Consider the following 144,179-nt stretch of genomic DNA (forward strand, 5'->3'; position numbering starts at 1 on the left):
ATAAAGAAGAAAAAGGCAATTCAAACAGAGCATTATTAAGAATTTGACCTATTCGGTATGGAGGTAAATATATGGTCAACATAAAGAAGTACCAGCTGCTGTAGCCTTTAGTTATTTCCCAATTCTATACTATACTATACTATACTATACTATACTTAAAGGCCCTATAAAAACCTATTTTCCCAATCATCTAGAGCGACGGGGTCATACACTTTTTTCTATCAAAACAGTTTTGCTTCTGTGACATGAGAGATTTCTATATTTGTGTTTTGTCCCTGCTTTTCTCACTGGTTTGAAATGAGTGGGGCTCAGTTTTAAAAAGGTGATGTCACACATGTCAGTGTGATGACAGTTGAGGGGGGTCTTTTTACATAATGTTGTCGGGCCACTGTCAATCAAACCACACCCATCCAACGCAATTGGTACATTGCTTTGGTTCCGTGCAGTAACTCTCGTCTGCTTCTCCAAACTGGGAATGTACTGACCGTCATCTACTGTAGGTAATACTATCTAATATCTATGGATAAGTACCTCACACAACCCAACTTCAAAACACCCAAATTAACCTTTTAACCATCATCAGGGAGCTTTAAGTAATTAAACATACACTTCCATGCCTATAAGGTACATTAAAACATATTTTTTCCATGGGGGCACGATGGGAATAACATCATTGCAGTCAGACAAGATGATGATATCCACTTGTTTAGGTTATTGCCCAAAGTACAGCTCAAGCACTATCTTACAAATGACTTATTACTGGTGCATCTTTATCAGTGGTTAACATTTATCTTGCTGTAGATGAAAGGAAAGCTCACTTTTGGAATCCCGTGGGTTGGGAGGTGATGGATTGATAATAATGAGGTTACTTTATGAAAAATGCATCGAGGTTAAGTATAGTGGGATCAGACACATTGGTTGTAACTGCCACCCTTCACTGGAGACACACATATACACACAGACTCTTTTCTCACCTCCTGGCTTCCAGCAGTCTCTGATGCTTTACTTTACTCCCCCCCTGTCCACCCACCCAAACACCCACTCGCTAATCTCCTCGCCTCATTGGTGGCAATCACTCGGTGTGACTTCTGGCAGATAAAGTAGCCTTCAGATCATCTCCCCCCTCGCTGCCTTCCTTCCCCATCCCTTCCTGCTGATTTCATCACTTCCCCACCATCCAGCCATTGGACATTTAGCAAACGACTCACAAAAGGAGGGCCGCGTCCTTCAACCGTGTCAGGATTAAACTTTTAACTAGGGTGTGACAAGTAGGAGAGCCCGTGCCTTTGAAATGCAAAGTGAACATAAATGGGAGGTAATAACCTTTTTTTTTTTTTTGTTCTCTTCTTCATGTGAATGTTGGTCCGAATTTTGTCAAGGATTACATTTATTGCTCGCTATGTATCAACTCAATTCTGGAGACTGTGTTTGTTCTTGCTCTCGATAGCCCTGAGGTCTGTGTGACTTTGAAGTGGTTTTGTTCCCAAAAATTTCAGCAGCATTTCTTTAAGCCCCGAGAAATAATAAAATGGCCGTAGCTGGAGAATGAAATTACTGGGCTGTTGCATTCCCATTCATCATATTAAAGGAATGTAGTCATCCAGAAAAAAAAGAATGAATAAAAAGAACACAGGGGGACCGAGTGGAATAATCCGCCACCCTACTCAAGCTTCGGCCAATTTTTCCTCTTTAATTACATGTGAACCAGGTCACTTTTGACTGGAAAGGATGGCAGCAGCCATGTGAGGATTCTAACCATACAAAATGTGTCTGGTACATCTGGCCTTGTAGTGACAAATAGGCACAAATGGTCAGGGGTTAGAGGTTTTACAATAACAGACAGCTTTTGTTGCGGCGTGAACCAGACTGTAACAGAGAGCGGGTCCTAAAGCCCGAGGTGACAGATGAGGCCGGAGGTGCGAGCCACTTGGCCACCAGGACGTCCTGTGTGACTCATTTTCAAAGGGGACGGTAGCCAAGCTTTTTTTTGGACGGCTGGTCCTCCCAGCAGAGCATGCGGGTGTCCATTAGACACTCATTACAGCCAAAGAGTCCACATTTCAAGGGGTTAATCTGTAAACCATCAAAAGGCCCCCACACCGAAACAAGACCTGACTCTGAATAAAGCAATTATGAGGTGCGCACACATATACACATGAATAATGAATGACTGCATGCTGAATAAATGCATTTCCAATCCTGGCATGTTGGGCTGAAAAAAAAGCGCTGTTTTTTATGTGTCGAAAATCAAAATATATGTTAATTTCCATCCCTTAGTATACAGCACTGCGAGCAAAACGGTTTGCATTTCAATGACAAATCCACACTGAGCCTCCACTCAGACATTTAAATCCAAAGTTGGAATTTCAATTGGAGAATTTTCAATTCAGGTTCCTTAATCTCCCCCCACCCTTTTGGCATCCTTACCCTCCATCTGATTGACACCCCACTCTCTATTGTCTGTGGTCTATTTAATGGGATGGATGTGCATTTTACTGACAACCACATAATGGGAGCGAATGCAGTTCATTTTCAACAGTAAAAAGGCTCCAATGCCAGTAGAAAAGGCCGGATTGTATATGTTTTGCTGGGATGCAGACCAGCCCACGCTGATGAGAGGGCATGAGTTAAATGGTGACTCGTGCCAAAAGATGGTTACAATAAAAACACATAAGAGAGAGATCAAACCCAGCGATAACATGTCTGTTATAACTTTAACTAATGTGTAAAGGCAATATGGAAGAGAACCCATCTTGTATGTCATATAGCTTTTTCCCAAAATGGCTCAATCAACATGTTGAGTTCAGGCTCTCTAACACACACACACAGCATAATGAGCAGGCCCACCCTTCTAATATCACTGCCAACTTCTCTTTTCTCCACTCCTGAGAGCACTTCTTTACATAATGAAATGAAGCCTCTTTTTTTAATTCCTTGCCAGCAAGTTACTTTTCGCGTTTACATCATGCATCTACAATGGAAATTGTAATTTAATCACACGATGCATTATTTATTTGCATTTTTCTAGGGCAACATATTGTAGAGAGGAGAGAAAAAGATGGAGTGAAGCTAATACGAATGAGTTCAGAAGGGAAGGAATTGCTGATGTCGGCGATAAGGTTTTGGCACGGGATCCGCTCTCCTTGTTTGCGAGGTAGCCACTGGCAACTCCACATCGGGGTTTTGTGAAAGATAGATGACATCGTGATCCAGTTAGACGTAAACCACATTCTCATCGGGCCTCTCTCTGACCTGAAAACATCTTTCAATATCCATTTCATTGTGTGAAAGACTTTGGCAGATGGGTTTTTGCTGTGATTTATGTGACTATACAGGAGTGCTGGATGAAGAAGCACCTTCAGGTACCGGGCTCTCAATGTTAAACCTGTAACTGGACAGTCTCACATGTCATTTGATGCATGCTGATTCTTTGTCATTGTCTTTTCAATAATGCAACAAGGACATTTTTCTACAAGAGAGAAACAATGCATGCCTCTCCTACATCTCACTTTAATAATCCAAATCTATTTATAGAGTTTTGTCCAATATATTTGCAGTTTCAGGAAAAAAAAAAATTCTATTCAGTCATGAATCTTGCTGAAACAATGCTGTATATGAGATATATCACAGCTGACAAAGAGCAACAATATCTCTGAACTTGTCAGCAGCAAACCACGTTGTAAAACCCTGTGACGTCTTTATGTTCTCTGAAGCTCGTTCCTGATGTTTGGAACGTTTCTCTAGGAGTTTAAGGCCCTGTTCAGACATGTGTCCTGAGTGATTGGATCACAAGTGGACAGCTCTAAGTACAGGTGTGAACGCACTCAAGATTCATTGAGGATGCATTGAGACCACAGACCACCACATTCAGAGGTGTGTGTACGCGAATGTGTCCTGGGCCACATTAAGGGCCGCCTACTCCACTGACGTCCTGCTGGGATCTGCGGGTCTCTGCGCTCCTCAGGTGAATAAACAGGCAGACGCGAGCACTTGTCTGCCTCGCAGCATGGAAACAGCGTCTGTGCTCTCCTGTATTCTGTTGGTAAAACTGCATTTTATTCAAATATATCTTATCTATAGGCTACATATCTACAGACTAGGCACACAAAGTGCATTATTATCATACTGATGGAGATGTGTCGGTGTTTTGGTTCTGCTGCTTTGCACAGAGCTGAGACCCGCTCACCCACCTGCTCTCTCTCCTCCCCGGCTCTCTGGAGCTCAGTACCCCGCTGTTTCCTGGCAAAGGCGGCGGTGTCTGCGGCACTGAGGTCCCCGGGGACCGCCGGCACAATAACCTTTTATTTTAATGTTAATAAAATGTACCCAAATTCACAAATGTGTAGGATATTACATCTGACATTCATGTAATATTACATCACGTCGGCTGTATTAGCCATGTGTTTACTGCGTGTTTATTTGCATATAGAGCGGGGAAGTGAGATCTGATCACAAGTGGCCACTCAAGACGCATGTGGAGACACATTCTAATGCCAGGTGTGAACAGACGTACTTAAAGCTGTCCATTTGTAGTTCGAACACTCAGGACGCATGTTAATGCCAGGTCTGAACAGGGCCTAGTTATGTTCAGACATTACGTCACTGCCAAACGGTACATCTCTCACAGCATGCTAAAAAAAACCTCCTCTCCGCCTGGCAGTCAAACTGACAAACAAATCCCACCAATCAAAGCTTTCTTCTGGGCACAGAGGTAATCTCTCCTCCTCCCTGCTCAGCAACAGCTCTCCTATCTCCTCCCTCGTTCATTATCTACCTATTTGAATGGACCCTCATCCATCAAGGATGCCACAATTAAGCCAGTGGATTCAATTTGTCATTCGCCCCCTTCATTTTACTGCCAATGAGGTGGAGAACAAAATATGTCTAATTCTGACAACAAGAGGAGGATTGTTACTAATTTCACCCACTGGCCACAGGCAAAGAAGAGGCTGCCTCTGGTATTTGAAGCTGTCAGAGTAGAGACACCTCTCCCTGTCTCAAACAGGTGCTTCATAAAAGAGCTGATCGGCCCTTTAAACAAGAATCCTCTTAACAGCTGAGAGTTTGGGCAGCTTGATAAGTATTGATTCATGCTAAAAGGCAGAGATGTTGCAGACCGGGCTTTTATGGCTGTTGGAGCCCTTCTTGAATGAACTACATTTAGTGCATCAAAGCCACAGGGAGGACAGAAGGGCAAAGACCAAATTGCAATGGATCATGGTTGATATTTCTGTATTTTTTTAAAAACTTATTTCACCATAAGTTTCATGTTTTTCATCATAGTTATTAAGTAGGGCTTGAAATTTGTTTTAACACCACTAATTTCTTTAACGCAATAAAACAACTTGTGTTTCTTAGGTTGTAGCGGGCTCAATTCTAAAGCTAGAGTGAAGATACTGGCATCATATGAAACTAGAACACCTAAGGAATCCATCGGTACCATGTCATACTAGCTTGTGGTGATGGAGGCTAAATGCTCCAAACTTACGCTAAATTTTGGCATGGCCATTTTTAAAGGGGTCCCTTGACCTCCGACCTTAAGATTTGTGACTAAAAATGGGTTCTATGGGTACCCACGAGTCTCCCCTTTACAGACATCCCCACTTTATGATAATCACATGCAGTTTGGGGCAAGTCATAGTCAAGTCAGCACACTGACACACTGACAGTCATTGTGTTGTGTTGTCAAACCATATCTATCAGTGATAGCAGTTCAGTATTATATCTTGCTGAGTTCAAAGTCATTTCATTGGAACACTTATTTTTACGCACCCTAATTTCATATTTGTTCAGCAGGGATAAATGTAGACCACAGCTTTATTTAAATAAAACAATAAAGGGGTGTGTATAAACGCATCTTACAAAATGTCAGACACAGTTTTACCTTTACAGGCCTCTCTCTCCCTCATAAAATCACACCCCGGCTCGTGTGCAAGGCACAAATTCAATCAAGGAAACGAGTGTCGAGTGGAAGAGGGGGGGGTGGGGGGGGGACTATGGTGAGGCTACAAAAATTTAATTTGTTTTTCTCATTCCAGGGATGGGAGCCCAAGTGCCACTCCCGCACCCACACCCATCCCTGCGAGCACCTTTCAATTTGCCAGATTAGCGCCCCTATTGTACCTCTGGCGTGTTCCAGAGACGCACAACGGCACAGCGACCCCCCTCCCAAACACCAGCAGACACATCCCCCCGCTCCTCACCTTCTCTGCTCCGACCACTCCCCGTCTCCCCAATCTTATTAAGCTAATTAACTCTTTCCCCCCTCCACCAATTCCATTCCATCTCATTTAGTCGCTTGTGCCATCCCGGACCCCTTCTTTAATCACGTTTAAGGTAAACTTAATGCACCTCTACCAGAACCCTTGCTCTCTCGCGCACCATGTAAGCAGTGAGCAACAGAGATGAGCTTGTGTTCGTTCAAACTGTCTCTCCTGAAAAGGAAGGAGAAAAAAAAGTGCCTCTATGAAACCAAAAAATATTCTGTTTCCATGGCAATATGGTCTTAGTCAAGCTTCAAGTAGCATACCATATGAGTGTTTTAGATTTTACTTTTACTCAAGCAGGGGAACCAGCAGACTATACTACTGGCTGAACACATTCTGATACAAGATCTGTTTAGTTTTCATTATTTTTAACCTAATTTATAGATGTAGCAGCTAACGGGGGATAAATGTTTCTTTTCCTTTTTTAAACTTTTTATTTATTGACTCAATTAATCCATAATTGTGTGTGTGTGTGTGTGTGTGTGTGTGTGTGTGTATAATTAATAATAATAATGATTATTAATATTATTATTATTATTATTATTATTATTATTATTATTATTATTATTATTATTATTATTATTATAAATAAATAGATAAAATAAATAAATAGAAATATTAGAAAATAAAAAACATTAAAATCAATTAATCAATCAATAAATAAAAGCAATAGGATTTATGTTTTATTATGCATTACAATAAGAATAATAAGAATAATAAGAATAATTCTTATTATTCTTATTATTCTTATTATTATTACTATTATTATTATTATTATTATTATAAATAAATAAATAGATAAAATAAATAAATAGAAATCCTGGAAAATAAAAAACATTAAAATCAATTAATCAATCAATAAATAAAAGCAATATGATTTATGTTTTATTATGCATTACAATAATAATAATAATAATAATAATAATAATACATACAATTATAAAAAATCAAAGCATTTAAATAAATAAAAGAGGATTTATGTTTCACCAGGAATGCCCTCTTACCATAAGTGAAAAAGCATTTTTTCCCAAAACGAGAGTTAAGCAACACGTGCTGTTTCAAACCTGCAACACAAGAATGAAACAAATTATATGTTTGTGACTTGTCCTTTCTACAATTCAAATTGTATTAACTATGAACTCAAGGGTAAAGAGTTAATACTTTAAATACTATTTCAGAATGACATAATCCAGTGTTCACTATCAGATGTTACTATCTGTATTATCAGAAACACAGAGTTCAGCTCTACTGTATGTATGTCATGAGCCAAGTGAAAGGACAGGTTAAAGAATGGTGCAGCGGTGGTAAAATAGTTCTCTGTGTATTTTATACGAGCCAGATCATGTCTACACATCTGCCCAGCCGTTGGAAACTTTAACTGTAATATTTCCATCACAAAGAGAAAAAAAACAAAAACACACCTTGAATTAAGCTCACCTTGACATGTCTATTGATCACGCCTCGTACCGTGGATCGTTAGGTGAAATGTAAAATAAACTACCTTTAATCTTCTCAGTCTGGGTGTTTACACCAACACGTCAACACACAGGGAGGAGAAAGCAACGCTCCCCCTCCCCGCGGCGCTCGTCTCGTTGCAGGAGAGGATGTGACCTTTCCCTCTCAGGAAGGAATACTTATATGTGATGAGAGACATTTCGTGACAGCCTTAGTCAAGGGAATCCTCCTTTAGAATAACAATCATGCAGGTGGGATTATTTAGGTGTGGCGTGTTTTACATTACCTGTTGGAAGGAGACAAGCTTATACTGAACATTTACAGTTGTAATACTTAATTCAATTAATCCCAATTCTAAATTATTCCAACTGAATTACTAGCTGTAACTTTACTTCAGCTACAGTTCATGTTGTCTTTGTCTGGATTTCACCTCTCCCTCACCATGACCTGCAGACTCCATATTCTTGTGTAGAATGAATAGGCTCCTTTCACATTGAATGTACTGGTATTTGCACCGAGCGGCGTATTCATCAGAGAGCCTTTGAGAGAACATGCCTGATTTGATTTTAAAATGAGTTTACTGGAGTCCTTACCCTATGTGCAGACGTTTGCAGCTGTAAATGCACCTCAAACTGCAAATTAAAACATTCAACCATCTCGGAATTTTACTTTAATATCAAGAGAAATGCTCAGTTTTAGGACGCCTGAGCCAACTCCATCTGCTGATGAAGGCTGTGACATGCAGTTGAAAGCCCTTCTCACACGGTTTGGACTTTCTCTGTCTATACCCACCCACAACCCACCAGACCTTTCTACCTGACGGAATAGTATGAAGAACTGATATTGGACTCATTATGAGAGACTTATTGGAGAGATTGAGTTTATCATACTGTGGCACTTATCATAAAACCTATTACCTTTTCATTGTGCACATTTTCATTTCAGTAATTGTTGTGAGTCCTCATATGCAACTCCCATTGCACCCACAGAGAGGGAAACTCCCTTTGCTTTGGTTCTCTGAAGATTTATACCATTTTCCTTACATATTACAGTTGAGCTTGAGTGGATCTGACGGAGTGGTTGACCACTTTGAAACTCCGGTCCAAAAGCTGTCTTGGAAAATCTGTCTGAACTTAAGTAATGCTTAAAGAGTAACTTAAAGGGGACATATCATGCTCATTTCCAGGGTCATATTTGTATTTTGGGTTTCTGTTGTCATGCCTTAATGTTCAAAAAACACTTTATTTTTCTCGTACTGTCTGTCTTAATATACCTGTATTCACACTCTGTCTGAAATGCTCCGTTTTAGCGCCTGTCTCTTTAAGACCTCCTCCCAAAAAAGCTGCTCTGAGTGGCTTGCTGAAAAAAAAAATATGGTGCACCTTTGCAAAGGTACTTCTCAAGCTGTGGGCGATATATTCTAATGAGCCTGCATGTGACATAGGAAGGGGAGCCAGATCTGACTGGCTTGTTGAATCACATGTTTTCTGATCTAGGTAGCCCACAAAAAGCTAACTGGGTTGTCTTATTACACAGTGTGTGGGTTGGTAGGAACTCCAGATAGCCAAATGTATTCGCACAAGCACTGCAAATGTGAGTTTCTCATGATAGTTTTTCTTGTTGGTACATTTCAGACAATTTTAGAAGCCCAAACACCCCGGTAAGGAAGAATGTGAAACTATGGTTAACACCTTTATGAGAATGGTGGATAACTGTCAGCTGTGAAAAACCTCACTAGATCAATTATAGCCTGAAACCTGGATTGGAAAGTCAATGTTAAGAATGAAAACCCTGTCACGAGTAGTCGATAAACAAGCTGCCCAAATGTTTTCCATCACATTATGTGTCATCATCCTAAAACCTACAATTAATTAGTTCCTTTCCGCAAGATCACGTGTCTTCTGTCTGTTTTCAACACTCTCAACAGCCACCTCCCCAAGCTGAACCAATAGAGCACCTTCAAAACAAAGCCACACCCTAGTAGCCACACATCCCCGACCTAACCATTGATCCTTGATTTTTAAAGTCTGGATCCTGCCGTTTCTTTTAACAACCTACAGGGCAGAACAGAGAGGGCAACAAGGAAGAGACGGAAGGAACGAAGGAAGGAAGGATGAGCCCCTGGTGATGGGTGCTGGAGCGGCAGCTGACAGAAGCCACATTGTCAATAGGGTGTGAAATTCCTGCTTGGATGGGACCTCCGTCTGGTAAATAGCTGAAAGGACAGAGAGGGGGAGGTAACGCGTCAGCCTGTCTGCCCACACTCGCCCCATGAGCCTTCCCATCATGCCCAGAGAGAGAGGAGGGTTTATCTGTAGTCGCCGATGCCCAACAGATCTCCCTGCTGACCGGCTATAAAGGCCAACAAAACACTGGGCGAAGGGTGTGTGGCCTGAGCCGTTACGGAAATAGCTTCAACCACCCGTTGGGACCAAAGGCGACAAATGAGGAAAAACGCATCCCATAAATGAACTCACACTTATTGCCTCAGCATATCGCTGTAATTTCCAAGTTGATGTAATGTGAGGAAACACATCCTTCGATGAAAAGAGGAAGGGGATAATGGAGTCAGCTGTCAACTGAAATGCACAGCTGTCAGCGCAATATGGCTTCAAAGCAGCCGGAATACTTTACATATTGCCACCATAATAACAAAGAAATGAAAATGTAAGACAAAAGACAACAACAGAGCTAGAGTCTTTGCTCCTCTGAGCGTGAATGACACAAAAGTTAATACAGAGAAAACTACAAACTTAGGTCGGGAACTTTCATTAGGTTAAGAAATGACCCGTTTCCATGTTATTAGCAGGGACCTCGACCTTTATTGGACTGGGGTCGCGCCGCTCCACATCGCCTCACCTCAAACTCTGTGACACATTTCTCCAATAACAGCCCATTAATTAGTTGAGCGCATTACGCCGTTCAGAGGTGGGACAGTTCTTAGCCTGGAGCTGGCCACCCCGTCTCAGGCGGATAGACACATGCAAATCTGTTTGTTTCATCAAGTGTGAATTCAATTTGCGAAGTTCTTTTTTAATCTAGAGCACCTTTGCCCCCAGCGCATAGGAGGAGGCCACAGAGCTGCAGAAGTTTTGATGAAAAAGAGTAAAAGGAAGGGCAAAAGGAGGAGAAGAAGACAAAAAGAAGGTGATGAAAGGCAAAGATGGGGCATTGTTTGGGAGGGAGTAAAACTCAATATGAAATGTTGCCATGCCAGGATCTCTTTTTTTTTTCCCCATCAGCACCCGAGGGAAACTTCTGCACATTCACACAGAACAGCAGGAAAATGCCCAAGACAAAATGACAAACAATGACAGATACAGTAGTACCAGCGGATGGAGACAGGGGAAAAGAGATGAAAAAAAAGAAGACTGACGTTATCAGCATTTCTGTAGCTGTGCTGGCTGTTTGTAGTCCATTTTGTCAGGGCGTTTCTCATGCTTGTCTGTGTTCTGCTTTCCCCCAGCGGACGCAGCCGGTTGAGAAAACAGGGATTCGCTACAAAGGCAGAGCACCACTTTTGTGCTGGAGTGGGTATAGAGGAGGGTATCGCGGTCCCTCGTGAAAAGTTTCCTGAAAGCATGAGAGGAGAAGTGGGCCTGATTTGTTCACCGAGTCGTGAAAGAATACTCTCACACACACACATACAGACTTAAAAACATACTTTGATCGCACACACCAAACACTTGTCCCACAAAACAGACTGTTACACACCCACTCAAGCCCAAATTCTCATTCATGCAGTCAAGTAAACACAAACTGCTCTCATCACATAAGCATACACACATAAATAAGGCTCTCATATATTCCAACTTGGTGATTAAGTGCCGTGGAATGTTTTCAGGAGTCCAAAAGGAGACACCTTAACCTTCTACCCACGGTGCGTCATCCTCCAGGTCTGATTGGGTGCAGGCCAGGATGTGTCAGAGTGTGACGATGACAGACAGCCAACGTTTGGCCCTACACCGTCAGTGTCGAGGCATGCAGTGGCATGACACAGTCTGTTATCACATGCATGTGAATCAGAACCAAAAGCAACAGGCCACAAATCACAATCAGTGACAAGCAACAAGAAAACATTTTCCTTTTTAGGAAGAAGTTAAGAAGGGGGATGAGTTAAAGGCTCCCTGGGGCCAAATGGCGATTGTCTGTGTAGCAGGAATTTTGTCATAAGAATGATTACGTTGTGTGAGGCATTGTGGGTGTTCAAGAATGATATCATAGCTTCCCACTTCCTTATATCATCATATGGACGTTACAGTCACTCTCATTTTGCAGTCTTCTGTTGGTTTTGGCAAAAAGAACAAGAATAATTTTTCAGACTTGTTTCAAAATAAAATCTGGCCAAGAGTCGGCTTGGCGAGTGTCGCCATAAACAACACAATGAGCAATTACACCACAGACAACTGCATTCTCCTTTATAGTGCAGGGAACGGAGCCCCCCCTCCAAAATGATAAAGCAACTATTTAATCTGCTCTCGATATAAAAAGGCAGTAGAGAAAGTAGGAGGTGTAAATATGCCTGTTAGCAAATATTAGAACAGCAGTGGGGGAGGCCTAACTGGACAGGAAATATGCTGCTTCATCAATAATGATGTGAACCATCACAAGTGAAGTATGAAAAACAGATTCATTCTCAAAAATAATCCAATTTAACAAGGACAACTTTCAAGATAGTGTTGGCAAATTAATTAATTGTCAAATTTCTGTTTTTCCCTCTTTTCTCATTATAGGATTACTTTGAATTTTGTTGTGGATATAAATGTTTCCATCCAAATCCATCCAAGATTATCAACTAATCAGTTGTATAATTTCATCTTTAAATTTAGTCCACTGTAGTTCTGGTATCCATGGTTACAGTCCCAATGAAGCCCTGTGTGCCAAAATGTGTTTGGTAGGACTACAAGTTTTGCTGAACAATTTAGTTAGATTCTGGGGCGAAGTCACAAAAGGATTACGTGGCTTTTGTGGCCACTAAACATCCACAAATAAGACAAAAAGAAAACGTGTAATTCTCAAAGCACCCGCAAAGAGAGTGAAATTCACCCCTGTAAGCATCTCGGTGCTCCTGCGCTATTTGCACGTATGTAAAATAGGTAATATGCATGCAGTTAGTGCAAAATTGTGACCTTGCACGGCAGCTGCATTCTTGCAATGTCATGCAACAATCGCCGGATCAAATGTCACATGAAAATCCATCTCATCAGGCTTCAAGTAATGCGTTTGTGTCATTGTGTCACCAATCAGCGTTCTGTGAGGAGCTACTGGCAGCTAGGTGTGTGGCTTCGTGTGTGTGAGACGACACGGAGCAACGGTCCGTTCTAAACAACTATGACCACTCCTAAAGAGTTTCGTTCAAAGAAGAGCAAGGAACGGCACTGAAGGTTTCATTTTCGTTACTTTTGGTGCCTTCAAATGGGATCTTGTTTACTGTGTTCATGAGAAGAGTCCATATGAACTCTCCCCTCTTGTCGTATTCATGTCCATTTGAAGGAACCATTTGATTGACAGGTTTTCAAAAAAAGTATTTTTTGAAAGTGCCTGTCCTTTTCCAAACAGTTTCCGATGATGGCTTCTCCGATGGTTCTGTAAAACAAACCATCTGACGGGTCAGGCCACGAAATTGCCCCCTTTCTATGCTAATGAGCTTCATTGCAACAGCCACACGCAGTTACAGTGAGATATTTAACGCCTTCAGAGAGTTGGTGGTAACTGAAGCTGTATTCATAAGAGGAGTCCACTCAGACTCATTTATTTTGGGGATGCAGTGACAGGATGCAATGTCGTGAAAAATGGATGAATAAAGCTCCCCTACATGTCATTTTTGAAAATACATAAGAAAATGAATGAAAAATAAAAACAAATAAACACATTATTTCTTCCCTCTCCCTCCTTTCCCAAATCCTGGGCTTATACGTGTCCCTCTCGTCTCTCTTAATTGCCTTCGAGAGGTTTGGATGTTAGTGGCACTATGGCGAGCCCCTACTGACAACACCTTTGGCTCCGGCTGACTCTCACCGCCCGTTTATACTTTGCCACATGGGTAAAGGCAATCATATTTTTTTATTTTTACAATGGATATTTGGTGTGATGACCCCATTTGTTTGTCTCAGATTAACAGTGAAGGTTTGGGATCTGGCTTAGCTCCGTGTGGCTAACTGTTCAGATGACAAGTCGCAGCAGCCCGCGGGGACGAGGACAGACAGTCTTGACACACACCACACCGCCGCGCTGCAGCACCTCAGAGGCTCGCAGTAATCCTACCGTATACCATTACACTTTGTATAGACTAAACACAAGGCCAGGTGAGGGGATGACGGAGTGTGTGGAGTATGTGTGTGCGCATGTACCGCTTTTTTTTTTTTTCACTTAAAGTAGTTGTGTCAAAGTGTGTACATGTGCGTGTGTGGGCCTGCTGGCCTGTCTCACCCCGAGCCTCCACTACTACCCCGCTATACATTTGTGGCGAACAACAGCGAGTGTGCGTGCGAGCGCGCTCGTGTGTACGTCTGCGTAATGCAGAACAGCCTTGCCTCCCACCCCAAGTTGGAAAAAAAAAAAAAAAAAAGTCACACAGCCAGGAGGCCACTTTGAAATACCAGGTGCTCATTTGGCAAATCCAGGCAACTGGGGTGTTTACATTTCAGCGACTGAGAAGGGAAAAAGACCAGATGCCCCCTTGAGCTGCTCGGCAGCGTCCATACAGAGATCACTCACATCGCCATGGGTGACAGACCTGTGTGTGTGGGTGGGGGTGTTGGGTCGCGGGACGGGTGGAGGTATATTATAGACAGCACTGGGCAAAGTCACTAAACACCCCGTGATGACTTGCAGCAGGGAGACATGATATAATGCAACAATGCTGAAAATTAGCCACTTTGGTGAGGTTTGTTTGTTTGAACGGCACCCATTCTCTGTCACCACAAACCACATACACACACACACACACACACACGCTCTCCTCTCTGTTTCTCTTTCCCTCTTATTACCCCTTCTCTCTGGAGCTTTTTGAATAGCTCTATTGTCCTCCCCCATTGTCGACTCACTGTTTGCAAACAGCTCAAGTACTTCCTTATCAGTTAAGAAAACAATGAGGCATGAATGGAAGCATGTAACGTGTGTGTGTGTGTGTGTGTGTGGGTGGGGGAGGGGGAGGTGAATTGCAAGGCAATGGATCTCCTCTGACACACACATGCACGCACACATCATATGCACAACCACAGAGCACCTTGTCCCGGTCGGCGCTGCAGACGGTTTTATTGTTTCATTATGTCTACTATCAATTTACCGACAGTAAATCCACTCTGTCTTGATAAAACGCTGCCTGTCAATTTTCTTCACAGCACCTGCTCATAACAAATCACCGAGGCGCTCTTTCTGACTGATTGCTTCTTGGCAGAGCGTTTTGTGTTTGTGTCTGTTTGTATCAGCGGCGGGCACGAGGCAGCTGACTGGCGGTTACGTTTGAGCGGGGGAAGGTGCTGGCAGTGCGACTGTTTCCTGTCTGAAGTGGTGGAATGTAACCAAGTACATGTACTCAAGTACTGTACTTAAGTACAATTATAGGGTACTTGTACTTTATTTGAGTTTTTACATTTTATGTTACTTTCTACTTTTACTCCACTACATTTATTTGGCAGCTTTAGTAACTAGTTACTTTGCATATTAGGGTTATTAATGGAAAATAATAATAACAAAAAATCAATCAATCACAGGTGAAGTTACCCAGTATAAAGTACTTAAACTTAGCTCCACTTTTACCAGCAACATAAGGTGATCAATACATGCGTCACTAATTATAATTCAATAATACAATAATAATAATAATAATAACTTTTACTTGTAAAAAAGTTTTACATCGTAGTATTGCTACTTTTGCTTAAGTAAAAGGTCTTAATACTTCTTCCACTACATTTTAAAAGCAAATATTCTACTTTTTTACTCCACTAAATGTATTTATTAGCTTTAGTAACTTTGCATATTTAGATTAATAATGGAATAAGCTAATACATTATGATGTATTATCACAGGTTAAGTAACCCAGCAGTATATAAAGTACTTGAATTTAGCTCCACTTTTACCAACAACATTAAAGTGATGAACACGTATCACTAATTACAATTCAATAATATAATATAGATTATGCCAAAAAGGGCCAATCTGCATAATGAGTACTTATAATTTTGATACTTTAACATTACATTACATTTAAATAATTTGAATGCAGGACTTTTATTTGTAAGAAAGTATTTTAACACTGTAGTATTGCTACTTTTACTTAAGTAAAAGGTCTTAATACTTCCTCCACCACTGCCTGTGTGTATCTGTGTCATAAAGATGGGTGCGGCTGCTTAAGAGGGGGAAAACAAGTCTGCAAATCCATAACCTGTCAATGTGTCTGTGCGTACGCGAGCATGCACACTTGGCAAACGTTGAATATATCTTTAAATGAGGGGCTGCACCCATGTAAATATAGCACCAAAGTTATTATGATGTTTTTTCCTTTCGTGCTTGCTAACTTCAGAAACTAAATACCATTATGATATCAGCTGCAAAAGTTTCCCAACGTCGCTTTAATGTTTTCTCATTGAGTCAACTCGCGTGTCATGTAAATGTCACTGCGAATTGGAAAGTGGTTTAACTTGGCCACCTCCTGCGTGCTGCTGTCTGTCAAACGCTTGTTGTTGGGTACAGTCATGTGTTTGTGTGCGCCTGCACAACTGCATGAATTCATCCCCTTCTGCCATGTGCAAAATACTGCACAGGCCTGTCTGTGCATGGGTGCATATTCTTGAGTTACATACCAAATAACCTTCTCTGCCAGGGATCTTGCCCTTCTCTTGGTCGCTCTGCCAGTCGGCTGTCACGGCACGCATGAGTAGAGAAAGTGAGACGTCCTGTGCCATTATTCCAAACCTCATGTTTAAATCCGCACGACCAGCTGCAGTCGTCATTCAGCTTTTAGCTTAGACGGAATAGGACATTTGAGAGTTATAAAAAAATATTTAAAAGTATACAAAATTACACAGTCTAAAGAATAGGTCATCCCAATGTCAACGCATTTAAGTTGAGTCAACATTAGTCACAACACAAGTTTGCTGAAAGTCGGTAAAAGTGGCTGCTTCCTCCGATACCAGACGATAATAAGATAGTAAATCATGTGTCAATCATTCCTCCCGTACCTATAGCAACATAACTTGTTATGACTCATGAGCAGGTGAAATATTATGAGTTGCAGCCTTGCAGCACAAGTTTCTCTTGTTGCCTCAAATATCGATGATGTAATTATGTGTAAGTGCACGGACAAGTCAGAGCCCCGAGGCACAACAATAACGCTGCCCCGCTTCGTCTGCCTCCAGTCTGGTGGAGGCCGAGACAACTGTGAAACTGTGAGGTGATTGTGAGTGTTTTGTTTCGTCCACGGCTAGACTTTTATGTGTTTATGGGGTACTCATCGAGGTCATATTTACGTAAAAGCAGAAAAAAAAGGAAGTACAGTCATAAGAACATGGAACTGCATCTGCACAGACGTGAAAGATGAAAGTTTAACTGCTGCAGTTGTTTGCAGAAGTGAGAAAGGAGACGGGGTTTGAACTTCTGCTCTTAAGCGATGTGCTTTCATACTTGACACAACTGTTTCTGTCACTTTTCACCAGAACAAGTGAGTGCAACGCTGTGCGTGTCTTCCAGTCTGAAAGGGTTTGCCGTCATTCCCATATTTAGATGATAATCAGGTCTCCCCCTCTCTATTTGTCTCCCCCCCTCCTTCAAGCGTGGCCGTTCAGGTATAAACTCTTTTGATTTCCGACGGGATTGGACGACACTTTGTACTCACTAGTACTGTGATACCACTAAAGACATCCCATACAACGACATTGTTTTGGGACAGAATTCTAAAAATATGGTCAAATAAAACCAAAACTATCCACATTTCGTTTTTACATTATTTGAGTGAACCAACCCTTTAAAGCTGCAGTGGGTAGAAATGGAGCAAATATATAATAAAAAAAAAGTTATTATTATAAAACGGTCACTATATCCTGACTGTAGTGCATGAGACAGGTAATCTGAAAAAAAAAACATGTCTCCGGTGTCCTCCGGTGCTCCTAACGGCATCTGCAAGATTTCACAGACCAGAGGAAAACAACCAATAAGAGCCGAGCTGGAGTCTGACGTCTCTGAGTAGCTGTCAATCACTCGTGAACTCCGATCAAACGGTCAAACTAGGCAGTGCTGATGAAATATGAATCAATATTCTGTTACTGTAATGCCTATTTCTCTCCTCAAATGTTTTCAGAATCATCTTGTAGTGTACTGTTTAGCTGTAAAACGAGAAAGTTTGTGACCCGGCAGCCATGTTGAGATCAGTTGATGAAATACAAAGCACCGCCCACCAGCCGGAGCAAACTTTCTCCGTTTACAGCTAAATATTACACAACAAGATGTTATTGAAAACATTTGTAGGCATTACAGTAACAGAATATTGATTCATATTTCATCAGCGCTGCCTAGTTTGACCGTTTGATCGGAGTTTGCGAGTGATTGACAGCTGCCTCCGTTGAATGAACAGCCAATAGGAACGCTCTCTCTCTGAAATGACTTGTGATTGGCCAAAGGTTACTATGGAGTTTTTGCCCAATGATGCCAAAAACCTTCTACCTACTGCCGCTTTAATAGTAGATGTGATGTAACTTTGTTATTTAGGTAGCTGGAACTATAAGTAGCAAATAGCAACCTGAGCAATGTGGCTTCTTACTTTTATTTAACTATTAAAGGATTAAAATTCCAATCTCTTTTGTCCATGTTGGTACCGTGACAGTTACTGACCTGTAGATGAGGTAATGTTTGTGGCATGGTGCCGCTGTGTTTTGCTGCTTTACATGCTAACTAGTGCTCAGGGAGTCTCATCTGGTACGGAGGAGGAAGCTAAAAGGGAAACACACGCACACACGCAATTCCATGCCATGCCATGCCATGCCAGGGTAATAAGTACTTTGGTTACATTACGCATACGCTAAGGTAATAAAGCCATAGCACGCACACACATACACATGCACAGACCACCTCACACCCACCCACACTGAGGTAATAAGGGCTTGGCTTACACATAACCACACTCACAGACATACACACTGAATGACTACAGTCTTGCACCATCTTGCCAGGTGTCTGTGCTCCCTCAAAACATGCCCAGTAGTCAGCGTGCCACGCAAAAGACCAGCTGACACCCTGTACTGTACCTCTACCGCCTCTGCAAAACTCTCATTAAGATGCATTTGTTTCAGATGATTCAGCAGTGCTCTCTTTCAGGCAGAGTCATTAGAAATATCACAAGCATTTACCAAAATATGTGAGTGACATTTCCTATTGGGTGTCCAGATTTGAGGGTGGTGGTGATGGTGGTGGTTAAGGCTCTCTGCTTCCCATTACACAGCTTTTGGGTCATGGTGTGTCGTATACGAGTGGTGTGATCATGCAGAGAAAGAGAGAGAGAGAGAGCGGCCGGATGGGAGCCATGTTGAATGGTAGCGGGTGCTAAACTGAAACCATGTGCTTTTGTGGTTAGAAACGTTGTCATGACTAACTACCTCTGGGAGAGCCGGAGTCGAGCTGGACACTGAGGGGGGAAGAAAATCCCTTTTCACCTGGCTGACAGTAACTAGACAGGGACGATTTGTTGCGATTTGATGCCCATAAAAAGTAGACGCCAAAGCTATTGACCTCCGCTTCAGACGATGGCCTCAAGTAAGTCTTCTGTATGAGATATGAGAGTAGCGGTAACGACACCATCACAGATTTTGATGCTCTTTCCAATCCCTCCAGTCCTGTTTAATAAGTTAATATCATGGCTTGTTTTTCAGGGATGTTTATAATGACCTCCAGTAACCTACAGTAGAGAGCATCTGCCACCATTTGCCACTGTTGGAACCCTCAGACTGCATGGGAGATTACATTTTGCAGCTGTACATGCTGAAAGGTCAAGGGTCAACAGAGGGTTCCTAGGTATGGAGGAAGAACGTTGCCCACGAGGGAGACACTGTGTTGACATTGTGTTTGGACACTTTGAACACTGTTATCTCAGACAGCGTGAGGCTTTGGGCCAATCAATCATTCTGTTATTGGACCAGAACCGGTGATTATTCATCCTGGACCTTTGATATTGGCTGACGTCATATGAGCCTCTTCCTTCGCTCTTTGTCTGGACTTTGTCCTTGGGAATTTGTCACGGGCTGTACTTTCTTCAAAACATTCAGTTAGTAAAGTGAATTGAGTGCTCTTATCTCAGTCCAACGTGAAAGTAATCCACCGCCGCGTTGGAACCGTCCAGAATATTTATGAATCCAAAGCCATTTTGTTGGCACGAGTTAAATTTGAGATATTTTGAGCTCCACCGTGGTTGTAAAGAGACAGCATATAAATCTGGAATGTGCAGGCAGGCGGACCTCGGAAAGCAGAGAGGTAGCAGGTCGCACATTTGGAAGTCCATGCATTTACAATGGCAACGATAGTAGCAACACACGGGGTTTTTCCATTGTGCTAATGGGAAAAGCTGTGAAGCGTACAGCAGTGTTTTTTTCTGCTGGCCAATATACCTGCCCTGACCTTCCCCCCACATACTCTGCCACTCAGGCCAGACAAAATACTGTGATACAGAGAACAGAGGCATGGTGGCAAAAGAGCAGCCAGAGAAAAAACAGGTTTGAGAAATTGAGGGTTGAGAGAGAGAGAGAGAGAGAGCTGTATGGACTGATGTATATTTGCTTTATGACTTTTAGCAAGTGCTTTTGAAGTGAGACCATATCCATTTTGGAAACACGGTTAAATATGATGATAAACAGTCCCCTCCAGACATGTTTTAAAGGGTAAGTTCAGTATTTTTCAACCTGGACTCTATATTCCCATGTTTTGGTCTATGTAAGTAATAGGGACAACAATTTCTGAAATTGATCGAGTATTGAGGGAGAACGTTGTAACAGGCAACCGCAAAACGAGCTGTGAGGGCAAGTGAGCAGCGTCGATGTAACATTAAGTCCACTAAAAGTGCTTGTTTTTGCCGCTGACAGGCTCAGATTGGTATTATAAGTGCCTGACAACATTATGGAAATGACCCTACAGAGAAATAAAATGTTTTCCTTTCGTTCGATCCGGTCTGTTTGTTATTGTGCCCAAGTCTCGCGCAAAGGGAAGTCTCGTTGTGAAATCTGTGAAATCTCTGGCTCAAATAAATAGGGGCGGCCGTCGAATTCGAAGACTTCATCCACTTTGTTGAAATCATCTAAATATTCAGCCATGACATTGAAATCCTTTTAGATAACACTAAGCTACGCTTTCTGTACTCCAACACAACAAACTCTGCCCGGCAGGCACTCGCGTTTCCACCATGGATGTATTCCTCTATTCCACCGTTGTATTCCGGCAACACATCACCTTGCCAGATTTCAGAACGAGGCTTCTCCTTGAGCGAGACTCTTTCCATAATGTTGTCAGACACTTATAATAACAATCAGAGCATGTCAGTGACAAAAACAAGGACATTTAGTGGACGTAAATGACAGTGCCAGCTTGCCCCATTAGCACCATGTTGCAGCCGTCTACAACGCTCTCCCTCAATACTGAACCAATTTCAGAAATTGTTAGTCAGTTAGACATAAAAACATGGCAAAATAGGATCTACCCTTTAAAGCCCCCAAAATATGCTGCTTGGAATAATAATTTGTGTCTCATGTAGTTCAGAAAACGTTCAGTTGCTGAGTTAAAAAAATCTTGAAATGACATCTACCCCTTTGGCCCCTTTCAAGGTCAAACATTCAAGTGAAGCAACAATGGAGGGGGACTTTAAATGTCAATCTTTCTATATTTTCTTTTACAGGTTACAATTATGGTACACCCTATACCAGCCTTTGTATACGCTAGACATTGTTTGGTTTGAAACTGTCTGACACACAAGTGATGTTTAACAGCAACAGAAAGGGTTTTGAAAGAGGAAATTATATTATGACTAAGTAGTGACACTTGTGGTTTTGTAAGAGATTTGTGAGAGAATGTGTCATCCAACTCAACATATTTATTCCAGCACCCTAAATGCTATACTATAAATATCACTGTTGCTGTTTTCAAATTCCTTGTATGTGTACACACATAATGCTTGTTCAATTATGATTTTGATTATGAATGTGGACACAAATGTTGTGACAGCAATATGTGACAAACTGGACGTCATGTAGAAATATCGGCAAATTGAGTTTAAGCAAGTTGAGCAACAATTAAAGAGTATGTATGCCCATTTTCAAAATGCATACATGCTATTTCTATGGGATAGCCAAAAATACGAGTAAGCATGAACAACTCTCTCAAAAATCCAAAAACTAGAGTGCTAAAACTCAAATATGTGATGTCATAGGGTATAAAGTGTGGAGCTGCTTCATAGACAATGAATAGGGAGGGATGTTATAGATGACACTGAGAGCACTCAGGGGAATATTCTTAGTATATGGGTACATTTTCTGTTTCATAAATGACAACACTACCATAGCAAAAAGTAGGGCTGTCAAAGTTAACACGTTGGCGCAAATTTGTTTTAATCCCACCAATTTCTTAAAAGCATTAAGACAACTTGCAATCAGAGGTTGTAGTGGGCTCAGTTTTAAAGCTAGAGTGAAGATACTACTATCATATGAAAATAGAAAAACCTAAGGAATCCATTGTCTATGTCATAGTAGTTTCAAATGTTCGCTAGATTTTGGCAAGGAAAAATTGGCATGGCCATTTTCAAAGGGGTCCCTTGACCTCTGACCTCAAGATATGTGAATGAAAATGGGTTCTATGGGTACCCACGAGTCTCCCCTTTACAGACATGCCCACTTTATGATCACGAGCAGTTTGGGGCAAGTCATAGTCAAGTCAGCACACTGACACACTGACAGCTGTTGCTGCCTGTTGGGTTTCAGTTTGCCATGTTATGATTTGAGCATATTTCTTTATGCTAAATGCAGTACCTGTGAGGGTTTATGAACAATAGTTGTCATTGTTTTGTGTTGTTAATTGATTATTCTAATAATAAATATATACATACATTTGCATAAAGCAGCATATTTGTCCACTCCCATGTTGATAAGAGTATTAAATACTTGACAAATCTCCCTTTAAGGTTCATTTTGAATGGATACAAAATGTGTGAAAAATTTGTGATTAATCGCGATTAATTACAGACAATCAAGTGATTAATCGTGATTAAATGTTTTAAGCAATTGACAGCCCTAGAATAAAGCTCATTTGGGTATTAAAAGAAAACAAACATCTCCCATTAATTTTCTATGGAGCAGCTCCAGACTTTATACCCAATGACATCACACGTTTTGAGACTTACTTCTCTGGTTTCTGCCTTTGACAGAGAGTAGCTCATGTTCACAAATATTGATTGAACTTTCCTCGTCCATAGAAATAACATATTGGAATTCTTAATTCGGGTGGTGTTCCCCTTTAAGGTTTGTGGAATTGAAACCCTGGTTGAGGTTAGGATGAGGCTTGTCTTGTGGTTTTACAATCCTCATTTATAGTTACAGGCTTCCCCTGAAGTAAGGAACTGAACCTCCAGAGTTTGTCAGAGCTGGAGGCAAATGTGATCACTTTTACACCAAGTCAACCTCAATACCTGATTTCCCACCATGTGCGCGCCGTGTCATACTACTGTCTGTTCCTGTCCACGTTCTCTGTGTATCCTGTCATCGTGCTGAAAGGTGATTTCTCTCACTTTTTAGTCCACGCAGCGTGTAATTTGCTGTTTGTCAGCATGTGTGTACGCACACCGTGACACCGTGATCCTCACGTGTGTATGACTGCGTCTATCTATGACTGCCCGTCTGCCTAAATGCCTGTCTGTCTGTACTGTCGGCACAAAGACAGCGGGGTCGGGGTGATGGGAGGTTGAGTCATAAATCTGCAGTCGCCTCACAGACAGCGAGGTATATCTTTTCTGTTAAGGTGCTGAAAGGTGATAGATACTCACCAGAGACAGACAGTAGCGGGTTGTGGCAGAGTGTTGGTGGTGGTAAGGAGGGTGGGGGGGGGGGGGTCACAGCGAGACAGTGGATTTGGTGTTGGGAGTGTAGACGGGGGGTGGGTGGATGATGGTGGTCTTGAGGGGGTTCAGTTGAGGCTGCGTTTGTGATCCTGTGTTAAGTGCTCGGTCAGTGGTGAAGGCCTTTAGGATTAAACCCCCCAACCCTCCCCACTCCCCAAAACTCTTGTAAACAGCCCCCCTCTCACACACACACACACACACACACACCAATCTCTGCCTGGATTCCAGCTTTGAGCCCTTGTGAGATTCTCCAGAGCCTCCCACCACCAACTCCTCCTCCACCAGTACCACCAGTACTCTTTGCCTGTTCACACACACACACACACACACAAAAGACACTCACCATTCCCCTAATATCGCCAGAGTAAAGCGATCCCCTCACACTCACATCACATTAGTGCTGCTATTAGACCGTACCCAGACATAAGGGCTACAGGGTGTGTGTGTGTGTGTGTGTGTGTGACGTCTGCCAGAGTTTTATGCATGCTAGAGGGGGTGTGTGTGTGTGTTTGTGTTTGCGTCCGGGCATGTGATTTGTGAGGGAGGAAGGGAAAGAGAAGTTAAGTGTGTGTCAGGAAAGGTCTCGGGCTTATATGTGTGTGTGTGTGTGTGTGTGTGTGTGTGTACGTGTTGCGTTTTAAGAGAGAAAGTAGAGACACTGATATCCTGGCACGAGATGAGTGGGAGGAAGGATGGATGAGGTTAGCGAGGTTCTGGCGAGGGCGCAGTAGGTGTAAGCTTGAGAAATTTCCATATGGCAGTAAAATGTCTGCCACTTTACTTATTGAGTTTCTAATGTGTGCCAGGTGCTTCTCACGAACACTTAGCGGACCGTTCCTCCGTGTCTGTGTACTGTATAATGTGTGTTTGTTTTAAAGTCACATTTGGACACACAAATTGTGGACTCCGAACAAGATCTGCCGCTGCTTCGGGACAAAATTGGCATCCACAATTTCAAAGCATTGAGAAACTAAACTAAAATATCCTCTTGTCCTCATTGTGGAGATTATAGGGTAAAGGTAAGGGCAATGGTTAGGCATGTTTTGGTTATGGGTAATGGTTACGGTATGCCTCCAGGAAAAAGAAATATCAATGTATCGTCTCCAGAAATAGACCATCAGCACTCATCTTGACCCGCTACAGTATAACACGGCTGTATATACAGTTTTACTGCTGCCATTCATAGACAAGAAAACTCTCAACCGTCAAACCGGACCCACACTATAAAACATAGAAAAATAAACCCGCTCCAAAAGTTTTGTAAAAACCAAAGCGTAGCTACGAAGCACAGAACCGTTGATTTATTAATGTGGACGTTCCAGTCATTGGAAAAAGTCCCCCACCACCCCCCAGCGTGTTGGTTTATACCAAGCCCATAGTTATGGGTTGACACACTTATCTTTTACATTGGCAAACAGTCGGGGGTTCAACAATTCTCTGAGACTTAACCCTGGTAATCTTTTGTTTATCATAGACCAAGACTTTTGCTTTCTGATCTTCTGGAAGAAACCTTTAAAGGTGAAACGGACCCCCGACTAAAATTGATGTTTTTCTTTTCTTAGCAAAGTTGCTCTAAAGTCTTTCTACCTCATTTCCTTTTAAGAGCAGCCATAAGCGTCTAGAAGTAACGGGGGTGGCAGTCGTGAACTCCGTGTGCTTCTGGTTGCCCTTTAATGGCGACCAGGCAGGAGAGCCGGGGCTTCGGTGGTTTTGGCAACAAACGGGACAGTCCTCTTTGAAGCCCCCGCAGATCCTCTTACCCACGTCGCTTCACTTATAAAATCATTTTCCTTTCAAACGGACTATGTTGCTGTGAGTTAGACAGGAATTCATGTGGGAATCTGACAAATTTGGTGTCAGCGAGACCTACCCCGAAAATACCTTGACTAAGTCTAAGGGAGCAGTTCATAACTTTTTCTCTACTGTTAGTTTCTGAATATCTCATCAAGACCAAAACGCGAAAATATTCATCATAGAAAATACAATAAAAAGCAACAAGAATTAGGATTTTATTCACATTGATTTTTTTTGGATAATTACACTATATATTAGCGTTGTCACAATATCAGATTTATTTTCTGCGTGATTATTATTGTTGCAATATCTATAGAAAATAATAATAATACAAATAATGCTATCAATCAAATTTATCTTTAAACTTTGTTAATTGTGAGTTTTGTGTCTTTTTTGGCAAATTAATTACACTCAAATCCAAGTGTAGGGAGGTGGAGAGAGAGTCTGTAACCTTAACTGCATATATAACATTATTTAAACAATATTATCATATGTGCACTATTAACATTATATCAATATTTCATTATTAATATCATGGTTATCATGCTATATTGCAACACCTCTACTATTAGACCTCTACTACATTTTATATAAATACATACACACACACACACACATATATATATATATACGTATATGCATCTAATATTTCTTTGTAAAAATGCTAACAGTGAAAGTTACTGTAAAATGAATCCGTCATTTACCACAGAAAACAAAAATGTCCTCTGAATATTATATTTGTAGTATTTCTTAAAGTATATATTTACAGTAACAGCCTGTATACAACACCAACAGCAAAGCACTGTTAATAACACAGTACTGCTGTTGTTATTAAATTATAGTAAATCGTACAGTACAGTAAAATAAAGTACAATAATATTCTGTATGTAGCCCCAACATCTAATAATACAATAAAATTATTGTTAAGACGACATGAGTACAATTTCTATCAGTGTGTTATCCTACATGCTGGACTGCTATGTCATCAAACAACAGCATTAATAATCACAGGAGCAAAAACAGACTGTTGAAAGGGAATGTTGCAAATGCACTGTTAATAACTATAATACAAGCAGGGGTTATTGATTCATGTATTTATTTTCATTTAGTATTTTGGTTAATTTTTGGTCTCTTAGCTGATCTCTGTTCACAATAACAACAGTTCATCTCGTAAAATGTTCTTCTTTTCATCCTAATAGTCATTCTACGGGATATAGTTCTCAGACACGAGGGAACACAACATGAAAACATCCCTTTGACGAGCTGGCCTGCAGAGAGTTATAGAGTTTCTCATTCACATTCAGGAGTCCAATCGTTTTCCTCTGTGGGCGCTCCAAAATCCAGAATAAAAAATGAAGTTAAGTAAGGGATTGGATTTAGGGCACTTGTAAAAGTGTTGCAACATTTCAGCCAACTGAATCCATAACACTCTGAAAGCAGAATTACAACATATTAACAACTCTTTAAAAGTAACTTTTAAGTTTTAATCATGCTGCAATATTTTGACAGTCTAATCTGAATGAGGGTTGCGTTCAAATGTCTGTTTTTGATCAAAATAAAATCAAAGTACTGGAAATATTTCTTCTGAATATTTAATAGCTTAAAGGTAATAGAAAAAAAAAAGTTTTAACATAATTTTAAAATATAAATCTTGAGATGGAATGGGAGTTTTGGTGATGACAAACTTTGCTGATCACTCTAATACTGAAAATAATTCACACAAATCAGCCAAAATGGCACAAGATTAACTTTTTTTAAACTATTTATTACCAGCCAAACATCTGACACATAAAACAGAGACACACAGCAGAGCACATCTGTCTGCTTGCACCACTCAGGAAATGGCATCCAATCACCTTTTTAACTTTACACTAACACACCAGTCATTTGGCTCCACTCTGACATTTCACAGGTCCAGTTTCCTCACAACACCCAAACACATTTTCTTCATATATGTGCAGAACAGGCGACAAATTCCATTTTATCAACATAATTGGTATTCCTCGCACACAGAATAAAAAGTGGGAGCAGCCTGACCATATACTGCAAATCCCTTTACATTAACTTTAGCACTAATAACTTTATGTGAACTTCTTTCTTATCTCCAAATACACCAGTGAACACATCAATATTCAACATGATTAATAATGGAGTCCACTCCTTGCTGTGTATTAGCCTGGTATTAATGCTGACTGTGCCAAGTTCAGCCTGTCAACTCTGGCTCTATTATATATATATATATGTCTGACTTAATGAAGTGCAGCAGTTGGTTATTACTAAATTAAACTAAACAAATTGGACTCAATATTAAAGTAATATTATTGAAATATTCCCAATACATCAGGATGCCTATAAAACTTTTGTTTTATCAGCAGCCCTGTGATTCCTCCCACACATCACAAGGTTTTATTTGACTGACCAAATGGTTATTTCCGTCCATTTAAAGCACCATAATGAGCCCTAAAACTGAGAAAATAAGCATGAAGGAAAAAGTAAAAAGTTATATTATGAATGGTTGCCATCTGGACTGAAATGCAAAATTCTTGACAGATTTTTTCAACTTTGTTTACTGCAGTTTTAAGAAGACCGAAGTGGTACAATAAAGCAGCTGTAAAGGCAGAGAGATTGAGGATCCTGCTGTAAAAGCCGGTCTGGAGTCGTGACAGACAGAAAACCCCTTCCTCAACATATTTATACTCCAAAGGAACAGGAAAAGTAAATTGCAGGTCTGTAATCCTGCAGGAAAAAAAACACTACCTGCTCTTTTTTTTCCCAAACCAATTGAGTTAAATGTCTCAAACACAAAGGAGCGATTTAAATAACTGTAGTTCTCCATATGTTCCGCGTCGCGTCCAGGAAAGTTGCGCAGCTTTTGTTAGAACAGAAAACTTCACAAATCGAAATTAATGGAAACCTTTGATATTTATCACAATATATCATTGAAGTTTTAATCTTAAATTGCACATTTTATTCATCCATATATTTTTTTTCGAAACGAAGTTTACAATATAAACGCACTGGATGCGATGATGTCACCGTCATACTCACAGAACAGCTCCAAATAACCGATGCGCATTTTTCTTTTTTTAAATCTGGAGTCTCCATAGTGTCCACCGGAGCTTTTTTTTCTTTCCGAAATGCTTTAATATTTTTTTTAGTTTGAAGAGAAATAGTTATAATGAAAGCAGAAACTTCCTTTTCTTCTCCTCTGCATCGAAACGGAGCGACCCGCAGGGAGGCGCTGTGTGTCCATGTCTGCACACTATAGTACTACATGGAGCTGCTGGGAGGGAGTCCCAGGAAGGCACAGTGACACGCTGCATTTAAATATATAAATAATAATAATAATAGAAAAAAAAAATCACAATTAAGACATTAATTTAAAGCTTGGTTTGCAATATTCAAGTGAAGATATAATTCAAAATGTTGCGTAAAATTATTCCACAAATATTCTATTTTTGGTCACAGAAATGTTATAAATCAAATGTCTTGAGAAAAAGAAGATGCTGTCTGAAACAAAAGACTGATAAATAAATAAACATGTTGTGAATGCAGCCCTTGTTTTAAACAGACAGTGATTTTTGATTTTTGATAATAAATGTGAGACTAAATGATTGTCAAGGTAGACATTTTTTCAATGCAGCTGCTCCAACAGTAAACCCTCCTCCTCCTCTTCCTCCTGGTGCCCCCCCTCCCTCTCTCTCTCTCTCTCTCTTCCGTTATTCCTCCAACCAGCTCGTGCTCTTCATTCCAGTGCACGAGCCGAGCGAAGCAGACGGTCCAACCCAGCAAAACAAGCAGCAGCCAGAGCTGATAAATTCGCTCTCAGGGAATAAATAATATCTGATCTATTAACCGCGCGGCTGTTTCTTCTTCACTGCAGGAATACCACTTCTTCTTCTTCTTCTTGATCATCGTGGACGCATGTGAGCGCGCACATGCCCGGCTCTGGACTGTATAATAGGACACCATGGCTCTCTGACACAAGTGCGGCTCTTCTGACAGAGAAACAGAGAAAGTCTTTTGGGGATCTCCTCGCTGTTATTTCGCCTCTTATTGACTAACAACGAAAATACTGCTGGGAATTATTCTCCCTGGATGGTGCCCGCGCGGACTGGACTACCTGTTTTCAGCTGAATGCGAGAGGAAGGGACTGCTGGAAGACTTGCTGCCTTTTCTCTGGTTTAATAAGAATAATAAGGTTGGAGATCACTGAAAATCGAGAAGGAGCTGCTGCTATATTCGCACGTTGCGCAGGGTGTTATTTCCTCCCAAACGCTCACCTTTACGCGTTTTGGTGAATGGGGGTAACTCTGGTCCTGGAGGCTTGACACCACTGGGACTATTGGGACTGGGTCTGGGACTGGGACTACTGGGTCTGGGTGCGTGGAGCGTCGGATCACCCTTGTGTTCCCTCTCTCTGGGTCTATTTACATGTCCGACCTGACTGCTTTATGACAATGGATTACTTTCTGCTTTTATGCAGCCTCTTGCTGCCCATGGTGTTTGCCGTTGAAGGTAAGAAATCTCATTTTTCATTTGGTGTTTTTTTGCGTTGCAGGATGCCTAAAGATGATTTTTATTCCGAGCCAGCATACCCCTCTCTCTCAGAGTTTGGGCACCGCAGCGGGTGAGGCTCCTGTATAGTAGTAGTAATAGTCCATATACCCAAATTCTTCTTTTCTTTCTTTTTTTTTTTACCATCACCGAATTAAAAGTAACGTTTCATTTTCTAAGTGGCCATCTGGCTTGTTTTAAGAGATCACTAATGGCATTATTGGCTTTACGCAGCTGAGCGCTGTGTGGTGGCCGGTGCAGCTTTTTCAATACACACAATGTATTGTAATGCGCGTCAAAGGAAAGCTCATCCATTTCAATGGTATAGTTGTGGATTGTTTTTTTTTTTGTTAACACCATCTATTGCCGACTGCTGGTGCTTTTCTTCGTCACTTAAAGGAAATTAGCTCCTCACTGTATCTCACCAGGGAGTCACCCCCCCCCCCAACCTCTCTCTCTCCAGACACTTTCCCTCAGGTCGGCTGCGTGTATTTTAGGGCTGTGTGTGTGAGTGTGTGGCCTTTTGACATGTGGACTGGCAGTTTGAGGTCAAAGTATACACTCAAAAAAACATTAATTGTCTATTTGGTTATATGATATATGATCTTTCAAATAAAAAAAAAAAAACGCTCCGAAACGCAAAAATGCTATTTAGTAAATAAAGCCAAATTAATTTATCTCTGTATCATTTTTCGTTTCATGTTTTTTTCCTATAAAGTGGCATCGATTGTTTATTTACAGTTGTATTTTTCTAAACAGTTGCTTCCAATAACAAAGCCATCTGTTTTAAGCTGAGTGTTGATGTTTTGCCGTGCGTAAAATCGATGGGAAATTCTAGCTGTCTTGTTTTTCCCCCCCAGCGAGGTATAGAGCTATAACAGTGCCCCACTCTTCTTCTACTATTCCTTTCTCTATTCCTACATTATGGAATGTCTCACTCTGCTCAGTTTATGGGGGGAAACAAGAATAAGGAAGAGTGGAAATAAGGTTGAAAGGGGCCTAAAGCTTGAACTGTGAATGCTGGAGAACAGGCAGGCTGCTGGTGCCAGTAGGAAAGTAGGACAGTGGGCCACACTGGCTCAGTGAACGTCTCTCTCTCTCTCTCTCTCTCTCTCTCTCTCTCGGCTTGTTTCTCGACCTGTCCGCACTGTCTTAACATTATTGTCTTCCTTAAAACAAGTCTGTCATGGCTTTAAAAGGACTAGTTAGTTTTCTAGGCAACTTTTACTTTTCTTGACAATTTTCTACTTGCTTTGGAATAAAACGCCAGCTATACAGTGAAAAGGCTGCATATATATATATATATATACATATATATATATATATGTCCTCCTGAGACCCAGCCCATTGACATGTGTCCTCTGTAGTGGACATTTTGTCCACATGCATTCTTTTGACCTATACTCTATCAACCCCTGGTGTATTGTAAAGAGGACATCATGGGCTTTCCAGTGATATGGCATGTGTGTGTGTGTGTTGTTTTTTTAATCAATTTGAATGTATTCTTGGTTTAATATCACTCTACAGCCATAATCTGTTCATTTGTTTAGTCTTTTCACACTGAAAGAGTCCAGTAGTCCACTATACAGTGGACAATACAAATAAAGTGTAACAAGCCTAAATTGTTAAGATTTTCTTTTAACCCTAAATAAGAAGGAAATCACAAAAAAAAGTCTGATTAAAAAGTAATTGGAAGACACTTTTTTTTAACTCGGTTCCCAGGAGGATATATATATATATATATATATATATAAATAAATATATATATATAGGAGTTACATATGGAGTGAAACGACTAAAGTGTATACAGAAAGCATTGCGCTGAAAGGAAACGTTAATTTATACAGAGGTCGTGTTACTTATTCAACATCAACAAAACTAAATAATTAAAACATGAAGATTATGTTTGCGCACTCTGTCTGCGTTTGATTCAAGTCGATATCTCAACTTTACTTTTTGAGAACATTTGAAAAAAACCATGATGGTCTGTTACAGTCGGTCCTGAGAAAAGATTACACGTCTTACTTATTGAACTCTATATACATGCAATGAGCATTCTGACTAAGTAGCTTTTCACGGTGCTGCTTCTTCTGTCAGGACCAGACGTAAAAAGAAAAAAACACACACATGGGTGAAAACAGTGTTAAAAGCTTGTCTGATAAGGTTTGTTATTAAATAACAGAGCTGACCTGAGGCAGCCTGTGATAAGAGTCAATAAAGATCTTCTATTTCAACCACCAATCACACTTTAATGATAAATAAAGTACTGGATTAATTACTTTGTAGTACTCTGTGGATGTATGGCTTTCATTACAATTTCCCAACACCAGCTTCTCCTCAACCAAAATTTATTTTGAAATTGTAGTTCTTTATTTTGCCATGCAGGGACCCCCCCTGGACCGTCCTCTGTGACCCCTGTAGGTCACCACAGGACCTCAGTTGGGAACTTAAAACACATGGCTTGAATGGATGAGTGGATTCTTGTTGTGCACAAGTTGGAGCGATACAGAGGTAGATACAGAGAGACAGACAGAGAGAGAGAGAGAGAGAGAGGAGAAACTGAGAAAGAGAGAGAAAGGTAGAGGTGTTTTCCTGACAATGGCAGCGAGTTGGCTGTGCACAGGCTTGAAGTTGATGTATTTCGTTAGGACAATATATTCCCTGCGTAAGTGATTCCATAAATTGTACCCGACTGACCTGGCTGGGGGTTTACCAAAGCTTTTAATACAGCCGGCTGATTTATGGCCGCTGCTGGGACTTCTTTTTCTGGGATATCAGTCGATTTAGAGAGAAGCAAGAGTCCTGGTGGGGAAAGTTTCCCCCGGCCCAGCCGTGCGTCTCTCTGGGTCCCATCCAGAGATGCATACAGACAATAAACTCAGAGAAATGCTCCTTATAATGAATTCATTTTCTTCTTTTTTCTCCCTCTTTTGTTTGCCCACATCTGCTCCTTAAATCGACATATAATGATTAAACCAAATGCTTTTTAATCTTGTAAATATAGTTTGCTTTTAATTATTTAATTATGAGGCCCATTAAACCCTGAGCACTCAGTGGCTGCAAACACATCAATGCTTAAAAATCTCAATCTGATAGAAATTCAAATGTATATTTAATGTGTTAATTGTCTGAGGATCACGACCTCTTTTTAATTCCACTTCAGTTATTTTCATTAGAAAGTGAAATTATTTATGTTTTTGTTTTTTTTGCAAAACATTGAGAAGTGCATGGATCGATGCGACGCTGCACGTGAGGCCAGTTTATTCAGAGGAACCTCAGTGGGTGGAAAAGGCCTTGGCTGTTGAAGTGCAGCTATCAGTGAGCTGAGGAGACAAATTGCGTCGATGACAGTCCTGTGTAGCTCACAGGCGGTGTGGTTACTCCTCGGTGTAAATTACTTGTGATGGAGGGAGAAAAAACGCATGGAAATAGGCACCATAATGATATGCAGGAGGCTACACCCACTTCGATGCTGTTTTATCTGAGTTTATTGTCTTTATGCATCCCTGTTGTTGACAGAAGATATATCACTGTGTCTTATTCTATAGACTCTAGCAGCTTGCAGGGAGTTTCAGGTGAACAAACGTCCTCCGGGTCCCAGTTTAAGTGCCACAACTGAATAGGCTTGGAAAAAAAGTTTTTGCGCGTATTTATTATGACAAGAACTTCAGCCCCTTTGTGCCAAAAAACCCAAACCTCTTACGACGACTTCCAGTTGAACAACTCTCCACCTGGAATAATTTTGCAGTCTAAACTAAAGACAAATGGTCTTTTTATGGTGGCAGCTCAGGGTTCCCCCACCATGTGTGTGTGTGTGTGTGTTTTCTATTTATGGCGGTGCATTTCGTGGAGTGATTACGCACAAGCAGGACCTTTTGAAGCGCACATGTTTATGTTTTTATGTGGGTGAGATCACACCTCCACAGGAGCTTTCCTGTGCCTGTTTTGCAGTTGGCACATTTTCTCATCAAAACTCTCTCTCCATGATTTATTCTCTTCCTGATCTTTTTTCATTAGCAGAGGACGTCCCATCACCATATCATTATTTTATTATCAATATTATCAGACATTCATTGGCAGTGAAGCAGTGGCAAATCCTAAAAAGTGGTTGTAAAGTATTATTTCCACTTGGAGATCATCAGGCAAAAAATGCCCTTACCAAAAATATGTTAATTTAAGAATAAAAATACAAATAAAAAATAGTCTTGGACGCAGAGAGGGAATGTTTCGTCAGAAAAAATATGCGTAAATTACATTCCCACAAATATAAACGTGCGTAAAATAAAATGTAAGTGAGGTGATTTTACTTTTTTTAAAGGGAATACTAGTAAATGCTCAAATTATGTGTTTTTTCACCCTTAATGACTTTCAAAGAAATATTCTTTGTTTGATATTTGTTCTTTTTTATATTTATAAAAAAGCACACAATCTAATGTGGCTCGTTTTATAGGTTTGGGACGAGCTGCGTCTCGCTGAAACTCAATGAACATGACTGATGACGGGAGTAATGGGGCCATTTTGTCCGAAGGCCTTCCTTCATTCACCATGCAGAGGCTTTATTTATAAGAGCGCAGCAGCATCAGTCATGTGTGGCCTGCCTGCACCCGAGCAGGACCCACAGTGGAGCTGCCATGTTACACTTTACTCCTCTACACAACATTCAAAAGCAAATTGACTGAACAAATGTATTTAGGGTCACAATAGAAGTGACAAAGGGAACTGTTAGTGGCTCTGTCATTCAAGGGCCGAGTGGAAACGTGCTGAAGAGGCGTGAAAGGGAATTTGCAAAATAAAAGCAAAGTCATTCTGGCAATTCTACTAATGGATCATTCCCGAGGAGGTCAGAACAATCTATCAATCTATCAATCTATCTATCTCTCATTTTTTTTAAAAATAAAAACTGACTAAGATATTATAAGATAAGATATATTCTGGTAGAGATGTAAACAGATTCGTGCGCGTAGACGCACTCACACAACACAGCAGGAGTGTTTAAAGTAGTGTGAATTGATGCGGACTTATTGATCGAGAGGATCAGAGCTGCTCAGCCTTTTAAAACCGCAGAATCAGGTGTGAGGCGGGAGACTGACTAGCTGTCTTCCTGCTGGGAGCAATTACCAATTCATAAGGTTATTTATCAATGCGTCCTCAATCAATTGGCTGGGTGAAGGATGACCTCGCTTCTCATGCAATAGTCGCTAATGCACATTGGGCACACAGGGTTTCCAACAATTTTATTATTATTTTATTTTAATAATTTAATAATAAGAATAAGAATAAGAATACTAATAATGATGATTATTATTAGTATTATTACTATTATTATTATTATTATTATTATGACTAAATACATGTTTATATTATATTTATAATTCATAATAATACCCTTTTGTATTATTATTCAAATTGCCTGTAACTAAGAATTTAGACTTAAAAAAATAAAATCAAGTAATTCAATTTATTAGTGGGGGGAATTGTAAATTATTCACAAAAATAATACAAAAATAAAATTAAAATCAATATAAATAATAATAATAATAATAATGTAAATTATTCCACCGTATTATTATTATTATTATTATTATTATTGTACAACCTACTATAAAGTGTATCCACATTTATAAATAAATCCAATAAATCATTTTTGCCTATACATTATCAAACTACCCTTCCTATTGATAGTGCATTTGAATTTCTAATACTCGCTTCAGAGCAAGAAATTGGCACAACAATGTAGATCCATCTCAACATTCACAGATAAGCACTTATTTAAATGAATACAGGAAACCGTGAAAACGTCGTCCATCACCCTCAGCGGTGTCCTGGTGTATTGACCTCGACAGGGAACGCAGCCAGTCGGTAGGTCATACGCTAGGCAGCAGCCATGTTGAACAGATGCACACTGACTTAGGTTCAGATTGGCGTAAGGCGCTCAGGAAGAAGGGGGGAGTGGATGACGACATGTTGGTGAGTCGGGGTGGGATGGTATTGGGGGGGTTAGCTGCGAGGTGGTGGTTGGGATATGGGGCGGATTTGGATCAGAGACCCAGAGAGAAGCAGAGCTGACAGACTTTACAGATGCAACAGGCCTGCGGGAGCGCTCTTGTGCACCGACTGATAGTTCACGGCTCATATGGCGGCGGGGAAAGATTCACCGAGCTGGAATTTCACATGTAGGCAAGCAAACAGCCGTGTCAGGCCTGCTGGGGCCTTCGCACGCCAGGAAGTGGACGAGGCAGGATGACCGCTTGAAAATAGGGACGTTGTGAACTCAGTACTGTGGAGTCTTTATTGAAGACGAGACAAAATCTGACACCGGGGATGTCGTCAAGTCACGTCCGTTTTACTGTATTTGTTCAGGGCTTCATAACGTACTGACAGTTCTCGCTTAGCGTTTGGAGCTCGCAAAACAGGATCGACAGGAACAGAATATAAAACCAGCAGCCAAATGATACTGTTAGAGAAATATGAGTGCAAGCATATTATTATTACGGTAATACAATATGTTTTGTAGGTTATTAGTGTTAGTTTACAGTCTTTTTCAGCTGATATAAATGTCAACGGCTATGTATATGCAGTATGTGCATAATAGCAAACAACTCTAGGTCACTAATACTCCAAATAGTTTAACAGTCTTTCATATGACATTGTGAAGTGACACCAATTACGTGACATAACTGTGATCACAGTTAGAGAAAAATGTGTTTGAGGTGAATTTAAGTTATAACTTGTCTTTGCTGATTCAAGAAGTCAAATTAAAATAAAGCAGATACTGTCGGCTTTATGACGGTTGTATATTTCCCGGATAATTTCCAAATCTGTATGTGCGAATGTATGCGGTTCGCGTGCGTCGTATGCCCGTTTTTCAATATGGAGTTTGTGTGTGCAGTCCATCCTGGCGTCCGACAGAGGGGCCTTGTGGGATCGCAGGTCTTTGACACCCACTGTCGAGAGCGAGCAAGGGAGGGCGAATGTGTCTGGGCCCACTCACTGCACAGACACACTGCTGGTGTCTGGAGTCAGCCGAGCAGAACAAGGGAGACACACACACACACACACACACACACACACACACACACACACACAGGGAGTGAAAGGGAGTGAGAGAAAGAGAGATTTTGCACTCACATGGAGAGCAAGATGGGTGGTACATGTAGGGGGTATAGGAGTGTGTGTGTTTGGCAGGTTACTGGGGGATTGTTTGTGTGTGTGTATTGCTGGGGGTTCAGTATGTCATGGCACGCCTTCTACTCTAACTAACGCCCCTGATATACTCCCAAGCAGACGCGTACACAGACAGCTGCGGACACCACGGACGCCTAGTGGTTCTGTCTGTCTGTCCGATTGGAGGACGAGTTCCACACATGCGCAGTCGGTGCCCTTGTAGCGTAGTGGCCGGAGGTATGCGATTAATAAGAATTAAGGTTACTTAAAAGCTTTCGCTCAAAGGTTTCGGACCATTTTCACGCCCCAGTACTACCTAAATGTCTTATTCAGAACCTGTTCCATTTTTTTTTGCTATGGGAAAGCACGGCATATGAAAGTTTTATAGTGTGAGTGTGCATGTGCGGATGTGTGATGGGTGTTTCACATTGCTCAGCTGACTCAGACGGGGATGTTCCTCCCTCTCTTTGGTCCTTACTGAACGATATTAACGGCTTTCAAAATACTGATGAAATGTTTGACATAATATTAATGGCCGGCAGAGATGGCGTTTTATAGGTGCTGTCTGCACCGGATGTCCATAAAGTGCAGCTGAAATTACCACGTGTCAAAATGTCCAGATTATAAAGTGAGTTAGGGACCTGCTGTGCTTTCCACCCACGTCCTGTGACCCCTATCCAGAGGGCATGTGGTGGAGGGGGGGGAAGGGAGGTGGGATTTGGAGGCTTTTGAAGGCTAGTCTTGTTCCTTCTCAACAATAGCAGTTTCTAACACAATCAAGCTCCAGGGGTTATCCTTTTCCAGCGGCGAATAAAAATACTCTGAAAGAGGATGTGTATATTTAGAGGGCAACTTTCCACGGCTCGTTGACAAACATAAACATTCGCACAAACAGAGCAGGTCAACAGCACAGTTGGAGACTGGGTCAGAGGTGTTCGCTTGACTTCTTTCTGTCAGCGTGGCCAGCCTGCAGATCAGGGCAGTTATGAGAGGGTGACTCGGGAGCCTGTGACGGCACATTAAGCTGCTTGCTACTTGGCGAGCACCGAAGAAGCAGGGATAATCGAAGGAACACGGGGTGGAGTTTGGGGGAGTAGACTTCAGGGCCTCCTCCCACCCATTTCTTTACGAGCTACAGACTCTTGTAACAATTTTTTTTTGCCGATGGAGCAGAAAGAGATCTTTGATATTTGGAAAAAAATAGCCATCTGTGTTGAGAGTGGACGCCGCTGTAAAATCGTGTGCCTTGAGGGGGGAGAAAGGCCACATCACCTGGCTTCAGCCGTAGTCGGTCTTGTTAAATATCAGAAGAAAAGAGAGATTGCTTTGTTGAGTTTAACTGTAGCTGGGTGGTTGATGGTGGGGCTATAGCTCCAGGCCTTCAAGAGCAGGAAAACAGCTTTTGCTAATTTTCAAACATCGTAGTGAGTCTATGTGATGATAGGAACGGCTTCAAGGGAAAAGCTGAGCTCATGAATGATGTGATGGGCTCAAATGTCCGTTGTAATTACCCATAATGCATGTGTGAGGACAAGAGTGTATATTTTACTTCGTAAGGGGTCTATATGTGTGAATGTTCCTGCGCACAGTGTTGCAGATGGCTGTTATTACACCTTATTCCACCCCACTTCTCATCCTCGGTGTCAAAAACACTCGCCACCTGCACTTCATCTACACTTCAAAAGGCCCGCAGGCAAGAGGAGGGCTCCCCCACTTCTATTAAATATTTCTCCCCTTCCTTTTTTAGTCTCCTCGAGAACAGCAGCAGGTTTAACCAGACCCCTGCTCTCTTATCAACAGCGCACCAAATTCACTCTGAACATCTTAAACCCCACTCTCTTCTTCCGCGCAGCTCACACACGGCGAATTCAACAGTGGCAGCGGCGCCAATCACACGTGACCTTTTGTCAAGACATCTACATAATCCCCCATGGTTCCACGCTGCAGCCTCCTGGAGGCACTGCCAGCTGTGAGGAGGAGCATTTATTTAACCTCAGCTCAAGTTGGAATGGCACAGTAACTTTATGTATAAGTGAGTGCAATATTTAGAGGGCAACGGAGAGGAAGGTCAAGAAGCCTCGCCGGCTATTATTAAGGCGAGCATTTCACGGGGGCAATCTGGCAAATGCGGAGGTGTTGCTTTTGGTCTTTTGTTACTCAGATGGCCTCAACACCTGTCCATTTGGTGGAGCGGTAGGTGGCAGAGGGCTATAAAGTGGTGCGTGTGTGTGAGTGTGACACAGATACACTCGCGATGTGTGTTTTCAGCAGCAGACAGAGGAGGGGAAGCGAGGCCACCCTGTGGGTTCGCCATCAGCTTCAGTCAGTTCACACAGAAAGTCTGTTCTCCAGCAGACTTTTTTTCCTTTTGATGGTAAGATGCAATCAACTGCAACTGGTTGAGCATATTCATTTTTTAAGTTCTATTTTACACAAGATTTTTTTCATTATGTCCTCATATAATCTGTTCTTCCTTAATATTGTATGTTTACGTCACGGAAATTCATTTTAACGCCGCTAATTTCTTTAATGCATTAACACAACTTGTAATTTTATATTCTATCGGGCTCAGTTTTAAAGCTAGAGTGTAGATACTGACATCCTATGAAACTACAAAACCTAAAGAATCCATTAGTACCAACGACATACTAGGTCCCTTGACCTCTGACCTCAAAATATGTGAATGTAAATGGGTTCTATGGGTACCCACGAGTCTCCCCTTCACAGACATGCCCATTTTATGATAATCACATGCAGTTTGGGGCAAGTCATAGTCAAGTCAGCACATTGACACACTGACAGCTGTTGTTGTCTGTTGGGCTGCAGTTTGCCATGTTATGATTTGAGCATATTGTTTTATGCTAAATGCAGTACCTGTGAGGGTTTCTGGACAATATTTGTCATTGATTTGTGTTTTTAATTGATTTCCAATAATAAATTCATATATGCATTTGCATAAAGCAGCATATTTGCCCACTCCCATGTTGATAAGAGTATTAAATACTTGACAAATCTCCCTTTAAAGTACATTTTGAACACATACATTTAAAAAAAAATAAACAATTTTAAAGATTAATTTGCGATTAATCACGGACAATCAAGCGATTAATCTCAGTTAAATATTTTAGTCGATTGACAGCCCTAACTCATACATATATCATGCAATTTCAAATATGTTACATATATTTAGTGTGCACACGTGACGTGGCGGTTGTTAGCTGTGATTTCAACATGGATTTGACAACGGGTGCTGTGAGAGACTAATTGCAATGAGCCAGATAAAAGCACTGGACAATATAGGCTGACCCCCTCCCTCTGTGCCAAGTCAGGCCATAAACAGCTTCCCTTTCCCCTCTCACACCCTATGGAAATCCCTTCTGACCTCCCAACTCACACACACACGCACACTTAACACACATGAATGGTGACAGTTGCTTAATCTCACAGCCGTACACACACACGCATGCACACATTACCTCCGCCCAATACACATGCACACAAGCCCCCGCCAAGTCTTCACACACGCACCCTTCTTAGGGTCATGCAGAGCCCACATGCACATCCACAGCCACTCGCTCCTCTGCTAATGAATCAATCAGCTGGTTCCATTCATTTCATTGCTGTCAGACCCCATCGATCAGCCCCCTTTCTCCCCGTCCCAACAGAGCAGCAGGGGAGCTCAGAGATCGAGAGGAGAAGAAGGGGCTTGAAACATCCAGGCAGTTCAAAGACTCCTCATTTCTTATCCTTTCTTTGCTTCCCCGAGAAATATAGCGTTTTGATGGTGTGTAGCAGCGGTGTGCACGTGTGTGTGCGAAATGAAAGAGAGAGAAGGGATTAAAGAAAGATCAAGAAGGCAAGACGTCTTCTCCTCGAGTTTAGACATGGCATCTGACCTTCCTTTTACCTTTAGTGAGGCTAGCGTGTTAGCACTGTGGATTCCAACATCACAGGAAGGCCGGATTTCAGCCAGGTGGAAGCTCATTTCGCTTCCAGGGATGCCCCCTTCTTGGCCGTGAGGTATAATAAACCGCCCCGCCCGCCTCTGGCGTTTGAACCTCTAGCTTGGCTGAGGTGAGCGATGTGTACGGTGGCGTCCAACTCTCGCCACGCTCTGCTCCACCACCTACCGAGTCAAAGTCAGAAAGGTTATCAGTTATTAAAGCCCCTCAAAGTTGGAGCTGTGTATGTTTGTGTGTGTGTGTGTGTGTGTGTGTGTGAGAAGCCATGCAGAGTGAGAAAGAGAGAGAGGGAGGCGAGAGAGAGGGAGGGGTTTTCATTTTCAAAAGCCACTTAGTTCTGTTTATTGGCCAGCCAGTTCATTTCAAAAGGTGTTGAGAGAAGCAACTATGCAGGCCAGAGGTTGCAGGGAGCCAAGGTCAATTATGTCTAGGAGTGGAGGAGGACAGGTAGGAGGCGGAAGAAGAGGAGGAAGGAGTGTGAGGAGCGGAGGAACAGAGCAGCAGTAGGTCCTGAGATGGTGAGATCCATCTGAGCAGAGAAAGTGTAATCTCCTGACTTGGACGCTTGCCCACCAACCACGTCTCCACTCTCACACCATGCAGCTTCCTCCCAGCTACAGGACTGTGTCTGGGAAGACTTTCCACCAGTGCCTTTCACTATCCTTTACCCTCATACGTCTCTGTATCTTGCACACACACTCACATTGGTCCCAGATGAAAGGTCTCTAGGCTTTTTGATGCAGTCTGGAAGGAATCTGCCAGCGTTTTTTTTTTAATGAATCTGACAAGCGAGCCAGTGCAGATCAATGGAAACACTGTGCGACGATTTCAAGATGCAATCTCCGATAGTGTCAGAGCGGTTGAGTCAATGGCAGATGTAACGAAATAATTAGAGTTGAACAAAAGGCAGAGGGTGAAACAGAAGGCGAGCGAGTAAACACAGATTTAATAATATGAGCTGTGATTGCAAGCTTACCAACAGCCGAACATTGGGCTTTTATTACCTGCTCACGGTTAAATTCAAAGCCTCGTTAAACGAGGTTATCAACGGGAACAAAGCGTGGTGTCACTTTTCAACATTTGGTTTCATTTTAATAGAGTGGCAATGTTTACCTTTGGCTCACATGGGCATTGATTTATATGGACCAATATATTTTATTGCCATTGTATTAGAGGAAGTCTGGGCTTTTATAACTGCAGTGGTGGTTAATCAGGTACCACCAACTTCAAGGGGCCTGCGTGTTTTGTGCCAGCCAGACAGCTTGGCGCTCCGGCCTGCCAAAGAGGAAGAACCCAAAGGTTAAAGGCTTTCGACCAAAAAAAAGGTGCATTAAGCAATACCCTCTACAGACAAAGCCTCCTTTTATGTGCTGTTTACCTTCCCTTTCTTCACCTCCCTGTCACTCTCATTGGCCTCGTCCCTTTTCCCAGCCTTGCTCTCAGTCTATGATCCTCCGCCCCGTCTCTTTAACTGTCATTCCCGCCCTTTGTTCTTCCATCCCATCCTTTTTGTCCGCCGTTCTGCCCTCTGCCCCTCTTCACTTCCCTCTCCTGTGACCGCAGCTTATCACAGTTACAGTAAGGTCCTAATTGCGGTATTATTTTCCTTTCCCTGTTATCTCACGCCCCTTGTGATATCAAACTCCCAACACTGACAGTAAGCAGCCGGGAGACAGATGCTATTTACTGCCCGGAGACCCTTTCTTGTTGCCTCCTACTTGATAAGGTCTTGACTGTCAAGAGGACTTCCCCTATCGTGCATGGAGGGAGACAGTCTGCAGTTGAAAGGCATTGCAAATTCACGTCATCTCCTCTCGTTCCACTGACCGAAATTGTTTCCCTGACATGACAGGTCTGACAGGCACTTTTCTTTCAACATGTCGCCCTCGGCTTTTTCCCACAAAACATGCTCCTTGCCTGTCAGCTTGGACAATAAAAAAAGATTAGCGAAGCAAAGGAACGGCTACAAAAAAGACAGACAAGAGTGCCTCAGTGGGCTGTAATGCAATATGCTGCTTTAGGTGGGTGAGTAGAGGGTGTCTAAGTGGGAGTCGTGTGAGGTGTCTGGGTTTTAAATACCTCAGCCAAACAGCTTAGAGTGTGAAAACAATCGGCAGAGACATGAAAGCGAGAGCGAGAACACACACTGGGGTCAGATAACCTCTGGGCAGATGGGGATGAGTGAGATGGAGAGAAAGGTTGTGTGTGTGTGTGTGTGGGGGGGTTGTGATGTTTATGCCACTAGTGTCAGGAACGGGATACAAGAGCATTACCCCCTGTGCCACTTTTGGCCTCTGTAAATCCCCAGGGGTGCAGGAGCTAAAACGGTGGTGATGATTAGAGATTCAATTTGGCTCGCCATCAATCAATGCCACCAAGATCGACAGGATCGCTGCCGATAGCCCACCCTTGCAACCAGATTGGGTTGGTGCCTCTTGGGATTCACGCCCTTTTTTCACGCTTTGTTAATTAAGCGACCAAGCTGCCCCCGCACTTACTTATTTATGAATCTTGGCTTCGACCGGTGCTGGAGACCACTTGGTCTCCCCTAATTAGTCCCTCACTAATGGCCCTGCTTTCCAGACAATCCATACAATCTCAATCCAGACCACTGACTCCCCCCATTCTGTCAATGCCCACACACGGACCCATAACACCCATATATGACCTTGACGTTACACAACCCACTGGTGTTGTCTGGTGTTGTGTTTCCGTGGTACTGGATAAAGTGCCCCACATGGGATAATGAGGCAACACTTAAAAAAAATCAATTTCCATCTCCGTCTGTCTAAGTAATTTCTCACCTGTTCATTAACCCAAGAATAGAGCAGCCCGGATGCGTTGAGCCTCGGCAGTCATTAGATGGGGAAGAGAACCAGAAGGAGCAGAACGGGAGGCTTCATGTTGGTGAAATATTAACGTTCTCCCAGAGCAGCGAGGGCTTTGCAGTTTTAACTCCGCCGTGATTTATTGATATCGTCTGTTAAACAGGGACAGGAAAAACAACAGATGCATACTGTTGACTACAACACCTTTTTGAGTGAAGTGCGCCAGTAGCATGACATCATTACTATAACTTATAATCACTGTAACTACCAATCAGTTCTGCAAACACCCTGCCCAAAAGCCTTTTTCCCTTCCTTCCAATGAAGTCACCGTTCAGGGTCAGTGAGCCCATCCGCTGTGGCCTTGTGTGGTGCGGTTTGGATCCCATAAACACCGGTCCCGACTCAGAGTCAGATTTACTGGCCAGCGGCCCTGCGTGGAGATTCATTTGTATTCTACCCGCTTTGGCTGGTTCAGGGTCAGGACGATGACTAATCAGGTCAGTGCTGATCCACACCCTGCGGTTGGAGCGTTACCAAACCCACCTAGCTAACACGGACCACCAAGAGGTCTGGCTCGTGTATTTGTGTGTCCAAAGGTAGATGGAACACATACATGAGCTGCATGGAAACATACTGATATTTTTGGCGCATCTCATTTCCCGTGTCCTCAGTCGCCGGGGAGGAAAGCAAACTTGCACCTCGTTGTTGTGTATTCCCTTCAGATTGTATCGCCACGGGCCACAACAGAAGTGAACCCAGCTGAACACTTGTGCTAATGGGCGAGCTTAGGCATAAACATTGGGGTTGTTATTTTTTAACTAGCTAAGTTGGCCAGAGGCTGTGTTATAAGGATCACAATGAGGCAGGTGGGTAGGTGGGGAAACTTTTGGGGGAGTTGTGAAGAAAGTTAACTATTGCCTCTCTTGGCCAACCCGGGTGCCAAACACGATTAATGTAATTTGTGTTTACCTGGATGTGCACATAGATGTGCGTTAAAAACACATGTTGAGCCCATGATTGTAGCTTTTTCAGTCTGGCATAATTTATCCCATCAGCCTCTCTGGTAATCACATTATCCAGATAATATTATTTCAAAACTGAGTGGGCTGTCAAAACAGCAAAGGTTAATGTATACACTGACTATTGACTGTCCATAGAACTTGACCTTTTTAACCAATGACCCCTGCAAATATATGGACACAGTCCCTGTCCCTTTAATCTACTTACCATCTTCCCCTTCTGTTTATATAAATAGCATTTTTAATTTATTTCCTTTCTGTCTCCCGAGCCACCAGACCCCACATTTGGTTTTCTAGGATGTTTGGCACACCACAATACTTGCATATGCACACACACACACACACACGCACACACAGCCGCACACAGCTGCTGGTGTCTGCCGGTGATAATGTGGCACCTCCAGAATACTTCTGTGGTCCTGTTGCAATTCCCCGATGACCTTCTGTGTCCTTGCACAAGCACACACACATGCACACACGCACACACACACGTACACGCGTACACACACACACACACACACACACACACACACACACACACACACACACACACACACACACACACACACACACACACACACACACTCACACTCACAGATGCACAACCAATCAAGATGGAAATCCATGTTTTAGATCCAGGGAGATGTGTGTGTATGTATGTGCGCAAACATGCGTGTCAGCACATAAATCAATGGGTGCCTGGCGGCCTTGTGGCTACAGCTACTGTGTGTGTGTGCGTGTGCGTGTGCGTGTGCGTGTGTGTGTGTGTGTGTGTAGGTAGTGGCGGTGTGGGGGTTATTGGTGACACCCCGCTCCCTCCTAACTGCCAGCTTTAGTTACACATCAATGAAGGGTGAATAATACATTATCTAGGGTAGCCTATATTCCTCCTACGTCTCCCAAGAGAACGGCAGAGGGATGGAGAGGTAGACTGAAGACAAAATGAGAAATATCTACGCTATATATCTTCCATAGAGGAAAAACAAGCTAGATATTTAACCCAGAGCTCCCCAATTCCTCCCAAACCTCATTTGTCATCCACATCATTCAGACAAGCCATGAGACTTCAACCTTCCTCACTTCCTGTTTAGATAGCGTCCCTCTCCTCCTCCCCTGTCCTGATGTACGGCCGGCCTCTGTCTCTTAGATTTATGCTGCGGTTTAGGTGCTTTAAGGACAACAGGACACCTTCTGATGAAAGAGGAGTCCAGGCATAAACTGGACCTGCTGGAGTGTGTGAGGGTCCTTGAGCGCGGATCGGTGATGCAAGCGGTTCTGTAATCATGGCGCGATTATTTAGACATCCATCTTACTAGGACGATGACAGGACGAGTTCCTGTTTGTGTGTTAGAGAAAGTGTGAAGCCTCTGCATTTTGGGACTTGCGTCCTTGCCACTCTGTGCATGTATGTGTGTCTGCGTGTGCGTGCTGCTAACCGCTGAATGATTTATCCCTTCTTTCTCTGGCGTTGCTGTCTGGGGCCCTCTGTGTGTCATGCCAATGCACAGAGGTCTTTATGTAATTGAAGTGGGCCTCTGAAAGCCCCCCGCCATATGGACCCCAGCAGCCGTGTATGTCTGTTCGTCCGTCCGTCAATTTCTTTTTAATTGCCCAGAGCCCGGATTCTGTGCTGTGGCTATCTATCGAGTGGTTTCTCCATAGGTTAAATACATTAATAAGTAATAAGGTGTGGGACCTCACCAATCCCTGACCATGATATTGACCAGATAATGCTGAGCTGGGCTGAGAACAGGTAGAGTGTGGATGCCACAGGCTCTAACTTCCCCTCTCATTGTCATCCCCATTTTTATTTACATCCCAAATATTCTACATCCACTTTCTTTTTCATATAAAGGTACACTCGATTCGACTGTTATCAGGCCATTAAACAGGCGTTTTCAGTTGCTATAAGCACCATAGATGTGGGTCATTAGGAGCCTACTACGCCTACTACATTGTAAAAACATAACAAAACTTAAAAGCAACAGGTTCTAACGTAAAACTGAATGAAACCTCACATTTTGAACTCAAACAAAAAGGCTTCTTTAGGTTTAGGCAACACAAACAGTTAGGTTTGGGCAATAAAACTACAACTTCTTTAGGATTAGGCAATACAACTACAACAGTTCACCATGTGAATAGATGATAAAACCTACTAGTGGGTGTAGTAGGCCCCTATTGACCCACATCTATGGGACTTTCAGCGACTGATAACGCCTATTTACAGTCTAATCGGCTGAAAGGTGGTACATAAAGAATAATAACTACCAAATGCCATTACGCTCTTTCACTCCCTTGATTTGTTTTTAAGAGTAAATATGAGCATACAAACCAAAACAATCCTTCGTCACATTGAGATCATGTCGTTGAAATCGTAGATTAAAGTTTTGTATTGCTTGCAATATAAATGTAGTTATTGTTTTGCATCATAAACTTAATCACTCTGGGTGCTATAAAGTTATACAGCCAGGTTTCTGGAATCTGTGTGGTACAAAATGCAACGTGTATTTTGTAGGTTGGAGGTTGCCAATCTTCACAGCAGCGATTTTGTTAATTAGGGCAATTATTCCAATGCCTTAAATAAACATGGTGCTTTAATGATTTATTAATACAATACAACAACTTGTTCTCCTTCTCCTCTACTCTTATTTATTTCCTTGGAATTGCATCATGCCTCTAGAGTCCCATGAAGGTTGTGTTGCATCTTTTGTCAGAATGCTGTGGCGGATGTTTGCATTTTCTCACTTGCAAACTAGAAAGTGGAGCTTATTCCACAGTGCTGCTGCACTTACAAGACGCCACTTTGCAGGTAATTTAAATGGCTAAAATGTAAATGTAATGTATGTAAGGTCGAGCAGATATTGGCACTGACATGACCATGCTCGAAGCTTTTTATGGATCTCTTTCTCTCCTGGCTGGCTCATTACTGGTGCTTTTAGCCGCTAAAGAGGCGAAGTCCATTTGCACAGAGGAGGTCTAACGAGTCAAGTTATTACAGCAGCCAAGTGTGAGATTAATTAACTCAGTGGCGATTAAGAATGCGGGTCCGACGAGAATCTCGGCGGCGGGGGGAGGGGAGAGACGCACAGATAGCGTGAGAGAGAGCTTCCACTCCGACACAGATCAACGTGATTAATCTCCCCCCAGCCCATTTGTGGGTATGTGGCATCGAAAAAACAAAATAGCCATAAATAATAATGATCTCGGCCCTGCACCTCTTACTTTAAGTTAATGATGCCAAATAACAAACAAACTAATTAATCTGCCTCCGCCCGCTGCTGCAGAATAGAAATAAAAGCCCGGTCCCCAAAATAAATCTATAAACCCTTTTTGGTAATCAATCCGCAGCTGTTTGTCATCATAGACCATTAACCGTTGTGCGGAGAGTGAAAAAAGAAATGACGTCGTATCCAGCTATCTCATGCAAGAGAGCAACGCTGCTGCCAAGGTTTTGAGGCATGGAAACTAGTTCACTCCAAAGCTGGTTTGTTAAAACAGCCAGCACAGCCAACACACACCTGGGTATAAGAGCAAATGATAGAGAAGAATGGGAGTGGTAGTGAAGGAGAGACTCCGTCATAATAGAGACAGAACAACAGGAAGGAAGAAAGGATTAGTGAGCCAAAGAGAAATGACAAATACCAGACGACCTGCCCAGTTTACCTTGCCCAGTGTTTTATATAAACAGCATCTGGTGTGCGTGAGTGCATCCTGGCCACTGTTCCTCTTCCTGTTTGTATTTGTAATGTCGCATGCTACATTTTATTGTTTTACATAAAGCGCCGCTCCTCTTTCCAAAGAGAGATATCTGTGCTTGTATCATGTCTTTGTGTATGTGGATTTGCGTGGCTCTAACAGAAAGGGTGTGTGCGTGCGACGGTGTCTCAGTCACACAGGCCCGCAGAGCCCTGACCTGGCGGGCTGCATTCCTGACTTTAACTGCCCTAACCTCCCTTTTGTTCTCTGCGTATTTGACCTGACTGGCTAATGACTGGGCAAGCAGGTAAACTGTAACAAGCCCTCTGTCTTCTTAACAAGCTGATGTGCGAAGCATCAGTCTGCCCGCAGGGTCTGCTCGCCACCTGGTCCTCCTTATCCTTCCTTTTGAAAAGATAGGACAGGGGAGTGGGGGTGCGATGATGTGCGTGTGTGACGGCAGTGGGGGTAGAGAATAATTACTCATCTGCTAAAATTCCCCATATGCCATTTCCACTCCCTTTCCTTTTTTTTCCCACCCTTTTTTTTTCTCCCTCACAGGTAAATGAGGGCATACCTGGGAAATTAACATGACTGGCGGTGATAATTGACTTGATAATTACCCTGCAACATCTTCATAAATCATGAGCGGCTGCTCGATGAGCCAAAAGACGGCTTTTAGTGCCGTCTAGCCGGAATCCACGCTAATAGGGTAGTCCCCGGCTCCTATTTTGGTTCTGTTTTCTGTTTATCCAGTCTGTGCAAGTTTTCCGAGGAGAAGCAGAAAAGAAACAAGCAAACCTCAAAGGCTTTTGGTCTCTTACCACCGCAGTATTTTTTAAACTGTTTTAAAGTAATTGGAAGCCGCTGGCATGCGGAAAATGCGGACCGCATCGGGGCTTTGCCCCTCGATGCAGACGCACGGGCAGCTGTTCCGGGCGGAACAGGAAGTAGCCATCTTTAATTAGAGTCAACACGATCATTACATGCTGCACACTGGAAGTGCATTGTAAGGTGATCTGATATGTTGGCAGATGACTGTATTAGGAGAGACTGTATTAAGAGAAACAATGGCAGAGGCAGAGAGGGAGAGAGGGAGGGAGAGAGAGAGAGAGGGGGCATGTGTTTGTGAGAGCGACTCAGTGGCTATTGAAACAGAATGGCAAAGCTGGGTGCTAAGCCCTTTTCTTGTGGTGCTCAGCCATTCAAAAAGCCACGGCTTTTATTCAATGCCCGGTTCCAGCTCTTTCTAGGCTACACCCCCAGTGTACAAACAGGATTTGTGTGTGTGTGTGTGTGTGTCTGTGTGAACCTTAATAACATGTCTCATTTTCTATTTGTACATGTGTTGATGTTATTATAGTTTAAATAATGTATTATGCGTAATGTGTGTATGCATTAGCATTATGTAAGTGTACAGTATGGGTTTGCGTTCCCATGTGATTGAGTTCTGTTTGTTGAGTCAGACGTTGCTGAAACCTGCTATTAGAGCTGTGAGGTAACTGCTCGCACACAATCCGGCGACTGCACATGCAGCACAATGGCTCGCCTCCGATTGAACAAGAGTGTGTGTGTGTGTGTGTGTGTGTGTGTGTGTGTGTTTATGCCTCTGAGACACTCTGATAATTACCAGCTTCCACACAAACAAGCAAATACTCATTCATTCACACAGGTGAGTGTGTGAGTGTACACACACACACACACACACACACACACACCCACATACACCGCTGAAATGTCGCCATTGGAATTCACACATTACTCCCCGAGGACGAGTTGCTGCGATCACATTTTCATACGTTTGGTCCGAGAATCCGTGCTGTTATCTTCGACGCAGTCTGCTGCTAGCAGAGCCATCGAGCTGTTATGAATGGACACCCTGGTTGGCACAGGCGCAGCGGAGGAGAGGAGAGGAGAGGAGAGGAGAGGAGAGGAGAAAGAAAAGGACTAGAGAGGAGAGGAGAGGAGAAAGAAAAGGACTAGACAGGAGAAGAGCAGCAGTGAAGTAGACGATGGTTCCCTGGGCTGCGGGAAAGCAATGAGCAAAAACAGTTCCCATCAGGCTGCATGTTAAACACAGACACTTCAGGCAGACACAAACATACGCAGGACAGTGCAGACGTCTACACACACACACACACACACGCACACACACATACGTGCACGCGCGCACACACACACACACGCAGACACACAGTCTCTGAAGGCCGCTGCACATGTCAGCATGCCAAAAACACAGTGGCAATGAAAGAAGCAGTGGCTGTGGGGAATACAAGAGAGCGCGTACCGGCTCTCCATCCTCTCCTCTCCCTCCTTTTCTCTCCTCTGTGTTCTCTCCTCACCCCCTCTTTTGTTACCTTACTGGCCCCCTTTGCCTTTCATTCCCATCTCTTTCTCTGCTTTGCTCCCTCTGTGAATATCTCTTCTTTTCTTTTTGCACTCCCATCTCTTGCTCCCCCTTCTTCTCCCCCTGCTTTTTCCTCTCTTTCCCTTTCTGCTTTCGCTGAAATCTACAGAGACTTACAAGCAACGCTGGTTTAAACGAGTCTGCACTGACTGACTTTTTTTTTTATCACAAGCAGCCACACCCAAAGCTGGGAATCTCTCTCCCTCTTTCCTTTTTCTCTCTTTTCCGCTCGCCTCTCCCTCACTTATCTCGACAAATAAAACCCATATTCAATAGTTCTTTCCTTTGTGCCGTGGCTCTATTAGGCTGAGAAGTAATGCATTGAAAAGGACTGTTGGCACACATCCTATTATTGTTTTCACACGGTTCATTCCTCATTCATTGCTTTTTGGATGTGGTGATCCAACATTTGAATTTTACTGCAGAATCACTGAGCAGATAGAGGTTCATTTTCTCCTTCAAGGACATTTTAACAGTCTATTAATGAACATGCACTGACCTTGGTGATCAAACTGTGATGTGCGTGGTCTCCGTAAACCACAAGGCCACTCTCCAAAGAAGTCTTTGCTAGGAAGGTAAAGTATGAGGGCAGGTTGTTGGCAGCCAAACCCCCATTGGCAGACTTGATATGCTAAATGTGACTTTGACGGGGTTAGCGAGTCCCGACACTCACCTGTCACGATGTTAGCCTGCACCACTAATACCCAAAATCCCTCAGAGAGGCAGAGGCGCCAGGTGAATTTCTGCTCACAGACAGACACACACGCTCAGACTAACATAATGCTGCCTTCCTTGAATGAAGACAGAAAGAAAAATAGGATACGTAGATAGGTAGTTGCTTGATTTTATATACGCAAATTCGTAAGCATGGACGCCTGCCTTTGATTCAATTGAATTCTAACATTTAAATGAGATTGTTGAGTAAGAATGAAGCTCATTTCACGACTAATTAAATCATAATCTATCTTCCCGCTCTTCTCGTTTGACCTTTGAGGCACTTCATATTTATTAGCATCCTCTGCGCCACCTCGCGTGATCCTTATCAGGGCCGTGAGCGACGGCGTGCCGTTTGTTCATTAGCCGTATCCACTGAGGAGTCATCAGAGCGGTCCGCAGGTTCGGCCAGACAAAGCAGCCAATCAAAGAATATCGGCGGCGCTTTATCTCGTCGAGTAAATTACTCCACCGCCCCCCCTTTTATGTCTCTCGCTTTGTACATGAACATATAATGAGGGAGTTGTTGAACATCAGTAACACGCTTTAAGTAAATGCCAAAGTACACGGAACATGAGATGGATGGATAAAGAGGCATGTTTTAGGGAGATGTGAAAGAATATTTTCCGTCATGCTGGCTGTGTTGTTGCCGGTTGCATTAAAATAAGGATAGGAAATTCAAGTGATGGTCTTTGCATAAACAGTCTGCGAGATAACAGAGAATTCTGTATTTTTGCTCTCTGAACCCCCGCTAACAAATAGCGCATAGTATATTTTATACATAGGTGTGGTTGAAAGCGAGGTCAAGGCGGCGCAGATGTAAGGAGGTAAGGCGTGTTGTCGGCTTGTTATCTCGGTATGTGTCCAATAAGTCTTTTTATAGAAGTTTGAAATGTGCACCTACGTGCGTTCATGTGTATGTGTGTGATGTATTTGCCTTTCATCTGCGTGGCAGACTAGTAAATCAATCAGAGCTGGCTGAGGTTGCAGTTATTGTGTTTTAAATATGAATTGTATTCCTGGTATTGCACCCCCTCCCCACCCAACCAACCACAGGGAGCGTGAGGTGAGACGGAATGAAATCAACAGCCGTAGTGACACACGCACACTCGATCAAACACACACTGATAGGCAGCCAAATGACTCTTGTCTCGCTTCTCTTCTCGCTCTGACTAATGCAAACATGCACACGCGCACAGATACCCACAAAACTTGACTGGGAGATCCGAATTTCCATATGCAGATCACTCGAGGCAAAAGAGAACCTGCTCTTCGCTCGCTTGTTTGCATTTTTTCAGACGCGCTTGGCTGAGTCATTCGCCAAGAAATCAGATCATGGCATCTAGGCGTCTCACGCAATGCACAAGTCACCCCGCGCCTGGATTCAGTAATGTAATTCATGACTGGAGTGTTATATTTAAACACTGTTCACTGTCAGCATTCGATGAAAGTTATTGGAGGAAAAAAAAAAAGCCAGACTGAATTATGAAATGTTGTAAAACATAGAGAGAGAGAGAGAGAGAGAGAGAGAGAGAGAGAGAGAGAGAAAGAGAGGGGGGTGGAGAATTTCCAGGAAGGGTTGTGAATGACAAATCGCTTCATTTATAGTAAAGGTTGAGGCAATAGTTTCCCTGTTAGGTGATGTAAACATCCCGTGTCCCTACAGAAATCTGGTTCTGTGCCCGTTTCCTGCTGGTGGTTAAACACAGACAGACCTGATGCCCTTAACATAAGCATTCGCAAATTAGGAACATGCCTTTCCAACATGAAACGTAAGCGGTGAATGTGACATCAAACCTTTTAAAAGCAATGCTACAACGAAGCGATACTTGGTCGATTATTACTCACGTCTTACGGAAAAACACAAAAGGGAAGAGGTGCTTGTTTACTGTAATTGTAGGAGTTATGTTTCCATTTCACACGATGTCAGCATCAAATATGCGGCCCCATGCTTGGTTTCCAGTGAGAGGTGACTTTAAGCACCGGCAGCCCTAATTATCTTCATGTGACAAGGCCAAACATCTCAGCAGGGTCTGGGATGACTCCTTCAGAGGAGGAATGAATCCCAGTAAACTTGACGTCACGCAGGGAAGCACGGTGGTTAGGTCTTCTCAGACAAAAGGCCAAGAACTCTGTTATTAAGTCACCATAGTCTGCATCAGCAGTTTTGCAGAAGCAGCACACACACATATGTGAAGACTGCTGCCGAGTACGTGTTGAGCAAAGGAGCAGGCAGAGACACAAAGATAAATGTGGAATGCTATGGGACGGTGAACAAAAGACTTTCGCAATTCCCTTCTGAGAGCAAAATGTTAAGTGCAGCTCTCACAGTATGGGAAATGAAGCGGTAACTGAAAGGTTGCAGGTTCAAAGCTATCGCTCAAGGATTCGGCTGAGAACGCCACGTCAGTCAGCTGGATCTTGGGCAATCTGTCGTGCCGTTCCGACATCGCCGCTTTCATCTAAGAGCAAACAACGACAAAAAAATGTGCTGATTAGATCCAGGTACACTAAAAAGGAGCAAAGATGGCACTCCTGATGAAATGCAGACACTCACACTATCGAGGTCTCCCATTGAACCTTTCCAGAATTGGATTTTTGGAGGTAATCTAAAGTGCTTGTGTCAGAGAGCAAGTAGCCAATAAAACAAGTGCTAATGCTCCCCCAGCCCGACCGTGAATGTGTGTGTATGTGTTATGTTGTCAGTACTGTTGAGGAAGGGGCTGTGACTTGTTCAATAGCAACAGAACACAGAGCCATTCAATGAAACCCACGGGACAATGCACACAGCTGTGAACGCCGGGTCTCGGCAGGGTGAGAGGTTGAGTGGTTAACTAGGAAGTTGGGGAATAGAAGGGAGAGAATGTGCACGTTCACACCAAGTCCCCAAGAAGAGCGACGGTCGTTGATCCCAATTTCCCTAGAGACCAAACGGCGGTAAATTTCCGAAGATCTAGGGTACTTCTCCAGTCGGAAGTCAAGCCATTTTGGCATCATGCGCCACTGAGCAACTATCTAACGTATTCAGTTCTCTTAATACATCCATGGTCCACACGCACAAAAAGGAGTTTGGGGGGCGCTGTAGTTTGTGAGACTTCACCTTTTAGACACTAAGTGAAAAATAAGTTGAATTCCTAAGTGGCAAACATTAGAGCGACTAATCCTGAGAGGAACAAAGGGTAAAAGCCACAGCGACAAAGCGGAAGCTCCAGTTTCAACCACCATCGATGACTCAAAGCAGGCACACGTATGATCGCTCATAGCGTCTTCGAAAAGGCCGAACATGCGCACACGTGTGCACGCAGAGCATTCACACACACACACACACGTGGAGGCACACCTGGTTTTGTAGACAGCTGCCCTTAGGGCTACCTGTTTGTCAGATCCTCTGTGCTTTGTAATTAGGGGAGTTAGTGAGAGAAGAGGATAGGGAGGGGTAGATGAGAGAAAGACGGGGAATGAGCGAGAGAAAGAAGAAGAAAAAAAGGGAGGGGGTGAAGACAAAGAGGCCCGGTCCATCGACGGCAGTACAGGAACTAGACTAGACTTCAGGAGCCCTTGAAAAAAGGCAATGCGCTCCTCAGTTATTGCATATATAAACATATATGAACTTTCAAAAAGCAGCTGGCTCACAATGTCCTTGCTGCGATCAAAGCTTTTTTCCAACCGCTCTGCTCCCTCAGAGCCTTCCGACAGAAAAAGAACATTGTTGTGTTTATTTATCACAAGTCCCAGAGTCACCGGGCAAAAGCTGCTTGTCAGAAAATGCCTCTGCAGACACGATGAGCCAAGAAGACGGACAACAAAAAAACAGAAATGGCGTGCTGTTGCAACCCAAATAGCATTCAGCCCCAAGGTATCTTTTGATGAGGGGAAAATAATTGAGGGGGCAGGGGCCCGGCGACGAACGCAGAGGGCAAAGACTCTCGTTCATTAGACGGAGAGAGACGATACGAGAGTTAGTGAGAGGGGAAAAAAGTCCAGAGAGAAAAAATAAGTAGAGAGAAAGAGAGGTGGAAAGAGAGCTTATGTCTGAGGTATCGACGGCGTAACCCTGTTAGCGTGCACACACGGGACAAACCTATTGTGTGACAGCCATTGTGGGATGACTGACAGTGAGTGCTAGCGGGGTGAAGTATTTGTGTGTGTGTCGATGGGGAGGAGGGGGAGGAGAGGCGAGTCCGTTCAGGAATTCCACAGAGGAATCACCTCCTTGGCCTGTCCATGTCGTGGCAACCAATTACCGTGACTCTCTGTGTGTGTGTGTGCGTGTGTGTGTGTGTGCGTGTGTGCTGAAGGGGAGGTCTCGCCATAAAATGGAGGGGGACTTCTCCTAATCATCGCACTCTGGCCCCGCACAAAGGCAAAAAGGCTGCCTGGACTATTTGAATTTGAATAGCATCTCTCCTCTCCTGCTCGCTTTTTTTTTTTTTTTTCTCCTGTGTCTCTCTTCCTCTTTTCTCTGGATGACAAAAGCGGAGGCAACAAAAGATAGCGCAGAAAGCAATCAGGCTAATAGCGCTAATAAGTCGAGCGTGGGGTCCTCGCTCTCGGTGTTGACACATTTCACTGTTTCTGTGGCTAAACAGAGGCTCAAGTGTTTGGCAACCAGGCGGCATAGTATTTTAATGGAGTGGCTACCCCATGCCAGGTTGCCATGTGCTTGGGTCTGTTTGACTGTAGGAGAAAACAACAAAAGCGACTCGGAGGAGAGGTGGGGAGCAGATAATTAACTAGTGGAGTAGCCTGAAGGGAAGGATTTCGGGGAAGGAGTCATTAGGGGGGGGTTTGAAGTTTTTTTTTTCATTACTTTTCTGGCTGAAAACAAAATCCCGCTGTCATCATGTTTCATTAATACGGCAGTTAACGCCAGAATGAGAAGAAGACATTTTGTTTAGCTGCTAGCAGGAAGCAGCTTTTTAACATGTCAGACATCGCTCTGCGGCTCTCCAAAGTTGTCGAGACACATCCTTTAGCTCCCCTCAGTGTTTGGTTATCTTTCAGTTGTCATCTGACGGGGTCACGCTAACAAAGACGCGCATGCTAAAAAGCTCAGAGCAGTCGCGGCGAGATCCAAGCTAAATCCCTCACCTGTCTGCTCCTCGCCACCCGAGGACTTAGCCTTGAGAAAAACGACTAAACATTCCTCCCTCCCTCAATAATAGCCTTTCTTCCCCTTTTTCCTCTGTCGGCCTTTTTTTTCCTTTCTTTAAGAAGTCTGCTTGTTTGAACAAAGAAATATTTTAAGAGGCTTGTAACTGTGCGTGTGTGTGTGTGCGTGTGCGTGCGTGTGTGTGTGTGTGTGTGTGTGTGTGTGTGTGTGTGTGTTGGATGCGGCCATAGGGACGAATGCTTCAGTGCCCTCCCCTGTTATTAGGCCTGCCCTGTCATTACGGGATTAGAGTGTAGGGGTTGGCTTTGCGTGTGCGTGTACGTGCCTGCATGATCTCTCTGAGCCTGTTTGTATTTCTGCATCTCTTTCTCACACGATCAGAGTTCGCAGAGAAAACAAAACCCCGACATATCCCCCCCCCAATGTTTGTCACGCTAATCCCAGGTGCATTTGACCTCGATCATAAATCACACTTTACTAAAAGCGATCCTCAGGTTACTCAAACAGAGACTCTCTAATTGAATAGTCTTCACGAGTCGGCGGGAGGTTGAAAAACATTCCCCCGTACCCCCGCGCCTCACATCCATCACGGCACAGCGTGAAAACACAAACGCGGATGTAGAGATCGGCAAGAAAAAGTAGGAGGGAAGAGGATGAAGACACACGAAAAGAGGTCAAAGCTTTCACTTCCGAGAGAAAGAGGAAGTCGTTAGAGAGATAAGATGAAGAGAAGGAGATGGAGAAAGTGAAACGGGGAATTATCCGTAGTTTCACAGGGATGATGAGAAAGAGATTGGAAAACAAATGAGGAAAAAGTGAGAGTGCGTGCGAGGAAGATGGATTAAACAGCCTTAGTGGGTTTGTGTATCCTGATCCAGTGCTATACCTCCCACATCTGCACGCTTCACTCTCACTCTGTGTTTGTTTTTTACGGCGGCAAATTTGCATGTTCATTTGCCTGATTTACTCTTTCTCCCCTCCAGCCTACAATCTCTCATTTACTTTACACTTCCAAGAGTTGAAAGGGTGAAGCGCTAAAAGGCAGATGAGAGCGCTCGCTGTGTGTACAGGGGAGGATCTTATAGTCGCACAATGACTGTTTCTCCCTCAACTCGTCCTTCCGGTTTTCTTTCTGTCTATTTTTCTTTTCTCTCTCTGTCGACCGGGCCCATTAGGCAAGCCGCCAGCATGGTCTTAGAAGCTTTCAAAGGTTGTTTGCTTTAAAAAAAAAAATACCTCTCTCTCTTTAATCTGTCTCTCTCATCCTTTATCATCCATATAGCACGGGGTTTTGTCAGTTTAGCACACAGAAACGGTTGCTTTGTGCGTGGGCATATAGCACTTTATTCCGCTTTGTTACGTTTCCTTTATTGTGTGTGTGAGACTGTGCAGGTGTCTGGATTTGCTGCACGGTCATGAATATTGCAGTGCGCTACTATTGGCCCGATGTGGTATTTACACACATAAACATGCAGAGACAAATGAGCAAAACAGCCACCCGCATGCACGCACAGACAGAGAGGGAGCGGCCGGGTGAGGTCGGGGTCACTCAGTGCTTTCGCTCTGGCCCATTGACTCTGGATTGGTGTTCCACTTTGGGCACAATACAGAGCTTTGCACCGAGTACACACATGCACACAATTACGCTGCCCCATACACACACGCAGAGCCGGTGAGGTTCAACAATGCAGATGCATCGAGAATGGAAGGTTACTGCTGCACATGCACTCCCGAATGATCCACTGTCTAAACCACTGAGTCAGACTGCACATCTGTGTGTGTTTTGCATATCTATCTTTCTGCTCTCCGCCTCTCGTTCTTTCCTCTCCCCTCTTTGACCCCCCCACTGTCTGTCATTGTGTTTTACCGCGTTGTCATTTTCAGCAAGGTCAGCTCTAATGACAAGCCAACGCGACCGTACACACACGACCCAGTCATAATAATAAACACCAGGGCGGCGGAGGTGTATAATTTCCACCACACCGGCTTATACCTGCCCGCGTAGCCGTCGGTAACAGCTCCCAAATCACACACTGTCATGGTGTGAGTCAGGGGAAGTCCCGCAGCTAATATGCGCTGACACAGTTTCGGAGATGAAAAACACTAGTAGGCCCTTGTTTGCTCATGAGACAAACGTGGCGCGTTGCATCTGGTTACAAAGAGAGAGCTCTCTTTCTCTCTCTCGCAAAAGCAGACTGAATTTGTGATTTGTTTGAAAGCGTTTCCACTATCAGCACAGAGAGGAAAATGGGAGACAGACAGGCGAGAAAGGGAAAGGATTGTGTGCGACAAAGGTCGCAGGACTACATGATACTCACTTCACCTCCCAGAGCCACTCCCAGAGAGACTCTTCTCACGGTGAAGCTTCCAGACCATTTCACCTGAGGGCAACAAGCCACAGCTACATTTGAAATGTGATTGTATGTTGTTTTTTTTCCGCACAGGAAGATATTTCCCTTTGGTAGGAAGTCTCTTGCAAGTCATGTTTTCTCACAGGTGTAATAGGCGCACACGCATGTCAGGGACGTCACTCAGAGAACGAGGGGGTGGAATTCAATGGGAATTCCCAGCTGCAGGAGCATGTCGCCTCCACAGAGCGAGACATACCTCACGAAGGGTCTCTGAGTTCGAGGGTTTTTGTCACCGCCGGTGCTCCTGAATGCAGCGGCGGTGGCAGCAGGTATTTGGATAAGGGAGAGGGGTGAAATCGTAGGGTTTTACTTTGCTCCCAAGTCCCGTTTCCTGTCAGCTTACCAGGAGAAAGAACAAAGAGTGAGACAGAAAACCTCAGAGATGGTGGTGGAGTAGCAAAAGGGGGCGGAAGCAGGAACAATAGAACATCTCGCACTTGTTCCTCCTCATGACCAGGGACGGCTCAAGCTCACTATCTGGCAGTGACGTTTCATCATCTTTTACTATCTTGTAGAACAGCACAGCGGTTGAGATAATAACGGTGGCTGCACGGTGTGCCTTGAGCGCCAGGTAGTAAAAGACTCAACATTTTATAGTGTTCCTTCCCTGCTCTCACAAAGCCCGTCGTCTTTGCCAGGAGAAGCAAGAGAGTGAAGAGTGGAGAGGAGAAAAGAAGGGATTTGCAGGAGAGATCCCTGTCCGCCATTTTGTGTGTATTGGTTACACGCATGTGTTTTTATGTGTGTGCCAAGAGACAGGCGTAAAAGTGTTCAAGTATTGACACAGACTGAATCCAATTGAAGTGTTTTGACCTCCGTTCTGCTCAAGAGCTCCTCTTTTGTGACACCTAAACTTTATAACCCCCCCTCTTCATTCAAGCCTTCTGTTGGGTTATATATCTTGTGGAGTTTTACAACCTGTTGCTCGCTGTATGTGTGTGGGTGTTATATCAAGTGTGTGTGTCGCGGTGCCCTGTGGGAAGCGGAACCGTTTCTCAGCGAGACTCGCTGTTGTTTCCTTTCCCCCCTGTATAAAAAGCAAACGTCTAATTGAGACTAATTAGCCAGACGAGGAGCTGCAGTAAAATGTCACACAATACCTCACAGATCACCCACCTAGATCTCCGCAGCCTCGCCGTCTCTCGGTGCTTCCTGTCGCACACAGACACACAGCGCTTCTTTGTCTAATTGAATCTAATATCACTCTAAAGCCCGCGCTTTCTGCCATTCAGTTATTCACCCAGTTATCTGAGAACAAGGTTTGGTCAAAGCCTCTTATCTCTTCCGCGCAGTTCATTTTACAAGTTTTATGACACTGTTGTAAAACTATTGAAAGTTCTATTGATCTCCCCTGTCGCCCTGTTCCTCTTTGTCTGACCTGGTTGTCTTCTTTCTTTGCTTCCGTTCACAGAGACGCTGATGGACACGAAGTGGGCCACGACAGAATTAGCCTGGACTGCGCACCCTGAGACCGGGGTGAGCTCACTGTGCAGTGTGTGTGTGTGTGTGTGTGTGTGTGTGTGTGTTTGTACTTGCATGCCTTGTAAGACTGATTTATTAATGGCGACACAGATGGTAGAAGAGAACAGAGAAGTGTGTACACAACATAACTGGATTTGTATTTATAATTTAAATTCACATATATGTTCATGTGAGACAGTAACTCTGAGTCTGTGCTTGTATTCAAGGGGTCCATTCAGTGTTGAGTGTGCGTGTCTTGGAAGTCAAATAGTCCGGTAACACTTCTTTTTACAGGTCCGCAAATTTCATGGTAATTAGTTCATAATTGGCAATTAACCTATTTGAAATTTCTTTGGAATTACAGCCAAATTACCCCAATATGTACCCCAACATGTATCTAAAATTACTTTATTATAAACACAATTTAATAATTATATGCTAAATTAGCATATAATCGTTAAAATAGGGCCCTTAGGCTTGAGAAGCGGCTCTGCGCTGCTCTTCATCGGAGGTGGAAAACTAATAAAAGACACTTCTGATCAGGCACAAATCTCCCCATTGTGTGACTTATTGTCTACACAAATGTAACCTGGTAGCTAATGTCATGATTCAGGGAGTTATTTTAAGAAATTTCAAAGAAGATATTTGCTAATTATTATCTATTTACCAGCAGACATGGAAATAAATCATATCAGTTAACTTTGTATTCTTTTCCTGAAAATGTATTCAATAAATTACCAGCTGTTTATTACTGCTTATTGGGAAATAGCGGAATATAATTCTTAAATCATGTTTTAATAGATATAAAATAATAATAATAAAAGTCCAGAGTCAAGACAGCCAAACAAAGTATTTTTTTTTATAAATTTTTATGTAATTATTGGGTTAATTTGGCAGTAATTCCAAAGAAATTTCAAATGCTTTCTAATTGTCACCAAATTACCATGAAATTTGCGTTACCAATAGTCCTGCAAACTCATTTGCAAATCCCTCAATAGGAAATGTTTTGGGATTCAACATGTTGCGCTTTTTAGCAAGCAGAAAAAGATACACTGCAATCCAATTTCACTGTCCCGCCCAGTCACAGATGTTCCCAGTGCACTTAAAAACGCCAGTTTCCTCATGAACTAACCCTTTAAACACTAAAATATCTCTTGCCGTTGACCCATTGAACGCCCCGGCATCCAAATCTACCACACACAAAGTGCCAGTGACAGCCCCGTCTTGCTTTCCCATGTGGTCCCCCACAATGGCCAAAAGAGGAGCAGAAAGAGTCTTGACCCCTCCTCAGCTACACTTCAAAGACCCCCAGCGCTCCTCCCCTCGCCTTTTGTGCGCCCTCTGACTTGGCCCTTGTGTTTTCAAAGTTGGGCCCCGCATTTTTTTATATTTTGTTTTTACCCCGCGCTTTGCAGGGACATTCCACCCCAGCTGTTGGAAGTCGGCCCACCCTCCTCACTCTCCCTTTCCTTTACTTCCGAGTAACTAAGCACTAATGAAGCCAGACACACTAGCCACCTCAGCTGCAACAATCAGCAGGACAAACGCCCTCACAGCCCTTCGTGCCCTCCTTCCCCTTCCCTCTTCCCATCCGTCCATCTTCCTCCGCCCCCCTCCTTCTCCTCCTCCTCCTCCTCGTTAAGATACAATGCAACGGCGATGGTCCCACCGGTCCCATGCAGAACGCCTCCCTGTTTCTTTTCCAAGCAAACCCGCAACAGATGCTCCTTTTCAATAGATATACATACAGTGGAGAGCCTTTAGCACTCCAGATTTCCCACATTACCAACCAAAAGACTGGAGATGAGTTTCCAGGTTTTTGTCTTTTTTGTTTTGTAGCAGAATACGCCACAGACGGTGGTTGTCCCTGAGTTATCTTTCGACCGATCCTCCCTGTTGTCTCGTCTCTGTCTTTATGCACAAACATATTGTGCGTGCGTTCATTAGTATGCTTTTGAGGTCTTGCAACGGGAACGTCGCAGCCTGTTTTTTGTTAAAGAGGAGACGATACAGCGGTTGAGAGGACAAACAAAACAACGTACAGCGAGAGCTGGAAGGCAGGGGAAGAGCAGCGAGACTTATGTAAAATCAACAGAAATGTCCATGCAAAGACAGGGAGAAGGGAGACGACACATGAGAGAGAAAGAAAAAATCTATTTCTAAGAAATGTGAGAAAAAGAGCCACTCACAAACAGACTACACACACTCTCCCAGGGATGCTGTCCAGTCAAGTCTGAGTCACAGTGTTTTTTCACACAGTTGCGCAACACATACAGATAAAGCATCAGACATAAAGCTACAAACATAGTGAAATCCAGACAACCAGTGTATAAGTGATACTATTAATGCCACCACTCTTGGTGTAAAAGAGAGGTGTGAGAGCCATTTGTGACGGTGTATCTGTGAGAGCACTCAATTATTGATATGTGCAAGCCTTCACATACTATGTGAGTGCATGTGTGTACATGTATTCTTTCACCTCTGTGTCTTCACTTTGGTATGTTGATCTCTTTGTCTCACTGTCTGTATTAATAGCCTGTAGCATCTGTGCATCATGCATGTCTCTGTATAGGTGTGTGTCAGTGTGTGTGCATGTAGACACCTATCTCTAGTTGCACTGGTGTTGTTGCTTGGATTTTCACAATGTCTCCCTGTATTGTGTGTGTGTGTGTGTGTGTGTTTGTCCAGATACCATATCATTTATCTTCCAAAACAGATGGGTCATGAAAGGGGAATTCCACTTCATAGCAAGGCTTCAGACCTGGAACGACACCCAAAGGGGTTTCCATAACCATGCACTAACAATATGCCCAGCTAGTTAGCTTGTGGAGATAATAACTGTTGTTAGAGCATCGCCGTCTGCTTCACAGACCCCCAGCACGATAAAACATGTTGTGAACAAGCTAAAATGTCTTCAAAATTAGCCTCGGAGAGCTTATTCATACCGACAACAAACAGAAAAATGAAAGCACACAAAAGCTTGTGTGGGCTACAGCCTTTCAGCTAATGCCTAAAGCTACTAATACTAGTTTACCTTAGTTGTCGTCATGGTTGCTAACCGTTCACCTTGAATTCATTTAAGGTTGATGAATGAAAGTTGTCCATAAAGACGTCTTAAACTACTGCAACACAGCATGCGTCACCTTAGTTTGGACCTTCAAGAAGTGCGTCACAGAAGCAACACTTTTAATAGGCTATAGGCCTATAAGCCAAGTATACTTAGACTTTTCTGAACACTTGTCAGTATGAGCCAAGTATACTTAGACTTTTCTGTATACTTGTCAGTATGAGCCAAGTATACTTAGACTTTTCTGAACACTTGTCAGTATGAGCCAAGTATACTTAGACTTTTCTGAATACTTGTCAGTATGAGCCAAGTATACTTAGACTTTTCTGTATACTTGTCAGTATGAGCCAAGTATACTTAGACTTTTCTGTATACTTGTCAGTATGAGCCAAGTATACTTAGACTTTTCTGAATACTTGTCAGTATGAGCCAAGTGTACTTATATATATATATAATTTTTTGTTAAGTATATCTTTGATAAGTACTGTGCATAAAAAGTAAACTGAAAGTATACTCTTGGTAAGGGTGTTCATTGTCATCTGAGAGTAAAATCTTAAGCTTTGGAAAGGACAAAGAGAAAACGGAGTGGATCGCAAATCTTGCATAACGATTCATCTTGTTGGAAATCGATGCCAAGAAACTTGACCCTTTTTTCACATGACCTATTTAATTCATTCGGGCTTGGTAAGCAGGCGCTCAGAGTGTTTGGCCACTGGTGCGTGTCCCGTGGGGGGGATGACCTCTCTCAGAACACACACACACACACAAACACACCTAGACATACATACTATATCAAACAGAGCGAGTAAACACCCGGACAGACAGACTCACACAAGCGTATTTAAACAAACATGCACAACCTCACACACCCACAAACACTTGGCTCCTTTGCAGCGGGTGATTTATTACACTGAACTAAATAGCCATTGACACTCCATGCTTTTAGCCATCCCATTGACCTGGCCGGTGATTATCGATTCCCTCTGGTCGCTTCCTCCTTCGCAACTCGCTCTCGCCGGACCATCATTTTAATGCAGCGGTCAGAGCTACGCCCATTCTCCCTCTTTCTCCATCCTGGCCTCCAGGGTCTTGGATGAATAGACTTGTCTCCACCACATCCATATCACAGCCTCAATTAAGATGCTCAGATGGAAACAACTGGCTCTGGAGAACAAATTGGTGCCTTTATGCCAGAGTTTTAAAACGTTCCGGGGAATTTTTGGTCCCCAGAATGCAACCATAGACATTTAATTTGTCATAGATGTGTCTTGGCATTTAACCATTCTAGTCTCAGGGTGGCTGAGTGATGAAGACCATCCTGTAAATAGAAGGTCACAGGTTCAATCTCATTGATTTAGGTAGCAAGTCTAATGACAGCCATGTAAAGTAGAACAACTGCACTCCAGCTTGTATTCCTTTGTCTAGTTTTATTTTGTTCCTTCTCATGTCTCCTTTTAAATGCTTTAATGCATTGTCATGCAGTATGCAAATCACTTATTTGAAAGGTGCCATGCAAATAAACTCGCCAGGCCTTGGCTTAGCTAAAAAAATAAATGTTTGTCTGATAGGAAAAGGGGAGCAGATCCCTCAGCACACGCTCACAAAGATATATTATACACACAGGAATCGCTATTTGAAGTGAAATGATTTAATCGTGGTGTCCTCATTCTAGATTGAAGAACGCATTAGATTACAGCGTCTCACAGCAAAGCTTTTGCAGTCTAGTTTGCTCGCGCTCATTTAATGAAGCTGGTAATCAAAGTTTAGAAAATTTAATCCCATTTTATCCCGAGTAATTCACCCCCTGGGTACTGTAGTAGCATTGAAAGATGTAGAGGAGCGTAAAAAAAAACGAAAATCATGAAGGTTAACCGGCGTCTTCATTAGAGGACGTTGCGATCATTGCTCTGTAATTGAAGCGTAATTGGTTGTGAAGCAATGTGTGGCTGCTGCTTCCAAACAGATATGAGGTAAACATGCTGTGGTGGCTCGGTGGCGAGGAGGTGACAGGTTGCCGTAATTGAGATGAATTTGCAGTCCTCGTCCCTGGCGCTTTGCTCCACTAAACAGAAGTGAAAAGGGAATATCATTGAAAATGCCCAAAAAGCACAAAAATGTTAGGGTTTCTGTCAAAGATATCAATACACATTTACAGCCTCTGATCTTTTTTTTCCTCTGTTTCAGTGGGAAGAGGTGAGTGGCTACGACGACGCCATGAACCCCATCCGGACGTACCAAGTCTGCAATGTACGAGAGCTCAACCAGAATAACTGGCTACGCAGTGACTTCATCCCACGGAAGGATGTGCTGCGTGTATACGTGGAGATGAAATTCACGGTGCGCGACTGCAACAGCATTCCCAACATCCCAGGTTCCTGCAAGGAGACCTTCAACCTCTTCTACTACGAGTCGGACTCAGACTCGGCCACAGCCACCAGCCCTTTCTGGATGGAGAACCCTTATGTGAAGGTGGACACTATCGCCCCAGATGAGAGCTTTTCCATGCTCGAGACCGGGCGGGTAAACACAAAAGTTCGAAGTTTCGGGCCGCTGTCCAAAGCAGGGTTCTACTTGGCCTTCCAGGATCTCGGCGCTTGCATGTCGCTCATCTCGGTGAGGGTCTTTTACAAGAAGTGCTCCACCACCATCGCCAACTTTGCTGTTTTCCCAGAGACGGCGACTGGGGCCGAGGCAACCTCCTTGGTCATTGCGCCGGGGACTTGCGTCCCCAACGCACTGGAGGTGTCCGTGCCGTTGAAGCTCTATTGCAACGGAGATGGCGAGTGGATGGTTCCCGTAGGAGCCTGCACCTGTTCGTCTGGCTTTGAACCAGCCATGAAGGAGACCCAGTGTCAAGGTGAGTGTTTTCACAACAGGTATTTTAGGTCTGCCCAAGATTTTATTATTCAGCGTTTGCTTTGGTGGATTAATCTAGAGGTTAGAGAGACATACTACAGCAGGGTACACAAGGTTCAAACCCAAACTGACCCACAGAAAGTCAATGAATCTTTACAAATCTACAGAACAGTGTTACATTTGCATTAGGGCTGTCAAAGTTAATGCGATAATAACGCATCAACGCAAATTTGTTTTGATGCCACTAATTTCTTTAACGCATTAACACAATCAATCTTTCGGAGGCTGTAGCGGGCTCACTTTTAAAGCTAGAGTGAAGATACCGGTATCATATGAAACTAGAAACTAGACTAGCTCCAAACTTGCGCTACATTTTGGTGAGGAAAAACTGTCATGACCATTTTCAAAGGGGTAGCTTGACCTCTGACTTCAAGATATGTGAATGCAAATGGGTTCTAGGGGTACCCACAAGTCTCCCCTTTACAGACATACAACTATATCATTGTTTTGTGTTGTCAATTGATTTCCCATAATAAATATGTACATATATTTGCATAAAGCATAAAGCACATTTGCCCACTCCCATGTTGATAAGAGTATTAAATACTTGACAAATCTCCCTTTAAGGTACATTTTGAACAGATACAAAATGTGCGATTAATTTGCAATTCAATATTTTAATCGATTGCCAGCCCTAATTTGCATTTTAGGCACATAGCATCTGATGGTTATATGCATGGTGAATTACAATGAGTGAGTAGCAAGGGGTCAAAGTCTCGCTGAAGGACGCTTCCTGCTGGACAAATGGCTGTTGTGAACACACACTGATTGTTGGAGAGATTGAGCCGCTATTGTTTTGGCTACAGGTTACAGCCTCTATCACCAGATTGTCCAGCTGCCATATTATTATGAGGCCATTTATATGCCTTGTATTCTTTGACACATTAATCCAATGACTACAAGGCAGAATAATACACACTAGATGACACCGTCAGCATGCAGCCGTTCACCCCTCCGACCTCGGTTTTCGCTTGGCAGCTGGTCGCTAAATAAATGGAAAAGCTGTCTGTTTCTGAGAGGCCCTATGATGGTTTCAGGTCTGATGGAAAACATGACGGGTTCACGGAGGTTGAGAGCAAGGTGAATTTAAACAGCGAGATCCCGACGGAAATGGAGTGCAGGTGACAGCGCAGGAGGAGAGCGAGCGATAAATGGAAAATGTGTGTTTGTGTTGAGGAGTATGGGGGCGTAAAATTAGGGTTAGGGTGCGCAGGTCAAACGGAGACAGCAGAGAGAGAGAGGAGCTGGCAGGGTTATTTATCAGCGGGGTTGAACGTGAGGTGTCTGTGCATGTACAGTCTGTGTGTGGTTTGCCCGCCTGGGTTCAGAGGGCTCATTCTTCTCCTGATAGCAGTGAGAGATGAGACTGAGAAGACCTTTAAGTTAAGCACCCATGCTGGTGATCAGCCAGAGAGCAGGTGGATACTTTACACCGGCAGCTTCTAGCAGACCCTAAATATGTGCACTCACCTTTAGAAAGGAGTAGGTGTGAGAGAGAGCGTAGTAAATCTAAAGCATGGTGTATGTGGTTAAAAACTCATTTGTTTGCTCCTTGGCAGCTCAAGGTTAAAGCCCTGGCGACTGGGTCCTGATAAAACGTACTCTAATCAAGCCTCACTGGAAACCACAAGGGATAAATCTCCCTCTCTTCTCAGGTCCACTCCTCTCCATACTCATTTCCCATCATCCTTTCGCCGTGACTCTTCTTTTTTTTTCTGCTGTTCTGTCCTCACTCAAACATGCAGTCACCACCTTTCTCAGAACTAGTCTTTACCTCTCCTTCTTCCGTTCCTTCTTGATCTCTCTCATTAAAACGCCACCAGAGTTACAGTAAGGATGTCAGCCACAATCGATGAGCCTTTTTGCCTTTCCACTCGTTTGCTGCACATTTTTCACCCCCAATATTCTTTACTTTCCTCTTCATGCTCCACACTTTCCAATTTCAGCAGCATACATTCTAATCAGTTCCTTAAGCTCTGTGTTCTGCATGAACATAGAGCTTAGGATAAGACACAGGGGAGTGGGAAAGGAGGGGTGGGGGAAAAAGCGCCTGCAGGATTAGCATTTTCTATGCCTCCACCTCTTCCACCTCTCCCTCCCTCTTTCCCTAGCCCCTTGTCTCTCTTTCTTCCTCATTCTTTAGCGGTTCCTCTAAGGGGGGAATTGATGAAAGGAAGAGGATGACCCCTTTACTCACTGGAAGTGATTGATCAGCACTTTCAGCCCTTCCCCTGGAAAAAAAGCTCCTTTTAATGGGAATGCTCCATCAACACCTTTCGTTAGGCCAACATGTTCAAAAACTAACACTGTCATCTCCCGGGGGTTTGAGAAATTGCTTGTAGTTTACTTTGTGTGAACTCAAATGAACTTGGTCACGATACCAAATCGAAGAAGTTGTTCTCCCACCTGGTAAATCTCGAGGTCGTTTCTTATCTGTTTACCGAACAGTACTTCCTGTTAGCCAGTGGTGTGGATGACTCTGATTAATGGTGGAAGAACAAATACACTCAGTGCTAATGTACACGGTGCAGTCGACTGGTGGTTTTGTGCTAATATTGAGCTTTTGAGAAAAACACTGGGAAACAGCAGGAGCAGGAAGTGGTCTGCTGGAGATCTGACCTCCAACCTTGGTTTGTTGTTTTTTAACAGGGAGAGAAAAAAACAAACCCGGGAGCTATGGCGATGATTATCATTCAGAGGGACAAACATAGCAGTGTGTCCTTGACGTTGACGAGCTAACGCACTAGTGGGTCAGCTAATCAACTGGCCCCTGTAAACTTCTCCTGTCTCACCTGCTCTCGTCTTGTTTTTATTAAGCACTGCGGCAAACTCATTCATCTTTTAACGAGACAGTTTATCAAAGATATGGAGCCTTCCAAAGTCTTCTGGATCACAGCGCCGCCGTCAGTGTTTCCCCTGCACGTCTGCAACTTATCACCTGAGTTGTAAACTTCCAAACAGCGGCTATAAATGGAGATAGGGCATTCACAAAGGGCAGCAGTGTTTTCATCTGATTAACTGGGTCTTCACCAATCGACACCAGTGCTGAAGGTAGTTTTTTGTAGGTTTGTAAAAGGGAGTGATCTCAAAGACAGAAGGATGCAGACAAAAGTCTCATAACACTAAATATATGGAAGTGACTTGCAGCCAGGACAGTGTGTGTGTGTGTGTGTGTGTGTGTGTGTGTGTGTGTGCATGTATTACTGATGTTGTGGGGACATACATCTGTTCACACAGCCACATTGTTTGGACTTGCCATTCTTTTGGGGGAAAAAATGCAAGTCCCCATAATGTAAATCATTACATTTTAGGATGAAGACTTGGTGTAAGGTTAAGTTTAGGTTAAGGTTAGGGTTAGGCAAGTAGTGGTTATGGTCTGGTTAAGTCTCCAGGTCAATGTAATGTCCTCTAAAGTGATAGAAACATGACTGTGTGTGTATAGACATGTATCTTTGCACAGTCGTGCCCAGACTTATGTTTGTGTATACACCTCAGTATGTGTTATGTGTGCCTCTCTGATTCTCTGTGTGCTTGTTGTTCATATGCATTTCATAAAAGCCTGAATTCAGATGAAAGCACCATGCCGGCGTTTTGGCTCTGAGGGTCGTGTATGTAATTTGGGTTGACAGTCTCATCGTGTGAGCATGGGTTTATGCAAACAGCTACATGCTGCTCAAAAAGCCCCTTTTCCCACTACAGTTTGCCGGAGATGAACCCTCCATAAGGGGAAAAGGGAACATGTGGGCTTGAGGGGACAAAAAACAAATCATGTCCATGTGCACACATGGACATAAACAAACACACGCTAAACACATCAAATACACTTTTTTAGTCATTTTTGTCAGTGAGCTATTACTATACAAATTTTCCACTATAGTTAAGAAGTTACATCTTTTAGTAAATGCTTGCATACTAAAGATAAGGATTAGTGAAAGCAAAATTTAGTATTTTTATTTTTAGTGGTCTACTGCCCATTTAGAAAATGTGACCCACACAAATGTAATATAAGTGGAGCAAAAGTAGTTTTACCTCAAATTGTTATATTCAATCGTCACTATTACTCATTCACACTTTCCTTTCTCCATTTTTCTCTCTTTTGCCATCAGCTTGCAGCCCTGGCACCTTCAAGTCCAAACAGGGAGACGACTTCTGCTTGCCCTGTCCAGCCAACAGCCGTGCCACCTCAGGAGCAGCCAGCGTTTGCGCCTGTCGAAACGGTTACTACCGCTCAGACACCGATTCTCCCGATGCCCCCTGTACCAGTAAGTAAAGACTGCTTTCAATCGACTGGATAGCATCAGCATGTTTTAAAGTCATACTGATCATGTGAAATGTTGTTTTTAAAACCAGACAAAAATAGATTTATACCTCATATTCAGACCTTATTCAAATGTATTGTTTATTGACTGTGTGGTAAATGTTCTCCCGAACTTCCCCCTTTGAATTGTGCCCTCGATGGCTGATAAAAGCCCTCACGGGTATGTTCCCACCACGCCACACTGATGGCAAACAAGCCTGCTTGCTTTCCCAACGTTATCCGAAACGCTATCATCCACCCCCTCCACCGCCCGCTTCTCTGAAGTCTATCTGTTCTCGATGCTGCCACCCTTTTGCAGACAGACAGACAGTGAAGGAATTTTACTAGCAGCAGTGCCTTCGTTAAGAGCAAACGCTCACACGTAGGAGCTAATTCATTCGCTGGTGTAGAGAGAAGAAGATCCTTTTTTTCTGTTGCTGGGGTGGGGGGCTGATTCTCCCACAGTGCAGTGAAAGATAAGGCTCCGGTAATTGGATAAGAATTGCCAAGGCTCTGCCAATAGTTTGTCTCGCTCGTCCCCCCCAGCACTTCACACACACAGACACACAGTGGAAATGAGCATGCAATTCAAATTTGAACTCCTGTCCTCTTTGAAGAACTGCTGGAACAGACTCTTGTTATGTGGAAGGAAAAAAAATGTTCTAGTTAATGCATGAAAAATGTCCTAATACCACAGCACAAGGCAAATTCTTGGGTCGTGAATTGTGTTGATAGCAGCTATGGAATAATGAATGTACTGTATGTGTGTATAATGATATGTAAAGTGTGTTTTGCAATCTGTCTATTGTCAGTATGTCTCTGCGCTGTCACCAAGACAAATTTCTTAACACCTATTGTGCATGGAGATTAAATTCACCCTCGTTCCAAACCTATTTTCCTCATCTCATCCACGCTTTACTTTCCATTTTGCAGCTGTCCCTTCTTCACCGCGCAGTGTCATCTCCAGTGTGAACGAAACCTCGCTGGTGCTGGAGTGGAGCGACCCGCGTGACTTGGGCGGCCGTGAAGACATCTTCTACAACGTCATCTGTAAGAAGTGCCTACCCGAGCGGGGAATGTGCTCGCGATGTGATGACAATGTCGACATCTCGCCGCGCCACCTGGGCCTGACCCAACGCCGCGTGGCCGTCCGTAACCTACAAGCCCACACGCAGTACAGCTTCGAGATCCAGGCGGTCAACGGCGTTTCTAACAAGAGCCCCTACACGCCTCAGTTCTCTTCAGTGAATATCACCACAAATCAGGCCGGTAGGTTCAGCTGCAGCCTTACCTGTCAAAGATCAATATTGAACTTGTAGGCACTGCTGACTTTTCAAAGGCTGGAAAAAGACACAAAAGGATGCCAGAGAATACGTTCTGTGCTTAAGAAGTAGAGATCAATTTCTTGTGTGCATGTAGGAGTGTGTTACATATTTTCCCTTTGAACAGGGATTGAGAAGGAAGACATTCTTCTGAATGAGCTTAGAAAAGGGACCTTTTTCACACGCCCACAGCATGCTCTGTACTAACACCGCTGCAAATAGCAATAGCGAGGCAGTGTGCATTCAAAGTGTTGAACCCTCAGTATTCGAGCTGCCCACTGCTTCCAACCCACCACTCCTCCAGCCCACAGCAACAACAGAAACTAGGCCAATGTAGCAATCAGTACTTAGATCAGAAGACTGAAACCCAGCTGATATATACACATTATATATACATACTATACATATACATACAATAAATTAATGATGAGCTATTGGATGTGTTACTCATAACACAGAGATGTACAATGTCAGGGTTAATGATTTGGGATTAAATAGGTATGTAGGTTGCTGAGAGGGTAGGTAGGTAGATTGATCAGTTTTGCAATTATTTACTGAAATCTGGCAATTTCAGTTGGTTCAGTTGACCTTAAATGGCCTCAGTGCTGTTGAGCTTACCCTACACTTTAGTTCTTGTGGGTTGGTCTCTTTATTGAGGTTCTCCCAGGGCTCTTAAGTTGTGCCTTGGGTGTGTTTAGTCGCTATGTTAAATTGACTATTTCTGCAGGCTTAAACAACACCAAGGATTATCCCTTGCTCCTTCCCCCATCATCTATGTCCTCTCTCCGTGGCCTTGTCCTCCTCACCTCTAACCTTGTGTTCCTGCTCCTAAAAGATGCTTTAGGAATGCCTTCTGTGTGTGGGTCTAAGACCCAAAGGCCCTACAGGGCCCCACGTGAGGGACTCATTGTTTTACAAGGGGTACGGAACTGGGCTGACAGGGACCACTGTCCATCCTTGGGTGCTTGGGGTCAGTTGGGTGCAAAAAGAGGTGAAGAGAAAGGAGGGGGGGGGCAAGAGAGTGATCAGATTATCCCCTGGTGTAGTGCCCAAGACCATCCCTGCATGTGCATTCACCTTTTAAGAACCAAAATAAATACTAGGGCGGTGATAAGCCCCAGGGGCCACCTCCATGGTTACTTCAACGTCTTCTCCCGGAGGAGGGCCCCTAATCCCCTGGCTGGAGTAACCAGGGGATCTGCCTAGGAAGCATTGTCTTCTGGGGGAGAAAGAGAGACGTGGTGGGCCTGGGTGGATGGCAGGGTGGGGGGGGGGAGCAAAGAGAGAGAGAAACAGAAGGATGTCTGGCCGCAAATGCAGGCAGCAGAGGGAGAAAGGAAATGCAAGGGGGAGGATGAAAGAAACTAAAAACTGGGGATTAAAAAGCTTGAAGGAAGGGAGAGAGACTGAGAGAGCGGAGATGGAGGTCTGCGGTGGTGAAAAGGAAGATGAAAAGTGAAGAGCTTGAAGAGGACAGGGGAAATTAAAAAGGTGATTGTGTGAGTGTACGAAAAAGTGAGGAACTTTATTTTTTGAAGAGAAGGTACAAGTGGAGATTGACAGTTATGAAACAAAAGCTGAGTAGACCGTAGACTGAGAGGAGGGAGTGAATGAGTCAGAGGTACAGAACAAGCCTGAACTTAGAACAGAGGAAAGAGAGACAGGGAGGCAGACAGAACTTGGCCATTAATAGGCACATGTGAACAAAGCACTAAAAGCTCAGGTGGGTGGAGGGCCAGTGTGTTGTTTGCTCCTCTGTGTCCACGGACCAATGCATACCTGTCTATTTGTGTGCACATTATATAAATTATGTCTACACTGTGAGTGTGTGTATGCACAGTACATAATGCATAGGATTTGGAAAACTGAGGAAAACTATTCCCAAAAACTTCTTCAAGAGTCTGGAGTGAAAGTGCAGCAGTAGTTCTGCATGAATGCAGTTAAATGACAAGTGAAAAGTCTACATCTGTATGTGGGTGCATGCCCCTAAGCTTGCCTGCAGTGTGTGTATGGCAGAGGGAACTGCATGTACCAGAGACTTATCCATCAGTTTTGCAGTTTGATTCTCTTGTCACAGGAGAATTAGACATCCCCTCTCCCTCCCCGCGGACTCCGGGAGGGAGAATTTGAGCAATAGTGAGGAATGGTTCTGCATACTAACTATTGGCCAAAGCTTTTCACAAAGCCCACAGCCTAAGACTTTGTATGTGGGCTTCTGTGGACATACAAAGGGCACGGAACTTGAAAAGACATAACATAGAAAACGATAAATTAAGCGGATTTTGCTTTGTTTTGTTTTGCCCTGTGTAGCTCCGTCTGCAGTGCCCACGGTTCACCTGATGGCGGCCACAGCGAGCACCATGAGCCTGTCCTGGCTGCCTCCAGAGAAACCCAACGGAATCATTCTGGATTATGAGATTAAGTACCATGAGAAGGTAAGCGGCAATGTAAGTCAACGCCTCTAATTCAATCCAATTTCATTGACTTGCATGGTCCATGTTTCATCTGTGTTTCTGTAAATGTGGAAAACAATGCCTCTGCTGATAAACACATGGTTGCAGTGAGGCAAGTCACCAGTCCCAATCTTAGCTTGTGTGATCATCCTCCCATACTTATTCCCCTCTTCCCATCCCTCTATCCCTCCTTCCTTTTTCTCTCTTTCTCTCCTCCCAATCCTTTCCCATATTTCTATTATGCTCTGCCCTTTTCTGTACCCCTAATTCCATCTCTCCCTCTTGCCCTCCCTCTTATCCCCCGTCCTCTCTCAATCCATGCATTAGAAAGTTTCTGTATTTTCCCGGGGCCCAGAGAGTTGTGACTGGATCTGCCTCGGGGAGAGAACAAAGGCTCTCAGTGTATATCTGCTCTGCTTGTTGTCATGTCCTCCTCCCATTGAATTAACACACCGGCTACAATCTGTCTCTCTCGCTCTTGTCTCCATATTTTTTTCACAGGCCTGCATGGTTAGATTGGTGCGTAAGCGAGGGTAGAAAACCAGAGAGGGGATGTTGATGAATGACACAACACAGGGGGCTATTTAGTATTGTTTTCATCGTTGACTGTCTTTGTCTCTGCAGGATCAGGGTGAGGCCATCGCCCATACCATGACCGCCCAACGAAGCAACGCCCGCATTGAAGGTCTCAAGCCTGGTACGCCTTACGTGGTGCAGGTCCGCGCCAGAACAGTGGCCGGTTACGGCCGTTACAGCAGCCCAGCCGACTTCAGCACCAACCTGCAATGTATGTTACTCCCTACTTCATTACCCAGGGATATATTGGGATATGTGTGGCTTAGCAGCAATACCTCTAGAATAGTGCTGTGCTTAGGTTTATGAACATAATGGAGGCTCAAAAGCTTATAGAGCTAGAAGCTACTGTGCCTAATCATGCAAGAAGACTGAAATCCTTGCAGAGACATTGCCTTCTGATTTGGTGAAAATCTACCATTTCCTTGCAATCAGTCAGGGTATCAGCATCAAGCTGAAGTTATACGAGTATGCGAGGGTTCTCTGTGCGGACGTCCGTGTAACGCCAATTTGTTGTGACCACACAGCCACTACGCACTACTGCGCCAAGCGGGCAGTATAAACAGAACTACTACGTGTCCATTTGAGAGTATAAACGAGGCTTCACTCTTACTCTACATTGTACCCATTATTAAACATCCATCCATCCACTATCTGTAACCGCTTATCCCATTCGGGGTCGCGGGGGGGGGATGGAGCCCGATCCCAGCTGACATTGGGCGAAGGTGGGCTACACCCTGGACAGGTCGCCAGACTATCAAAGGGCTGACACATAGAGACAGACAACCATTCACACTCACATTCACACCTACGTGCAAATTAGGAGTCAACATTAACCAAACCTACATGTCTTTGGACTGTGGGAGGAAGCCGGAGAACCCGGAGAGAACATGTAAACTCCACACAGAACCTGCGACCCTCTTGCTGAATAGTCTATCTTGCAGTCTTCATAAATGCATGTATTAGTCTCGGGATCATGAGGGTATGGTTAACTATGTAAGATTAAGATTCTGAAGTGGGCGTGAGAGGCATATAAGCCTACAGCAAGACTTGTGGCAGAGCACACAGTGTCACAGTCTTCAGCTATACAAATGGATTGTGGCTAGTGTGGGCGTATGTTTGTGACAAGTTCTCCAAGTAACTACTTTTTTTCTCTTTGACCCCTAAAGCCGACCCTCCAAAGTCATGGCAGGAGCAGCTGCCACTCATTGTGGGATCAGCCACCGCCACCTTGGTCTTCATCATTGCAGTTGTGGTCATCGCTATCGTCTGCCTCAGGTCAGAATATAAATTCTCTTTCAGCCTCTCAAAAAGTCCGAACACGTGAAAGATGAGCATGTGTGCACTGACTCATTTACGACAGAATATGTTCAAACAGCGTGGACTTACAGAAACATTTGTGACATTTTTTTTCCCCTTCGAAGTTGAAAAAAAAAAGAGATAGCTTCAAATGTCAACTTTGTTTGCATGTCCTCCAAACCACCCCGGAACAGTCTCAGCGGATTGCTGCGCCACCTGTGAGGCCACTGAATGCCAGATTAGCCTTCTGAATCTGTGAATAGTAAACAGCTTTGGCCAAAATGCTACTTTGCTCACTGGACACAGCATGGCGGAGCAGCTGTTGGGCCTGATAGGCCTGTCCTCGTGGCCCGGCACTCAGAATCAACTGTGCGCTTGCCCGACCACAAAGAACCCAGATGCGGCCCTGTCTGCTGGGCCCAATCGACTGGGAAGACGAGAGCGGCTGGTTGCACCTTTCAAAAAGCCTGACGCTGCATCAGCTGGGTCTAACCGCACTCGTTTATCCTTCTACCACTCATTTGTCAAGCAGCAAATGCAGTGCATGTGTGTATGTACTTGTGAAAGGCTGGCACCCACTGCCGACTAGCGCCCACTGGGTTCCCTCCACAAGCCAGTTCAGGCAGCGGCTGACAAGCGTGGGCATCGGTCACGCTAGACTGAATAATAATCTCCCTTGCTCCCCCACCTCTCCCTCTCGCTTCTTCGCTCTCTTCTATTTTCACACCGCTACATTGTGTCTCTCAGGGTCTCGGCTTAGCCGCTGCTCCGACTGCCACAGAAGAAAAAGAAGGAGAAAATAGTAATAAAACAAAACACAGAGCTTCGGCATATTCCGGATCCGAATTAGAATTTGAAATGAGATGCAAATCACCATCGGGTATTATTGCCCTGGTTACTGGTTAGACAACAAAGGAAGCACATTAACATGTAATTTTAACAACCCAGCCCCCACGCTCTGTCATCATCTTTGCCCCCCCCACCTCCGTGTAGGAAGATGAGGATACAGAAACTGATACGAAAAAAAGACAGAAGGGAAATGGTGAAAAAGGAAGGAGAGAATGACAGCAAGAGAGAGAGAGAGAGTCCACGAGGAGAAAACAAGAGGCAGAAACGAGCAGTGTGATGTCTGTAGGGCGAGAGAGGCGAGACAGCTGAGCTTGCTGTTTGAGTCTGCTTTTGTCTCGCCTGCTCATTTCGTGCGTGTACCGACAGTGAATGGCTTTCACTTGCTGCTTCACACAATGTTGTGATATCTTTTTGTTTAGGCCCGTGCTGCAGTCCCCAAGTATGAATCATTTTACCACCAGGCATTGATCCAATCTTTATCTACAGCGCATCCCTCGCTTCCCAATGTAACATCGTAGCGTGGCTACATCTCTGCAGACATTATTAGGGATCTGTTTTCTCCTCCCGCCTTTGTTCCTTTCCGGCGTTTGCACCCTGCTGTGTGGAGCACCACGTGACTCAGTTTGTGTTTTCATCTCTCTCAACAGAAAGCAGAGAAACGGTTCAGAGTCGGAGTACACAGAGAAACTGCAGCAGTACAGTAAGTCTCTTTGCTGAGATGCCCCCTCCTCTCTGCATTATTCCTATACTTCTGCTCAGTCATTAATGACTCAGCATCCCACTAAAGAACAGCTCACGTAACATGAATTGGTTTGATCATCTAGTGCATTAATAAAGTATTATAAAGGATCTATACTTGGCGGATAAAGAATATGTTTTCAGAACTTCATGGTGTTCAAATTTAGTTTGACGTCATAGATTCACTTTCCTGTTCTTGCCACTGAATCCCCTATAGTAACGCCGGGAATGAAAGTCTACATCGACCCCTTCACCTACGAGGACCCCAACGAGGCCGTGCGCGAGTTCGCCAAGGAGATCGACGTCTCCTGCGTGAAGATCGAGGAGGTCATCGGCGCAGGTAACCCACCAAAGCTCCTGAGCTACAGGGGGAAGACTGCTAGTCACCTCCAGGCCATACCGTTAGAGGACTTCACACCAAGCGGTACTTTCACTCAATTCATCGCTAGCCCTCCTCCTTGCTCCCTCCCCTCCCACACTCGCCATCTGTTAGGAACCCCTTTTCAGTCTTACAGATGTCTCCAGCACTCTGTGTTTAAAGCATTACTAGCTTTAAGTTAGCGTCACTCACAGTCCTAGCACCCTTACGTTGTTTACCATGCCATTTAGAGCAGCTGTATTACCTATTGTATGATGGATTATCATTTCACCAGTGTCCTTAAAACGGAGCCCAATCCTGGATTGAGAGAGTTAATTACAGCCCTCTTTTGTAACTTTCTATACAGAGAGACACTTTGTGTTAATTTATAACTTTGAATATTTGCACATGAAATTCCCTTTTTTTAAATTTCACCCACATTTGAGTTCTGTGAGGTGTAATGAAAGAATTTTACACAAACCCATTACTGTACAGTTGTTACTGAAAGCCCATGTGGAGGATCTGACCCTACAGGCTTATCAAATGGGTTACATTAAATAGTTTTATGTGTAGTAGCCTTGGGATGTGTTGGGTTGTACAAAGCAATTCCTATTACCAAGGAGCATGGCTAATATTTATCTCCTGCATCCCACTGAAATATTGATCCCCTATGGATGGGGTTGTAAAATATTAAAATGTTTCTTGTCCAGGATTGGCCGTCTCTGACCCTGCCCACTTGTTAGTGTCTTGAGAACCTCTTTATTAAAGAGTGCTTCTGCTGGATCACTATGTTTAACCCCTGTTCCTGGTATTATGTGGTTGTGTCCCCTCCTTTAGAAAACCCCCTCCTCCAACGTGATGATGTTGTAGATAGTAAAATATATGATGTATTTGATATAATTGGATAGTAATATATCTGCTCAAAAGCTGCAGGGCTGTGCCAATTGAGTTTTCTTAGCATTGTATCTGAGCCAAAATGGAGGACGTTGTGATGGCAGAGATGGGAGTCCCCTACTACTGCTTCTGCTACTACCATTACTACTGCTGCTGCTACTACTACGACAGCTCTTCTACTTCTGAGGCTACTACTTGAAACCCGTCGCTTCCCAGCATTCGCCTTTTAAAGTGACGAACCCTCAACCCCTGTCTTCCCTGTCCCCCCTCCTCTCCTCTCCCCCTTCCTCAATCAATCCATCCCATCATCCCTCTCTCCCCTGACTTCCCCCCACATCGCTCTCATCGCCTAATTCCTCTTGCACCCTTGCACACGCTTGGTGTAGACTCTAAACGTAAAGCGTCCGCGACCCCGAGAACCCCCAAGCTTCTATCTCCACCTATGTCTTCTTCCTGTGCCCGCTTCTCCAGCCACTCTGAAGCATAGCACCCCCCTCCCCCACCCTGATCCTTACCCCACCTCTCCTTCTTTCTCCGTCCCCCCTCAGCTCCTCACAACCCTGCTTTACCCTTTCTTTTACGTTTGAACGTGCGTTTCTTTCAACTCTATATCATCTCACATTTTGTCATCATGCCTCACACTCACCATGCCGTTTCTTTTAATCCGTAGTTTAACAGCACAAAGTCATTGTATGCTCCCCCATCGCCACCATCCCCTGACACTGGCCTAGAGTCCTGGCTTCTCTTGCAGTTCCCCCTGTCCCACCCCTCCTGCTACCCTTCCCTGGCTCCTTGGTTCTAACCAGTTAACTGTCCCCTCTCCCCTCTTTTCCCCCACTCTCCTCCACTCTTCCGTCATGCCTCTCTCCCCTCCCTCTTTCTCTCTCTCTCTCTCCTTCTACTCCTCTTTTGCCAATTTCTCCGACTGGCTTACGTGGGCTCTTGCAGGAGAGTTTGGCGAGGTGTGCCGCGGTCGCCTCAAGCTGCCTGGGCGCCGGGAGATCATCGTAGCCATCAAGACTCTCAAGGTGGGCTACACTGACCGCCAGAGGCGAGACTTCCTGTCTGAGGCTTCCATCATGGGCCAGTTCGACCACCCCAACATTATCCGACTGGAAGGTGTGGTCACCAAGAGTCGGCCGGTGATGATCGTGACCGAGTTCATGGAGAACGGAGCGCTGGACTCATTCTTAAGGGTGAGAAAACACAACCGGCACCACAAACACATTACGCAGCTCTAATAATAGCGACTCCCTATAAAACATGAATCTGTGATTTTATCAATAATGCAACACTATCCAGCAAATAAGCCCAACCAAATCTGCTTGATCTCGCTTTTAATTATTCACTTTCTTCGGAGCCATAAAAGGTCTTCTTAAGCTCTGCCGCAGAGCCCACAATGGTTATCTGACAAATGCCGCATTCAGGCGACAGGTGACATTTACAAAGAGCTCAGTCTCCAATGAATCACTGCCTCAAAGTCACATCATACATTGTCTGCCAGAGAAATGGGGAAGGGGGGGATGGAAAAGAGAAAGACGTTACAGTGTGAAGTGATAGGAGATGAAAGATGCAGGTACGAGGACATATGCAATGAAAGTACTGTAAGAGACATTGAAAAAAAAGAAAGACCGGGAGGGCAAATAAAGGTAAAAGGGAGTCTAGCATATATTCCTTTGAACATGCAACCTTGATCTACAATCCAATCTATCATTGCCATTCTCTCTCTTCCCATGCCAGCTCAATGACGGGCAGTTCACAGTGATCCAGCTGGTTGGCATGCTGCGTGGTATCGCAGCAGGCATGAAGTACCTGTCAGACATGAACTACGTGCACAGAGACCTGGCCGCCCGTAACATCCTGGTCAACAGTAATCTGGTGTGTAAGGTGTCTGACTTCGGTCTATCTCGTTTCCTCGAGGACGACCCTACGGACCCCACCTACACCAGCTCCCTGGTGAGTCACAGTGTATTACTGTGTGTATGTGTTTGTGTATTCATGTTTGGAATCAATGTTTAAAGGTGCTACATGTAACGTTTTAACATCAATACATCACCAATTGTGTTAATTTTAGCCATTTTTTACAAATGAATCAACAGCATTGCCAAGTATATTCCAAAATGCATCTGTGTCAAGTCTGTTCCTACATGACACGACCATTATGGGTAGAAAGACAGTAGGTTTGTTTTCACTGTGGAGGGCAGGGGAAGATAGGAAAAATAAGAATATTGAAACAATGGATTTGAAAAAAAAAAGTAATGCGGCTGAATGAATGTTTATCGCTGAATTTGTGAGATTTTGGAGTCACAAAAGTAGGCCTACCTCCAAAGGGCAGAATGATGGATACTTTGATGGCTATATAGTTGTTTTGCCTGGACATGCTACTACATGTTTCCACTGAAGCTGACATTTTGCAAGATCCTTATCGTCACTTTAGGTTTAGGCAACGAAACCATTGAGTTAGGTTTAGGAAAGAACTACATAGTAAAGCTTTAACCACGCACTAAAGGGTCCCTTGCGCAGTGGTACACACGCCGACGGCCGTGACAAAGCGTCAGTATTTGACACCCTGGGAATGAAAACAGGCTGCCTATTCTCGCATGACACAACATGTAAAATTGTCAAAGCAGGTTAAGGCACATAGGATGGGGTCCTTTGAGATTGAGTATAATTGTCATAGATGAGCCTGAGCTCTGGTGTAAAGATAGGCAACCTCCTTTGGCGGACAGAAGTTTAGTTTGTGTGCTTCTAAGGGGCTCTCTTCTTCCAGTGCAACTCAGCTAAAGCCTTCTCAATATGTTACAATGTCTTGGTGACAGGAAGCAATGGTGTTAATTGGGACGTGCGTTCTTGACTTTGAGAGACTTTGAGAGACAGTGCTCTAACCTCAGCAACAGTTCAGTTAGTCTGGTAGTTATATGAAAGGATTCTATCTGTGATGGTGATGCATTGATGTTAAAAAATACAGTTTGTAGCACATTAAATATTCTTCTAGCTTCACGTCTTTGTGCGTATCATTTTCTGTAACCGTGTTACTAACCTCGTATGTACGTGGCGTTTGGGGATTCTGCAGCATGCACCCATGTGTTGTGCATCGACATTTCCCTTAGACTGTGTTTTTCTCACCCTCTCTCTCCCTCTTGTATGTGTGTGATCTGTGTTTGTGATCCATCCCTCCAGTATTTCATGCTCACCTACTCATTCGCATATCCACAGGGGGGCAAGATCCCCATTCGCTGGACGGCTCCCGAGGCGATTGCCTACAGGAAGTTCACCTCGGCCAGCGATGTGTGGAGCTACGGCATCGTCATGTGGGAAGTGATGTCGTACGGCGAGCGGCCGTACTGGGACATGAGCAATCAAGATGTAAGCTGATATGAGGATTTTCTTTTTTTCAAATTAATGTGACATATACCGTATATTAATAATTAGTAAGAAAAGGCATTCTGTTTAAATATTCAACTTTAAAATAGCATTTTGCATTAGAATATAGAAATGTAGATATTTAAACCACTTCCATCACTGTCCAAAAGCCGTTCTCTCTCTGCATACCCACCCACAACTACCACTCAAAGCTGATCTTCCTCTGGCCCTTATTTCTATTCATCCCCTAAAGCATTTTTCCTGTTTATCTCCGACTCTCCCATCATTTCCCTCATTCATCCTCTTCTGTCCTCCCTCACTTGCTGTTTCCATTGACCCATCTCTCTCCTTGTGTTCCCGTCCTCCCTCCACAACCGCACTCGGTGATTAGAAGTGATTGTGATTTCTCTGTCATCCTTTCCTCAGGTGATAAATGCCGTGGAGCAGGACTATCGACTGCCCCCACCCATGGACTGCCCCACAGCGCTGCACCAGCTCATGTTAGACTGCTGGGTGAAAGAGAGGAACCTGCGACCCAAATTCACCCAGATTGTGGCCACGCTAGATAAGCTTATCCGCAACGCCGCTAGCCTCAAGGTGGTCACCAACAGCGCACAGTCCTCTGGGTGAGTTGTAATATTCTGATATAAAAAGCACGTCGGTCACATTAAGTTCAGCATCTTGTGTATGCTCGGCGGAGCTGGTGATAATAGAAATCGACTTTAACTGTGATGCTGTTTCTCTTTGGAGTTTGAGTTTTTATTAAGTGGATTAGGGATCTTCATAAAGGGCAATAATGTCACATTATGGTCATTGCATAATGATATTAGTGCTGATTGCTTTCTAAAAATCTTCTATGGTTTTCTGAGGTCATATGTTGAGGAGATCTGCTGGACTCTTGTGATAGATTACAGTAACAGGTCATTAGATTATTGAATGAAGTCACCAGCCGTGAGAGTACTGGCTGAGCCATTTCATTTCTACCTGAGCTATAGCAACCGCGATAATGATTTCCACTATGCAAATATTCCTTATCCAAGTTGATACAGTGTACGTGAGTAACTGTGACTCAGCTGTAACAATATCTTAACTCCTATAAAGTGCAGATTTCTTCCCATACAACTCTTTAGTTCTCACAAATGCAGCCCGGGCCATTATGCAAAAATCTAAATTACCATCAGCTCAATACGGCCCTTAAAGCGACTCCTCCGCCAACTGGGAGCTCAATCAATGATGTCACATCTACATTTAGCTGCACCACCTTCCTCCGCAACCTGTTTCTTGGAAAGAATTTGGAGGATGAGAAGGTGGCGGAGTTGGTGTGATAGGGAGGGGGGGGTGACCTACCTATCTGTCCCCGCATCAGGGTCTTTCTGTCCTGAGGGAGGGCCGCAGACAATCCTGGTTCGGGCTCATGGGGGAAGCCAGGGTCTCGGTTGGCCACCGGAGTGACGTTCTTAGAAGATTAAGCTTGTGGTTAATTAGCTCGATTAGGGCGATGCAAAAAAAAGAGAGCGGCAGCGCCTTTTAATTAGCCACTAACGAGATTTTAAACGGGCCAGCGGAGAGGTGGCCTCCTGCCGACGAACCTAACAAGGGAGGAGTGAGAGATGATGCCGCCGTCCTGGTCGCCGGTGAAGGGTGGCTGGAGGTTAGCTAGCACTGTCTGGAATGAAAGTCCGTTTGGTTGTGTGTGTACTTATCGCATTGTAAGTGGAAAGTGGAATGAGCAGCTGAGGTTTGGTGATGTTCGGCTTCTGGCTCCAGTGTCCTGAGTCATATCTGTGTTTATTTTTCGACTGTTGAGTCGCAGAAACTTCTTGACAATGCAGAATAGTCTAACCCTTTGGAAAAACATTGACAGTCCTAACCACTGACCTTGAATTTAGGCTAAACGACAATATTACCCAGCTTCCCTGCTGGGATTTTCTGCTTGTGGCTCACATGTGGCCAGCACCCTTTTGAAGCCAACTTTAGAGAAGGACGACTAACAATACTCCATTAAGAGAAGCCGGAGTCTGGCGTTAACGACGGCCCGAGGCCTTGGGGCTCCGAAGCACAGGCCTTATTAAAAATCACTCCATCTACACCACTCAATGGAGCCTCTGTATCACTGTTATTAACTCCCCCTCCATGCCTTTTTCTCTTTTCTTCTTCCTTTCTCTCTCCATTCCTCTTTTAATTGTTAATGAATCTAATGCCATCAAAAAGGATGACAGGGATCAACGGAGCAGAGAGGAGGGGAGACAGTGGCGCTCTTTCTCTTCGCCAGCTCCCTCATCTGTTTCTCCTCCGTCAGCTCCCCGTCTCCCCCTCCGCCTCCTCTCTTGTTCATCCGCTCCACTTCTCTCTGAGTTGTAACACAGTTTTATTAAAACTCCCAAGGTGGCCTCTCTATCTACAGCATTGATCAGCACAGGGGGGTTCTTTAAAAAGGCTCTTTTGGGCTGTCAACAGGTGTGCAGGAACATGCAAAACACACTCAAAACACATTTTCGGGAATACACACACACACACTTGCAGGTTTGTGAGTCACTCCTTCCATGTGTTGCCAGTGTCCGAAAGGTTCATGACTCAGCCCTGCCCTGCAACCACGCACACATGTGAACGGCATCTGTGTTTACATTCCAAAGATAATTCTCCATTGTCATGAAGCGTTTCCCCGAAATGTCTTTCCACTTCTGTGGGATTGTGTTACCTTTTTGTCTTGCCAACCTCGGATGACGTTCCAGAAAGAACATATACATTCAAACACACCCTGAGACAATGTACTGCAAAAGCATAAGGTTACTAGTTAAGCTCAGTTAAGCACCAAATCTGATTTAAGCATTTGATTGAGCAAAAACCGCATGGTATCCAATCTTCCCAGATCAGATTTAAACCACATTTGTATGTGGTTTGAAAGTGCAACTCAGTACAACCACTCAGATTGGATTTCAGTGACATCTCACTGAAACAAGAAGAACAGGGGCCAACAAACAGGAAGAGAGCTCTCCAGATATTTCCAGGGTTTCACATGGCAAACATAGCCCATTCCACATTCTTAAGCTGCCTTCACATGATATGAAATCTGCTCTTCGCTCACCCCGAGTTAAGGCACAGAGCCATGTAGAGGCAAAGTGCAGCGCAGGTATAATATGCTATAAAACAGTGCACAAGGAACGCCATTCACTGTTTCTAGGCAACAACAACAGTTGCAGCTGTTTTCTTATTGGTTGCACTTTGAAAGGTCAGCGGCAACCGAGGTCAAAGTTTAAATAATTTGAACTTTGAGCGCAGCGCACGGTGGAAATTTCGAGCGGTGCGCCACGCCAAGGGTAGCGCTTCCGCCAAGTGGGGTGACACCGCTCTCCCCGAAGGAAAACAATGGCACAGCCAGTGCAGAGCTGGTCATGTGTGGGCGCCTTTACATCACCGATGCTGCCGATAAATGCATTCTTGAATAAAAAACATACTCACTTGGTTACTATGACACCTGTTGTTGTAATCAAAGCAAACAATCATAGTTTCTTAACATGAATCTGATCTGGTTCCTTGTTGATTTCAATTTGTGTCGTCATCATTCAAGACCAGATTCGACATCTGCTCTATGAACACATCCCACCTTGCCTCACCAGCTGCAGCATCCTCCACCCACCACCACCACCCACGCCTCCAGCCAGTCTCTCCACAGTCATTAAAGTGACCCCCCTCACCTCACTCACCCCCCCTGCACACAACTCCCTATATGTGGAGGAGAGGAGAGGAGAGAGGAGGAGAGGTGGAGAGATGGAGAGGTGGCGCTCAGTGGGGGGCGTTCCTGGGTGAGGTTTGCCGGTAAAGGCATCAGAGTGACGACCTTAACCCTCTCTCTCTCTCTCTGTTTCTCTTTCTCCCTCCTCCCCTCCCCAATGTAGGGTATCCCAGCCCTTGCTTGACCGTTGTGTGCCAGACTATACCACTTTCACCACTGTGGGGGACTGGCTGGACGCCATCAAGATGAGCCGCTACCGTGACAACTTCGTCAACGCCGGATTTGCTTCCTTTGACCTGGTGGCCCAGATGACAGCAGAGTGAGTGGAGAGGGAGCGGATTCAGCTAATCAGGCCTAAAGTGATTGACCGGGCTTGAGTTTGAGAGTCAAATTAGAGTCGCACGGATTGACCTTGAGGGAATAAAAATAGTCCCATGGCTAAATTAAACATGATAAGACGTGGGAAAAGTGGCTCCGATTATGCTCCGACATGAAATGAATAACAGATGGGAAGGATAAAATAATAAAAGCACATTTTATTTTGGTACATTAAGCAGACATTTCAGAAATATATCTGCTGTGCTATGAAGATAAATCACGCTTTGAAGACGTACAGTATCATGCCTTTTACTGTTATGTGTTCCAGTATTTATGAACACATAATGTAATGTATAAAGGGGGGAAATAAAAGAATGGGGGAGATTTACTGGCAACACAACTTGCCAAGAGACATGAGCGAGAGATAGATTATTAAGTACAAGATGGGAAATCACAAGATCCTGCATGCTTTTCCTGTAATTTGGGATGTAATTGACCAATCAGGATAGGTTTGCTGTAGAACGGGGAGGATTATGTAATCAGGAGGGGACTAATAACAATCACCTGCTTCAGAAGCCAACAAATCAGGTACACAATGGACACAATTCACCAGCGTACTACAATTTTTCAGCGAGCAATCGTCCCACTTCCTCAACTACGATCTCCAGTTGACCTTGACGATTGGCCGCCTCCTGCTGTGTTTACAAACAGGAAATGATGTAATGGGAGTCCTGGAAATTGGAGGGCCAGAGACGATCAAATAAATGAATTAGGATTATAATGATAAATAAATTATCCTCATTAGCTGCATAATAGGCAATGGAGGTGGGGGTAATTTGTTTCAATTTGGCCAGGCTGACAGGTGTGGTGTACTGTGGCTCTCTGTTGCCCTTAATGGCCAGTAATTCCTCTAATGGCACCCATTTATTATCATTTCATCCTCCATCGCTGCCCTGATGGCGATGGCGAAATATGAAAAAAACAAAACACCATTTATTTGTGTGAAATTGCAGAGATGCACCCTTATTTAGCTCTGGAGAGGACGGGTGTGCAGAGTGTTTGTGTGCGTTTGTGTGAGTTCAGGTGCACACTTTTTGTTCTAAAATGGATGGGGCCACAAAGTCATTGAGACAAGCAGAGTGTATGGTGTCTGCGTGTAATATTAGATTATCCAGTATCTGTGTTTGTGTGTGAGTGAACGGAGAGGACGCAGACTATGGCAGAGCCCCAACAGTCAGCTAATCGCCGCCCCATGCAGACGCCGTCCGCTCTCTCCTCAGCTATCGACTGGGGAAATCAAACAAGCGAGCGGAAAAGAGAGGTTCTCGTGATATAATTGTACGGCGTTAAACCAACATGGCCATGATGATTAGATTACGCCGTCTGACTAATGACGGCCAAAGCAGGTGCGCTCTCCCAGGCCTTTTTAATGTCAACTGTACAGCACAGTATGTCAACATTTTCACATTTTCCCACTGCACGCTCAACCCGAGGTTAAGGCCCTCCACTTACTCTAAAGATCACACCGTAGCTGCCATGAGCCCTCGGCTAAAACACTCATTTACACTTTCCAGTCTCATTTGCTGTAGTTTTTCTTGGATTTTGAGGAATATTGTGCAACAGCGGCCGAGTTAAAGCTGATTTACTGACACACAGACCCATTCTATGTATGAATGATACTCCTAACTGAGTAATCAGTAAAGTATCTTACAAAATAAAGATCTTCTGCTTCCCTGTTTCTAAAGCTAAGTGGTGTGTGAAGTTTACCAGCTGCCGAACAGTAGCTAAGTTTGCTCTTTAATCATTAACTTTCACGTTATGGTGCTTTGACTCTCCTGCTCTTACCAACCTGCCGGGCAACACCAGTATGTTGCATTAAGACCAGCATTCACTGGATGAGTGTCCCCATTTTGTTGACATACCCTCTGGAAGCCGTTTTATGGGTGATTGCCAAGGTGCTGTCTCTGTTCCCACCTGGTAGAGTGTGTGTGTACTCGCGGGCGAAAAGTGAAATATGCACTTCAACTTGGAACATGTGATGTTTGTCTACTTTTGGACTACCTTTTTTTTACGACTGAGCCACCTGTTCTTATTTCCTTCTCCTTTCTTCTTTCTCCCGCAGGGACTTGCTGCGGATAGGGGTAACGTTGGCCGGCCATCAGAAGAAGATCCTCGGTAGCATTCAGGACATGAGACTACAGATGAACCAAACACTTCCTGTCCAGGTGTGAGCGACGGGACACACAGACCGATGCAGTCGAAGGACAGCCAGACAGGAAAAAGGGGGGAGGAACTGTGCCAGAGAGAGCCATTGGAAAACCCTAGCTGCCTGACCCATCTCTGCCAATTAGACGCTATGAAACTGGCTTGCAGTGCCTCTGACTATTTTATTTTCCTTTATTTCACTACCACTTCCATTTCCTGTTCCTGCTTTTTTTTGTTATTCGTCATTGTTGCTTTTTCCATCCAATCAGAATTAGTGTGTTTTTGAAAGAGGAAGACGAGTTAACCCTCCCCCCACCTTATATCCCATGCGTGCCTCACCAGCTCTGGTGTGGGTTGACGTTTGCATGCATGTGTGTTTTAGTGAGGTTGGCCTTAGCCCTGTAACTGAAATGTCACGCAAGAGCCCCTCCCCGTGACCTCTCAACCCAGCTTTGATGGACGTAATAAGTAGTAAAGAACGAACGCCCCCTGGTTTTGTATAAAAAAGTGAAAAAGGAGACAAAAAAACAGGAGGTGTTTCAGAACCCACAGGAGATAGAGAGAGGACAATCCTTCCCCTGATAGAAGTTGTTTTACTGTGCACGTGTGTGTCGTTCTCCATCTTCATATTGAAGGTGTGTTATCTAAAAGGGCACTTGCTGGAGAAGGGCGAGGTGGCGGAGGAGTATTTACGATGGGCTGAGGTCAAAGGTCAAGAGGATGACAGAGGTCAGAAAGGTCAAAGGAGGGCAGCCACATTTTTCTTGGACACTTGTTTTGGCTGAATCCTCAGAAAGGTCACCAGACGACCTCTTCACCCCCGACCTGCAGTGACTCAGGATAGCTCCACAGCTTGGGATCACCTGCTCATCAACTGTGTTTTTTACACATAAAACAAATGTTTTATTTTTGTTTGTCCACACACCTTTTTTTTGGGCTTTCTTACACATTTTTTTGGGAGAGTTTCAAAACGGCCGGTCGAACCCAAGTACCCCCTACTGGACGCTTTATGTGATTAAGGGGAGACAAGGACTGTGGCAACACTATAGAAAGACCACTTGGCCTTTTGTGTGTGTTTTTTGTATGTGTGCGTGCGCATGTGTGCGTGTATGTGTGATTAAGTGTGCTTGGACGTGCGGGTGTGTCGAGTTGCACACAAGTATACTGTACAATACAGCTTCCGCTATTTGCCACCGTGGAGAATTAACGCATGAACTGAACCGTGACAAGGAGCAAATATATCTGAAACAATTTACGCTATATTCTGTGGACAACTGTTAAACATTCTTTTTTACTGAATCCAAAAGAAATGAACTTAGGACATGCATATATATATATATGTATATACATATATATACATATATACATACACTACATGCACCATGCAGAAACTGAGAGAAATCATGATGGACACCTTACTTTCTACTTACTATTATCCGGATTTAGAAATAATCAAAATTATTGTTTTAATTTCTTGACATCCCGCCCAATGTATTTATTTGTACCTTGCCCTCCAACCCCACCCAACCCCACCCCACCCCCCCAACCAACACCCAGATGGACTGTATTTGGGACATTGGAACAATCAGAAGGAAGAGAAACTCCAAGAGGATTCGCCTAATGAATTGCTCATTATTAAACAAAAAGAAATTGCATATAAATTGGATATTGTATTTTTGTTGTTGTTCTAAACAGCCTGTACATGTTTTGTAACAAAAATACGATAAAATAACAAAAGAAAAAATGGTGTTTTGACAAAAATGGAAGTGTTGTTGTGAAATGTTTGATTCGGAGTGAAATTAACAGAAAGCAAAGTAAGGAGAGAGAGAGAGAGAGAGAGAGAGAGAGAGAGAGAGAGAGAGAGAGAATGGAGGTGGAAAGAAAGAGATGAACAACACCCGTGGTTAGACTGCAGTACATTTCGCCTTTTTGCGCTCCGTCCATTGTTGTGTGTGAGTGTCTGTGTTCAAGTTTGTGTGTTTCACCTGAACTGGATATTACGCTTCCCCAATCCATTCTCATTCTCAACATAAAGAGCATCTGTGAAGCACTGAGCTGTTACTAATTGTCTTCTAGGCACATTTTTCCAACTGAAAACCTCCTTCAAAACCACTCACATGCATCTCTGTGGCTTCACTAGGTTTTATTTTGACTTATTTACCATCACCTCCAACAATGGGATCCTCCCAAACCATTTTTATGTTGGACAGTTAAAGAGTCATCTCCTGCCTACCTGCCAATCATCTCAATCGCCCCAGAGGCGGAGCTCCATCACTAGACCTATGCTTTGCCTCCCTGCAACAGGATCCTCATCGGAGGATCCAGAGCTGTCAAAGAGAGAAACCTATTGGTCTTTGTCTGTCAGGTCGATTAATGCGGCAGCCAATCTGGCACTGCGACGATACGAGCATGAAGCGAGCGCAGACATACGGCGCGCTGACCTATCATTATCTCTCTTCATTTCCTGTCTGGCCTGCAATCATCCTGTCTCAGCTCGGGCTGCTGCGTGATTAGTACAGTGCAGGATCAACAGCCCTGGCACGCAGACAGCCAAAATCTGCAGACCCCCTCGTCCTAAATGATAGCAGCTGCATCACGGAGACCGTACTATTTGCACTTCTCACGGAGGGGTGTTTGAAGGTAGTGGATTATTAAAAGGGATGGGGCTGGCTGCACCACTTGGTGTGATCTTCCATGACAGTCTCCATATTGTTTGGGTTGGAGCTGATCAATGCAATATGTGAATATTATTAGTTAGGTGTGTAATGATAGCCATGCAGTGTGTCTTCCCATATTACTTTTGTCAGCCTCTCCTTTGAGTCCCTTCAAAAGCCATGGAGGATATTATGCAAATGTGTTTCCCGTTTGATATCGTTTCATCTTATACCACATACAGACGTTTTCACTACTAGTACACTCTGCAAAGGGCTTACTAACCTGTAACAGTGGTAGTACACAATCAAGTAGTAATTTAACTGTCGTGTACTCAAACTATACAGGAAATAAGTCTCGTATCCCAAAAACTGCGATGAAAAAGTGTTGAAAGAGCCTGTTAGATGAGCAAACAGTTTGTCTTGATCTCATTCTGCGGGATATTTTGTTTCTCCCCAAAGCAAAACAGCATTTTGATTGAAAAAGGACTGACATAGTCTACGTTTGGAGACAAGAGAAGAGCCGAATTAATGCAATCAGATGCTCACTTTTACCTAAAAGTCTCCCAAGAATATACAACATTTCTCCCTCCTGCATTCAGCTCAATCATTCAATCAGCTAAGCCCCACTGTTGCAAAGTCGCACCAAAAACAGACAGTTGATGAGCATAAAAATAGAGCAGGGGGGGCTAAACACAATCAGATGGCAGACGTGCCCACTCTTGAAAAATGGCAGCGCTTTGGCACTCGCATGAACTATTGATGAGGTGCACGTGGCGCGCCGGAGTCCGGGGGTGCGTTCACAAAAGTCAACCGTCCGTGAGTGATGAGCTCGACTGGCACTGTAGCGCATCTTAAAATGATTAAACCGCCGCCACATCAACTGCAAACCATTTATTCTTTAACTGGATTTTTCACACATTCATGGTTAATATTTAACATTCGCAGAGAGGAAACTTCTGACTGCACACGTTGCTGAAATTAAGATGGACTGTTATGGACTGTGTGTGTGTGTGTGTGTGTGTGTGAGAGTGTGTGAAATATAAGGATTGCCATTTTTATACAGAAACACTTTGATCAGCAGAGTTTAGGCTTTGTCAGATGTGGTTATTTCTTTGTGTGCCAACAGGATTCCCCAACATTCCTTCCACCTTTGGTTCCCTATTTTTACATCCTCCGCAGGTCGTCCAACACGCCCACCCTTCACTTATAACCAACTTTATTTCTTCAGTTGTCTGTTTTAAATAAATATATACAGTACTGTCTTTTTCCTCTGTCTTCTAACAATCTCCCTCCACATCTGTCTTTTGGTCACTTTTTAAAAACCCCCCTCTTCATATACAAGGAAGTGAGATGTTTCAGAGAGTACTGTACATGTATAGTGAACTGCGAGGAGGGGGACGGAGTAAAGCGCTGAGAAATGCAATTGTTAATTCCTCTTTGAAAAGCATTAAGATGTATTTAATGGTGCAGACATACACAACAAATTACTAAAAAAAAATGATGATGCATTCTTGTAGAAATATTTTTAAAAGACCCTTTTGCAATTAAATTATTTAAGAAATGTGACCCGATCTCCTGAGTCTTTATGTTGTGTTTTTGAATCCATAAATCAAAGTAAATTGTTCTTCCATGCCAACACATAACCACACACATGTTCTCCAGTCAAGACGAACACTGCTTATCATTTATGGCCGTCTCTCGCTCCTATAATCATTGCCAGAACTTCATGTCAGCAGTTATCACAATAACACTTCTTGTTGATAAAGTGGCACCAAAACCTCTGTTCAGATAACTATCTGCTTCAGATAAACATACCACACACACCAGATTTAACTCTGCATATCACTATGAACTGTGCTCGGTGTACCTGTGAGCAGGAGTTGTTCATTTTCCATCCAAAAAGCTCTCTGATTTGATGTTTATGTTCCAGACAGCTTTAGCCTGCATCGTTCCCCTCGCCTTGGAAAAGCCTGAGGACATTTAGAGTAACACTGTCTGTAAAAATATCTTGTCTTTCATCATTTATAGCTACAGGCACCTGATGAATGGATATTGATCGTTGGGAGAAGTTACCCAGAGTTCATCTATTTCTAATGCTCCTTTAGCTGCTGAGTTCCTTGCCATTAGTGAAGTTAAAAGACCACTATTCGTAAGTATTTTGTCAAATTTAGCTGAGTTAAATTGCACATCTGACCAAGAGGAATACCAAAATGTTAATTCCAAATCTGATACAAACCATCACAACGATCGATTTGCTCTCAGCCTCACAAGTTTGCAAGGCATGTTGTCACAATCAAATCACAAAAGTTTGCAACCCACAGAGCCATGCCAACGCCATGCAACGCTGAAGCTCCCCATATTGTCTTTCAAGCCCACTAATTTATACAAGCTCCTCTCATCTCTGCAGGCACTGAGCCAACAGTCTTGCTTTCCAGCAAAAAAGGGGGAAAGATGCTCAGATCATAGATTCTACCTCATCCGCCCCTCACCTTGTCCCCTGGCTCCCTCTCTTCTCCCTCTCCCCGTCCAATTAAAGACAGAGTCTTAGAACGGGTGGTCTCGGTGTCTGGGTAGAGCAGATATTTTTGAAACGCTCCCCCCCCCCCTAGATGCGCTCGGAGAAGTTTCAACAGAGGATTATGTGGGTTCTTTTTGTGTTGCAGAATAAATTTCATCTCGGATCTCCCCGACTTCTTCTCCACCGTTGTTGTCAGATGATGGACACACTGTATTGAAGCATTTCACGGACAAATAATCTGCATTTTCTTGGCACCACTTTGGCAGAAGCCTCTTTCCCACTGGACACAAAAAAAACCACGGACACCCACAAACATCTGGCTTTTGCCTTCAGTGGGAAAGATTACAATCGGCATTCATTCCCGGGACAAATGAGTCCGCAGTGCAGTAGTCACGGGTATTTATCGGCTCCAGCTCCGATCAGCAGTGACGGAAACATGACACCCGGGTGGACATGCTAATTTCCGGCCCCCTTTTTTGGAGCGATGCTGACGTGCGTTAAAGTGAATATATATAATAAATAAATACTACATTTGGACAGTTATTATAATCTATTGACATACAAAACATACAATTAATATGCTCTCCCCAAAGCCACCAGACTCCAGTCAGAAAACAGTTACTTCTACCTCGCTGACTTTTGTAAAACTCACTTCATGCAGACAGACAGAAACAAAATAACACATCTCTGTTAGTCTTTCCACTGTTCCGACAATCACAACTCTGGTTTGACAATTTGAAAGAAGGACTAAGTCCAAGTAAGATCAAGTTAATCAGCGTAACATTTTCACTGTTTGCTAACCCTGCTTCCGGTGCCAGCAGGCTTCCGTGACGTTGAACATGACGCAGGAAAAAAACAACCAGAAAGGCCAGTTCAATGGCACAGCATACTCGCAATGGGAAAGGAGTCTATCGCCTCTTTTTAGCAGGTTTTCCCATGTTTAAAAAACCTGCACTGTTAAGAATTTCACAGTAAAATAACAGTAAAGAACTGGCAGCAGGGTTGCCTTTATGTTACTGTAAAATGAACATTATTATACTGTCGCTGAAATTTACAGCTTTGTACTGTTAATGAAAAATACAGGTTTTTTTTATTAATTTCACAGTATTTTACAGTTAATTTACTGTTTAAAGATACATTATATAGCTGTTTTTCACCTTTCTTTTACATTATCTTACTGATTTGTTTTACTGCACTATTTATTTTTTACATACATTTTAATAAACATTATTTTTTGCCTAGATGAATAGACTTAGCAGGTTACAGACATAGGAATAGTCACACTAAATACAATTAAAGGCACTTGTTAGGAAAAAGGCTATAATAGACTTGTCTATGTCTCTAGCTGGCTACAAGCACAGCATGCAAACCAGAACCACATGTGTTGAGTGAAGAACAATAAAGCTAATTCACTGATTTTACAATCATGTACAATGTACAAGCCTCACATGTGCAGATCAGGTCCCAGAATTAAAAACATACTGCATGAAACTGTTACTGATGATACTTTAGACAGTTGATCAGCAGTAAAAGAATGCATTATAGTTCAGTTAAAAAACGGCCTATGAGCGTAATTTAACAGGTTTTCTTTTATATTAACAGTAAAGCACTGCTTTTAGCACTAACAGGTTAATACTGTTGAAATACTGCTGTAAATTAACAGCTATTGTTTACAGTGTGGATATGTGCACTAATTTTGGTGGAAAAAGGGTATTAACCCCTGTAAATAAAAAAAGAGTTAACTCCGCCCACTGCATGTATCCTGAGACAGATTGGGGACCATATCATTGGTTTTGAGTTGTTTTGACTAGCCCAGATAGAGGTTGCTCCATCAGTGCTCGATACGTGGCATAATTTATCAGTAAATATGGACCAATGCCAAGATGAACTAGAGCGCTGTATACTTTCATAGAGCCATTGACAGAGTGTCACATTACTCCGAGCTGGAGGATATTGATTGTATGCAGGCCTGTTTCATCAAAATATGCCATATAATGCGAGTGGGGAGTTATTGAGACGTCAATTAAGATCAATTTCTTATCCCTGCTCGGTCAGTGAGGCGGCATTAGCATAAATATCGCAAAGCATTAGCATGTCTTTGCCATATGTCGGTCAGGACGAGGATCAATGCGGAACATGATCACAGCCATAGAGAAGAAAAAAAAAGAAAAAAGCAATCCGCTCCCTTAAACCCTCCTCACCCACTCCTTCCCCTCGTTTCCAAAGCCAAACTCCGTCTCCCTTTATTCCCTACGGACGATCCCTCACTCCCCCCCTCTTACGAGCTCCCCTCCTAACACCCCCACACCCGTCCTCCGTCTACTTTTTCATCCTCTCCCATCTCTTCTGCCATAATCCCTCTCTTTCACTTTAGCTTGGCACAGCTAATTGGTCACGTCTGTACTGTGACATGGGGACCTGACATAATTGCTGGACAAATAGCGAGGCATTTAGCTTCGGACCTGTCTCTGCTAAGCTGTGCACAGACACCAGCGGACTGGAAAGCCTAATTACCACTCCGACCTCGCAACTTGCTAATTGGCAAATACTTCCAACAAAGAAGTATGTGTGTGCCTGCGTGCATGTGTGCATCTTTGTTTCATTCCTTTAGTTATTGGTCCTGTGAAACAAACAACAACAACAAATACTGCCAAGAAATAAGCCATATATACGATATGAGTCATCAGAGAGCTTTGCGTTACAAAATGTGTCATTAATTTCCAATGGTCATCTGTGGAAGTGTCAGTTTCCGTGTCATACATCCCATTTCTTGTTGTTGTTGTTGTATATTTTTGCTGTTTGTCATGACGATGCTAATTAAACGTCCTGTTTGATTAGTTTAGCTCATTCCAGACTTTCTCCACACACAATGCTTTTTTTTTTTTTTATACAACACCCCCACACCATCTTTCCAACACATGCACTCTCATGCAGACCTGATTGAAACGATTATCACTTCCCAGGGTTTTGGGCAATATGGCATGACTTTAACAATACGTTCATTATGTTGCACCAGTTTGGGCATGTTTCTCCCTTTATGTGTCTTGGCCTTTTAGCCAGTCATGACTGGAAATAAATCAACTAAAAAGTGGTTCTTGGTTAGCGTTATTATTCAACGTATACTATGATATCTTACGGAAAGTTATCTCTTATTTTTCATGCGTTTTGTCCAGCAACACATGTCAATTTCAGCTTGTTACATGCATACAGTCTTTTCAAAATTAACTTCCATCCTCATAGGAAAAAAATTAGTTTTTTTAGGAAAAATATCGTGTTTTGGGTTAAGATGAAAACGGAAGTGGCGTTACTTAAATACGGAAATTACGTGACAAATTAATCAATGTTGACTTCTGGTTTCACACGGGATACAAACACCGGCCTCCTGGGAACAATTCCGGTGTATTTGAACCCAAACCAATCCACCTCAACCTCCTTCCTATGCAGCATTTGTCACTCTTTATACATACGTTGATTAAATATGAAATGATTTTGTGGGATAGATAGGAATTACAGTGCATTACTTTTATTAGGTATAGCTACAAACGGTGTATGAGAGCAGCTAGTAATATTACATACTGTAGCCACTATAAAGGCATGTTTAGAAATAGTCAAGTGTTTTGTGCAGAACATTGAAATGCTCAATCTTTAATAGCTACATATAGTAAATAGATATTTTTATATACCGAAAGAACAAGTTTTTCACTTTGTCTGATACTCCCATCTAAAGATCAAAGGATTATCTGATTGCAAAACCCCGAAAATATTTGACCACCCGCTCACATCGCCTCCTTCCCCAAAAAAAGGGGACCCGACCTTTTCTGCCCCAGAACAAGAATCCTATTGTTGGGTGTTTGGGTGCAGCTGCATGGTCTTTCTGTCTGACGGGTTGAGCATGTCTGCCAGGGAAACAATATTCGACAGGACTGCGCCCGGGGACCGCGGGGTGACCTGGAGTTCACGGTCAAAGCCGAACAGTTGGTGGGAATCTGTCACATGTGAGAGAGGTATGGCAGCCTTCAGGTGCGGCGAGGCCACTGAACAAGCACATCAAAATGCCGCGGTGGGAAAGATAAGATGTGCCCGTGGCTGCAGGTATCAAGATAGAGCCTTAATTTACTGTAAACAGAGCGTAATAGCAGCGCTGCCATGCATGAATCACATGGCGTGGCGTGACACCGCACTGACGTCGTGGGCCTGCTGCTCAGGGGAGCGGAGCTCACACATACGGGCATGCATACGTGATGCTCGCTGAGATAATGATCCTACTTTCTTGCAGGACCCCTGCTGGGCTTGTGTCCTCATAATAGTTCAGCAGACATCTAGCTGGCTTGTGTTTGTGTGTCTTTCGGGGAGTTTTATGCACTGCAGTGTTTGCAAAGGGCTTCGGGCATGTTTACTCTACAGAAAAGAAACAGTATCATTACGCTAACCAAAAACATAAATGATCTCAATATGGAAATCTGTACTTACTTAAATTTTATTGATAGGGTTTAGACGTTAAGCTCAAGGACGGGCGTCGACTTGTATGAGCGGAATAGTAAATAGGAGACAAACGTAATCTTTTAATCAGCTAATTGACCTGCCTGCAGGAGCCTTTTGTGTCTGTCTGAACCTGTTACCGGGAAAAAGATCATTGTACTGAATGGAAATTAACAATAATCATTCTCAGTTTAGCTGACGTAATTAGGAAGAATAATATCCCAACAAACATCTGCTGGCCACTATTTCTTTGATGGGAATAATCCAGCTGCACCATCGATAATCTCGCTCAGCAGCTAAGGATAATTAATAGCTTGCGCTTTGCACACATGAAAGACGGTGGTGACATTGCCAAGTCGAGGTCATTTTTCCTCTCCATTGGTGCCATCGGTAGGCATGAAGGGAAAGGGCCTTGTTCCTGCCTGACATCTCATTAACTGCTTGTCGATATTTATCAGTCTTAATCAGAACTGTGGCAGGTCTGGTGTGATTACTTCCTGGGTGTGAAAGCAATCACACCTCGTCCTCCCCACCGTCCTTGATTTACGGGGGGAAGAAACGGTCTGGCACGTTTGAGGAAGTTCGAGAGGAGAAAAAAAACCCGATGGAATTGAAAAGAGCACATTCCCAGCGTCTCCCTTATCTCCCCTTATTGCAAACATACGGCAAAAAGATAAAATGCATCAGCATCCAAGCTTGGCAACAATGACAAGACTATTTGTTTTCTCTCTTGAAAATTCAGTAAGGATTGTATTATTGTGCGTTCACAACAACGGAGGGAGGGGTTGGAAAACTGTCAAGACATCTCAGAATTGCGACACATTACCCGGCCACGGCAATTTTTCGATTACATTCAGAATGGAAAGAATTTTTTTCCCTCATCAAAACACTATTTATTTCATCTGTGAAATCAACATATTGTCTACTTCGAAAGTGATAACCAAAATGATTATGTGCATTAATTCTACTGATATGGATATACTATCATTATCAAATGAGAAGAAGATATCACAGAGACGGACGATATTATTAGAATATTTTTGACACATTGCATCACGTTGTGTTCACACGAGGGTTAACTAACAATAATAATAATAATATCAATAATAGATCAAAAACACTAAAAACAAACAACTCCCTTGTGAATTAAAAATGCGAGGAAATAGTTGCACCTCATAATTACTATATTTTCTGTTTTAATTTTGTGAAGTATTCATCCTGCGGGCCACCCAAGAAGATGTGTTGAAGAAGATTTTTTTCCGTTCCTTCTACGAGCAAAATATTGAACCATTTTGATCACAGAACACCCGAACAGCCTAAAGCAGTAGAAAATAATGAGGGGACGATAATCACCCCATACAAACCGTAGCACCAACAAAACAGACAAAATAGTATTAAAATGAAGGGAAACCATTAAGAGGTGGAAGACAGACGGAAAATGGAACCATCTTGGTTAAAACCATAACCAGTTTCCGACATCTGAAAATACCCTGTTTCATATGTGTACTCTGGTTTTATTCAAACAAACTGGTACAAATTGAGATTTTATTACCTGAAAGAAGGTCGATAAATGTTGGATCAAATCAACCCCATAAAAATGAAATTAAGGGGGTAAATTAATTTTTTGTTCACACACAAACTATAGTGGTCTACATTCCCCATCCGGTGTCCAGTCTTACCCCTTGACCTCACTAAGGACCTCTAACAAGGCCAAAGTGAAGCAGCCTAATGTCAGGTGGCAGCCGGACAAAGGTGAGGCGGCGGGGGGTGTTGGCTAATGCGCCAACATTCTTGTGGGTTGCGCAGCTGTGTGGGTTCGAAGGCCAGCGAGGTGTTTTTATGTGGAACCAAGTGTCAACTCATTACGAACCAGGCTTCACCTCTTTGCACTGCCGATGACCTGTAAACAGTACGAGTCGCCCGGAGTTGTCACGAAACAAAGGCGGAGGGTATAAAGAAAAAAAAAAGTGCAGCTTGAATGTAAGGCGAACGCAGCGGGAAAGCAAAAATTTCCGTCCAATAAAATAAGATGAATCATGAAAAGTGGGACATTGTCCAATCTTGCAGATTAACAGGCTGATCATGTTATGTCTGATTTTTTTTTTTTGACGTTATGTTTGCTGCATTCGCTCTGCGGCGACGCCACACCGACCGCGTCATCCGGTTCTGCACCAATCACAGCCGCTCAGTCCCAGCAGAGGGTTCTGATTGGACAAAAGTGACCGAAATGTGACCCCGCCCGCGGCCCGACTCTCGCATCATGGCGGACGGGGGTCATACAAAGGCCAGATCGTGATGCACCTTGGGTAAAATGTGTCCTCTTTTTTCCCGAGGAGGAGGAGGGCGGTTGTGAAAGCAGAAATGTAGGACAGCTGGCGAACAGAGAAGCCATCATTCTGTTAAACTAGACACAGATTTGAATAAACTACTCAGACATTCACGCTTTAAGGATAGTTGTTGCCCTCGCGCTACACCAGCGAGCGTCTTGTTTAATAGCTGTATTGAGACGAGCCTAAACACACAGCGCTCACATATCGCTCATTAACAAAGATTTGCATCAAGCCTAATTTAGCAGAGTGCACTATCAGGGTGTAAATGGTGTCCAATGAAGAACAATAAAGGCTCTCAATAGAGGCATAGTTAGCGCAGGCAATTGCCTCTCATTACATTCTAGATCGTTAGAGCCGCGTCATATTAAACACATGGAAAATGTGAAATAAAAGCCATGCTGCACACATCAAAGGCTGCCTATAAACTCCGCTTCTATAATAAGATCAGAATGTGCTAATTTGTGAGGCAGTACTGTCTCGTACTATGTTGCATGTATTAATAGAAGAGGAAGAGAATGTTAAGGGGAAATTGGTTGTAGGAGCATTTCAACAGCAGCGATGCCCTGTTTGCTGTTCTCGTCTATACCCTTAATCCTTCTCCCCTTAATCCTACACTTAGTAGTATATTGGTGTGCAATTACAGAGGAAGCTTTGATTAAAAGCTTCAGCTATTGTTGTTTTTACAACAATCAGTGTGGCGTGATCATCAAAATGAGTTCCGTAACTAAATTCACAATTTAGTTACTTTAGAAATTTCTTGACAATCTGCTCTCAACTCAAATCTCTTCGTTGACACAGATTGTGATTTTTGCATCCTTCAGATGGTTGCACCTGCACCAGTGCGTATGTGACTGTGTGTGGTCATACCTCTGGCTCTTCGTGTTTACTTTCATGTCTTCATGCTCAGCTGCAAACGTGTGCGTGTCTTCAGAGGAGACGATTTTGCTGTGTTGACATACGGGCACCATCCCTCCCTGACAGGAGCAGAAAAAAGGATTAGCGGCAGGTTTAAAGAAAAATCTAGACATGCTTGACAACAACAATACAAGCACACCTCCTACCAACACATGCTCCAGTGGGCCCGTGTGATGTGATAAAAACCATCACATGAGAGGCTGGGAGGCATGGCAGACAGTTGGAAGACATGCACAGACACACAGCTCAATCCAAACGCTATCACTTCTCCTGGCACACTGTGTACCTCTGAATTGAAAAGAAGCAGCACCTGCACCTTACAAAATGCTTTCAATAGCACAAAATGTAAATTTAATATGGCGCATTATTCAATTCACTTTATTTCCACAGACAGTAGGTGGGAAAGTGTGACATTTTATATTTTACTTTGATTTGATTTTCTACCGTGTTCCAACCTTGACTATGAATACATCATTTATACAGGTTTGCCTTTGCAGTAGCTGCATGGCAATTAAAGGAGTCATCCAACTTTGGGCTCTCTCACAATGTTTAATGCAGCAACTGATCAAGTTAATGTTTAATTTAAATGGATTTTTCCTTTATTGGTGTACCCATTTATACGCAACCTGCTGCTTCAGGTAGCGATTCAGTCCACAGGTCGTGAACATTTTGCGATAAAGTTACACATGTCCTCACTAAAGTCTGTCTCCTATTCATTAATTTCAGTTCCAAGGTGCGTAAATGCCAGAATTGCAAACATTCGTTTTTAAAGAAGACCTATTGTGTTCATTTTCAGGTGCATACTTGTATTTTAGGTTTCTACTAGAACATGTTTACATGCTTTAATTTAATAAACAGACTTTATTTTTTCTCGGTAACACTTCATTTTACAGGTCCGCAAATTTCATGGTAATTAGCAGGTAACCTATTTGAAATTTCTTTGGAATTACTGCTAAGTTACCCCAATATTTACCTCAGAATTAATCGAAAATGACTTTATTTGAATTATTATTTAATAATTATTTCCCAATAGCTGGTAATTTATTTAATACATTTCCAGGAAAAGAATACAAAGTTAATTGATATGCTTTATTTACATGTCTGCTGATAAATAAATAATAATTAGCAAATACATTTTTTGAAATTTCTAAAAATATATATATATATATATATATATATATATATACATTATTAAATAATGTTTATAATAAAGTAATTTCAAATAAATTTCGAGGTAAATATTGGGGTAATTTAGCAGTAATTCCAAAGAAATTTCGAATAGGTTACTTGCTAATTATCACCTAATTACCACTCTGTTGTGATCGGTCAACCGAACCAAACTTTTCAGACTCCGCTCCAGCTCCGCTCTAACTAGCTTTGTTTGAGGGCGTGCCAAACTAGCCTATAGGCAGGTATTATGCAAGTGTGTTACTTGGTGACATCACCACGTTACGGAGGAAAAGGTGGGACTTCAAGCAAAGCATTTCAGGCAGTTCAGGAGTAGTGTTTCTGTGGGGAACAGTAACCCCATTTGGCGTGGATGTTGCACTTTGTAACTTCGCAAACCATTTACATGCACAGAAAACTATATAAAGAAAAGGGAAAAAGCACAAAAGCATAATAGGTCCTCTTTAATTGTGTCAAACAGTGATTGGATATATTTTTCCTGTTGACACTGAATCTCTCACACACACACATATTTCCTATAAGAGCTGACCCACGTGCATTATTTTTGTGCCACTGGCGGCTAAATCGCTCCGCTTACAGCACTTAGAGGGTCACGTCTCCTTGCTCAAGGGCAGAAAAACAGTAATGACAGGGTGAGTTTGAGGCAAACAGACATCTCCTACACCTTCCTGTTTAGACGTTTCAAATCGGTTTGAACTGCCGACCCTCTGGTCAAAAGTGCACTTCTCTCACTGTTAACTTGCCGCTGTGCGTAGTTGAGATAATGTGACCGTGGTCTTTCTCCTCAGGACACACACCCTTTCACTGGATTGGTGATTATTGCCAGACTTTATTGCCTCTGCTCGGTAACATTCTCTACATGCTCACACAAACAGTGCTCACAGAGGTGCAACCTTCACACACACACACACACACAAAACATACATTCCTGTACACAAGAGCGCACACGGTTCACCTTGAACACAAAGATACTGATGTTTCTCCCAGAGGACTTTGAGAACAGTGGAGGGGAATTGAATCGATTTGATGATAGTGGAGAAGCGGTGATTATGGTAATATATCTTTGTTATGGCATATATGAGAAAAGATAAAAAAAAAAAAAAAACAGCTCTAGAAGGGACGTTAATTTCACACTACTCTACTCTTTTGTTGCCTCCTCTTCGATCCCCCGCGTCCTTTGCCCCCCTCCCTTTCATCTCGCCTTCATTTTTAATCCTCAACGCCATCTGCCCCCTGCTCCGAGGGTCAAAGAGCGGTCATGTTTACTAAAATCAGCTCTGGTGAAAAATCATGACGTATTCTGTAGGTTTATTAAAAAGCTGTCCCTTCCCTCCTTCATGTTTTTCTTCCTCCGCTCACTCTCTCCTCCTGCGTCCTCCCTGCAGACCCATATTCATGACTGGGGAAATCAAGTGTGCGTGCTTCCAATGTAGCCTACAGGAAACACACTGCACATGCTGCATATCTCTAATACTGTATCCCACCCACCATTTCAAACCGATGTGACAGCGTGCTCACCTGAATGCTTCCTACATGTTCTGTCATATTGCTGCTTATTTACACATAATGGAAGTGCATATAGAGTATTTGTTGTTCTTCTATTTAGCAGGCTCGCAGTACAAAATAACTTCCGGGTGTTTTACTTGAACATACCGGAGGCACTTCAATCACGCCGCATTACCTCAGGCTGCAACTTGATGTCGAGTGACCAAAGAGAGAAATACAAAAGAATATTTCCAATGTCACCATCAAGTCGAGTGTTTACCACATAAAAGTCTTTAACTTGCCTTGAGCTGTAAATACAGGAATCAACCATTAAGCTCTGTTCTCGAAAGTAAGAGGCTTATTGCGGACGGAGACGTGGCACATGTACGCGCATGACGCGGAAGCGAGGAGGCTGCCAACGGTGATGAATAGCTTTCAATCAGGCCATGAAATGGGTTCACACACCTCTCGGAAGGGGTTTAGTCGCATAATTGCTGCTGAGAAGAAAGGCTATTCGGATTACTTTGTAGGAAATTCATTACAACCTGATGGGGTTCATCAGTGGTAAGCATAAAAAAAACATTTAACCTTGCGGGAGATGGAATGACTTTTTAAACACATTTTTAAGATAATTTGTATTCACCTAAGATCAGTGAAAGTTAAACTTCATTTGTTTGAGGTTTGAAAGTTGTCGAGGTTAGGGAGCGCTTTGCTGACTGAGGATCTGGCAATAAGAGCTCGCGTCATCAATCTGTAGGATTTAATCAAGCTGAAGGCAAGTTATAGTTTCATCAATTTTATTACACCATTGTGTAAAGTTGTGTCATCCTTTATTAAAAATGATTTAACCCGCTAACTGTGATTAAAGATATGAAACCAATGAGCAGGGAGTTGTGAGAAAGTTGGCAAAATATGCAAGTCAATATTGTATACTTAATCTTTCTTAATGACACATAATATAGCTGGTTTAGTTTACCTGTGCCTTGTGCATCTTTCATCATCAGATGATTGCACCTTTTAATGCCTGAGGACATAAACTCATATCAACAGAATACTGAAACGGTTGATTACACCCACATATCCAAAGATTACTGAAGAGTGACCTTCTGGATTTCTAGAAAGTGCAATCCAACAAGACTGCAGAAATAACTACCTAATACTTGACTTGAGAGAATCAAAAACACATTGACACCATAGACTGTATATAAGAAGTGGACGTAGTCACCCAGACGTCGCCCATTGGTTTGTGGACTGACGTTTTGAAGCCTCAAGTTCGGCATTTTGGCCGTTGCCATCTTGTTTTTTTTGCAACCAGAAGTGACACGAGAGGGTGGAGCTAAGTACAACCGACTGCTGAATAAGACATTTTCAGGCGACCAAAATGTTACAATTAACTTTCATGAACTGAAAACACACTGTGAAAGGGTTAAAGTTGTAAGATGAAAACACAGACAACTCCCAGACGGGACAACGCCGGTAACGACCTGTAAATCACAAGGTAGCCATGCCCTAAATCATCCCCTACGTTATGGTCTATTTGACTCTAAAAGGTACCATCATTTACTTAATGAACATCATGCTGTATTGAAGAAGACTTGAAACTAGATATTGAGACCATAAACTCATGTTTACAATGTTTACTGAGGTAATAAATCAAGTGAGAAGTAGGCTCATTTTCTCATAGACTTCTATACAATCAGACTTATTTTTGCAACCAGAGGAGTCGCCCCCTGCTGGCTGTTAGGAAGAATGCAGGTTTAAGGCACTTCAGTATTGGCTTCACTTCTCAGACCCATAGTTGCCCACTGATTGACACATGTTGTACCACACTTCTTCTAGCAATGCTGTCCAGGAGTGGAAATGGCCATAAATTGTTAATGCTAGAATGCTTTGTGTTTCCCTGGTCTTGGTTGCTATTGTCATGTGTTTCATTTGCTAATATTAAAGACATGTGTGAGAAAATGCCCACGCTACTGACATTTAAACAAGGCTATGTGGCAAAGACACACACGAAAGGAACCAAAAAAACAAAACCATAAAAAGAGCAGCTGCACTCCAGAAGCGACTGTCACTTCCCCGTTACTCTCCCCCGTGTCTCGGTGAGTGAGCACAATTTAACCTGTCCCGAGCCAGTTAACCTGATAACGTCAGGTGCGCCAGCTGGCATGATGGGAGGGAGAGCAATCCCACTCCATCTCCAGTTAGCACTTTAAAGCTTGCCCAGCCATGCCACATAGCGTGAGCGTACAGGCATGCTTGGCCCTGTCCCGAGGCAACCAGACGGTTTTGGAACAGGAGGACAGAGCCACATCCTCTCTGTGCCTCCAGCCAGTAATCAAAACACACCCAACCTCACCACAAAGCTATTAAATCTAATAAATTTGACAGGCATCATGTAATAGTTCTGTTGATTAAAGATTAGATACACTGCAAGATATCAAAAACATTTGTCTAGTGGTGTTCAGTTTGTGGTTAACCCAGCAGGAAGTCACAGACTTGTTTATCAAGGTAGGATTACATTAGGCTCGTTCGAGATGAGCCAGGCCTGCGCAGAATCCATCACCGGCGATCACTGAGCACTGCATGCCGGTTAGATTTGTGTCCGACTTGATGCCGACTTGCTCTGATGTCACGCACAAGTGGGCAACGATAACCTCACGAGATCGAGGTGGCCGCAGTTTTAGAGCCAGGCGCCACAGTTGCTCTCCACTGACTGTAAGACCCAGGGCATGATGGGAAACGCCTGGCTGTCGCCTGATCAAAGAGCTGATCGGCTCTTAGTTTTGACAGCAAACACCACGTGTTGTAGAAAGTCCTATTTGTGTAATTGTAATATTTAACACTATCATGTAGGCGATTAGTCTCAAGTTGTGCAATGAAAGTTTCATCTGTTAACAAACACATCTTATGTGGTTGATTGAACAATAATAATTATAATAATGAAGGTTATTTATATAGCATTTATCAAAACGAGTGCTCATTACAAAGTGCTTTACAAGGCGGACATAAAGATAATGAAGGATAGAATTTAATGCCAGATACACGCACATTTCCACATAGATTTACAAACAAATACAAATAAGTCCCAACGTGGTCTGAAAGCTACAAGTAGCCTACAGATCGGATCTAACAGGATGTTACTTTTCCTTTGACTTCCTGTAAATTCTTTGACGGCTGCTGTTAAAACGGCTGGAAACTGTCCAACTTGACCGCAGCTTTTTGTCACCGACCCCCGCTGCTGCTGCTGCCTGATCTCGTCTACTATCTAGGCGAGGCACAGTTCATCTCGAAACGAGCCTACTATGTAACTTTAACAACAGGCCTTGCCCGGTAACAGGCTCTATAAGATAAGATAATATAAGATATTCCTTTATTAGTCCCGCAGTGGGGAAATGTGCAGTGTACAGCAGCAAAGAGGATAGTGCAAAAAACAAGATGCATCAGCTAACACAGTAAAAAAAAAAAAAAAGAGCTAAACAAAGTATAACAAGTGGAAAATGATATTGCACAGTGAGAATGAATGAATGAATGAATGAATGAATGAAATTCCACCTGAAAATATCAGGTTATTGTCAGGTTTTTTGGTGTGTAAGTGGTCTACCCGGAGCAGTGCTATAAGGTTTAGGGTCAAAAGCCAGTCCTGAAGGCAGACAAAACAAGTGGAAAAGAGACATCATGTCACCTGAATGACTCCTGAGCTGGTGCTGGTGCTGAGCTCAGTGCCCAACACCTCGGGGAGTCCCAGAAAACGCCGATGCCAGAATCTCACAACACCTGGCCAGGAAGAGGTTGAGGGAAATCAGCCAGTCAGGATAGCAGAGTGCCTGACTGCAGCAAAGGAGGCCGATGACATCTTCCAGGTCACTGGAGAGGGCAGCAAACCAGAAATGACAGAGCCAGACGTGGGAGCAGTCACTGTGCTAACCCGTGCCCTCTAAGAGAGTGGGCTGCACACTGCCTAGATACACACGAGTATACCGGCAATTCTATAAATCATTTCATCCAACAGGCAATATAAGGATGTTGCAGTTGTAGTTGTGTAATTAGGCTCACCATCATTGCACCACTCTTCTTTGCATTATGTAGCTTAAGACCTGAGGCTATTCATTTGTCATATGCACACACATTTAATTCCACCTAATATATTCAACCCATATTTATGTATTGGTTATATTCAACACCTACATGTTTGTTTGCATGAGCACATTACCTGCTGGTCATGGGGTCCAAATTGCCAAACAGGAAGTGAGAGCATCCAATGGGTTTCAGGGGGAACCAGGACTGCGCCATGTTGGTTAGTACAGACGGGGGTTTTCATGATTTCAAGGAATAGTCTTTTTATTTTTTTGTATACTTTATTTTTTCCTTTTTTCAAAGTTGTTTTCATATATGCAATCCACTGTTTGTAATTACAACAGTCTATAAACCAACTTTTAAGTAGATGAGCTTACAGACAAACCCATCAAGTACACTACAGAAAACAACCTCAACATTCAAAACCAAAACCAAGGAAAGAAATAACAATAATAATAATGACAAAAAGAAAGAGTAGAGTTAAAAAAACAACAACAACAACAAAGCAAACAAAAACAAAAAATCAATAATCATACAAAAAATACGAGAGTAATATTAAATGAAATCAATAAATAAGTTAATAGAAAATAAAAAAGGGGGGGAGGAGGAATAGTCTTTTTAAAGTACCCTCAACAACTTAAATTGTTAATATTTCTCTGTTAATAATTAAATGTGTTTTTACTGTATACACTTATATTATTAAATAATATTATTAATAATTTAATGATTTAGTTTTTTCTGGTAAGAAAGGCCAGGCAAGGACAGAGAAAGATGACGATGAGTATGTGCTGTGGGTCGGGGACAGAGCAAACTTTTTAGTGCACGGTGAGCAGCTTTCGTGGGACCGAAGGGGCCACCATATTTAGAGTCCTCATCCTCAGTGTGTCTATCGATGTTGAAACCGGAGCAGGGCGAGGTGGAGACAGGTCAGACACAAGCTGACATTGTTGGCCCGTCTGAACCAGTGGGGGGGGGGGACATCACGAGGTCATAGCCAAACTGGGAGCATGGCGCCGGAGGTCAGCATGCCGTTCCAGCTCCCATGGGGGTACAGGACATGTTGTGCCCTTGCACCCCAGGGTGTCTGTTCTATGGACATGCAATCAGCTAGACAGTCACCTTTGAACTTAAGCAGTGTATGGTCCAGACACATATGATAGTAGTTACCGCAGTGGCCTCTGGGAAGTGACACAAGGTTAAATGTGAATAGATTAACCAACAAGAAAAACAAAAAAACATTTAGTAATGTGAGAGAATTACGGTTTCTGTGTTTTACTTTGTTGCTTGTATTGATTCCTGCACAAAGGTTTAGATGTTGATTGGGGTGTCAATCTTTGTCAGCTCTCCAGGAAAACAATTCAGTTTTGGTTCATGGAACCAACTTTGTCAAACAATGATGCAGTTTGAGGTGGATCAATCGAGTTCAGCCTGACTGCTGTGGTTCACCGAGGGAGCGGGTAATGTTCCAAGAAAAAAATCTGAATTTCCCCCAAAAAAATTGCATATTCTCTGGAATTAAAGTGGCACATTTAGGAGAAAAACTCACAAATTTGCGAGATTATGAGGTCATACATTTCTGAGAAAAAGATAGGAAAAATAGTGGATTGCAAATTTACAACTTTAATCTCAGAGAATACATTTTTTATCTCGTAAATTCATGACTTCATAAACTCACAATTTTGTGAGTTTTTCTCGTAAATATGCAACTTTAATCTCAGAGAAAATCCAATATTTTTTATTCGTAAAGTTACGACTTCAATCTCGGAAATTCCGATTTTTTTCTCAGAATATTACCCCGTCCCTTTTTTACCTACAATGGTACTTTGTATTATGACATATCCTTCACTTGTCATTGTAAGTACACATTTCAGTTCCACAATCAATTAAAAACGTTTTTTTTTCTTAACAGTTTTACTTTGATACCAAGGTGTATGTGAGAGGTTGCGTGTGTTCTTCTGTCTTTTTATGTCTATGCGGCTTCAATTTAATGCAATAAATCAATACACTGTATGATTAATTCCAAAAGATAAATCAATGATTTTATTATGACAGCGTAATAGTACATGATCTACAACTCAACCACCTTTGAAACTCAATAGTCTATACAACTCAATATTGTTTCATTCGCTTCCCTCAAAGGCTGGTACATTATCCAAAGCCATTACCTACCTCTTTCCAATTCGAGCTTACTTTGCCCCAAAGTGGAATAAAACACGATTAATGATTTCAATTACTCTGACCCTGCTTGCCGTTTACAGTGCCTGAAGTCTGGGCGCGGGAGCTGTGCTGCATAAAAGCCGATGGTGAAGGACATTTACTAGGGGAATGATTCAGTGAGGGGACTGGCAGTTTGTGCTGGCTCATCAGTGGGGGAACAGAGCTTCTCTTTGTGCCGGAGCCGTCCTATTGCTCTGCTTGGAAACCACACTGTAGATTCATGCTGCTCATGCTGCTGGCCTGCCATTCTCTTTTACACGTCTCGGGATGGGATACCTGTGTAATTGGTCTCATGAAATTTCAGAATGAGCAGAATGTATTAAAATGTAAATAATGTGCCCCGGGCTTAAAAAAAATGAGAAAAATACATTTTTTACGTCTACATGAAAAAAACACCGCAGGATGTGAAGCAAAATAAATGTGGATATTTATCCTCAACTTTGACTACATCAATGTATGCTTATTCCATTACAGAGTTTATCAAAACTTTACCATTAATACAATTATTTCATCTTGTGTCATCAAAATGTGAGCCAAAGTGAATGCTTCAACTAGATGGGAGAAAACCCACTGATAAAACAATTAGGAGCATTTGTTTTATCCATTGGCACCCATTCTTCCATATTATGCATGCCAGCATGTAGAGCACTGCTCCTCTTCTCATAAAATGTATTATAATAATTTTATACTACATATGTAGAAATGCGTAAAAGGGAAATATGAAAATGTTGTGCAGAGTCAGCATTGTACAGTACTGTAATGGATTCTCATTGAGCCAACACAGTTGGTGTTTTTTATGCCTCCGCGCCCCAAAAGTCTTGGCCGGAGGCGATATGTTTCGGGTTGTCCGTCCGTCTGGATGTATGTCCGTTCGTTCGTCTGCTCCATTCTCGTGAACGTGATATCTCAAGAATGCCAGAAGGAAATTTCTTCCAATTTGGCACAAACGTCCCCTTGGAATCAAGGATGAACTGATTTGATTTTGGTGGTCAAAGGTCAAGGTCACTCTGACCTTACGTCTGTCCCATTCTTGTGATATGTCAGGAACACCTTGGGCAAATTTCTTCAAATTTGGCCCAAACGTCCACATGGACTCAAGCATGGACTGTTTAGATTTTGGTGGTCAAAGGTCAAGGTCACTGTGACCTCATAAAACACATTTTTGGCCATAACTCAAGAATTCAAATTTCACACAAATGTCTAACAGGATGAAATGATGAAGTGATGACATTTTGGACAGACAGATGTAAATTGCAACTTGACTGGTTGGCTAGTTTGTTCTGCAACAGTAGCGTGTTATCTGAGAGCAGCAACGGGAGGCAAAACTTGTTTTCTGATTAAATACAGGTTTTGTCATGCATTAAAATGTAGAAAGAATATTAGCTCAAGTTGGTTTAAGGAACTTTACACTCCAATGTTACCAAATTGTAATAATTAGTCAGCATTAATCAATATGATGTCATATAAAAGTTTAAACGAATGATTCACCCAAGTTCATTACTTCTGTTTAAGAGCCCATATATTAACTGTATGGTTGAGTCTCAGTAGCAGAATTAATTTACACTTACATGTATCAGGTGACCATGATGCCAATTGAATGCTAATATTGCTTTGCGTCTGCTGGATGTCAAAGCAGAAAACTGTCTGCTCGCGTATTTGCCATGACAAATGTATAAATACTGTTAACACAATGTACTAATATAGGGTTAATGTAACCCCAACACAAACAGTATCCAAAGTTGATTTAGTAGACTAAAGCCTTCTATGAGGCTGTGTTGCAGGGAAAGGTCTCTCTGATTTAGGGTTGAATGGTTTAGCAAAAAAAAAAAGAAGAGAGATGGAAAGATGAGAAGAAGATGTTTTATTCCTGCAGGGTTTCAATTTGAACACGTGCCACCCATACTAAAAATGCATGCACTCTTAGTGCAGTAAGGTCCTTTGGATAAAAGCATACAGCATATGAAAAGAAGATGAGGCGAGGTGATAGAATGTGAGAATGCTTTGAGAGTTTTCAATCAGAGGAGGTGGCTTGGCTTGAGGTCAGAAAATAATACCTTTTTATTTTCATCTTAACAGGCGAGGCTGAGGAGTCACAGGCATGGCTACAGATTAACGGAGGCAGACCAGCTCGACTGGGTCCTCCCCATAGTCAAGACCTCCCCCGTCATCTTCACATAGAAATCCCTTTAACGACAAAGTTGCCTCAGGACGTCTTGAATATTTAGAAATGAAAAAAAAACAGTACATGCACAGACACCAGCCATGTGGACTGATAGTGGGTTTTCTTAATTACCTGAACTCACAAGGCTTTTCAAAGGGAAATGATACTGTAGCTCTTGATAGCAGAAGACAACTAATGACACTGCATCAGCGCATTAAATAACTGAAACAACTACGTACTAAATCTATTTAAAAATTAGACAAACACAAGTTTCACTTTCATGTTACAATCAGCTGTTCGTTCTTGTGCCGTGTCCAGTTTCATTTTTACTTTACAAACGTAGTAGTGGTGAGTCGACAGTGCTAACCACTGTATCAATGTACCTCACAGCAGGAAGGTCGCAGGTTCGGATCCGGCTTCGGGCCCTTCTGTGTGGAGTTTGCATGTTCTCCCCGTGTTAGCGTGGGTTTTCTCCGGGTTCCCCGGTTTCCTCCAACAGTCCAAAGACATACAGGTTAGGTCCATTGTTGACTCTAAATTGCCCGTAGGTGTGAATGTGAGCGTGAATGGTTGTCTGTCTCTTTGTGTCAGCGCTGTGATAGTCTGTCGACCTGTCCAGGGTGTACCCCGCCTTCGCCCAATATCAGCTGGGATCAGCTCCAGCCCCCCCTCGCGTCCCTGAATATGATAAGCGGTTACAGATAATGGATGGATGGATGTATGGATGGAAACGTCGTTGTTTTAAGCCCAACCATGTCGTTTTTTTTCTAAGTGGTTTTGTGGCCTAAACCTAAAGTGATGCCAAGGGGCGTGACAAAGCGGGAGTATGTGACAAGTTGGGATGAGAATGTGTTGGTGTCCTGGAGGAAAGTCCGGTGCTTTTTGACCCACCCATCCGCCCCGACCTCGTCCCTACGTGGCGTTTGTCGCTTTTTAGACTTCCTGGCTCACGATTTTGTGGATTACATACTGTATGAACTGATTTTGTCGATAGGAATTACAGTGCATTACTTTTCGTAGGTAAAGCTCCAGACAGTGTTTGAGAACAGCTTGCGGCCGGTGCTTGGGGAGCTGCCTTTTAAAGTCGCCTCAGTAAGGTATCATTTAGTGTTCCTGGTGTTCTTCCCTCCGCCACATCGTCGGATGTGAGGATTTTGTGACCCAGACCGATTGTCATGTTCACCGAATCCAAGCCTGTCATTCGGCGAGGGTGTTAAGTATCAGTGTGTTGAACAATTATTTCAGCAAGAAAAAGAAACAGGTGTCTCTTCTCTTGGAGCTACACTTCAAAGCTCTCTGGTGGCCTTTGAAGTCGCAGTGTGCCAATACCTGCGTGCAACAGATAGACAGCAATCCCATTTGAGTATAATTCCTCCTTTTCACAAGTCCACCGCTGAACAAATAGGAGGAGAGGAAAAGATAGAAATACAAAACAAAACGTGTTAAGTGGATTCTTTCGTCGCCTGTAATCTCCCCGCGCCGCTGAAACGCCTCTGGAGCTCGGCGGTGAGGTCGGACAGTAACAATGTCCTTTTCAGCGGGCGATGAAAGAGTTTCAAGTCATTCCCTATTCTGTGTGGGCCTTTGTGCCTCTTATCCACTTATTCAAATCAGTATAAATGGCAATGTGTCATATTAGCAGGCTACGCAAAAGAACAGAAAAATGCTTTGATATGTATGGAAACAAAAGTGAAAAGACGAGCGGAGAGGGCGACGTGAACACACAGGCCTGATCCACTGATCCTCTCTAGGCTGCATTGTGACATTCCCACTTTGGTAGAGGTTACAGACAGCCAGTGTGTGTGTAGTTGTCTGGTTATGCATATGTGCGCTTAAAACTGAGGCCTTTTTATATGCCACATACAATGCCGTCCTCACACAGACACCTCCCTCCAGATAGAGGGAAAGGAATTCTGGGAGTATCAGTCAACCAGGCTGGGGCCTCAGATTGACACAGCCGACTTAGACTGACAGGGTAAGCGAGAAAAGAGAGAGGGAGGCTCCGGGAGCAGCAGCGTCAGGGGGCTGAAGATGTCATCACCATATCCATCATCTCCGCATATTAGTGAATGCAAGAACTATGAAGCATAATCGTTAATTAGCCGGGGCATGAACTTGCCTTGAAAGAAACCCTGAACATTCCCAAGGTCTTCCCACCCTCCCTGGTGCTTTCATTCTGCCGCCCCCATCCCCAGTGGCCCTATCTCTCCTTTTTAGCGGAGGATAACCGTGGCCCTTCTTCACCCAGCCGTGCCGTTTCATCATTTGAAAAAACAAAAGGAGAGGGGAGAGAGAAAGGAGAGGGGAGAGGGTTCGAAAGGGGGGTGGGAAAGGCCATTCAGAGTTCTGAGAATGTTGCTAAACAGGATTAGAATAGGGGTAAACAGTAGCACGCTGCATGGGGGGCCAATGGGATGGGAGTTCGCTCCCAAAAGGGGCTGGGTGGGGAAGACAATGGTTAGATTAGCCATCTGTGGGGCTTCTGGTGCCCGGCGTCATTAACCGGCTTAGGGCCCCACAGTAACACCAGACACCCTCCTTCCCCCCATGCATTAAGTATCAAGCCTGAGACTTGTGTTTGCGGGGACGGTTGGGTGACAGGCGGAGATAGTTGTGACAAGGTACTGCCTGATGAAGCTGATAATTGCATATACAAACACACTCACATGCATAACGTGTGTTTGCGCACATCTGCTTGCGCACTTAAGCCCTTGCCAGCACGCAGACACACACACACACACATAAATTTAGCATAACCTCCCAATGACACCAACATGCCCCCACCCCTGCACCCCTCAGTCTCAGTCCCAGCTCAGGGGAACACAGTTTGACATTCGCTTTGTCTACTTTTTTTGTCTCCCGAGTTGATCGGTGGCATTTTGCATATCATTGGTTGGAGGGGGACACATGACTAACACTGGGACCTTATTCAAGTATTTACCACAGAGCAGAGAGGAGGGAGAGCGGTGCGGAAAATCTAGTCTGTTCACAATGGGCATTGATGCTGTTTTAATTCCCAAGTGGGGAAATTTGATGAGTACCCATTGCCTGCCATGTCCTCTTTATCCGCACTGTCTGTTTTGTTTTTAGTGATCGTTTTATATTGGTTGACACTGATCTTAATTTTCGTTTTGAATATATTCACTTATTTACGGTCTATAGGTTTACTGTAACCCCCTGAGACCCACAATAGTTTTTGTCTTTTTAGGGGGGTACAGGGGGTCTTTAGGGGAGGGGGATAGCAGGTTAACAGTATATACCATTTTAAAATAGGCGAAAATAACACATTTATACTGCATGGTTTTTGCCCAAAACGGCATGTGATTATCATAAAGCGGGCATGTATGTAAACGGGAGACTCGTGGGTACCCATAGAACCGATTGCCATCCACATATCTTGAGGTCAGAGGTCAAGGGACCCCTTTGAAAATGGCAATGGCAGTTTTTCTTTGCTAAAATTTAGCCCAACATTGGAACGTTATTTAGCCTCCTTCCTGACATAGCAGCATGATATTGTTCGTTCCAAAGACTCCTTAGGTTTTCTAGTGTCATATGATATCTGTAGCTTCACTCTAGCCCTAAAACTGAACCTACTAGAACCTCTGAAAGACAGTAAAGTCAGTTGGGATCGCGGGCGGGTCTCAGAGGGGTAATGATGTACACAAGTCATGACAATAGGAACATGCAGGGAAGATATAGATGAGACAAAAAGTAATAAATAGGACAAACCAACAAAATGATGAGCTGAGATGAACTGTTAGCTGTCTTGAGTAATATATTCTAACTTAACTGGTCTTCAGCACGGCTATAAATCATTCAGCACAGCACAGTTAACAGCTCTCCATGTTGACTCATTAAGGCGTACCCCCTGTCAAGTGTTTATATTATGGCCCTGACATAAATGTATGGTTCACTGTGTGAGGTGGAAATGCATGCGGTGCACAATGGCTGTGGTGCAATTACAGTGATAACCTGGCATTGTCAACCTAATTAGTGAAGCTTAATGGCTTCTTGTGTCATTCTGTAATCTTTCTCTTTTTCTTTTTTTTTTTTTTTACAACCATTTCAAATTATTCCATTATTTATTCCACTAACATATGAACCTTAATGGAGTTCATGACAAAGCAAAGGTCAACTGCTGAATATGGTGGATCATCTTCAATGGTAATTGTGATTGTCTTCACTTAAATGGAGATGGAGATGAGGCATGAGACAGCTGATGTGTTACCATGGTAAAAGCATCATTTGAGTGAACCTACCATACCTAAAAACCCTGGGTTATGGTGCCTTCAAATGGGGTCGTGTTTACGAGATGAGTCCATATGAACACCCCCTTCATGTCGTATTCACGACCTCGTAAGTGGAAAGTTGGAACATGCCTTAAACTTGAATTCTCCCTTACAGCCAGCAGGGGGCGACTCCTCTGGTTGCAAAAATAAGTCTGATTGTATAGAAGTCTATGAGAAAATGAGTCTACTTCTCTCTTGATTTATTACCTCAGTAAACATTGTAAACATGAGTTTATGGTCTCAATCGCTAGTTTCAAGTCTTCTTCAATACAGCATGATGTTCATTTAGTAAATTATGGTCCCATTTAGAGTCAGATAAACCATAAAGCAGGGTGTGCTTTAGGGCGTGGCTACCTTGTGATTGACAGGTCGCTACCACGGCGTTGTCGGGTCTGGGAGTTGTCCGTGTTTTCGTCTTACACCTTTAACCCTTTCACAATGTGTTTTCAGTTCATGAAAGTTAATTGTAACGTTTTGGTCGCCTAAAAATATCTTATTCAGCTTTCGTATCATTGCTGGTTGCAAAAAAACAAGATGCCAAAATGCCAAACTCGAGGCTTTAAAACGGAAGTCCACAAACCAATGGGTGACGTCACGGTGACTACGTCCTCCTCTTATATACAGTCTATAGCTAAACATTAAAATATTATTCATGTATATGTACATTCTGCACAGATGGAACTTCCCCCAACGCCACTTTTATTTAGATTACATGGAAGCTATACAGGAAAATGTCATTTCCACCCATTTAATTGGCCACAAAGCAAAGAGCTTCCAAACACTTCCTTTTGTTACACATCACTAGTCACCCTCTTCTTTTACCAGTCGCCTTCTTTTTCACCTCTCGTCATCTGGCTCTTGATTAGCGGTTAACTTATAAGGTCAAGGCTGGGCCAGCATGTCTGCACCACTCTCCCTTTATGTTTAGCAACAAGACACCTCTAGGTGTGTGTCTCCTGCTTTGTATGTGCCATTGTCAGCTCACCTTGTAATCCTCCCTGACATCTCAATGCTCAATGCTGGTTAAAAGGTGGCCTACATAGCAGGCAGAGAATAGACATTGTTCGGTTTAATTGTCAACGGCGCGGAGAGGAGAGGGGAAAGGAGGACTCTTGGTGCTGAGGAGCTGGTGGATTATGTAAGATAGGGCGAACAATGCAATATGCAGTGAGATTTGACAGTATGTTGTGACCATGTAAACACAAATCTTTGGTAGGAGCTGGCTTGTTTCAGTAAAATAAAGACCAAAAATAATATGAAATTTAATTTTGTGTGCAGAATTCTCAGGTGGTTTGGATGTTATCCCTGAAAAAAAAACATAATCACAGCATTATCTCATAGTAGGATTATCAAACTGCCTTATCTTTCATATGTTATTAGCATTTGTCCTGTATACCAGACCATGGTACACTTTTAGTCCTCTTGTGCATGCTAAGCATGAACAGCACCTGAGGCCATTTTGATGACATTGATGCACAATGATACATTTAAACTAGGGCCCCCTAATAGGCCATTACCTTCCTGATTGGCTGCTGGTGAATTTCAACTGGAGGAGAGCTGTTTGCTTTGGACTGATTGGTACCATTGTCTCCATTAACCCTTCTGATGGAGCCACGCAAACTCAAGTGCCACTTCGCGATGACGGCCGTGTACAAACGAGATCCCGATTAATGGATCATAGAATTGTTCATTAGCACTCCACCTGCCAGAGCGGTGCTTGAAAAATGCAAATTGGTTGTTGTTTTTTCTCCCCTCTCCCAATCACCTTTCGAGTGATATTTGAAGTGCAGCCGCACTGCTAGTAACGTTTGGGTGTGAGTCACTGGATCGGGGCAGTGGTTCAGCTCAGACCCACTTCCACAGGAAAGTGCTTGTTCCAGTATAAAACCAGAGCTCTCCACTCCGTGTGTCATTTCAACAAAACGCCCAAACCAGACGCATGTGTTTAAATGTCCTTCAGTAGCAGCCAGTTGAATTATTAAACGTCCGTCCTTGCAGATCATATCTGATTCTAAGTGTTGGAGGTGTGACTGTACAAGGATCAGATTCAGAGGAATGTATTATTTATTGTCTCTAGCTCCGACTGGTTCTCCAACAGAGACCCTTACTGAACACATGGACATGGAGTCAAGGACGTAATTTTCATTTTTGGGGAGAAATGGAAAGCCTATTCACCAATGACAGCAGTGTATTCTTAATGGGAAACTCTTCAATTGCATTATTTAAAACATATAATATACATAACCCCATTCTGACCTTCTGAACTTCTACTGAGAAAAGTTGGATTTAAAAAGCATCTGGCATTAAAATAGAAAGTGCTGTCATTAATTCATTTAACTGAGTAAAATCCATAAATAAATGAATTGTCGAGATACAAATATGAAACCGAATGCTGTCCTGAGCTTAAGGAAGCTGCTTGTCAGGGTCACATGAGAACATGAAAGTTCCTTGTTTCTTGAGGAGTTAAAGATATTTTTGTAAGATAGACAAAATGTATTTTAAAAACAGGATTTGAGCCGCCCACACAGAAATGGAGTTCAGATATGAACATCAGATGGATCGTGAACACCACAAAAGTCTCTGAGGACTCCTGAAGACTCCTTCTACAACTACTGTTCTTGGTACATTTGAACTCTGCTTCATCAATGAAAATAATAAATAAATAAATAAATAAATAATGCCATTGAGAGAAGTGACCATTAGAGATCCTTAAAGTATGTGTGGTCTGATGCACATGTTCTGATAAAAGAAGTGCCCACACACTATCTCCCTTTTGAAACTAATGAAATGTTTGTGTTGAAAATAAGATCTTGCATGAACGCTGCAGTGGGAGAAGTACTCAGATCTTTTACTTCACTAAAAGTAGTAATACTACAGTGTAAAAAAACTCTGTTACAAGAAAAAGTCCTGCATTCTAAATCGTACTTAAGTAAAAATACAAAAGTATCATCATCAAAATATACTTAAAATACCAAAAGCAAAAGTACTCATTATGCAGTATAATGTATATTATATTACTGTATTATAACTATAGATGCAACACTTTAATGTTGCAGCTGGTAAAGGTGCAGCTCATTTTAATTACTTTATATACTGCTGGGTAATCTAATCTATAATAATACATCATCATTTATTAGTTGACTGTATTTTGTATTGATATAAGATAAGTTGTCAGATAAATGTGTTGGAGTAAAAAGTACAATATTTACCTCTGGTATATAGTAGAGTAGCAGTATAGAGTAGCAGAAAATGGAAATACTCAAGTCATGTATCTCAAAATTGTACTTAAGTACAGTATTTGAGCAAGTTACATTAGTTGCATTACACCACCATGAACGAGTCATATATTATATATCATATATATTATATATATTAGAGGATGAGATTCTTGCAACAAATTCATTCTGTGAAACTAAATGGTATGCCATGTCTCTCTTATAGAATAGCACCCTCAAGGTAACCATGATAAAGCATTTACAGTACAAGCTGGAGGATAAACTCTGTCATCATATCAAAATGACTACAGAGCACTTCTAATGGAAATAGTGGAGTATTATATGATTACAATAGAATATCTTCTTTCATCTCAGTACAGCCAGTGAAAATGGTAATTTAGTAAAACGTATGAAGTGCTTGATCTCAGTCACCACAATGTGATTAAGATAAAAATGTGATGATGGTTGATTTGCTTAAACAGACACAAGAAAAGATCTTTCTCTGCAGCCAAATATATAGACCTTCAGCATAACTGATTGATGTTGCTCTTCAAAAGACTCATCGCACCTCGTGTAATCCAAAGAATACACACTGACGGTAATTAATCTTCAGATCTGGCCTTTTGTGGCCCAGACTATTTTCTGGAATTCTTAACAGTGATACTGTCTGGGCGTTCCTTCAGGAACTATTCCGATCCATCTGGGAGTGATGGAGAAGGCTCCGCAGGGGATTGTGGAGATTAGGTGTCTTCCTAGATTAGGGCTGACAGGGCGCCACGGCTCATCCCCTCTCTCCCCTGGGTATTTACACAGCACTTGGCTCGCCCACAGGTGGCTAATATGCCGTTAGCTCGGCCTCCGTCACCCCCTATATGGCTTGTGTACATATGTGTATGTGTGTAAAGAGAAAAAAGAGTGATAGATAGGAAAGTATAGAAGTGCTGAGAGGCTGCTGGATAATCAATCAAACAAACAGATAAAGAAGTCTGCACACACAGATGTGTTCACAGTGGAATGTCCACACACAAATACACTTCTATATACTCTTTCACATCAGCAGCCAGTGCTCCTTTACTGGCTGTACGCAGCGTGACTAAAGGCTTCATGTGCTTCTCTTTCGTGAATGGTTGCAGGTGTTATGAAAGGCAACTGAGTCCAACAGCTGCTATGCAAAAGTCTGCAGAGACGTTTTGGCCAGGTATTGCCTGTCAAATTGTTTTGATAAGCTAGCATTACTAACAAGGAGACACTTATGTTTGATCACAGATGAAGTACTGTAGCAAACGGGGAATGAAAATCTACTTCCAGGCAATAATTGACCACTTCTGGTCTTCAGTTCGAGGCAATTTGAAAGATACCAAAATACCAAAAGACGTTCGCTCACAGAAGAGTCCCCGCTGAGCAATTTGATGTTGAAAATATAGAAGTATATTATACGTCTATTTGTCAGTAGAGGTTTGGATCAGGTTAGCGTTATTTAAGGTTGAAAAATGAAAGTTTAGAAGGCGTCTAGTCTTAGCCTAGGCGTTGTTCCAATCTATGAATCTGTGTATATGACTTATGTTAACAGGTTTTATGCATTTTTAAAAGTATATAATGATGTTTTTTAAAATATGGTCTAAAACCGGGCTTTATGTAGCCAATAAATCCTGCAGCACATCACAACAGGTGATGCTGAAAAGACGTCTATTACCGTGATAAAAATGAAAGTTTATTGTGTTGTTTATACTCTGTTCTGTAGCTACATACATTGTGATCAGTGAGTGAAGCCATGACTGACAGAATGCTGCTTGCTTATAGATTCTACTGCCCAAAGAGGTGGAAATAGTATTTATTGAAAAAGAGCTTTCAAAGGCCCGTTTGCAGAATATGATGGATAGACGTAACAGTGTGCAGTGAGAGGTGGTTTGTAGAGGTCGCCAGAAAGGCACTCTTGGGCCTATTGAGGTTCCAGGCTTGTCACACTTCTGTTTTACTTACAGCAGGTCAGTCGAAATAGTTGAAGACTTTGGTTGAAAGACGCAGAAACCAGGAGAGTGACCACTCCCATTATATCTGGTGTATTTGCTGTTATTTCTGTTTTAAACATAATTGTTTTTTGGTGAGAAGAGTGAGTCTGTCTAGTTTTTACGACCTGAGCTGGCAGGAAGAGGGTGAACATGTACTTTCAGTCGACCTCCCTAATGCAACAGAGGGAGTGTTGGTTAATCCCACAGATGGTTCTTATTATGGCTTTTAGTGTTTATGACTTTTTTGGTATGAATGTAGAAAACATGTAACCTGATGCGCCACATGGTTTGTTACACAGAACCATCCGAGAAGCCGTTATTGGAAACTGTTTGGAAAAGGGCAGGCACTTCAAACAATACTTGGCAGGTGATCGGTTTAACCGTCTGTCAATCAAACTCTTGCCGAAGCCAGTCGTGAGAACATTGAAAACATCTTTTCCATCGAGAAAAGCCTTCAGTGCCAACACATTCTCATCCCAACTCCTCACATACTGAGGCTTTGTCAGACGCCTTGGCGTCACTTTACGGTCGCAGTAAACGCGCGCTTAACGTTGTGAATTCAAACAAAACCACTTACTTAGGTTCAAGAGCCGCAATTGTTGTTTTGAACGAACAGCCGCTTCTCTGGGTCGTCCCAAACACACCTAAACCACGGCCCTTTAGCTGCCAGTAACTCCTCATAGGACACTGATTGGTCCGGACACATTACTTGACACGAGTGTGATCTCATGGTATTGCGAGAATCCAGCTGCCGTGCAAGAGTTGAAAACATATGGAGCATTTTATAAATTCAGGTAGAGCAGGGAAGTTGCATCAGCCTAGAATCATCAGTGGCTCATACGGCTGATCCTGCTACCAGCTGACTAACTTTTAACATATTCATACAGGTGTAAAGGCCGTTTTTAACCTAGCCGTTTTTACGACTCTACTGATACCCTCATGCCAGAACTTCACCACCCCAACAGCCTCCTTATGGGTTGAAGCTAAGGTTAAATATTCATGTCATGCAGTGAATTAGTTACATTAGAACATTAACAAATTCAAACTGTAAGTATCCTTTTGTGCATCATCGTGCATATATCTTTAGTAATTATGTGTGCATGTACATGACATGCATACATCTCTCAGTACACTAAGCAGAAACCAACCAGCCACGTGTTCCATGTTGCCACTGTGGTCCAGTAATGGGTTTTTGGTGTTTCTCTGCCTCTTGGGGACTTGTTCATACAAGCAATTAATTTTATCTTGTGTATTTATGTCAAGTAGAGAGTATTGTTATTCATCATCTTGAGGAAGTGTAGCTTCTGGTTCACTTGCTGGTTTAATCCATTACAAAGTGAGCTTGCTATGACTGTCGAGAGGATGAAAGCAAAGAGAAGGGAACATCATGTGTACATACAGTACAGTAGTAGCACAAAGGGAGAAAGTGCAGGCGGGAATTTTCATCCAGCTTGGATATCACTAAACCATGTCTCTTCTAAAGGGGAGTGTAAGGGTTAGTTGGCTGGTGAAGGGAGCAAGGTGTACAACTTAGCTTTCCACTGGTGAGTAAAACGAACCTCAGCAATAATACTCACAGTTGTTGAGTTGCTCTCAGCTCGCAACTGAAACAACTGTAGGGGAATAAAATCTGAGGGTCTTCTTAGGCAAGATTCAGCTTTGTGAAGAAAGGTAAAAGTCTCAGAGCAGCAAGACCTCATCCTTTATTCAACACACAGCATCAGTTCAACAAATGTAGGCTAAAACTGTTCGACAGTTTGGTACAAAGGTAACAACGTGGTTTAGATGTGGAAAGATGGACACAATATAAACGTATAAGAACAAAAACGTCAATGGGTAACACTTCATTTTAGAGGTCCACAAATTCATGGTAATTAGGTGATAATTAGTAAGTAACCTATTTCTTTGGAAGTACTGCCAAATTACCCCAATATTTACCTCAAAATGCATCGAAAAATTACTTTATTATAAACATTATTAAATAATTATATGCTAAAATAGTGTATAATTGTTAAAATAGGCTTGAGAAGCGGCTGTGCGCTGCTCTTCATCAGAGCTGGAAAACCAAAACTAATAGAAGACTCTTCTGATCAGACACAAATCTCACCATTGTGTGATTATTGAAATGTAACCTGGTAGCTAATGTAATGATTCAGGGAGATTTTTAAGAAATTTAAAATGAGTTATTTGCTAATTATCATCTATTTACCAGCAGACATGGAAATAAAGCATATTAATTAACTTTGTATTCTTTTCCTGGAAATGTATCAGCTATTGGGATATAGCAGAATATAATTATTAAATAATGTTTATAATAAAGTTATTTTCGATAAATATTGAGGTAAATTTTGAGGTAAATATTGAGGTAATTTGGCAGTAACTCCAAAGAAATTTCAAATAGGTTACTATCTAATTATCACCTAATTACCATGACCTGTAAAATGAAGTGTTACCCTTCAATGCATTGAAAAGCCGTGATTATTGAATATTAAATATGCTTTGGCCTTCATCATGTTTACTCTGTGGGAGGAAATTTCTGAAGCATAATCAACTGAAGTGTCCAGTGAAATATACATGACTTTTTAATGATTTCATTTTAATGGTAATCATTTTGTGGCAAAAAAAGGCAGAGTGGTTCAGTGAGTAGGAGTTATTGGCGTGGGTTTGTCTTCATGGGATGAAGTCCAGCTTATAGCCGTTGTTGTGTTTCCATGAGCTCTACCATTGCCGCTAGCAGAACCACATTAAAGCCCAAAGTTTCCAGGCATTGGCTCCGCTGAAGTGTCCAGCGAGAGGCACAATAACTTCTCTGTATAGCTGACCCCCACATCCCTGCACAAGCAAAATGTTCTCCTCAGATCAACAAAAAAGTATCAAATAAACTATAAGAAAACAAATGCATATGGATTATATAAAGGCCTTTGCTTTGTTTTGAAGCTTTGTTTGTCTCATTGGATCATTACATTTCACACTGATATATGCAGCATTAGCATACTATATACGCACTATTATGTATGCATGCCGCAATTTCCATAATTCCCTCTAACTGTCTACTGTTGTGTTTGTTAATTAATTTACAGTGAATGAGTTTATTATCTGGGCCTGCGTGACTAAGGGCCATTAATTTCCTGATTAAAGCAGGAAAATATGGTCCCAAGCTGCAACAGAGAGGACTGGGTTCCAGCTAAACTTGAACGCAGGCCAGTCATGGTTGTTACACCTGTCGTAGGACAAACCATGGAGACAGCTTCAGGCTTCGTATTGACTATTCATGGGAAAAAAAGTGTCTGACTACTTGTGGCTCCATTATAGATGACCTTAAAGAGCAAACTGTAGACTGCAGACTGCGTTGTCTCTATATTTCAATGAACAGCCAATATCAAAGTGGCCCGATGAGGATTTGAGTCTCCTGTTTACGCCCACTGCGTGTGCTCTGTTTTTAACTGTTAAACTTTTATTGAAAACATAACTCTTTAAGCATTTATCCATCCAGAGAGAGAGAGAGAGAGAGAGAGAGAGCGCTTGTTGACTAACTCTGCCTTTACATTACCAACCCTGTCTCCCACAAAATTACGTTTCCATACAACTAAACTGCGTTCGTAATATTACGAGAATAAAGTCATACCTTTACGAGAAAAAAAGAAAATAACAGGTACAATTAGTACTTTATAATATTATGACTTTATATTCATAATATAACGACTTTATTCTCGTTATATTGTGACTTTATTCTGGAAATCTCTGATTTTTTTTTTTTTCCTCAATGTGGCCCTAATACTCCGTCTTACCGTCGTACCATAGACCTACAACAATGATAAATACAAATGAAAATGTTAACAAAAAACAGTTATTCATTTCCATTTTTAAAAATCCACAGGGAGCCACTGGAGAGGGGCTGAAGAACCGCATGTGGCTCTGGAGCTGCAGGTTGCAGACCCCTGTCCTGGGGGAAAGTCCTGTGTTTGTTTGACCCATATACCACCTAACCCTAACCCTGACCCTAACCCTAACCCTAACCCTAACCACTTTCACCCACCCAAAGTGGACTTTTTCACTTGTTATACTCGTTATTATACCTTGTAACTTTCAATAAAGTTGTTTTCACTAGCAAGGACCACGCCATCAAGGAGGTTTACAATTTAACAATTTTATTGAAGGAAAACACAGATGATGCTTGTGGTTTGTCCACTTAGTCAGATGCAGTTTGGGGAGCTTCAATTGTTGTCCTGCTCCCGAAATTCTGCTGATAGCTTCAATCATTAACGGTCGCTCGATATACATCACCTGCTCTGCATGTCGATCGTTGTACTACGTCACTGCCTTTGGCTGTCCACAGACTTACAAGCATATTCGTGATACGTCGAAGACAAACGTAATCTGTGACAAAATGTGTTTCCTTCCAAACGTAATTGAGAATGCAGTTTAGTTGTATGGGAACGCACACACATTAGTAAACAGATAATGGATGGATGGATGGATGGGCTGACATACACAAACATTGAGGCAACTTAAATTTGAAGAAACAAACTCTGGACTGGGTGAAATACACATATAAAATATACAATATATACCTCAAGCATGCACAACAAAAAACATTATTGGTAAGATGTAATTTAAGCTTTTTAATTCTTAAAAATAAACAAGGATCCCCCTTGTCAGAGTCTTCAAGTGTGTCAATAACTCCACTAGTATAGTGATAAAACTGTGGCTTGAGTACAACATCGCAGTGGTAAACCAACACAAGTGCCAATATAACTGTAAAGTGGACACCTCATCTGATCATTCCTGTTAGCACCCATGTAAACAGTGTAATGGCGGTCATCAATCAGATTGATCGCATTTAGAAACAAACAAGCGCCTCATATAATTGCAGTGCGTCCTGCACATCACAACCCTCTTTCTGCCTGTGTTCTAATGATGAATTTAGAAATTGTGAGCGAGTTTGACAGCATAATGAGTATGGTAAGAAACCTGATCACTTGTGCACTCAAACATCTTCCTCTTATAGCACATCATCAAACAGCATGAGTATTGATCAGGGCAGGTTGTGGAGGAGAATTACAGCACTGAGTATTAAAGGGAATAAAGTACACCATCCGAGTCCAAGGACGAACTAAACTGAAAAGAAGCTCTGATAGAATGTCTCTGATTGCCAGGACGGCATATTTAGAGAACAAAAAAAGTGAGAGGAAAAAAGGATGAATCCTGTTTTCCTCCTCCCTCTAACCTACAGCTGTCCGAGTTTGAAAGAGTGTAAAGTGAAACGCCGCTGACGCATCTTTTGAAGACCTAAAAAAGATTGTTTGTACATTGGCGGATGAAGACGTGTAACACTTAAAAGAAGCTATAATCCCAAATGTGCACCCAGACCCAAATACACACAAACACCAGCCAAACACGGATTGCGCCTCTTCCTCATCGGAAGATGTTCAAATCTCGAAATGAGACACATCAGGCTGCATGCAGGGTTTCACAGTTGCTTTTTGTTTTGTTGGTATACACACTTCTCTGGCATTTACGAGCCCCCTTGCTCCCTATGTGGTTATTGTACACTCAGCTTGCACAGTTTGCCACCGCCGTGCGCTACAACACATCAACAGATGGGAGCATTCCAGTCTTGTCGAGTAAGTTGCTGCTTGTTACAGATACATCAAACCAAGCATTATTCTTTTTTTTTGTCTTTGACAGAAGATCAGCTTGAAACCTTTAATGCAGCGCCGGTGACACCTTGCGAGCAGATGTGCTTGGGATGTAAATGAGCGAAATGGAGAGGGGGTCTGTTATATTTCTGCAATGCCAGTGGTACATTTGGCTGGGAACGATGTTCTATAGCTAACGACGGGCCTAGATAATCATAGGAAGAGTGATGATGGTAATAACCATTACTGGGCTGCGTGATAGGCCCCATGGTGACACTTGTTTACAGTTATTAGTCAGCGCACTACCCGTGCTGCATGACGCACATTAATAATATGTGTGTGCGTATTGGAGAAGGAGAGAGATGAAGCGTTATGGGTTAAATGCCTGCACCTGAATGCCACCTTTGGATTCTGACTGTTTATGTGCCAGTGTGATCGTTTGCACATGTGCATGTACGCACCAATCAGTCTTTCCATAACCTTAATGTGTGTGTGTGTGTGTGTGTGTGTGTGTGCGTGTGTGTGTATGTGTGAATGCATTTAGGTGTGTCTGCATATGTGTGTGTGTGTGTGTGTGTGTGTGTGTGTGTGTGTGAATGCATTTAGGTGTGTCTGCATATGTGTGTGTGTGTGTGTGCTAAAGTGTGTTTTTGCAGCTCTGTTTCTGCTCAGTATCCATCTGCAGCGAAGCCATCCATCAATCTGTCGACTCCCCAGCCCACCGTATCACCTTTCCTCTTCCCTCTTGCATTCCTCCCATCTTACCCTTTTATCTCACACCTCACTCCCCCCCCACCACCCCCACCCTTATCCTACTCTATCCCTGTCACCTACTCACAGTCCCATTTTAGGCACCGTGTTGCCGCCGTTGGACAAAAAAACATGCGTGTGCGCTAAGTACGTTAGTCAGGAATTAATCAGGTCCAAGACTTATGAATCTTGTTCTGCGCATCAAAATCAATGAAAATGTATAATTCAAGCAGGGGAAAGAAAAAATACAAAGTTACAGTTATAAGATTTCTCCCCGCTTAACACACACACACACACACACACCATCAACAACATCAAGACCTTTTCATCCGTCTAAGGCCATTTCCTCCGCTCCTGGGGGCACCCACTGGAGGAACTAGCTGAGGTCGGTGTAATTGTAGCGCCCTTGATCAATGCTCATTTGCTTCTTTGGCTGCTGTCTCTCACTCCCTCTCTTTCCCCCTCACACCGTACCGAACTGCAGCAAGCCATGCATCATTCATAAGGAGTGTAAAGAGGAGCTCAGCAGCTCTGGGGTCATCTAACCTCCAGGACAAGGCTGGCCCCCCAGTGCCCTTTGTGAGTTATGTTCTCTCCTGCCTGTCTGCAAACGTGACAAGGTGTTGTTGCCGGGTAGAGCTGTCATCTGGGTGAACAGGATTTGGAGTGACTCGGGTTGGACCGGGGTTTGGATCGTCTCATATGACATAGATAATGTGAATTACTGTGTCTAGTTGCTCTATTTATACCCACTGAAATGTCCCTTCTTAACTCAGTTACTCAAGTAACCTGGAGCGTTGTGTGTACTGTAAATGTCATTACTTAACCTGGTAAAGTCCAGGGTGTAATCATTAGAAACATTGTAAAGGGTCAGGTCAAACTAAATGTAATAAAACTACACACGCCAGCTAAATTTGTAATTGCAGAAGAAAACAGTACTCATGGATAACAGTGGGGCTGTTGTCAACACGGATGTGGTTGTAAAAAGTATAAAGATATCCCGCAGTGGTGAACTACTGTAGCAGTATTGTTTAGCTACCGTATATACAAATCTCCACAAATGTCTCGTAGCACAGTGTATATGCTACTGAGCTATTTGTACCAGCTTCTATTTATAATGTTTCCTGTTAACCTTTATAATGTCTGTCTCTTTAAAAAAAATACATAAATAATTCATCACTTCAACTTCTTCTTCTGTATGCCATCAGGTCAACCTCTGACTCACAGTGTTATGCATACATTTATATACAAGACACACACACTTGCCAATGCCAACCAGAGATGCCAGCGCAGCAAATTCAGAAAATATTCTATGAAATGGAAGTCGACTGTACACTTGTAACCTGTATGCAAAGAATACATGATTTGTATTTAGAGCAAAGCTTTGACAGCCGTGTTTTCCTCAGGGAGAGCGCCGTACATTTTGATGTTGGGCGGGAGAAAAAGTACAAAGACTGTAAGAAGTGTGTTTCCATTTGGATAAGCAGTTATTTCTCCTGCATTAGAGGGAGCTGGCTTTTTTAGTCAAATGGTGAAATATCTCATCTTTACTAGTTTAGTGTGTTGACAGGACATACTGTAGGACTGTTATGATAACTGCTTTATTCATTGAAGTGCGGAGATGCAATCGTGGGATATCAAAGTCAACAGCTAAAACCTGCAGTAGGCAGAATATTTTTGGCATCATTGGGCAAAATGTCCATAATAACCTTTCAGCATATTGTAATTCAAGTGTTCTGAGAAAAAAATAGACTTCTGCACCTCCTCATGGCTCTGTTTTCAGGCTTTAAAAAATCAAACCTGTGACGGGAGACTTCGGCCAATCACAGGTCATTTCAGAGAGAGAGCGTACCTATTGGCTGTGCTCCGGCTGGTGGGCGGTGCTTGGTATTTCCTCAGCTGATCTCAATATGGCTGCCGGGTCACAAACTTTCTCATTTTACAGCTAAACAGTACACTACAAGATGATTCTGAAAACATTTGAGGCAAGAAATAGGCATTACAGTAACAGAATATTGATTCATATTTGATCAGCGCTGCCTAGTTTGACCATTTGATCGGAGTTTGCGAGTGATTGACAGCTGCTCAGAGACGGCAAGGCTCCAGCTCGGCTCTGATTGGTTGTTTTCCTCCGGTCTGTGAAATCTCACAGATGCTATTAGGAGCACTGGAGGACACAGAGGCACATGATTTTTCTCAGATTACCTGCCTTATGCACTACTGTCAGGATATAGTGACTGTTTTATAAAAAATACTTTTTTTTTAATGATATGTCCATTTCTACCCACTGCAGCTTAAACACTGCTGATCTATGCATGTTCTGTAATTAATGTCAAGAAAAATGTGTGGGCTGTACTCTTTATTGCTGCGATTCACGCATCCAAGGAACTCTGATCTGCATACACATTTACACAATATGAAGCAGTGAATTTAGATTCAAAAAACTGTGCAACCTCCTGCATCAAGGAAACAAATCCTCTCCCTTTGATCCGTGCACACCGAGGCCATGAAAGTCAAGGTTGCAAATGAATATCTCATTAGCCATCGCCCCACTACACAGGAAACCCCAATCGAGCCCACGCTACTTCTCTTTTTCTTTCTTTCCTTCTCACCTCACCCACAAGACCAACACATAAAAGTGCAAGCAGGCAGGGAGATGGATAATCAGGGAGGCATTATGTAAATAACTTCCTCTGCTGCTGCGCGGAAGCCGCGTGTATTTAAACCTTCCTGCTGTTCCCTCGTTTCGGCCTCCGCCAGCCCCCGTTCATTAGCTAGGCAGCGAGGTCATGCAGGAAGGCGGTGCGACATCCGCAACATCAGTTGACGTTTTTTTTTTTTAAATGTGGTTGTTCTACGGTCAGAATAACAAGGCGAACCTGTGATGAGCAGTGTGGCTACGTCTTTTATGGCCGCGGCGGAGCTTCCCTAAGCTTGTATGAAAGGTGGCGACAGTTTGTTTGTGTGTGGGTGGGTGCGTGCATCTGCCGGGAGAAAAGCGGGAAGAGATCATGAAAGAAAAACATTCCCATAAAACAATAAAGTGTGCACACTGCAGACCTAGTGGCTGCGACTGTATACCTCCCACTCTTCCCCTTACCTCCTCCATTGCTTCATCTCTTCTTTGATCACTGCCCTTTCTTTTCACAAGCCTCACTCCTTCTGTGCCTGTACACACACACACAAACACTGTCCATGTGTGTGTGTTTTCTCCTCCTTTCTTTCTTTCTGTTCTTCCCTCCCTGGGTATCACCTCGACTTTGATCTGCATCACAGACTTGCACATCCCTTTCACCTTTCTTGTTCCTCCTTTGCTGTTCATCTGTCATCCTCTCCCATGCATCTTGTGCTTTTGTTCCTCTACGTTTCCTCATACTAACACATCCTCTCACACCCACATTAGCCAATCAAGATCGCCTATTATGTTGCTCATTATATCCTTGAAACCAAATTTGAAAATAGTCCTCAAATGCTCCCTGAAAGCCGTGTTGAATTAACACCAGTGACTTTTTTCTAGTCTTTGAGGATGTGAGTTAAACAATTATTGGACAAAACAGAACAACAAGGAAAGCGTGGATGTAGCTGGCACTCGTTCAGCATGACTTTCCTCTGGCGGCGGTTAATTGAAGACTTGAAAGAGATAAAGATTTAAGAGGAGAGTGAGAGAGCAGGACAATGATGAATGGCAAGAGTATCATAGGCCTCTGTATCTTCCATCGGTCCTCTCGCCTCCCCACATCATTCGAAGAAGGCAGTAGCCATGGTAACAAGGACAAAGAAGGGCAGAGTGAAAAGTAAGTATAAAAGAGAGGAGTGAGAGAAGCGGGAGGGGAAAGGCAGAGTATTAGACGAATATGAGATGGAGAAAGAGGACAAAGACGGAGAGACACAGTCGAGAGGCAGGACACAGACAGGTCATCTCCTCCGAGGTGTGACCCCGAGCCAACGTCAGGTCCTTCCTGCTGCGTGAAGACGTGCGCCCCGCGAGGACAGCGACATATACAGTCGTCACGTCTCAAGGGAAGCAATTTCACAGACACCGTGCGCTGCTGCAAGAACTTCCATTTAGCAAATTTGGCCCTCCGGGATCATAAAAAGCTCAGGGCCATTTACTACCTCCCCGGCCTTTGTTTATCCTTCGATTTCGATCCGTGTTCATCACCACAACCTGGCCCTGTTATGATAGGTCAGTTCTTTTTCTCTCTCTCTCTCACTAAGTTGCTTATATCAAGTGCTGTGATTGTGGATCCTTTGGCATCTTCCTCCTCTTGCTCTACCATTCCTGAGAGCAAGGCAGTTGTATCACTGCCAAGTGTTTGTCTGCATGGCAGTCTCAGTGGGATTGTCTTCTCCTAGTGTTTTCCCCATAGGCACAACCTTGGGAGGTACAATCTGTTAGAAAGCCTACAACACACACAAACACACTCCAGCTGGTTCTGACAGTGGCAGCCCACAGCCAAACACTACAGTGTACTAAACTAGACAATGCAGCAACGTTGACAAAAGAGAAAGCAATCCAAGCCATGTGGCAGCTTGCTGGAGCTGGAAGTGTCAGAAGCAACTTGTAGTAGTCGAATAGCAACTACTGAGGGGTCAAAATAGGTGTTTGTACAGTTGCAAATATTACATTTTACCCAGAAGAGCATTGAGTTTATGAATAAACACTCAAATGTTGTTAACAAAATGCATCGACAATGAATTTGATTAGTTAGCAGCTGTCAAACTTTGCGGCTTTGACCTTTAATTATATGCTGATATTGTGTATGCACACACACAATGTCATTTTTTATTCATTTCTCACTCTGAATCACTGTCTGGCTCTTACAGTTAGTATTGATTTCAGTCTTTGTCCGCAAACTAAATGAGATTTCTTTTACTGCTGCTTTTGGTAAAAGCATAAAACTGTGTGGACGGAGATCTGTATTCATTATTGCTTCCATATAAATATAACTATGATAAATGCTATTGATGTCATTTGCAGTCAAGTTTTTATAATGGTGCTTATGTACGTACTTTGTTGAATGGTTATCGTCTTGTCTAAATGACTTTGGCCGACATAATACGACATATTTAGTGGTAGAACGCTACAACTTCCAAAAAGTCCACACAGCAGTAACATTTCATATTTTCCTGTGTGGAAAGATTCAGATGGCAAAATGGTTGTCACACTAATTGGTCAACAAATGTATGCTGTAAGAGGCAATTATCCCTAACTGACTTAGTAATTAGGTAATTAAAACATAGTGTATCCTCGTGTGACTGTCTAGTTCAACATAGTGTGCTGAAATACTGAAAACTGGTCTGTGTCAAGATTGGGGAACAGCTCCTTACCAAACAGATGTCCTGAGACAATGAAACAATGTAAACAGTCTCAACAAATCTGGTTGAGACACACTGAGATCCCCATTTATTTTGTTACTGATTTGTGATTCAGGTGTAAACTATCTCTGTGCAGACCTTAAAGGGTAACTTTGGTATTATTCAACCTGGACCCTATTTTCTCATGTTTTTGTGTCTAAATGACTAATAGTGACAACAACTTTTTTAAATTGGTCCAGTATTGAGGGAGATTGCATTATGGTGCTATTGCGGCAAGCTGGGACGGTAATTTACGTCCAGTGAAAGTGCTTGTTTTTGCCATGACAGGCTCTGATTGTTATTATAAGTGTCTGACATCATGGAAAGAGTCTCGCTCAGTGAGATGTCTCGTTCTGAAATCTGGCAAAGTGATGTGTTGCCGGATGACAGTGGTGGAACAGTGGACTACTCCACTGTGTACTCCAAAAGATTTTCAATGCCATGGCTGAATATTTAGACAATTTTGACAATGTGGATGAAAGTCTTTGAATTCGATGACCGCCTGTATTTATTTGAGCCAGAGTATACGGATATTCAGATTTCAATACGAGACTTCTTCTTGAGCGGGACTTGGACACAATAACAAACGGACCGGATCAAGCGAAAGGTAAGAAAAACACTTTATTTCCCTGTAGTGACCTTTCCATAATGTTGTCAGACACTTATAATAACAATCTGAGCCAGTCAGTGGCAAAAACAAGCACTTTTAGTGAACGTAACGTTACATTGACGCTGCTCACTTGCCCTTGCAGCTCGTTTCGCGGCTGCCAGTTACAACATTCTCCCTCAATACTGGACCCATTTCAGATAATGTCACCATTAATTAATCACTTAGACCCAAACACATGGGAAAATAGGGTCCAAGTTGAAAAATAACGGAGTTACCCTTTAAGTTTAGGAAAGAGAGAACGCAAATTTGTTCATCATTAATAACTGACATTAAATGATCGATTAGATATTCTTTATCATGTCATCTCTGCTAATACATTAATAACCCCACCCACTCACAACTCCTCCCACCTAAAGTTTAAAACAAGACTTGTGCCCCAATACTGTAATTACGCTTCCTGTTTCTAGGTAGTTTTAAAAGTTTCAAAGTATAGGGAAAGCTCATGCGGGGTGAAGTGTGCCGGGTTATCTTTAACAAGCTACTGTCTCTCAGATCAGAGAGGCCACATTTAAGGTGAACTCTCATTAGTGAGAGAGAGAACCACGCCGGGCTGTCATTACCTGCCGTACAGCAAGTCTCCCCGCATGTTGGAATACGCTGCTGGATCCCCGCCTGTGGTTTTACTCTAATCTAAACTGTCTCTTTGACTGCCAGAACAAACTGTATAAAGCCTTTCCTAACCCCCCACACACAGTCTTTTCCTCCTGATTGTGCACCTTTGAGCTCTTTTCACTTCAATTCAGCGAGCTTACTTCAAAATGCTGTTTTATCAACATTTGTAGCAAATCTCTCCAGAAAGCAGAAAGGAAACTAAAAGTGACAGTCAAGGTGCACTGCAATAAAAAGAGGAAACATATTTGATGACGTGTCTTGTTTGTTTTCTTTATAGAGTTGCCCGTTAACACTTTAGTTAGGTGTCATTCTCACCTGAAGTTTCCAGATTCAATTTTTATTATCATATTGTAAAACCAAAAACTCTCCTTTCACCCAGTAACCTTGGCCACAGAGTGTTTGAGCAAAGCTCATTTCCTCTAACTGTTAGAGCAGAAATGCTACTTAGCTAACAGAAGAGGAATGGCTACTGAACTGCTTTCAATTATGAATGTGTGGAAATGAAGCCTGGGAGCTAGTTCAGCGAGTCAACTCGAGTCTGCCTCTACTCTCACATGACCTAGTCTTCTCACGGCAGTATATATCCAACGTACTGTATGCCTTTGATTGTAGAGCACTTAAAGGTCCAGTGTGTAGAATCTGCCGGTATCTACCAATGAGGTGAGGAGATTGCAACAAACTGAACTCCCGTGTGCCAAGCGTGTTGGAGAGCTATGGTGGCCAAAGCAAAAACGTGAATGGCCATCTCTCTCGAGCCATATCAGCAGAGCCAGTGAGTAGAGTGTGTGTGTACATGGGACGTGAGTGGTGAAACAAGAGCGAGAGAGCGGCGTCGACGGAAACGAGTAACGTTATCATCTCCGGCCCAAGCAGGAAAAGTTAACAGAGTTTGGTTTGTTCGTTATGTGTTACTGTAGAAATATGGCAGTGCAACATGGCGGATTCCGTGAAGAGGACCTGCTCCCTATGTTGATATGAAAAGCTAATTCTAAGGTAACAAAAACACAACGATTCTTATTTTCAAGTGATTATAAACTAAAGAAAACATACTTATTAATATCTAATAAAATATTATGTTCCATTTCTCTCAATAGATCCCCCTTATTGTTACACACTGTTCCTTTAAGCTGTGAGTGTTGCTGATAAAACGTCTGATTGTGGTCACAGTAAAACACCTCCCCGCATAAGAAAATGTAAAGTTAGCCTTGTTTTTAGATTTAGATTAGAAATCGTTCATTTAGAGCAGGGCTGCCAAAAGTGGGGCCTGCAGGCCAAAGATCGCTTGCAATCCTGACCGACTTTACTGTCTTTCGGAAGCTGTAGCAGGCTCAGTTTTAAAGTTAGAGTGAAGGGTATCATGTGAAACTAGAACAACCTAAGGAATCCATTGGTACCAACCATGTCATGTTGGCCTGTCGGGAAGGAGGCTAAATAACCATGCAAATTTAGGCAAAGTTTTGGAGAGGAAAAACTGGCATGGCCATTTTCACAGGGGTCCCTTGACCTCTGACCTCAAGATATGTGAATAAAAATGGGTTCAATGGGTACCCACGAGTCTCCCCTTTACAGACATGCCCACTTTATGATAACCCCATGCAGTTTTGAGCAGAAAAATGAAGATTTTTAAATGCAGTATAAATGTGAAATGGTATATTTGGTTATTGCTGCATGCTGGAAAGGTATAAATTGGGTATGACAGGAAATGAGCCCAATTGAATTCAACAGGTGGTCTTTAAGGGGCTAAAATAATATTCAATTAGGGGAACTTGGGATCCTAGTACCATTTTGCTTCTTAACAATACAATATATCAGTGTTCACTTTTGGCCCAAGGCCCACCACTGAGTTCCAGTTTTGGCCCTCCAAGAGAAAAAGTTTGGGCACCCCTGATTTAGAGACTACACTGTAGGAGCTGCGTGCACAGCAGAGCAACACAATCTGATATGTGTGTGTTTTGTCCTCTATCTTTATGTGTTTCCTCCCTCTCACTTTGTCCCTCCACCTCTCCCTCCTTTCCTTTGCCCCATAAAACGGTTTGATTGACCCAACCCAGGAGTTCACAAACATGCCCGTGAAACTGGCCATCTGTTCCAGGCACAGCTTGTGAGAAAAATAAATAAATACACTGAGTGTGTGTATGTGTGCTTGCTTGTGATGGTGAGTGTGTGTCTGAGGAAGTGGGGGGAAAAAGCGATAGCCTTTTACACCTCGCACCTCATGCATGCATGTGAGCGCGTTTAAAATGCAGCAGACGTAATGCCGTTTGCTCTCTAAGAAATTGGTTTGGTTGAACTCAGACATCGGGGAGGGGACCCATTTTCAATCAAGATTACTTGTGTCTAGAACTTCAGACAATATAAATCAATTTGCATAAATAAACTCTGTCAAATAAATGTGTATTGTATAAATAGCACACATTAAAACAATCCAGATCAGTCCAGTCTCACCTACGAGGCTCGATGTTTGACGTCCATTCTGGTTCACACCGGCTGACATAGTGACAGGCTCCATCTAGTTGACACTTCTTAAACCTTTGTGACCCAGAAAGCCCCAAATACATGTACTATAGGCCTGGCAGCAGAGTACTGGAAGCAGATTATGACAAGTGGAGTCCATGATGAGGTGCCCGCAACTACACACACACACACACACATGCACATGCACACGCACACGCACACGCACACATAGACAGGTTGCGCCAGTACATGCCCAGGCAGACAGTGCAGGATGAAGCTTGAAGGGCCTGTCAGCCACTTGCATGCCAGTTCACTCCTGCCCTCCCTCTTTCCCCAACAGGTCTTAATCCTTTCCTCATTTTGATGTAGCAGGACTTTGGGCTCTTCCTATAATTGGACCGCACTGGCTGTGGGCAAGGTGTGCGTGTCCATGCATGACCGTGTGTGTGTATTCAAGTATTATCATGTGCGTGTGTGTGTGCGGGCACATTCACAGAAGACCTTGCAAGATTTCAAGCCACTGCAAAAAACATTAAAACATTGTATTCAACAAGATTTTGCACTGTTTTTTTTTTTCGATGTTCAATATTTTTCATTATTTTAAAGGTGCTCTATGCGATATCCAGAGCATTGATATAATATAATAATAGCAAACAACTATTTGCTATGTAAAGATATAGTGGAGTGATGTCTACCTGAGCAGGGAATGAAGTCGTTCTCCCTCTGTGTGTGTTGTAATAAGGACATAGCTGGGCCGGCCGCATGTGAGCGTGCCCCATTGGCTAGCTCACGGGCGCTGTTAGCTGTTCTCATACGGCGGTTACAGCTGATAATGCTGCCCTTTTTAATTTGATTTCATATTCATTTTACAAATTAAGGCCACTAAAAACAAATTTTGGAACATTTTGAAACCTGCATTGTTTTCATCCAACAGTCTTCTTCTTCATTGTGTGTGAATAGTGGATGCACATAAGTGTCTCCCGATGCACATGCAGGAAACAGAAAATACAAAATCCATTATAAAAACAAAACAAAAAACTGCTCCATAGTTCTACAGGAGGTCAAAAACTTTAAACTTTTAGCACAGGTGTAGGCCTACTGGGTGGCCTTTATAACCTGACAAGCCTCACATTAGATAAGCTTATGCCAACGCTGTTTGCTGATGCAGCTCCCTCCGCCACCCTCACCATTGTATTTATGCACTAAGCTTTTGGTTTTGTTGATTTTTACTAAGATTTAACATTCACGTGTTTGTTTAGGGAGGATTAGTTGTCCCGGCAGAATCCTCATCGCTCCTCTGAGAGCTTTTCCCGGCAATTCTAACTCTATAACCACTTGCTATAAATGGTCAATTCCCTCACATACCGTAAGTGTCTCTTGCTGAAATATATTCAGCATATTCAAACCACAATTCCAAAGTCTTTTTAAGTTGGCTGATAAACAAACTTGTTCTTTTGTTGTCTGAGTTGATGAGTTTACTCGCGCGGCTCTGCTTTTGATACGCATCTCCGTCGCCGTATTGTCTTGTGTGTGTGTCTTTAAGATCAGTGTCTGCGTCGTTCAAGGTCTGTTTATGTCTGTGTGCGATCGCATAGTTATTTGAGTGATTTGGCTGGGGAACAAAGCGTTGCTCGCTGCGGTCTCTTGTGGGGACAAACATGTCAAGGTGCGAGCATTTTTTTAATCACAGCTCAAACCACATAAAAGACATGGGCGTCTCTCAGCAATCTGAAATGTTTTTACTTGTCTGTTGAGCCATTTAAAGCAACAATACGAAATCCAAGTTGACACAGGCCTCGGCTAAGCGCAACAAAATCTAAATAAGACTTATATAAGAAATACAACATTGAGCAGTGCTCTACTAGAAATGCAAAACAAAAGGTAATCACTCTCATAATTAGTTATAATTATGTATATACTGCATATGTGTCAAAATATGAATTTTGAAAGGCTTTAAGAGATAGCTAACCAACCACCTTGATGGACAACAATGCTCTGTCAATCTGTGCTGTTGTCACCACAGAGATGCAAGCTCAGACAGATATAGTCACACCAACACTCACTGGTTCACACCCTTTGGTAGTCTCCCAGAGGCACAGTCAGTCAGTCAGTGTCAATCTGCAAGTGTCACTCACGACTTCCCAAGAAGACCAAGTCAGCTGCTCACATTCCTCAGATGCCGTTGCTCTCTCAAAGCCCGTAACGACACATTTAAGAGCAGAGCCCCGCTGCGAAGCCTCATCGAATTTTTCATAAATGTAGATGACGTGTAAAGAGCTTGGTTTGACATATTAAACAGCTGAAACATTTTGAGCAATGCGCACCTACTTAAACAGATAGCCTCTAGTGAAAGACAAGTCTTAAAGGATAAATGTGATTTATGACAATTTGGATCTTACTTTTGTAGATTTAGACATCATTCCAATTAGTAGTAATGAGCTTGTAACTCTAAGTGCTGAGATCTGGCGACACTGTGGCATCGCTAAAAAGAAGTCAGATAGGACAAGCAGCATTAGCAGACAGGCAAACCCTTGTGGTTAGCCAAACTAGTCTGGCAAACTGTAATGTGCAATGAGGAATTTTGCAACATCTTGGATGTGCCAACTTTTGGGCTTCCAACTAATGTGTTAGATAATTTGTCCTTACACTATTGTCTTGTGTACAACCTGTCCGATCATCTTGGCACCATCTTTTCACGTAACAAGTCAGCATTATGGCACTACAATTTGGATGGGGTTGAAATCCGAACCATATCGATTGTAAATACAAATGACACCAAGGCATACTTATATGGATAGAAGAAGACAGATGCTTGTATCTGATAGCCATGAGTTCCCAATGCTTTGAAATCCTGGCACAGCAACAAGAAGTGCGATCTAATCTGGAGTTTGCACTAATGGTTACACTGAACTTCACAAGAAACAGAGAAGATAAAACAAAGCAGAAAAAACAAACACGTTCTTAATGTTAACTAAAGGTACAGCGAGTGAAAATCTATGTATTTTGTTTGGTCTACTGTGTGAGCATGTGACTTTATTTTATCCATCCATCCATCCATCCATCCATCCAGCATTAGCTTAGCAGCCCTTCGGATGTCTGAGCTCCTCACCCTATCTCTAAGGCTGAGCCCTGCCACCCTACGAAGGAAACTTCGGTCACTTGTATCCGCGATCTCATTCTTTTGGTCACTACCCAAAGCTCATGACTATATGTGAGGGTTGGAGTGTAGATGTACTGGTAGATCGAGAGCTTTGCCCTCTGGCTTATCACAATGGTTCGGTACAGCACAACAGCATTTTTCCCTCACTCGTGAGCAAGACCCCGACATACTTAAACTCCCTCATTTAGTGCAAAGACTCACTCCCAATCCACTGTTTCCCGGCATGTTGTTATACATTAGGCCATATAAACAGAAAGAAACCAACTGCCCAAAGAAAGTAAACTTTGTCACTACCCAAACCCCAAAATGTAGATGCAACCTATTTCTCTGGAAACCTAAAATCGAACAGCAGCTGCCTCTAACAGATGTGAAGACAACATTTTCCCCACTGTGAAATTCAAAAAGTTTGCATTCATTTTCCCATCGAGGGCTCTTTATGAATAACCATGAGTGACCGCCTGGTACAAGGTGTTACCCTCAGTCATTCTGTATGCTGCCGATGTTTTGATGATTTTGCATTTATGTGAAGATGACCATTTGAATGATATGAAAGTATTGCGTGCTCTCATCTCCGTACCTCTCGTGCCTTTAGCAGGTGATTACCTTTCTCACTCCTGCCTCTCTCTTTGTCTCTTGTTCTGTCTCTCTCTCTCTATCTTTATGTCTTGTTGTCAGTGGTAACCTCTCCAGGGAGATGTATTGCTTTAGGCGGTACAAGAGACTATGTATTATACGCTTTCTCTTTCTTACTCTCCCTCCCCATCCTATTATTTTCTACTCTGTGACTGATACCAGACAGACAGATGAATCTTAAAGGAAACTCAGGTTTCATACAATTAACTTGGGCTTTATCTATCTTATCTTAGTGTTGTCCATAACCATAGTAACAACAACATTGTGTTTAACTGTGCTTAACTGCTAAGATTTTTGAACACAGTGACATCGCTACAACAAAGTCTGACGGGGGAAGAAGCAAGTGGTCAAACAATGTGACAGGTTGTAAACAAGCCAGTTCAGACAGATTATCATTATAGACGCCTACTACGTTGTAAAGGTGAAAGTGAAGCGCAACACGTTCTAACATGTTGTAAAACTGAATGCAGAAAACACAAACAAAAAGGTTTCTTTAGGGTTAGGGAACAAAACCACAACTTATTTATATTAAGGCAACAAAACTACAACTTCTGTAGGTTTAGGCAACAAAAAAGATACTTGGTTACGTTTCAGGAAAAACATTGTGTTTGGGGTTAAAATAACTACCAACACACATTGTTGGTCTCACACAGGATGCAAATTCTGGTCTCCTGGGTCAAAGTCCTGTGTTTTGTGTCCCATCCGTTGTCCCCAACCTCCAGCCCTTATGGAGTATCACACTGTCTATACTACAGCGCTTGACCTTCCACTTCTGCTCCTCTCATAACTATTACAGTTGCTAGATGTCGCTGTCATGTTCTTTTGTGCCTTCTTTTGGTGATCTAACATGGAATAGATGATAAAACCTACTAGTGGGTGTAGTAGGCCCCTTTTGACCCACATCTATGGGGCTTATAGTGACTGATAACGCCTATTTAATAGCCTGATAACAGTCTAATTGGCCGCTTAAGGAGCCGGCATTGTTGTTTAGAACGATCAGTTGCCGCTCCGTGTCATTACACCATATGTTACACCACGCCCAAACCAGCTCCTCACAAGATGCTGATTTGTCCCAGCCCTGACTTGCTGGACACAAACGTATTACTTGCAGCCTGCCAAGATGGATTTTCTTGTGATATGTGATCCCCTGATTCTCGCATAATCTCGCTAGATTGCGAGAATCCAGCTGCCGTGCAAAGTAAGAAAAATACAGCAAGTACTCTAGCTCAAAGTTGAACCAAGAAGTCTGTGTGTAAATTGGGACACTGTAGGTAATAATAAAAAAAAAAAATAAAGTTTCTCTTCCAAACCTTTGGGTTTGTTTAAAATCTGTTTCCATGGCTGACTGCTTGTTTGCAGCCCCATCATGTTTTTTTTAAGCAATGTTCAGTTCTCAGTGATTACCTTTGTGAGTACAATGTAATTCATAATATGAATGATGTCCAAAACCATGAAAATAAGATCGATGTTGTAAAAAATCTGAATTACCCTTCAAAACATACAGCACAGAACTTTACCATAACAGCAGGTTTGGTACAGAGCAGGTTAGATTTTATAGATTAGGAATTTAGTTGACACCTGTTTCAGTGACATTCACCCTCAGATAGGCGAACATTTGTCCTATAGGAATGCATCAATGTATTCCTGTAGAACCAGCTAACATTATTTTACACAGTGTAGTCAGTGCCCCTCCACTTGTGAGCCTGCTGAGTTAATAATAATAATCATAACGACACACTCATAATTTGCAATGCAACCCTTCAATCACTGTTCACTGAGCTCCACTCGAGCCTTTTGAATGAAACGGCAAATCAGAAGCATCTAGCATCTTTAAATCCTCACTCGAAACAGCAACTGTTGCCCACAGATAAAGACAAATTAACCTCCCAACAGTCAGAGCAGTGCTTTCAGCTGCACTAGACAAGAAGATGACATTCATCTCACATTTTTATCTCGCACTTTAGACATTTAGCTGATGCTCTTATCCACACATGAAGTGAGAGCCGCAGCGAAATAAATCATCAGTTTATATGACATTGCTACAAATTACACGCTG

General features: G+C 42.9%; 1 protein-coding gene and 1 long non-coding RNA gene across 12 annotated transcripts; one reads left to right on the forward strand and one right to left on the reverse strand.

Annotated features, from left to right (window-relative positions):
• Positions 1-29,327: 29,327 nt before the first annotated feature.
• On the forward strand, positions 29,328-93,533 carry LOC119488331 (ephrin type-B receptor 3-like). 11 transcript variants are annotated; one of them, XM_037769893.1, is made up of 16 exons: positions 29,328-30,114; positions 60,879-60,943; positions 66,180-66,852; positions 71,018-71,173; positions 72,142-72,477; positions 74,841-74,977; positions 75,608-75,770; positions 76,726-76,834; positions 78,352-78,404; positions 78,648-78,866; positions 80,643-80,890; positions 81,435-81,650; positions 82,875-83,060; positions 83,484-83,683; positions 86,954-87,109; positions 89,231-93,533. In XM_037769893.1, the coding sequence occupies exons 1-16, from the start codon at positions 30,051-30,053 to the stop codon at positions 89,337-89,339; spliced, it is 3,090 nt and encodes a 1,029-aa protein (XP_037625821.1). In that variant the 5' UTR covers positions 29,328-30,050; the 3' UTR covers positions 89,340-93,533. The 11 variants fall into 11 exon arrangements, with proteins under 11 accessions (XP_037625821.1, XP_037625824.1, XP_037625825.1 ...); XM_037769896.1 differs by having other exon boundaries at positions 82,911-83,060; XM_037769897.1 differs by having other exon boundaries at positions 78,648-78,782.
• LOC119488333 lies at positions 31,592-47,155 on the reverse strand. Its single transcript, XR_005206936.1, has 3 exons — positions 47,145-47,155; positions 36,453-36,462; positions 31,592-31,827 (listed from the first exon to the last, which is right to left on the reverse strand). It is a non-coding gene; the product is annotated as an uncharacterized LOC119488333 (long non-coding RNA).
• Positions 93,534-144,179: the final 50,646 nt, after the last annotated feature.

This window comes from Sebastes umbrosus, chromosome 5 (genome assembly GCF_015220745.1).
Source record: "Sebastes umbrosus isolate fSebUmb1 chromosome 5, fSebUmb1.pri, whole genome shotgun sequence".
Lineage (NCBI taxonomy): Eukaryota > Metazoa > Chordata > Actinopteri > Perciformes > Sebastidae > Sebastes > Sebastes umbrosus.

What these genes read in the sequence shown, in the direction of transcription:
- LOC119488331 (XM_037769893.1), top strand. Translation starts at nt 30,051, where the DNA reads ATGACAATGGATTACTTTCTGCTTTTATGCAGCCTCTTGCTGCCCATG. An exon ending in ATCGCTATCGTCTGCCTCAG is followed by an intron (nt 76,835 to 78,351) that starts GTCAGAATATAA and finishes CTCTCTCAACAG; the next exon opens with AAAGCAGAGAAACGGTTCAG. An exon ending in CCACCTACACCAGCTCCCTG is followed by an intron (nt 81,651 to 82,874) that starts GTGAGTCACAGT and finishes CCATCCCTCCAG; the next exon opens with TATTTCATGCTCACCTACTC.